The sequence below is a fragment of the Taudactylus pleione genome, unplaced genomic scaffold, assembly GCF_031769625.1.
Source record: "Taudactylus pleione unplaced genomic scaffold, aTauple2 ptg000044l, whole genome shotgun sequence".
Classification (NCBI taxonomy): domain Eukaryota; kingdom Metazoa; phylum Chordata; class Amphibia; order Anura; family Myobatrachidae; genus Taudactylus; species Taudactylus pleione.
The window spans coordinates 1,542,310-1,686,488 of record NW_028284446.1 but is presented as its reverse complement, the minus strand read 5'-3'; the positions used below and the strand labels follow the sequence as shown (position 1 = coordinate 1,686,488).

General features: G+C 42.8%; 2 protein-coding genes and 2 long non-coding RNA genes across 4 annotated transcripts; 3 read left to right on the top strand and 1 right to left on the bottom strand.

Moving 5' to 3' along the window:
* Positions 1-23,838: 23,838 nt before the first annotated feature.
* On the bottom strand, positions 23,839-37,746 carry CDC34 (cell division cycle 34, ubiquitin conjugating enzyme). The gene is made up of 5 exons (XM_088460333.1): positions 37,175-37,746; positions 34,134-34,220; positions 33,081-33,178; positions 29,897-30,031; positions 23,839-24,998 (listed from the first exon to the last, which is right to left on the bottom strand). The coding sequence occupies exons 1-5, from the start codon at positions 37,355-37,357 to the stop codon at positions 24,782-24,784; spliced, it is 720 nt and encodes a 239-aa protein (XP_088316459.1). The 5' UTR covers positions 37,358-37,746; the 3' UTR covers positions 23,839-24,781.
* Positions 37,747-58,382: 20,636 nt separating this feature from the next.
* Positions 58,383-64,328, top strand: LOC148537733 (uncharacterized). Its single transcript, XR_015873340.1, has 3 exons — positions 58,383-58,521; positions 63,411-63,519; positions 64,271-64,328. It is a non-coding gene; the product is annotated as an uncharacterized LOC148537733 (long non-coding RNA).
* A 1,351-nt stretch (positions 64,329-65,679) lies between these two features.
* Positions 65,680-131,193, top strand: LOC148537732 (protein kinase C delta type-like). The gene is made up of 10 exons (XM_088460392.1): positions 65,680-66,268; positions 72,044-72,144; positions 82,983-83,153; positions 86,309-86,400; positions 90,058-90,120; positions 95,556-95,694; positions 102,101-102,244; positions 106,255-106,383; positions 109,322-109,538; positions 131,016-131,193. Exons 1-9 carry the CDS (start codon positions 65,680-65,682, stop codon positions 109,481-109,483), a joined length of 1,590 nt encoding a protein of 529 aa, XP_088316518.1. The 3' UTR covers positions 109,484-109,538; positions 131,016-131,193.
* A 285-nt stretch (positions 131,194-131,478) lies between these two features.
* Positions 131,479-134,523, top strand: LOC148537731 (uncharacterized). The gene is made up of 6 exons (XR_015873281.1): positions 131,479-131,590; positions 131,682-132,280; positions 132,418-132,668; positions 132,787-133,257; positions 133,482-133,622; positions 134,435-134,523. It is a non-coding gene; the product is annotated as an uncharacterized LOC148537731 (long non-coding RNA).
* Positions 134,524-144,179: the final 9,656 nt, after the last annotated feature.

Genomic DNA, 144,179 nt, shown 5'->3' with positions numbered 1-144,179 from the left:
TTCTGGTCTGTTTGGCATAACAGATTTTTCCTGGGGTTTTTAAAACACATGTGATAGGAATCTGGGACACACATATATGCCATCCCAGACTTCTCCAGTGCTTCCACCACATATATCCCCCTTTGTTTCGACCTGTGAGGTGGAACAACTGCAGCCCCCAAACAACGAACACGCGACAAAGCACCTGCATTGACCAGCTGGCTTCCTGGCCTGTGTTCGACTGTAAACTTAAAGTTCTGCAGTGCCAAGAACCACCTTGTTATTCTCCCATTGCTCACTTTGGCCCTCATTCAGAGCCGCTCGCTAGCGGCAGTACGCTCGTTCCGATCGATGTTCTCACATCTGCGCATGCGTACGGTTTTTAGTACGCATGCGCGAACCAGTCAGTGCGGCCGAAAATCGTTTGTACGCTATATAGCGAGTGCCTGCTATTTTGAGTGACAGAATGAGGCGTATGTGGGTGGTAACAGGGGAAGGTGCTTGAAAACGGGGGAGTGGAATTCGAACGCAGGCGTGCTTAAAGGTCAAAACGGGCGTTTTAAGGGAGTGCATAATTAATACAGCAGCGTCATTGACCACGTCACTTGTTTTTTTTTAACTCAGAACTGCTCGCAAAATAGCGGTTGAAAAAACCAACCACAAGAATAGCGAGCAGTTCATACGCTGTACGATGTACTCGATTAATCTAATAAATAGCGGACATGACGTATGGTGCGAGCGGCCAGGGGGCGTTTTTATCAAATAAACGAGCGTATGTTTTGCTCGCTCGTTCAGACTTAGAGGTGTGAACAGACTGCAATTTGCGAACGGATCATTTGAATAGCCACCCCTTGTTTTTGAACGAACGACCGCAAATAGCGAACGGCTCTGAATCAGGCCCTTTGTTCTCTGACATCCATTTCAAAGGGGCATGGTCAGTGTTCAGCCTGAACTTCCTTCCCATCAAGTAGTACATGAGAGTTTCTAATGCCCACTTTATGGCCAACGCTTCTTTCTCGACCGTAGCATAGTTTCTCTCATGTACATTCAACTTAATGCTTAAGTAACACATAGGGTGTTCTTCACTTTCTTTACTCTGGGACAGGATCGCTCCTATGCCTACATCTGATGCATCAGTTTGCACAACAACTCCCTGTCAAAATCAGGGGTCATCAGAACTGGTTGGGTACACAATGCAATTTTTAACCCCTGAAAAGCCTTCTCTGTTTCAGGACTCCATTTAACCATGACTTCCTGTTTGCCTTTGGTTAGGTCAGTTAGTGGGACTGCAATGGTGGCAAAATTGGGTATAAATCTCTTATAATATCCAGTAATCCCTAAGAAGGCTCTCCCCTGCTTCTTCTTCAGGGGTTGTGGCCTGTTTTGCATTGCCTCAATCTTATTAAGCTGTGGCTTTACCAAACCTCCGCCAATGGTGTATCCGAGATACTTTACTTCTTCCATCCCTAGGCAACACCCTTTTGGGTTGGCTGTCAATCCTGCCCTATAGATGGAGTCCAACACTGCTTGCACTCTGGGCAAGTGAGTCTGCCAATCAGGACTATGAATGACCACACCATCTAGATAAGCAGCAGCATACTGTCTATGGGGCCTTAGAATTCTATCCATCATCCTTTGAAAGGTAGCCGGTGCCCCATGTAACCCAAAGGGCAACATCTTGTATTGGAACAACCCTTCTGGTGCAGAAAAGGCTATCTCTTCTTTGGCATTCTCAGTTAACGGCACTTGCCAATAACCTTTGGTTAAGTTTAGGTGGTTAAATACCTGGCTGTTCCTAGTTTTTCAATTAGTTCATCCACCCTAGGCATAGGGTAGGCATCGAACTTTGACACACTGTTCAACTTTCGGAAATCGTTGCAGAAACGTACACTCCCGTAAGGCTTTGGAATAAGCTCAATGGGACTTGACCACTCACTATGCGATTCTTCAATTACACCCAATTCCAAAATTATTTTAAGTTCTTTAGATACTGACTCTATTTGGGTTTCTGGTAACCTATAGGGCTTGAGGTTAATCTTAACCCCTGGGTCAGTGATTATTTCATTTTTAATGACTGTGGTTTTGCCCGGTTTATCTGAAAACAAAACTCTATTTCTGCTAAGAAATTCCTTAACTTCCTGCTGTTGAACTGCCCACAGGGTTTTAGCTACTGTCACTTCGGGAACCAAGGGCCCTGGGTTTACTGGAGGGGCTTGGACGGCTGACAGAGCTGCTCTATCCTTACAAAGATTTATAAGATTTACATGGTATATCGGTTCTGGCTTTCTCTTCACAGGCAGTTAAACATTATAATTAACCTCCCCCACTGGCTTTTACCAGAGAAGGGGCATTTAACTGCTCCACGGCAAAGACGTCTTTTCTGACTTCAAGATCAGGCAGACGACCAACTGGCTCAATAACACTTCACATCTCAGTAGGATGCACATCACTTGGTGAGCCACCATCATTCTCAGATTCTGGAGAAACTCCCTCTGCTACTGCACCAGTAACCTTCTCAAATGGGTTGGGGTTATTTACTTCTATAACAAATCAGCTTTCCCACAACTTTCAGAAGTGAGCAAAGTCTCTCCCCAATATTGCATCATACATCAAGCCATGCACCAAACCCACAGAGACTATTGCGGAACCACATTGTGTTTCTATGTTCACCTCTGCAGTAACATAATAGCGAGTATCCCCATGTATGCTGGTCACACCATCAGTTTTTCCCTTACGCTTCAAGGGGTTCACCAGTTCAGCTTTAACCAGTGTAACCAGGCTACCAGAATCTAACAGTGCCTCTACTCGGTTGCCTTCTACAGTAACTATACACATTTGCTTATCTGTCCCAGCCTGTCGGTCAGCAGTACAGGCTGACTGTGCAAAGAAAGACATTCTGCGATTGAAGTAAGCAGTATCACATTGCATAGGTTCAGAGGTAAGTGAACAATTAGCAGAAATATGGCCCAAATCACCACATCAGAAACATTGAATCCTACTATTATCAAGTCTATTACGGGGTAGGAACCTTCCTGGCCTGGCTGGCCTATCTCCAGGTTCCAAACCCTCAGTCTTAAGTACATTCCACCGTCCAGCACCCTTCTCCCCTGGAACAGTCTTACCAGTGATCACGGGAGATCGCCATTGCGGAATCGGAACTCGGTGGGGCGCACTCAACAGTTCCTCAGCCGCCACATACCTCTCCACCAGTTCAACCAATTGGTCTGCTGTGTTAGGGTCTGCATGGCTCACCCACTTGCGCAGAGTTGCAGGTAGAGACCGCAGATATCGATCCATAATGATCCTTTCCATGATCTGTGGTCCTGTTAGAGTCTCTGGCTGCAGCCATTTTGTGGTAAGATGGACGAGGTCATGCATTTGCGAGCGTGGAGACTTTTCTGTTTGGAACTCCCAGCGGTGGACTCGTTCGGCCCGAACAAATACTGTAACTCCCAATCGAGTTAAGATTTCCTGTTTCAATTTAACATAGTCTTTGGCATCAGCCAGTCACAAGTCATAGTATGCTTTCTGTGGTTCTCCAGACAGGAAGGGTGCCACAAGACTTGCCCACTGCCCTTTAGGCCAATTCTGTCTTTCTGCGGTTCTTTCAAAGGCTGTAAGATACGCTTCCACATCATCATTCTGGGTCATCTTTTGCAGAAAGTGACTGGCCCGTATGGTGTGAGTGTGAGTTGGAAGAGCAAGGGAAGCATCTTAAGGCCTGGCGGGTTTCCTCTATGGTGACTTGCTGAGTTCTGTTAGTTTCCTGCTGAGCTCTGATAGCTTCTTGCAGTTTTGTTAGATTGGAGCAAGGCCTTAACAATGTCCTCCATGTTGTCTTTAGGTGTAGGTTGGAAGTGGAATCTTGCTTCTCTAAGCATCTACCAATGCCACCTTTATGGATTTCATAAAACACAGGTTGACATCCAAACAACAAATTGGTGTCTGTCTCTTTAAATGTTCAATGCAAAACTTTTCCTTTTGCTGCAGTTTTCAGTGTGTATGCCCGCATTCTCCACCACTTGTGATATAGTCGGGGTAGGGGGTCCCTCTCCTAGGGTAGATGGACACCTCCTTACACACAGCAGCCAGGAAACGGCACACCAGTCCAGGGTTTTTGTGCAAGCTGGTCGGAACCAGTTTTATTGTGCAATATAAACAACAAAATAAACAAAACATAAAAATAAATCCTAGCCCGCCTGGGCACTAACTAGACAGGTTATTCCCGCTCTACAAGTGGCAGGGCCTACTGCCTTACCACAAACACAACACTTCCAAATAACAGAGTGGGCGGAATTCAATTGATTCCTGCCCCCATCGCGCCCGATGGAGCTATTCAATTCTTGCTCCTGTCGGGCACAATCATGCTGACAGCGCTACATTTCAGCTCGCAGCCCCAGGGGGGCACATTATGAGTTATATAATTTATGTGCATTTACACTGATTTGCATTATATTTATATACACATCTATTATTTGAGGGACTTCCTGTTTGTATCAACAAGCTGATGGTGGGAGGAATGTACTAGGGTCCCTCCCACTAAAAGCACGATGCCATGACGTTGTGCGCATTACATCATTACGCTGTGCAGAAAGGGGCATGACGGGCTACTCCAGTAAGTGCAGCGCTGACCGGGCTTCCTCAGGATGCCCGGTCGGCTAGATATACTGTGCAGGGTGCCAGTCTGGAGCGTGTGTGTCTGTGGGCGGGGGGGGTGGGGGATAATGGTACCGTCCACAGAGCCTCTGCGTTTTGTGTGATGGCTCCGTTTGCCCATAGCTGATTATGGCCCTGGTTTTCAGCACGACACAGCACACCCTCCAGGTGTTTCTAATGTGAAACATGTCATAATTACCTGCGAGTTGTAATATATGTGGAATTGCGCTAGAATCGTTTACAAAACAGAAATTGACATAGCTATCCCTCTGTGCTCCATATGTCTAGATGAATTAATTAAAAAAACAAAACAAAACAAGTAACCTCTCCCATAAGGGCTATTTCACACTAGCCGGTTTTCACCGCCTGGCAAAAAAACAGGCAGAAGCCGGCCCTTCTTTAATGTTTTTTTTTTCCCCTTCATCTAGTGAGCATGCGCAGCAGCAGTACAAGCCGGCCGGTGTATGTGTAAGGAAACATTATTTTCTATACTCCACGTACTTGCAGGGACGGCACGGGCATGGCACGGCATAGCAGCCGTCCTTCTCAGTGGATATTCCTGGCTGTACAACGGCGACCGCGCCGTGCCGTCTGAAAGGACCCACCCGCTTCCATGTATCACTAAATTTAACACCCGGTCGTTTTTTTGCCGAGCGGGAAAAACCGGCAGGTGTGAAATAGGCCTTGGGGTTAACCAGCACCCGGCTTGATCAGGCAGACCCACAGTGTGGGGGTGCACCCACCATAATTCCACTAGACCAGTAAGCACAAAGGCTGGTTTCCCCAATGGTGTGTGTATAAGTCCAATGGTGGGCAGACTGCGCATGATCCATTCTGCGCATGTGCAAAACTGGTCCTGCTAGACTGCTTGCAGTGCCCCCAAAGCCACAGCATGATTAATATGCTTCGCTCATTTGAGGGCGGGACAGCGGCGGCGACAAATGTTTTACACAACAGGGCGTGTCATCCCCATTTTGTAGGTAAGCTGAGGCCAGGGTCTGTGTTTTTGGACACAAATATCCTGGCCATGGCTGAGCAGTCCAGCAGTCATTCTGAGTAAGCTTAGGCAGTTCTGGCCTTTATTCTGAGCAACTTTAAATGGCCGATGGTCGTGATGGTGATATGATGCTGCATCTTCGGACGTAGCACTTGGATCTGCGAGTGAGACGCCTCCTGCTGCATTAGCATATATTTATATTGCTTCTGCATCCAAAGACGCAGCAGTGATGCTTATAGCGTGCAACTCTGAATCAGGACCATTGTTTTTTTACAGGTGAACTATTGACCCCAGCAATTCTGCCAAGGCATGATGGCACTTAGAGAACCACAAGTGCCAGCATTCTTGGGCATCAAGTGAACGCTGGCATCTGTAGTCCACCTGTAAAAAAAATATTAAAATAAAGACAGAATTCTGACCCAGTTTAGCCATAGTTTACCCCATTTATTACTTACTCAATTCAATGGTATGACTCCTCTTCGATCCATGTAGCATCCCTAATACTTGGCAAATAAAAACTCCCTTATGGACAATGCAATCTGTCAATTTCAGGCCACCGCCATTAATAAGGGGCACTAGCGGACACCCTCGATAAGAATGGAAGCTTAAAAAGAATTACACAATGCATACAGATTATTTATAGTACATGGCCAGATGGTGTAATTCATAGGTAAGATAGAAACATGTGAGATAAAAATCGTGCAAGATGCAAATACAAAATGTTATTCATATCAGTTGCCTTTCCCTTTATAAGCTGATTAGAAAGGCTTTATTACTGGAAACCAATAACAGTAATAAAGCCTAACAGATCTCAACAACATTATTATGAGAATATTAGTATAACGGCAATGGATTTAGACACATTCAGCTAATCAGATGCGGCTCCCAGTCGTCTTTATCATCAGTCTGCAAGTGCTTCTCCTCCAAACAAATGTATATGCATCTTTTTTATAATTACTGTATTTCGGCCGGATGTACACACCCTTCCTACCCTCCGTCTCAGCATAATACACATGCGCAATGCGAAAAGAATGGAAAAAAACCCTGCAAAATGCATTTATGTCTAACTCTGCATGAGCCCTTGTATGCCTGCACTCTACAGTCACTTGCCATTATGTGAGCACATAAAACACTGCCCATCACAGTCAAAGACATTATTTTACTCTTAAATCTTAGACTTTTTACTGTATAGATGTGGTACAGAATGTTAACAAATAGATAGCATATCCTGAGTTGGGCACGCGGGATCAGCAGCCACTAGCGAAAGTGACTATGTCAATCCCGGAATGCAAGCACTGGCATGCAGACAAGGTTAGTATATACTTGCCTATTTTTCAAAACTAGTTTCAGGGAGACTACAACCAGGAGTACATAGCGCCGCATGGCGAGACGTTGAGGCAGGGGTGTTTCTAGAGAGGATTGGGCCTGTGTGCAGTCTCCAACACGGGCCCCCTCCTCTCTGCCCGGCAGCGCACTGAGCTGTGCGCGGCCAGCGCTGGAGTTATAGACTCTGGGCACTAGAGTGTGCCCAGAGTCTATAGTGTATGCACAGGGCACCGCCCCTGCGCCGATGTGGGACTCCGGAGAGGTAAGTAATATTATGAGTGCAGGGTGTGCGGTGTGGGGCCCGTGTTCCCCGCACACCCTGCACCCATTGTAGATACGCCTCTGCGTTGAGGAGGTCACTGGAGGTGTGTCATGCTCCACCCAAAGGGCATGTCTAGATCCACCTATGGGTGTATCTATTGACACTCAGGGGTGTGTTCTGCAGCGGAAGGTGAAAAGTACTAAGTGCAGCATTTGTGTATGGATGGCATGTTCAGCCACAAAAAATCGCTAATTTATGCGATTATTGACATTGTGTACGAGTCAGAATCAGCCCCAGTATGTGACACTGATTGACTCAACCAAAATGAGTCCTCTGACATAATATTTTTAAAACATTGAGTGTTTGGGCACACAGAGGGCAGTGCCAGCCTATGCACAGGAGACAATTAAAGCCTATACACACAAAAGGCAGTGCCAGCCTGTAGAGCTCCAGCAGGTAGAACCACAGACACTCACCCTGACACCGGGCACTATTTCTCACAGCTCCAAGCTGCCTCCTCGCTGTCACTCTCCGTACCAGAGCTGTTCTCTGTAATATCTGAGTCAAAGCCTGCCCGTGGAGCTGCTTGCTAGCTGGTCCAGTTCAATGTGCAGGGCCTCGGCAGCCCGTCCTCTCCGCACCGAGCCAGCAGCTCCACCAGTTCGGACAGCTGCTGCCTGACATGCTGCTCCACCTGCTTGGCCTGGATCAAAGTCTGTGTCCCACCTCCCACTCACATATATACCCCAGCCCTGCCCCAGCCACCTACCTCTCACACATATATGCTCCTGCTTCACCCACCTCATTCTCAAATATATACCCCAGCCTTTCCCCATTCACCTTCCTCTCACACATATATGCTCCTGCCCCAGCCACCTCACTCTCACATATATACCCCATCAATGCCCCAGCCACCTCACTCTCACATATATAGCCCAGCAATGCCCCAGCCACCTCACTCTCACATATATACCCCAGCAATGCCCCAGCCACCTCACTCTCACATATATACCCCAGCAATGCCCCAGCCACCTCACTCACATATATACCCCAGCAATGCCCCTGCCACCTCACTCTCACATATATACCCCAGCAATGCCCCAGCCACCTCACTCACATATATACCCCAGCAATGCCCCAGCCACCTCACTCTCACATATATACCCCAGCAATGCCCAGCCACCTCACTCTCACATATATACCCCAGCAATGCCCCAGCCACCTCACTCTCACATATATACCCCAGCAATGCCCCAGCCACCTCACTCTCACATATATACCCCAGCAATGCCCCAGCCACCTCACTCTCACATATATACCCCAGCAATGCCCCAGCCACTTCCCTCACACATATATCCCATCCCTGCCCTCTCACACACATACCCCAGCTCTGCCCTTGCCACCTCCCTCTTACACACACATATACCCAGCCATGCCCTATCCAGATCTCTCACATATATACCCCAGCCCATCCACCTCCCTCTCACACATATACCCCAGCCTTGCCCCATCCACCTCCCTCACAAATATATTGACCCTGCCTCAGCCACATATACCCCAGCCGTGTCCCAGCCACCTCCTGCTCACACACATTAACCATAGCCCTTCCCCATTCACTTACCCCACACACATATATGCTCCTGCCCCAGCCACATTCCCACATATATATTTGTCAAGTCACTCTCACACATGTACCACAGCCGCCCTGCACCAGTCACCTCTCTCTCTTTGTCTCTCTGCCCTGGTAGACACAGGAGGGAGTGCAGCAGTCTGTGGGGTCTGTCCGGCTCCAGTTCTGTGTTGGAGGTGGAGGTGCATGTGGGGCTGCCGGCTAGCGCAGGTCTGGAGGCGAGCAGCAACAGTATCAGGTGCATCAGGACTGAGAATGAAACACAAGTTCACAGTAGCTGGCCCCGCTCTGGCACCTGGGGGAGGAGCTGTCACATACAGGGACACACCTCCTCCTTACAATCACGGTGCATACTAGCTTGTGTCAGTAGTAGTACTGTATAGCTGGGACACTCTCCCCTCTTCCACTCCCAGCTTTCTGCTATTCCACGCCTGCCGCCGCCCCCGTCCCATCCGGACTTGCGCATGTGCAGTCCAGATTCCCGAGGTGGTACTGGGGAATCCGGGGGATTTATTTAACTTTGCAGGGTAGCAGGAGACTGCACAGCAACCCGGGAGTCTCCCACAGTAATCGGGAGGGTAGGCAACTATGGGTTAGTATGATACAGCATGTTAACCGGATTGCCAGTATAACTGTAAACATACTAGTAACATGCTCTAAGTAGTATATTAAGCATGCCAGTTTGTGCATTCCGGGATGGAAATAAACAGTGTCAACATATTGTAGTGACTGTTGTTCCCATTTTCATATGTAAGTCATATTATTCATTTACTGGACTGGTCTGTTCATTTGCTAGCATTGTGTGTTCATTCACTGGTAATTTCTACACCTCCCGTTTCTTGGTTGTAACATTCTAAGGGCCATATCCAATTAGCTGCGGTAAATTACCGCGGCTAATTAGCTTGCTCGGGGCTATCCAATTAGCCACGAAGCCTGACAACGGCACTTATCAGGGTTTTTTTTTCGGGACTTGATGTGTCCTGAAAAATAATCCACGATAAATGCCGTTTTTTCGCCCAAAAAAAGGCAAAAACAAATATGGCCACGAGCTTATCGCAGCTCCTATGTGTTAACGGGCAAACTATCCTATTAATTCGCCCGAATTAATAGGATAGGGAGAAAAAAAATATTGGCAAAAATCGGGGATTATCGGGAGAAAAATCCCCGTTTTTCGCCAATCGCGGAGATCAATTAGCTCCCGAACAGTGTTCTGGGCTAATTGAATATGGCCCTAAATATTACTTACATTTTTAAACCAAAAATGTATTTTAAAAGTACATAGTAATAATGATGGCATACATCTCATAATAGTGTTTATGTTGTATATTCTACATACACCATCCCCTTAAATATGAGAATTCCCTTAACCGTTCATTCAGTGGACAATTCACCCTACTTTACTCTCTAGAATAGATGGCATTCACATATTTTACAGCAACTTAAGTTATTACCACACAAATTTAAGAAACATCCTACAGTTTGGTAATCTGGGTAAGTACACGCAAATTACCCAAGTCTTTGAACCTTTGTATAGTGACAATGTTTTGCTACTGTGCAGGGCGAAAAGTCCAGAAATCCCTTACTGCGTATGCGCAAAACCAAGTGTCCTATACCGTTTGCATTTGTGTACAGAATCCCTAACATTTGAGAAGGGGTTTGTGATTCCTTGGCATATAAGGGTGAAGACTGGGAGGTGACCTAAACTGATCACAAAAAGGGGCAGTTTTATGGCCGTTGCCCAAGCGTGTCTGGGAAAGCTGCTATGTTTGCAATCACAAATCCAATGTTTCAAGAGGCCATATTTAGTTGGATTTGAGGAGAGTAGCTAGAGTAGACCCTAGGCTACTGCAAATGTCAATTTTGCATCTATACATCTCTGAATCAGGGCTACAATTTCTAGTCACATACAGTTGGCTTAATGTCATTAGAGCTGTGTTCTACATCTTAAGGTTGTGGTGGGCAAATCATTTAAATTCCCTACATTATATAAACTATAGTGAAAATGTTTTAAAATAAAATATTGATGTTTCCCAGTATGCTATATACTAACCTATTCCCATCCAAAGCATAAAAGTCTTAGGAACAGGGTCAGGGAAGCCTCTTAATTTAGCCGGTGGGACCATGCCTGAAATTCACAACACCTTGTCTCAGATGATGAGCAAGAGGGAAAAACGGGTGCTAGTCCACACCATCCCCTCAATAGCTTAAGCCAGGCAATTACTTCTCAAGATCCTCAACTTCAGCAATCTGCATGCTATTCACAGGCAGCACTAAAAGCTGAGACCCTTACTAAAATCTCATGCTACCCATCTGGTCTACATCACATTCTATTCTTCTCATAATGAAGAAGCACAATCAAAACAAAATAATTTATAACATGAAACAAAATTCATATTAAAGAAGGCTATAGTGTTGAAATATGATTGCGGTGACAGAGACAATAAATTAAAAGAGGAAAATGTATTTGTAAAGAGGTCAGGGTTGGTTCCTGCATGTAGTGCTAAAGTGCATTAGCCAGCTAGGTCACCAGGCCTGCTAGTGATACTTGGATGTAAAGCAGAATAGTTAATTGTAGAAAACTATAAATAGTGAAGTCAATACTTAAAAGTGTGATCAATGAGTGATTATGGGGAAAAGTGAATTTATGCGTGTCCTAATTGGTGTACTCAATTTGCTCTTAACTTTATTTACGATAAACGTAGAAAAAGGAACCTAGTATAAAAGTAAACAATTAAAAATTGAAAGGTGTACTAATTATATATTCCAAGATTACAAAGAGACCTACGGGTCAATGCATCCTTAACTATTTGTAATTAAAAGGGTGATACATTATTTCATAAATAACTGCGCTGAAAATGATCATTTCATTGAGGCCATTCACTTTGCAGATGTGTATACAGCTGCCTGCACGTGGTAGGACATTTTTCTAAACCCCTCTCTCTGCGGTAACAAACTCTATGGTGATAAATCATTTTGAATGGGCTGAGAACAAATCAAAGTAGAGTGTCATGCAAGCCAAGAAGGCATTCAGAAAACATCATTTAACAGAAATACATAAACCTAAATAACATATTTTGTAGATATGTACAGGAACCCTTATAAGACCACAGACAAAACCAACAAATCTGCTTTCCCTTAGCTAGCCTACCAAAACTGCCAGTGTTCCCACACAGATGACAGTTTTGTTAACAAGCCCAAGGCAGGAGCAGGATAGGAGAGAAGGAAGACTGGGACACCGAGGAATCACACTCTCACACAGAGAAGGTAACAAGTGACCAGGAGAAGAAAACCCTAAGAAGCTAGGAGCGTCACGGCAAGTGCCCTATGGACTTCGAAGAAAGAGATTTAACCAAGGCATGTTTTACCATAACTCTCATTTTCTTCTTCAGGGTCCATAGGGCTCCACAGGGAGACATTGGGGATGTCCCAAAGCAGTTGTTCAAGGGTGGGAACGCTCCTAAGCTGATAGGAGAACCCAACGCCCGAAGGAAGCATCCTGAGAGGCAAATGTATCAAAGGCATAAAACCTAAGAAAAGTGTGGACAGATGACCAGGTGGCCACCTTGCATAGCTATTCAGCTGAGGCACCACGCCGGGCTGCCAACTATGGACCCCACAGAGCGAGTAGAATGAGCAGAGACTGTAGTCGGCACATCTTTGTGAAAGCCTGTGAGATAGTCATGCAAATCCATCTGGCCAGATCTGTTTGTTAGCTGGTCATCCCTTCTTGTGGAATCCATATAGGACAAAGACGGAGTCCGATTTCTGGATGGAAGCAGTATGGTCCATGTAGATCTTTAGAGCATGGAACACGTCCAAAAGAGGTCTCACCTGCAGAGAGGTCTAGTGAATTAGTGTCACGACCAGGGTTTCTTGGGATAGCGGTCGACGGGTATTACCTGTGAGGTCGCTATGGCGGGGGGAGTCTGGTGGTGGTGCTTGGTGTCTGGCGGGGAGCATTGGTTGTGCGTGATCCTGTGCGGGCATGTTGTCACTCTGGGCTTGTTTGGTCTGGCGGTATTTCCATCCGCTCCAGCATGGGTGCCGCCATCTTGCCTCTAGCCATGTCATCTAATCACCCTATCCTGGTGGGTCACATGCTCTCTCTGGCCTGTCACAGCGGAGCACTGGGTATTTAAGGGAGTTGAGAGCTCTCTTTCATTGCCAGTGCAACGTGTTTTTCAGCCGTCGCTGAGAGAGAGTGCCTGTGCTCACTTACTGCCTGTTGGAACTTTGCCTTAGCCTGCTTACCTGACCTGCTCAATACCCTGCTGGAATCCTCTGCCTCCTCCTATTGCCTCTCCCTTGCCTGAGTACCTGTGTCAGCTGTTACCTTGCACCCTGTCTCCACTTGCTAATCCCCTGGACATTATACATTCACTTCAGTCTGCAATTCACTACAGCCTGCAAAATTCACTTCAACCTGCAATTCATTACAACCTCACAAGACCCGGATTACTAGACTGCTCCTATCTGCCACTACCTGGAATTTTACTCATTGCTTCACCTCAGTTCCCATTTGGACTTTATTTTCTCCCATTGTTCATGTCTACCAAACCACTTATTAAAAGTTCCACGTTTGTTTTAAATCTGCTTCTGTGTTTGCTCCCATCACCACCCCGGGCCCACAACAAAACCAGAACATCACAATTAGAGGCCGGAACCACAATATCCTCATTCAGGTGGAAGTGAGAAACCACCTTGGGAAGGAAGCCTGGGCATGTTCAAAGAGCAGCCCTGTCCTGATGAAATATCAAAAAGAGGGAGTGGCATGAAAGTGCCCCTAAATCCGATACCCTAAGGGGAAGAAACAGATACCCTATAGCCAGAAGAAACAGTCTTCTCAGTGAGCAATTTGACATCCACTGATTCCAGAGGTTCGAATGGAGGTTCCTGAAGTGCTTGGAGCACCACTGACAAATCCCATGGAGCCACAGGAGGAACAAAGGGAGCTTGTATTCGTAGAACACCCTGCATGAAGGTGTGAACATCCGGTATAGGAGCAATTCTGTGTTAAAACCAGATAGACAAAGCAGAGACCTGCACTTTAGAGATGCTAGGTGGAGACCTAGATCCAATCCAGCTTGTTGAAAGGCAAGAATTCTAGAAACCTTATAGACCTGAGGGTCACAGTTTCTTGGAGCACACCATTGGAAATATATCTGCCATATTCTGCGGTAAATCCTGGCTGAGGCTGGTTTACATGCTTTTAGTATGGTTTGGACCACAGAACCGGAAAAACTCTTAGCCGTTGAGACATCTCTCGTAAGAGCCAAGCTGTTAAAAACAGGCGGGCTAGGTCCAGATGTAGACATGGTCCCTGAGACAACAGGTCTACTCGTATGGGAAGCTGATGAGGAACGTTTATGGAGAGCCTTTGAAGATTGGAGCACCACTGACATCTGGGCCAGGCCGGAGCTATTAACATGAACTTTCGAAGCAGTCAAGGAAGCAGGGACATTGGAAGGAAGAGATATGCTAAATGGAAGTTCTATTTCACCAACAATGTGTCTATGAAGGCCGTGTCGGGGGTCCTTTGTCCTGGCTCAGTAAATTGGAAGTTTGGGGTTGTGTCTGGAGGCCATGAGATCCACCTCCGGAAGACTCCATTCGTCCATTAGAAGCTGAAAGACTTCTTGATGTAAAGACCATTCTCCTGCATGCACGTCATGACGGCTGAGGAAATCCGCCTCCCAAATGAGAATCCCCGGGATGAACACTGTGGAGATGGCTGGGAGATTGCGTTCGGCCCAGGTGAGAATGCAGGACACTTTTGTCATTGCTGATGGACTTCGAGTGCCCCCTTGGTGATTGAGGTAGGCCACAGCCGTGGCGTTGTCAGACTATACTTGCACTGGCCTGTTTTTCAGAATATTCTGAGTCAGAGTGAAGGCTCTGTAGATGGCTCAAAGTTCCAAGATGTTAATTGGCAACACTGCCTCGACTGGGGACCATCGGCTCTGGAAGGAGTGCGCCCCATCCTCGGAGGCTTGCGTCCGTGGTGAGGAGAGCCCAGTCCAGGATCCAAAAGGGATGACCCTGGTTCAAATGGGAAGTCTTTAGCCACCAGGCTAGGGTCAGGCGAACCTCTGGGGGGAAGCTTATTGTCTGCGAATGAGCAGATAGGGTAGCCCATTCCACCTGGAGAGGATCAGGTGTTGGAGGGGCCTTGAGTGAAACAGGGCGAACTCCACCATGTCAAAGGTGGACACAATTGATCCCAAGGCCTGCATTGCAGAGTGAATCGACATTCTGTGATTGTGAAGCAGTCTGCGTATTCTGTGCTGTAGTGCTGAAACCTTGTCTGTGTTAGGAAGATTCTCTGAACTCAAAAGTCCAGGAGAGCTCCCAAATGTACCATCCTTTGAGAGGTTGTCAGGGAAGACTTTTTCCAGTTGATCAGCCAACCGTGCATTTGTAGAAAGGCAATGGTTACCTGCAGATGGCTGTGAAGAGCTCTGGGGAGCTTGCCAACAGCAAGAGATCATCTAAGTACGGAAGCAGTCTGATCCCTTGACGAAGAAGAGAGGCCGCCATAACTGCCATGATCTTGGTGAAGACCAGAGGGGCCGTTGAGAGGCCAAATGGCAGAGCCTGGTATTGGTAATGTTGCTGCAGTGTAGCAGACTGGAGATATTGTTGATGAGAAGGCGCTATAGGTACATGTAGGTAAGCATCCTAAATGTCTAGGGATACCATAAAATCTCCAAGCTCCATAGCTAGGATAATAGATCGTAGGGTTTCTATACGAAATCTGGGCACCCTGATAAACTTGTTCAGAGACTTGAAGTTGAGGATAGGCCGATGAAACCCATTCCACCCTTTTCTGAACTAAGAAAAGGGTAGAATAATCATCCTTGCCCTGTTGTGAGGAGGGGACCCGAATTATTACTCCTGAACCCAATAAGGGCTGAATGTTTTTTTGTAGCAGCAGGGCCTTGGTTGAGTCCGATGGAGGTCCCGTGCAAAAGAACTGTTGGTGGGGTTGCCCCAGGAAGGAGGGCGTATCTGTGGGAGACCACTTCTCTTACACAGGCATCTGACATGGTTTGATGCCAAACTTGGGTGAACTGAAGAAGTCGGCCTCCCACCCTGGGAGCCGCCAGGGAGGAGAGGCTGGACCTGTCAGGCTGCAGGCTTGTCCTCAGACTTGGCAGGTGACATCTAGTAGCCCAGGCCTTGGTCGATGTCAGTTGCCATGGAAAAGACAGACCCTTGGCTTTGCCTTGAGGGCAAAAGGATGACGTCCACGACTTTGTATTATATGCAGAGGGCAGGAACGCTGTCTTGTTAGTTGCCAAAGTAGTCACAATTTTATCAATTTCTAGACCAAATAGGATGTTTCCTGCATAAGGCAGAGACTCCAGAGCCCGTTTTGATTCTGAATCTGCTTTCCAGGAACGTAGCCAAAGAATACGACAGGCCACTACCGAAGTGGCAGATATCCTGGAGGCCAGGAAAGCCATATCCATAGCTGCTTCACCTATGTAGAGGCTGCATCTCTATTTTGAGATATGTAGGACAGCTGTTCCCGCGAAGCATCAGGGGGAAAAGTCTTTTCTGGGCCTCTGCCCAACTCTCAAGGGCTTTTGCCACCCAGGCCATAGCCCTAGCAGTAATAGCTCCTGTAAGAGAGTATATAGATTTATGACAAGCTTATGTCTATCTGTGGTCTCCTTCAAGAAGGTTGCAGTATGAATGAGCAAGGTTGCATTTTTAACCAGACGTGTTACATGAGAATCCACCATTGGGGGAACTTCCCATTTAGTACAATCAGTAGGTGGAAGCGGGTAAAAGGAACTGTACCGTTTTGGAATTTGAAACCTTTTACCGGGCATATTCCAAGCTTCACTCATGTGATCAGGTAGCTGGTCAGAGTGAGGAAACACTGTTAAAACAACCTTTTGTCACTTAAAAAGTGCATGTTTTTTCTTAGAAGAGGATGAACCCGCTCCTATTTGTAGAAGAGTTTTAACAGCTCTCACAAGAGCAGGTATGTAGTTTAGAGGGTGGCTTCTCCTGAGACGGAGTCAGACTGAGAGAGATCTGCGTCTTCTGCCTCCCCAGATGATATCTCAGAATCAGATAACTGTATGGATCGGGAAGATGATATAGTACGTTTAGTAGGTTATTATTTTTATCATTTATTTATAAGGCGCTACAAGTATTCCACAGTGCCTTACAAAATATATAAACAAAAATGTGACTAAAGGCTTACAATACAACAGAATGCAGGACAAGGACATGGATAATATATATTGCTACATTAGCGACCACAACACCCACATAAGCAGCAGAGCTTAAGCAACCAAGTGTTAGGTGCCCTAGTGGGGAGTAAGAAGTAGATGAAAGTAAAGTAAGGAGAACCACAAGAGGGTAGAGGGCCCTGCTCATAAGAGCTTACATTATGAAGGGGGAGGGCAGACAAACAGGAGACACAGATGGGGTAGACAGGGAGGAAGGCGCATATAATAATTATTTTATTCATATAGAGCTTTTCTCCATTAGGACTCAAGGTCGCTTTAAAGACATCAGAAAACATGGTACATTCTACAAGGATTTGGTGTTGCAAAAAACAGAAAACCACACAGAGATAATTAAAATCAACCGAACCCTAGATAGCAAAATAAGTATATTGCAGGGTTGGTGCAGACATTTTGGGATATAAATTCCATGGGTTATATATTCCACCCACAAAAGGTACCAAATGAGGCAGCCGTCTTGGGTGTAATAGGTTACGCCTAGAAGAAGAAATGACACAAAATGGGTGGTTGCAGTGTCCTGATGCTAGGAGCAGGGTCCCACCATAATAATCAGGTCCATGTATTTTTCATCCCATCCACTAGAGTACCAGGTGAGGCAGACATGATGGGCGCACTACTAAGGTTGCACTGTGGGTGATGAACCATGCAAGGACCCAAGGCATTTATGGGAAAACTGACATGTGTGGCAGTATGACATACCCTGTGTGAATAGATCCACGTAAAAGTACAGGTAGGTAAAGGTTTATCTTTTTACAGCATTTGTTAAAATGAGGTATTAGCCAAACTCTGTACTGAGGTAGACCGTACGTCTATCCATAGGGGAGGCAAAGGATTTGCAGGGGGTACCTGCTGTGGCCATCCCATAGGAGGGAGCTACCACAGGAACTTCTACTTGGTCCACAAGTTTTGCCAGCATTTGTGAAAAGGCAGCCCATGGTGGGTCCTGAGGGAGAGACACTGGGGCTGATGGACCTGGGGCTGTGTAACAATTAATACAGAGACTATCCTGAATGAGGTCCTCTGCGGCTAGCCCGCAGAGCAGGACTTACAAGATATCAGAGTAGGAGGAGGAGCAGCATCAGGCTGCTTGTTATTCTTTACTCTGCCAGACATAGTTAAAAGAATAATAGAATACACAGTATGATACAGTGCAATGGACACCTTGCATTATGTGTAATATGGCACAATGTACTGTGCAACCACGCTATATAGTATGTGATAGTCCTCACCCTTAAATAGCAGATGTGAGGTACAACGAACCCCAAAACCTTAGTAAGTCAGGTTATAATAGAAGAAAGGGACAGGTATAAACACTGACAGTATAGAAAATAGAGATTTGCGCTAGCACAAGTCACATACAAACACAGAAAAAAGCATTACATGTCTGCAATTGGCATTAAAATCAACTACACAGACCACAGTGGCTGGTAGGATATAGCACTGTGTAACCTGGCCCATGGGAGAGGTATACAGGGAGACTGGACCCAGTGTTTCCCAGAGACCTGCTCACCTAAAATGGCTGCCATGCTTCTCTGAGGGGGCGGAGGATGAGCAGCTCAGGGAACACCTAGACCGCAGTGGAAAGCGCCCTGAGCTGGGGGAGGGGCTGTAGGGAGAGCGCCTTATCCCCTGGCTGACGTTAACCACTGGGTCCCCTGGCCTTTACAATATGCCTCTGCGCCAGTTTAGTTATGCCCCGGTGGTCTAGTGGAGTAATGGGCGAGCCAGTGACCACATCAGTGTCTCCGGTTTGTCTCCTGAGACCAGAGGCAAGATTGCACTAAGACGCGGGGGTCCCCGCTAACAGGGTTCCGCCTTACCTGTCCCCTGAATTCTGGGCTGCAGTCTGGGATCCAGGGAGCCTGCTAACTAGTACCCCTCAGAGCCCCGCCGGGAATACCTAGCACAAGCTTTGTATCATGGCGCTGTGGAGGGGTGATGGGGCAACAGCACAGACGTCTGGAGGAGTCTGGTGCTGCTCACCCGTTTGGTAAAAAAATAAAAAGTAAATGAAATCATAAAATTAAAGCTTGGGCTGCTTAATGCAGCCCACTGGTATAATGGTGGCCCAGCTCCTGCCGGACACCAACAAAACTGAAGTGCCCTCCGGAGCATCTTGGGATTGAAAAGCTTTGCTGTTGGTGTCCGGTCCTCCAGGTCTGACCTACACCACAATGTCTCCCTGTGGACCCTGAAGAAGAAATGGGGAAATAGAAGAGGCAGACTGGCTCCCTCCACTGATATCAGTCCATGCAAGGAACACCTTCATTTACCTTTTACCATTACATAGGTGTTTACCTATACCCCAATTACAAAGTCCCATGACTTATGCTGGGCATACACTATACAATTATCTGTCAGATATCTGTCCAATCTGGCTGGTTGGAATGAAAGCCTGGTAATGTATGAGAGCAAATGACAATCGTCCATTTGCTCACAAACACTGGAAAATAGCCAAAAATGGTTGTTCAGACAAATTGGTTAAAACACACGAATTTAACAAATTTTTTTTTGTCCTTTTTTCAGTGTTTAAAACCATATGATCGACTGTTATTTGCTCCCATACATTACCAGGTTTTCATTCCAACCAGCCAGATTGGACAGATATCTGACAGAAAATTGCATAGTGAATGGCCAGCTTTAGAAGTACTGAATACAGAAAACCAGAGTACCAACAGGAAAGTGCAACATTTCTCCATCTTTACTGACATAAGCTATACAATGCATTTCCTCTAAAAGGCTTTCTAAATCTATTTTGGGTGGCTTTAGGTATATTTTAAATGGACAGATATCCATGACAAAGTCCAAAGCATACGAAGTTCCTCTATACAGCAGTATTCAGTCAGATTTCTGTAAGGATTATAACCCCTTCCCTTAACCATATCCCTCCCCCTAGTGCCTACACCCGTAATGATTTTTTGAACGATTTAACTATAATGATGTCGTTATCGTTGAAAAAATCGTTCCGTTTTTGAGTTATAACGATGAACGATTATCGTTCATGCACGTTCCCGTTTGTAGTTCATTCTGACTGACCAACTGAACGATTTTCATTAAGGGAAGTTACAAAAATCGTTTGTAGCTCAAAAAATCGTTCATTACACTTTCAAAAATCTGACAGATAATCTGACAGAAAATCGTTCATAAAATCATTGTGTGTGTATGCAGCTTAAGCCCCCTTCTAACCCTAACACTTAGCGGCTGTTGGTATTGTGATCGTAGGGATGCAGGACATCCTCTCTTTAGATGTCAGGAAAGGTACTAATATTTCACAGACTTAGGGGTATATTTACTAAGAAAATGGGCAATAATATATGGAAGACCCCAAATCCTCTTGTATTTGCATCACCGTTCTCAGCGGTAACTTATCAAATGATGGGCTTGTAGTTGCTGCAGTTAGTCACATATTGTATCTACTGTCCACCCGCTTCACATAATAAGCGTAGTGAAAGAGATCCTTTTTGCCCTGGCTAGCCTTTTTGTTGTGACTGCCACAGAATCACATGAAAGATAATTATGAGAAGGTCATGGCAACAAGCACTGCTAGGAACCCAACTTGGAATAATAACAGATGGTTTGTCAGTGGAACATACATAGAATTAGCTGACAGAGATTCTGGGACAGTCATGCATCTCTGCCACCAGTAAACAAGCTAAATGCAAAACAAGTTCTATTACAGTCACTGACCCCAATTTCTGTACATTTGTCTTAACAAACAGTTGCAAAACATGGAGCTTCTAACCTCTATCCTTTTCTTGTTATCATGGTGCTTAATATTTTGTATTGTATCTACTTCAGAGTAACCTAATTACAAAACGTATTTATTACTTGTCACACAGCAGCCGCACATGGTTTACATATTTACCATGTAATCAGTCCGAGCACACTTTATTGTAATATATATTCCCTAACCCAAGCCTGGCATACCTGTGGCTCTCCAGCTGTTCTGAAACTACAAGTCCCAGGCATACCCTCCCACCGATTAGCCTGTAAAGCATGCTGGGACTTTTAACAACAGCTGGAGATGCACAGGCTGGGCAGGCCTGCCCTAATCACAGACATATCGCATTGGCTGTGCTGCACTGCCGATGAACAGATATGTCTGCAAACATATCTGTCCATCGGCAAGTGTGTACGGGCGATCAGCCGACAGGGGCACCGAGAGGAGGAGGGGGAGCTGCGTGCGGGTGCTAATTACCCGGGTCCGGCACCGCTCCCCTATTAGAACACAGCAGCCCAGCACAAGCCGCTGTGTGCTGGGCTGCACTGGGAGACTGTCCGAGGCTGCTAAAGCCAAAGGGGGGGGGAGCGATCACGCCCCCATTGGCTGTGCGCCAGGCTGAGGGGCACAGTGTCCCCTCCCCAGCACTGCAAATGTTTTTCTTTTTTTCCTCCGAAGGGGGTGTGGCCACGAGTTCAGCAATTAGGTCACGCCCCCCACCCTCTGCAGCAGCAGATGATGACCAGTGTGTATGAACGACCATCAACTGCAGATATATCGCTATAGTGTGTACCCACCTTAAAAGGGGCCTATTCACTAGGCAACCTGAAAGACTGAAAGTCTAGCGTTCAGACCTTCAGGTCGCCGAGGTGCGGTGCCCGCACTGAACGTCATTCAGTGCAGGAGTCCGACCTCCTATCTCTGAACATGCCGAACCTGACGAGCGTCGTCAGGTTGACAAGCATGTTCAGTAGATAGTCAGGGTCGGCAAGGACCCAGCGTGCACACGCATCACTGTTCCTTGCCGGCTATCAATTACACAACTTTGTGTACAATGTGAACCAAACCTCCTGGTTTTGGTGGGATTGTTCACAAAGTAGTCTAATGGATAGGCCCCTTAACACTACTGAAAATGCTGTAGGCTGTGAGATAAAAACCCAACACTAGATCCTGATCAACTCAGTCAGGGTTTGGTATACGGGTATTAGGTCAGAATGTCAACATTATTGTTTTAAGGCAAGACTGTCCCTAACCCTAATATAGACATTTTGACAATATCAATATCCTCTCCATGTCAACATTTTCCAGGTGTTGACATTGTTACTGTCGACAAACTGACTGCATACCCGTCAGTCACTGTAGGTCAGTACAATGTTTGTATACCAACCCAACTAATCAAAACAGGCTTTAACACTTTGGAACAATCAAAGTGACCTTTATACAGGATTCCTCATAATATTGAACACTAATGCAAACACGTACTTAGCAGATCCCCTGCCAAGCTGCAGAACAAAGCTTTCTTGTTTAACATTATTAATACATACATATCTCTAAATGTAGGGCAGAAGGACATGGGTACATATTTACATATGCTGACCTTTACACAGAATCTGACCCTGTGGCACCTGTTCCAAAGTGTCAGCTGTTAGTAAAATGTCCCTAGAGATATCGTTAAATAATAATCAGTGAAAATGGCAGTGCCATGGGAAGCAGATGCTACCATATTTAAGTAGAGTGTATACCAAAATGAAAACGGAGGAACAAATACCATGTAAATGAACACATAATAGATAATGTAACATTCAGATTATTTTGTTCATTTTAGGAATTTTTGGTAGGCTAACATCACATATAAGACTGTCTTCTGGGCCTACATAATGGACTGAGTGAAGCTCATCACTAACACCAAACTGAAGTGTTTTTTGGCGATGTACAAACAATGTACAGTCAATGTACACTAGATCCCTCCTTAGCTATACTCCCATTCCTGCTAGAGTTCAGCTGCTGGGTCAGAACGATCCTTTTCAGGTCCTAAAATACTATTAAGAATTCAGGTATTCTAAATACAGGTCTAACCGAGGTAACACAAGTGTATCAATGATATGGATAGACGGTGATACTCCACTTGTTGTTCTGCTTTTAAATAGCTGGGATGGTGTAAGTGATTGTTCTACACCAATTATCCTGCAATAATAAGTATTCAGACTAATCCACACTAAAACTATACCTCAGTACTCCATGTGTATTGAGGTATTTATTTAGAAACACTTGAATATTTATTACATTCTGCGGTTGGGAGGATAGAAAATTGAATCCCTAAATGTCCTTAAATTAAGTTTAGCAATCAGTTGCTTGTCCGAAAGATAGATCAATGAAATCATGTGTGTATATTATGGGGTGCAGTCAGGAGGCAGACGGTTGAAATGCTGACCGCCGGCTTCCTGACTGTGCAATCCCGACGCCTATTGTTATCCCTACGTCGGGAGCCCGATGCCCGGCATTTCGAACGAAGATTTTCATTCCAACCAATTGGCTGGTTGGACAGATAATCTTTAGATGTGTGGCTCGATGCTGCGACCGATAGTGATCCGATGCTGCATAGTCAGACGCAGTCATTGGATTTACAATGCAGTCAGGGGGCGTCTTTGTACTCGGGCACATCCTGCAGCATTAGCACATTTTACCATAGCTGCTGTATCCAGACACAGCAGCAATGCTAATAGCATCTGCCTCTGACCCAGGCCCATAGTGTGCTAACTGCAAAGTAATGTGGGTTTGCTGACAAGTGCAGCGAACTGATCAGTGTCACCTCGTTGGTCAGGTGTTTGTATACCCCCTAAATAATTATGGATCTATTTGAATAAGGAATAATGTCCAAGCTCCTTATACTGTAAGCCTACAAGGTATACTATTATATTCCACTGTGTTGTATGACATTATAATTGATATTAGGGATAGGTATATGTTTATCCACTCACCGCAAGGACAAGGATGCACAACACATTTTTCAAGTATGGATAATCTTGTAAGTTTTTAATATGTACCTTTCACTTTATATTTATATTACAGGCTTCAATATAAGACTTTTTCCTGTGGCCGTACATAAACAATAAACCTTGAATTTTAGGACTTTTATATAGACCAGAACTGGCCAACCTGTGGCTCTTCAGATGTTGTGAAACTACAAGACTCAGCATACCCTTCAACTGATCAGTTGGTAAAACATGCCGGGACTTGCTTCACAACAGCTGGAGAGTCACAGGTTGGCCAGGCCTGGCATACACCATAGCATAAACACAATTCAAAATACGGTAGTCCACAATGCATGTACAGTTATGAGACATATGCATAGCTTTCACTTTTTTTTTTATTAAATATTCTTCAAAATAAACCAGAAAATTCCACCCATAGAGAAATAAATCAAAACCACAAAATACTGTTATCTACTAAACCATTCCAATCAAAACAGTAAATACAGTGTGAGACAAATTCAGAGTAGTAGAAAATCATCACAACCAAAGCAGTCCTTTTCACCTTACACCCAGCCCAGAAAACAAAAAGCTACCAAATAAAATAAAATAAAAAGTATCCCAACACCTTTCCTCAAAACCCCATTTCAGCCCTGCACTGCAGCCTGAAATAGCAGAGGTATTGGCTGGGATGTAGTTTAGCAGCAGAACTTGCAAAGCACTCTACTGCCATCCTGTGGCATAAACTTGTACTGCAAGCATTAAGCCACCCTTCTCTACCACAGCTCAAGGAGCATTCTTGGTTCATTAGTTGGGTATGGCAAAGCCTTAAAACGCTCCTTTATTTCTCTAGGACCACTAACTACGTGACAGGTGGTAAACTGGCCAAGGAAATAAAGAGTGGAAAATAATCAGTGTCTATTTTATTATTGAGGAGAAAGGGAAGCACACAGATCCTGGAGAGACAACAGGTGTCGTCAGGATTCTTCATTGCCAGAATCATCCTGGTCTTCGTAGCAACTGTCACCTTCATTCTCCTCCTCCAGGTCTTCCTCTTCATAGTAGTCATCATAGAAAAGGTCAGATCCCTCATCTGGAGCTGGAGCCTTGGTTTTCACACAATATTCAGCCAGAGTGGTGGGGACCTTCACACCATCGTGTTCGGCAGCAGCCTTTGTAGCGTGAACTTGCTTCCTAGGAAATGGAAATTAAAACGGTGGAAAATGAAGGTTGAGCAGTGGGATGCAGCAAGTTTGGTGTCACACCTGCATTTTAGAAGTAGTGTCTTATGGGTCAGTAAAGAGCAATATATATTGCAACGGAATTTGCTGCAATATATAACAAACTTAATAAATAAATAAATATATCTTAATTTGTTGCTAAAGAGTATGGTATCTGCTCTTTACTGCACTTGGCTGTTTCCAAAGCTTTTACCACTCCCAACAACAAAAAACAAACTAAAAACACTAAAAAAAAGTTGCTGATATCCATTACTATTAAAATTAATGTAAGAGCCTGCCACAATTTATAAAAAGCCATCGAGATGTCAAAAAAAATAAAATAATTTACCATAGGAGATAAAGAAACAAAACCCCCAAAACGCAATCATTCATTCCTAAAACTTTTCTGAGCAACCATAAGCAGCAATGATATGTAGGCTCTAACATACTAATATGAATATTTCACATGTGCATGAGGATAGGTTGCATGTGACTACTAAGTACTGAAGCTTTGCAAGCCACTGATAGGGATATTGTGATCACTGTCCTCAATCAAAAAGACAAAGGATGAATCCACACTAGATGTAAATTAAGTAGTAGTATTATGAAAAAAATGTGACCATCAGTGACAGACCATGTATTCTCATAATCCTTACATAGGAATAGCCATAATGATTGGATTAGAGTCACTAAAAATCAGGTATACAAGACAGGAAACAAAGACGACTCCTTTGTATGGCACTCAACGTTAGCTATGATGGGAAAACTACCAATCACACATACACTATGGGCCATATGTATCAAAGCTTGATGTGAGATCAAATTGTGAAATATATATCACCAACCAATCAGCTCCAAACTATCATTTCTTAAACACAGCCTGCAAAATGTAAGTTAGAAGCTGATTGGTTGTTGATATATATCTCACATCAAGCTTTGATACATATGCCCCTATGTCTCCATTATCCAGACAAACAGTGTGAGGTAGTTATAAGTAACATGTAAAAATATGTTACTACAACAAATAACTGTGGTCAAAATATTGACCAATCACTATGACAAGATACTTCGAAGATATTAAGAAAAAATATTTACTGTAAAGTTAAAACAAATAATCAAGAGGCTAAATTGCCCAATATACAGCAAATAGTCATCAGGTGGAGCCAATTATCTTTTTAGATAAGGTCAGGGTTGCCATCAGAAATTGTGGGACCCGGTACTGACAAAATTGGCAGGACCACCCTTCCCACACTACCTTATTCCTTAAAAAAAAAATTTGCCCCAAAAAGATCAAGCCTCACCCCACCTTGTGTGTGTGTCCAGCCAGGGCCCCCTTATCTGTGTGTGTCCAGCCAGGGCCCCCTTATCTGTGTGTGTCCAGCCAGGGCCCCCTTATCTGTGTGTGTCCAGCCAGGGCCCCCTTATCTGTGTCCAACCAACCAGGTCCCCTTATGTGTCCAGCCAGCCCCCTCCCCTTTCTGCCAGGTGTCCGGGCACAGGACTCCAGTCCCGGGAGTCACCCCTGATGGCGGCCGTGAATAAGGTATTCGGGAGCTGTCTAAACCACAAATGATCTCGAATATCCACTGAGTATTGCCCTATTAATGTTTATCAGTAATCCTCATAACAAAAAGGAAAAATACTTTCTTTGTTGTTCCAACTATAATAATTACCAGGCACAATGTATATATCCGTGAGTCGACACAATTTCTCTCAAAAGTATTTCAAATCACAATAAATTTTTAGCAATTTTAACATTGCATTATTATAGCATAAATGTATTTCATATCAGCATGTGTGCTTGACAGATATATATTGTTCAGTTATAACCTACATTGTATCAAAAACACAAATATAAAAACACAATATTGTAGCCACAAATTCATTAGTGTATCAGTACGTGTTAGAGGAGAAATAGATGCAAGGTAAAATAAGGTAAATCTGATTCTGCTGCCCCACCATGTGCAACACAGTTTCACACATCTCCTATCAGCTACCATTCATCTCTGTAAGTAAAAAGTTTCTCATATCTACAACCACAGACTACTGTATGTTTACCAGATCTCCTGTCTGCTACCATTCATCTCAGTAAGTGAAAACAGTTTCTCTCATATACAACCACAGAGCCCTGCAACTTTACTGGATGTCCTGTAAGCTACCCTTCATCTCTGGAAGTGAAGGAACCTGTTTTCACTTGCAATAACAGGCCTCTACAAGTTTACTGAATATCATTATCAGTTGCCACTCACCATAGCAAGTATTACAGGTTTCCTGGTTCCCTAATACAAATCTCTCCATATTAACTTGATTCCCTTTGACTGCCTAATTTCCACCACTGACTCGAAGGGGCATATTTACTAAAGTGTGGGTTTATAGAAATGGATATGTTGCCCATAGCAACCAATGCGATTCTAGCCATTATCTTCTAGGTGCTAGTTAAAGGATAAGCAGAATCTGATTGGTTGCTATGGGCAACATATCCACTTCTATAAACCCGCACTTTAGTAAATATACCAGTTACTGAAATATGTTACAGGTTTGTTGCATCTCTCCCTGCACTGCAAACTGGTCAGTTAGTTTCCCTACATCATTTCTTTGCTGGTTGTGTCCTGTTCATACTAAAATAACTAGAACAGTTTCTGGAAGGATTGCAGTTCTGATTCATAACAGACTACTGAGGTAACTGCACTGATGCGAGTGTGATAGAGGAGATAGATACCTGTAGTGCATATTTAGATAGTGCAGATACGTGGATAAACAGCAGATTTCCTTAGTGGGCTCCGAAGTCCTTGTACATGCACAGACCAGGACACGTGGTTGATGTTGTGCATTTTGCTGAAAGCAGCCTGCACAGTTTTTATAATGCTATAATAATGTGATGCTAACCCAGATTAACACTGCTGAGAATTTATTGTGATTACATAGAAATTATTTATGTAGTACATTGTGTGAACTCACTAATATACATTATGCTTGGTAATTAGTATAGTTAGAACAACAAAGTGATCAACATTATTAATAGGGCAATACTCCCAAATACCGTATTTACAAGGATAATTAGCTCCACCTGATGACTTTTTTATATTGGGCAATTCAGCCTCTATTTGTTTTATGTTTACAATAAATATTTTACTTAGGTTTCTCTAAGTATCTTCAAAGTATTATCTTGTGTCCTCTTTATTGGTTAATACTTTAACCAGTTATTTGTTATAGTAACATATTTTCAAACACAAGTTACTTTTTATAACTGCCTCACACACTGTTTAACTCTGTCCACAGGTAAGTTTTGTGTGTTCTACTGAAGATTGGGGAAACTTGTTGAAGATAAAAGGAGTGCTGTTTATAGGGATTAGTGAAAAGTAGCAATCTTCTGAAGTTTGTGGGGTGTTTGGGGGAGGAAGGAAGGGAGGACTGCAAAAAGAAGTTATCTTAGATTATCTAGAGTAGACCTGGCCAAAAGGTAGATCACGATCTACTGGCAGCTCATGGGGCATCCACCTGTAGATTGCGAACAACTGAAGTGAAATAAACCTGAAATGGCTTCTGGAACCTCAGAAGCCCAGCTCCCAGTAGTGCAGCGCACGTGTGACATGATGACATCACCCACGCGCTGTAAGGAGCACGTCGCTGCTGCTCTCCACCTGTCTGGTCCCACAGAGCGTGCTGAGTGTCATGGGGAGCTGCTGTCCCACCAGCACATAGGCTCCTCACAGCGCCAAGCACATCCCCAGACTGATAGCAGCAAACTCTCTGCAAGTGCCGCAGCAGCTCCTGGAGGTAGTGTGTGGGGAGTGATTGCGTTATATGTGCGGTAAAGGGGCTGCAGGGTGACGCTGTCAGGGCACAGCCTCCTCCTGCTGTGGTGCTAAGACAACCCCTTATATTATTAAGCTGTGATGATAATTACAGCTTATTACAAGTTTATGGTATGGGGAGGGAGGAAGAGTAAGAGATTGCAGATTTGTGGCAACTCTGTACACCTCAAAATGACTGGATGTATTTTTTGTTATGTTTTATTATTGTGCCTGTCATTTTTGTATACTACTACTGTATTTTATGTATGTAAGAGCTGATGGGAAAACAAAATCAGTTGGCCTGTGTACAGCATAGTGCCTGTGAGCCTGATTCAGTGGTGGACTCTATGTGCGGTTGCGATTTCTTACGGATTTACATCTGCAAAAATATGCAGTTACCGCCTCTAATGCCAGCGATCCCATAAGCAACTGCTATTGCCACTGTATAGTTAAGAGATTACGCAGTTAACAAAAATAAATTGCTCAAGAGAGCAAACAATGGCACAGCGTCCACCTTTGAATGAGGCCTATTGATGTGGTAGATCACCGCTAAGTAAGTGAACAAAAAGTAGATCCCTGGTCACAAAAGTCCGGTCACCCCTGATCTAGAGGCAGGGACAATGAGCATGCAAATATATTAAGTAGTAAAAAGTTGGACAGATTCCGATGGATCGGAACGACAAGTCCTCAAAATCGTACATCGGTATACACTATGTCGGGTGGTACGCGCTCCCGTGGGATCATCAGCCGCAATGCCAGGTCGGCCCTACATGCAGCTCAACCTGACGATGCCGCAGACTACCCCATGCAGCGGGATGCGCCGGGGGCCAACATATCGGGCACCGAATCGTCTAATGTATACTGGCCACCTGATATGTCGGTACATAGGCGGGGGCCGCCCGCTGGATCGCTGGGTACACACGTCGTTTAGTGTGTATCCAGCTTTAACTGTAACAGATGTCCATAAGGCCGAAATACATTTGATGTATGTAATTGGATTGTAGATAAAGTGAAAGAAAATATAAGTTATTTTCCAGTATTAAGATGTGTTTTAATCACAAAATTGTCATCACCTCACCGGATAATGTCAGTGTACTCGCGATCACGTCCCTTACTTTCCTTCCATTTCCGGTACATAACAGATGCATCCACATTGGCTGGGGAGAAAGTGTTTGGCTCATTCAGTAGAGAGATGACACTGAGCAGGATTGTCCTGTGGAAAACAGCAACAAAGATTAAAAGGATAAGCAAAACAAAAACCTCACCAGTCTCATGTACACATAAGCAGTTTGTTTAACTCATTCAGCATTCAAAAGGTGCATATCACATTCAAAGCAGTTGTGAAAGGACTCCAAATTATTGGTAATAATGGGAAACCACTCAGGGTACACAAGATTTTTATTCAGTTAAATTAGGTAAATAAATGTGCAAGAAATACACTCATTAAGGCCACTTCCTAGTATATTTTGCACTTTTTAAAAAAAATAATAATATTTCTCATTGTGTGCACACGACAACATCTTCAGTTTAGAAGTGGGCCATAGAGAGTAGTCAGTAGCCAATCAGATCATCAGAGTGTTCACAGCAGCAACGATTTTGTGGGACCTGGCCACTAATATGCTTGTGTAAGTGGGACAGGCTGCATATGACAGGAGCAGTGATAGGATCTGAAAAGGAGAATGGAGTAAAGCCAGACTGAGCAATATACAATTAAAGATCAGGGCCCCTAACAATACAGAATAATGATGAAAAGCTCCTCTTAAGTCGATGCTGAAAATCTGTGGTGTCAAAAGCATTTCTGTATGAAATATATCCAACTTATCTGCAAGTGCAATAAATACTATGCTTACACCATGTGTAAGCTACGTTATGTGCCAATTAAAACAAAATAACTTATGGCAAGTATATGTCAGGTTATAACTGGTATTGTAATTTGAACTGTACGATAAGGAGGGAAAGCACCTTCATATGATACAACCATTTCTGGGTTGATGCTTAATATTAAAGATCTTTCTTGAATTAGAATTAAGCAGAGTAACTTCTGCCAAGCAATTGATTTTTCAAGCTATCATGCAACAAACTAATTACATAAAGTTGTAATACAAGTATGACTGTTTCAGACACTTGACATGCTAAGACAATAGCAAAGACACAGCAGGCAGGTGTACCAGAGTTAATAAAGAGACAGGAAAAACAAAAAGGAGATCTAAAAGATCTAAGCACAAAGGCAAACTTGGTTTTGCCTTGTAAATGATTGCCACTCTAAAACATTGGGCAGACTCACCAGAAACTCTACTATGCATGAAAGTTATAGGCTATTGCATTTCCCCTATAATCAAGTTAATGCTTTTTAATTTCAGGACAATTTTTTACTGTTACAGCAAAAAACAAATCCAATTAGATTGTTAAAGAACATGAATAAGCAGTGTATGGTATCTGGGATTTCAGCTAGATATTATTATTATTATCATTTATTTATATGGCGCCACAAGTGTTCCGCAGCGCCTTACAAAGTACATAAACAAGTTGTAGACAAGCGACTTACGGAGCAATACAATACAGGACAAGGATAATATACATTGCTACATTAGTGACCATAAAAATACTGTTTGCTGTATTTGCTATTCCGTTTTTTTTTTAAATATACTTCCACCCCACTGTATGCTATAATGGTGTGCTATACCTCCACTGAAGTGCATCCTCCATTGGCAGGATATAATTTATGTGGATCTATACACATAGGGTATATCATACTGCCACACGTGTCACTTTTCCCATATATGCCTTGGGTCCTTGTATGGCTCATCACCATCACCCACAGTGCAACATTAGTAGTGGCACCCATCATGGCTGCCTCACCTGGTACACTCATGGGTGGGATGAAAAATACTTGGACCTGACTATTATGGTGGGACCCTACTCCTATCAGGACGCTGCAACCACACCCATTTTGTGTCTTTTCTTCTAGGCGTAACCTATTCCACCCAGGGTAATCCTATGTATTGCGCCCAAGATGGCTGCCTCATTTGGTACCTTTTGTGGGTGGAATATATAACCCATGGAGGTTATTTCCCAAAATGTCTTCACCAACCCTGCAATATACTTATTGTGCTCTCTAGGTTTCGTTGATTTTAATTATCTCTGTGTGGTTTTCTATTTTTTGCAACACCAAATCCTTGTAGAATGTACTATGTTTTCTGATGTCTTTAAAGCGACCTTAAATCCTAAGGGAGAAAAACGCTATATAAATAAAATTATTATTATATGCGCCTTCCTCCCCGTCTACCCCATCTGTCTCTCACCTGTTTTGTTTGTCTGCCCTTCCCCTTCATAATGTAAGCTCTTATGAGCAGGACCCTCTACCCTCTTGTGCTTCTCCTTACTTTACTTTCATCTACTTCTTACTCCCCACTAGGCTTGGTTGCTTAAGCTCTGCTGCTTATGTGGGTGTTATGGTCGCTAATGTAGCAATATATATTATCCATGTCCTGGTCCTGTATTGTATTGTATTGTAGTGTACTGTAAGTCTTTAGTCACATATGTGTTTATATTTTTGTAAGGCGCTGCGGGACACTTGTCACACCATATAAATAATAATAAATGAGCTTTGGGTACCCAAGATTCTGTCGCTGGTTCACCGGTTGTCCTTCCTTGGATCACTTTTGGCAGGTACTAACCAATGCATACTTGGAACATTCCACAAGGCCTGCCGTTTTAGAGATGCTCTGATTAAGTTGTTTAGTGATCAAAATTTGGCCCTTGTCGAAGTCGCTCAGATCCTTACGCTTGCCCTTTTTTCCTGCTTCCAACACATCAACCTCCAGTGTGTACTTGTTGCCTAATACACCCCGCCCTTGACAGGTGACATTGTAACAAGTTAATCAATGTTATTCACTTCACCTGTCAGTGGCTATAATGTTATTGCTAATCAGTGCATATAGATATAGATCAATATAGTTCCTGTTCATCTATTTAACTATTCTTGGCCATTACTGCCCACAGCCTTGCCTGACTGGTGTGCAAGTTGTAACAATGCCCCCCTCCCCCTTCTTAAATGGCAATTTTTCAACATTATACTGCAAATTAACTGTAGGTTTCATTAAGGATAATGATATGCTCCTCTTCGGCTTAAAAATACTCCTCAAAAATGTTAGACGAGTATTTTTAAATCAGAAAAAATAAATAAAGTGCCACAACCACCGATTAGCTGGCTCAGCGACTGGCAGTTCTAGAGTAATGTTGTAGGGTTTAAATCTGCTTACCGCACGTTCTGTGTGGGGTTCCACCGCTCGGAAGGAAGTTCTCCACTCTGAGGGTCATCTACCGGAGGATGCAATATGGAAATACAAACATCTCCATTCTGTAAGAAATACAGGAGTTCACCTATGTTGACATAAAGGCTTACTGGAACATGCAATAATTCTGGCTTGTAAATTACATTTGTATTTTTATCTCATTTATTGGAGTACAAAATTTACTTCATTCAATTTACTAAAGACAATCAAAAAGGTGAAAATATTATATATATATATATATATATATATATATACACATACACACGCACACACACAGACCTTGGTGCGGATCCAAGAGAATGTATAGTAAAATGACCAGGTGGCAAACACAGATATGGTGGGAAAAAAAAGCCAAGGAAATGTCTACACTAGAGAACCTTTATCAAAACCAAACTAATAAATGTACAATAAACATTTTTCACAAGACCTATGCGTACAGCTAAACCTGTATTATAGGTACATAATATAATAGATTGTTGTTTTAGGAGTACACATGCACTCCTATTAGGATAGTGAAGTAAGCAGCAGGAAAGTGAACAGCATTGGTGAGAAGTGTACAGTGAAAGGAGCAGATACAGGAAAGAGTGGAAAAAGAGCACAGCAGAAAAAAAGAACAAACAGTCTGAAGAGTGAAAAGTTATTCACAGTGTGGAATATGTACACTAGATAATTGAACCCGACATATGCCAGGTAAGTTCGGTCTCCTTCCTCTGCCCCCAGCAATCTGCTCTGGCCTGCTACGCCCCCTACCCGTTCCATCCCAAGCTCCTCCCCCTCCATGCCCATAACAACCAATCAGCTTCTAGTTAGCATTTATAAAGTACATTCTATAAAATGACAAGTAGAAGCCGACTGGTTTCTATGGGTAACTTGTCCACTTCTCCCCCATGGTCTGAAAAGCACAACATCATAACCATGTCAAATAGTTAGGAAAATGGATTCCATCCAAAATAAACACTTCCAGTTATCAATTCCTCCCATTAAGGCACTTTGTGCATGCTGTGTTTGTTTTACACTCACCTCGTAAATGTTCGGGTGCCACATTTTTGTCAGAAACCGAAATGCTGGAGGAGAATATGGATAATCTACTGGGAACTTTAGGCGAGCCTGTCACAAGTAATGCATATATTAAAACGTAAGAAGTATGCCACATACACTACTGCTTTGTTACATAAATGCACGCTATATCAATACTGCTTTGTTTGTAGATTTAATATACCCAAGACAAATTTTGTATTTCTCCCCCTTTTTTCAAAATGTGAGAGCCATCTTCATATATGTGGCACAATTATGGAAACACAAATGTGTAATAGTCCTTCCGTAAAGTGACAATTGTCTTGCAATCTTAAGATGGGTACACACCTGACAGATATATCTGCAGATGATGGTCGTTCATACACAGTGAACGGCCATCATCTGTGTCTGGCTGTGGGTCCCGGTGGCGTGTCCCGACAGGCGGGGGGCGTGTCTTATCCCCCTCCTCGCGGCTGCCACTGTGTGTGTGTACAACACATCTGCCTATGGACAGATATGTCTGCAGACATATCTGTCCATCGGCTGTGCGGCACAGTCAATGCGATATGTTGGTGAACGATGTTCGCCGACATATCGTGGGTACACACTGGCCGACGTGCAGCAGATATATTGGCCGATCAATTGATCGGCCAATGTATCTGTCAGTGTGTACCCAGCATAACATTGGTACATAAACGGTTGGTGTAATGCATCACAGCACTGAGATCTTGGGTTTGATTCTTACCAAGGACCTAACAGTGTAGAATTTGCATGTCCTCCCCGTGCTTGTGTGAAATTTCCCTGGGTACTCCGGTTGCTCCCACAATCCAAAAATGTACTTGCAGGTTAATTGGCTCCTGACAAAAATTAACTCTAGTGTGGATGTGTCTACATGTGGTAGTGAATATAGATAGTAAGCTCCACTGTGGCTGATGTAATGGTCAAACACTTTATTCTGTAAAGAGCTGCGAAATATGTATAAATAACTTAATAAATAATTTAAAAAACAAAAAACTTTCTTTGCCCATCCCACCAGTTTAAAATTAGATTCAAGTCAGGTCTAACATATGTTCTGCTCTCTCTCATGCAGGAATGGTGTAGGCTTTATCTGCACACAGTCTGCTGACAACAAAATGTACAAGCAGAGTACATATTGTTGTCAGGAGGTCCCAGAATTTTACTATGTGATAATATTTTATAAAATAGTATCAACATGTGTCTATGGGGGAAGGAAGAGGGGCAAAGTCTCTTTGCATTGACAAATAGATTTCTTTCTATACAATTAATCAGCACAACTAATACTGGGTACACACTATATTGTTAGTTGGACAAACAATATCTCTCGAGTGCATCATTGGGTGTGTGCACCAAATATGTATAGGACTACGTCATTCACAGATATATCAGGTTGACCTTGCAGCACTGAGCACAGCTGATGTCTAGCTGTGTGTAAGGGCAACCCATCGACTGCTTGTACACTCGCTGCAAAGGACCGCCAACACAGACATCATGATTGGGCGGGCATTTCAATATTGAAATGGCCACCCAGTTGTGACGTCGGCCCAGACACAGAGTAGCCGGTTGATAAGTGTGTATAGCTTACAAATTGCAATCCCTAAAAAGCGATTTTGCACTTTTTTTCTCCACCTATTCATAGGCGAATCTTTTTTGCCTATTACATTGCATTTTCGCGTACGAAAAAAGCGGATGGAATTGAATACAGAGATAAGTTTCCGCCTGGCAAAAAGTCGCAATCGGCAATACTTTTTCGCGGATCTCGGCTTTTCGCTTCTAATTGAATACGGGCCCAAGTCTGACCAGCCGCAGAAACTGCAAGTCTCGTCTATCGCAGCGAGTACGGAGTAAGCTGCGTATGCTATCGCAGTGGCTAATTTATGCACGCCCATGCAACGGTGTTCAGACACACCTGCGCTTTTACGACCACTACCGTCACCACCCCCAAATGCTCACAGCCTCTCAATCACTCTGCAATGTATTCCTCTGTGCGTGCAAAATCACAGTGCGATCACTGCACGCGTGCAGCTTATACGCATGCGCAGTTGTGAACAATTGCACGATGTGCGTACACTGCTCAATCAGGCCCTAAAGGTATCATTACCCTTTGGGATAATAATAGGATAGAATAGAAAAAAAAATTGTAGTATATGAATACAAGGACAGATGTGATAATTACAAGGATATGCGAGATTGTGTGAAAAAAGTTTTCACCTCTCCACACACATATTATCTCACATATCCTTAGAGTTATCACATTTGCACTGGCTTTTGTTTATTAAATTTATTTCTATTCTATCCTATTTTTATTATCCCAATGGGTAATGATTCCTTTCTGACCTTAAGCCGGGGTATACACTAGACGATATGTCGTCCGATCTGGCGGATCTGTGGCTGTGTCGCTGAAGATGCGCACTCCCACTAGTCTTCTCCAACATCATCCCCTCCTCGGACCTGAATGCAGGCCCGACGGGCAATATCCACCGTCGCTCCCCGCATCGGCAAATGTGTATGCACTTGCCGATGTCGGGACCCCCACCAGGTCCCATCGTGAGCGAGTTCGTGCTGGGTACACATAGTTTACTGTGTACCCAGCATAAGTGCACTAGTGCTACTTTCAAAAAAGTTATATTTTACTAGTGATTCAGGAGTGTGCCTCAAAAAATAGAGCATTCTTTTTCTGCCTTTCATACCATTGTACTCACTTTTGCTCTTGGGTGCACCTCCCCCTATCTATTTTGATAGGGTACTGATCATATAAAGTACATTACTGAGGAATGATTTACCTCATTATAGGCACAACATCAGTGATCTGTATGTTCTTGTACAGCCTGTATCCCCTTCCCTTGTGTACCCAGTTTTTACTTGGATGGCTGCGCCCTCAGCTCCATTGTCTGAACCCAGCAGAGACCCCCACAGCACAGTCCTGCTCCCAGCCCCACATCCTGCTGTGCCCCATTGTCAGCTGCTGGGCCCATTTCTGGGCCTCACATCCCCATTACCAGCCCACCATGCCCCCTTCCCCTCTTTACCTTGAAGTACCCCCCCTCATAGAAGGTGTTGGGGGGGCCGAATATCGCCACCTCCCAGTTGTAGAGATCCCCCTCATCCACCAGAGTGACCCGGAACCCCTCCACTGGCTCCTCCTGCAGCCCCTTCAGCTCCAGCAGCAGCGCCTTCTGGGAGCTAGGCACCGGCAACATCAGCCGGGCCATGGCGATTCTGCTCCCGATCTCCTGCCCGGGGTTACGGCCTCGACCGCGGACAACACGCTGGGATCGCAGCTTTGTTCACAGAGAGAGGAAAAGCGGGGGGGACTGGGGGGGGAGGGCAGCTGTGTCAGGACATGTCTCGGTGCTGCAACGACGCGAGCAGACTGAGGGGGGTAACAACAGTGGTGAGAGAGGGAGGTGCGGAGTCCGGACTACAGCTCCCAGCAGTCTGAGGGCGGGGCTGTGTGACGTGACTGAGGGGGCGGGGCTGTGACATGGTCAGCGAGCACGGCTGGAGGGTGTGGGCGCTGACCGTAGCGTGCTGCCGGTGCCCCCGGGTGTGGGATACACCGCGCACACCAGCGGCTGCCTGTACACTTTGTTGCTGTAGCCGTTCTCACTCTCTCCTTTAGTGTGCTCAGTATGTGTGACGTCACTATGGCCGCCCTTCCCCCATAGGATACCATATGGTGCAATCCCCGGCCAAAGCGCCTAAGCTACCAAACTCACTGGGCGGGAATTTGAAAGATGGAGGATAGGATGCAGGGGGCATGCCGGGGGGAGACAGGTTGGCACTGGGAACAGGGACCTACACCTGACCAGCTGAACCGAAGAGACATCTGAACTTGCAGCGATAATCATTTGTCCTAAGTGAGCTGAGCAGAGCTTATTGCAGGAGCCGGTTCAAGCCTGGCTGGTGAGGTAGTTGGGCTGTCAGATCAGTGTTGGAAAATAATTTCATGAAAGATATATTTAGTTCTTGTAATTTCTCATTAATATGGATTAAATAAATTAATGTAAAAGTCGTCCTTCATATTAACTAATTAATTTACCCGATCCTTTGTTAATTGGAGAAAATCATAAATTCCCAAACCAGAAATATGTCACCCACACGAAATTTACGTATTGGCTGGATTGTGGAATCGCTGCCTATACTGTATTGTATATATGGTATACTTGCCTACATTATTTATGCAGGGGGTCAGAGGCTATATGAGGGTCAATTACATCCTAATACACAGTCAAAAACAATAGGTCGCGCGCTCAAATAGGTACCACTCCGATTATATATATCCAATTTAGTATCTTGTGTTCAGATGTCCTTATTGTTAAAATTCAAGTTCAATCACAAATCTTCATCCTCCATTATTAGTAATTGGGCGGAATTCAATTGATTACGCGATCCGGATCTCCCATCTAAAGTGACAGGAGATCTCGGGCCGCTATTCAATTGCTGCCATTCTTTGCGCTGATCGCGCCCATAGAGGTCAGGTTTAGCCGCGTAAAGCAGCTAAACCCGACAAAAGTGCTGGGCGCGATCGCGAAAAGTGATGTTTGGGCTCCCAAACATGTCACTTTTCTCACATTTCAGCTCTCATCCCCCTGGGGCTGCAAGAATAGAATAGCTCCGTCGGGCGCGATAGGGGCTGGAATGAATTGAATTCCGCCCAATATTATGGTAACTTTAATCGTTCTTTCGATTACCAGGAACCGCACATAAAAAGAAAGTAAAAATCACATATAGTAAAGTACAATTTACATTCAAATAGCCTAAAAGCCAATATCTACCAATGTAGGGCTCTAACTGCATACTAGAGGCAGAGGTGTAATCAGTACACCGACATGCGTATAATGAACAGATTTATATCCGGATAAAAAACCTTGTTCAGTACATGCTAGTGCAGATTGTCCTTCCAGATGTTCCCCTCTGTTTTGTCAGCATCCCTCCTCCCAACACGTTTCGACTACTGGAGTCTTTTTCAAGGTGTGACTGGTGGATATGAGTCCTTATATCCCCCCTCACTTATCATTGTTTAATGTGTAGGGCATTGAAAAAACAAGCTATTACACACTAAAATACCTATACAACGACAACATCAATCATGGGCATAATACATTAATAGCAAATACATGAAATAAACAGTATTACCTGTAGTAAGTCGTAATAAGATCACTAAAAACCCACTTCTGGGGTCCGCCTGTGAGGTGGAACGCACCCAATGCATAGTGGATGATTTCTTCCTACGTATTGATAATGTGATCGGAGTTTTCCTATCACGTGTAGCACCATGTTGACGCACCTCCCTTATGTTAACATGGGCTAGCCTATCTGAGAAATGTTTGTCCCATTTATCCCATTTTAATAGACTTGTGCGTTCCACCTTGCGTGTACCTAAGTTACAGATGTTTCCCCAATGTCAGGATAAATAGACAATCAAGTTTGCAAGAAAAAAGGTTGGTCCAAGGTTCATTATATCTTGAACAGATGCCAAAGAGCAAAATGCTAACATTATTAAGAAGGAAGGTGCATGGTGACATTATACAATACAAAAATCCTAAGAAGGTAGTTTGCTCAATATGCATTAAAAACATAAATTCTGTGATAAAAAGGCATAAATAATGTAAATGGAACATATTCATGGGGACATAAAAAGATCTAAAAATTATTATAAAAATTACATCTCTTATCTACAACATGCAATAGGCAATCCATATAATGACTAAAATGGGACATATCTACAAGAGGTTCAGGTATTACTATAAAAACCATTTAATCTCAAACTCACAGTTAAGACCCAAAGGTACTAGTGTTTTTAATTCATAAATCGCCTTCATCTCAATTTTGGCCAACTCATTGTCTATCCCCCTTTTTCTCCAATGTTGTTTAACCTGTTTGATACCTATTACTTTCTTAATTCCGTCTACTGAATTGGAATGATGCTTCTTAAAATGATTAGAAAGTGAATGATTCTCAAAACCTTTGTTGATATTCCTAAGGTGTTCACCCCATCTTTCTTTTAATGTTCTTGATGTGCGTCCAATATACTGTAGACCGCAATTGGTATAAGCAATTCGGACTGTTACAGGTAATTAAATCCTTAATAACTAATTTTTGTCCTGTTGAATTTGACAAATATTCTACAATTTTGCTTTCCTGTGTTGTATGACTTCTATATACTTCGCATACTCCACATCTGTAAAACTCTTTACTATTTATTCTACTGGGTTTTATTATTGAGTTAGCACTTTTTTTTATATTCGGGGCATTTTTGGATATAAATTTTGGATGATTCGGGATCTATTCACTGGATCCTGTTTTAATAGGTACCAATGTTTTTTAATTACTTTCTCAACGATTTTACGTTGTCCATTAAATGTGGTTATAAAAGGTAATATAAATTCTTTCCCAATTCCTCTTTCTTTCTTAACAAATCATCTATTCATTTCCATCATTCCATCAATACAGGGATCCAAATCTTCCTTTATATATCCTTTTTGTAAAAATCTACTTTTTAGAACCTTTGCTTGTTTAAAAACTTCTGTATCTGTGTATCTTCTAATTCTCCTTATCTGGCCTCTGGGTTTTTTAACCATAACGGATGGTAATTACTTCTTACATCGATGTAAAAATTACTGTCAGTCAATTTATAAAAGTTTTTGTCTTAATTCTCTCATCTTCTATGTATACAACAAGATCTAGAAAATTAACTTCAGACTTACTGTAATTGAATGTTAATTCTATATTTCTAGTGTTATTGTTCAATTTTTTACAGAAATCTAGAAGGCTCTCTTCGCCACCTTCCCAAATGAAGAAGATATCTATGTATCTATGCCAATTTTTAATATTCTTTGTATATTCATTACCTCTCCAAAGTGTATCTTCTTTCCATAGGCCCATGAACAGGTTAGCATATGACTGTGCAAATCGTGTACCCATGGCTGTTCCTCGTAATTGTTGAAAAAAATCCTCATTAATCCAGAAGAAATTGTTGTTTAAAATGAATAAGATACTTTTACTGATAAAATTAATTTGTTTTTCTGGCATACTACCTTTTCAAGAAACAATTTAACAGCGTCAACCCCTGGTGTGTGGTCGATAATTGTGTAGAGTGAACTGATAACGGCCGTCACTAAAAAAAATCGTCCTTATGCCAATCTACTTCTTTAATCTTATTTAAAATGTCCGTGGTATCTTTTAAATAAGATTTAATTTGAATAACTTCAGGTTGGAGGTGGACATCCAGCTAATGGGAAAGATTTGATGTAACTGCATCTGTACTCGATACTATGGGGTGTCCCGGTGGATTGATACTATCCTTGTGGACTTTTGGTACAATATAAAATACCGGAGTGGAAGAATTCTCTTTAATAATATATTTTTCTTCATTGTCAGAAAGGATACCCTCCATCTTTGCTTCTTTGATGATTTTAATAAGTTCCTTCTCAATCCTAACATTGGGGTTACATTTAAATTTTTTATATCTGGAGTTGTCATTCAACTGTCTATACACTTCTGCTTCATATTTGGACTTGTCCATAACAACAACTCCCCCACCCTTATCGGCGGGTTTAATAACAATGTCCTGATTATTACTTAAATCTGAAAGGGCTTTTCTTTCTTTAGCCGTCAGATTACTATTCTTACTCCATTTAGGATTAATCTGTTCCAACTCTGAACTAACCACACGGTTAAAACTGTCAAAAAAAAAGCCACGATTAAAAACGAGATTGAAAGTAGATTTTGGTTTAAAAGCCTCTGTAATATGATTAGTAATCCCATCTTTGCTTAAAAAGTATTTTTGGAGTGAGTGACCTCCTTTTTGGGTCAAGTGGCTGCACTTATTGTGAAGCGCAAATTTATTGTGTTTTTTATTTACATTGTGTCACTCATTTAAATTTGCTACATCATAATACCCCAACCACACACACACCAAGACACAACAGAACACAATAATGAAGCAAGGCTGGGTAATAAGAAATGCTCAAAGAGGACCATACAGGGGAAGGTCACAGGATGTCATTGTAACTTGTTCTTATTTAATATCCCTGTTGAAAATGACAATGCACAATGTCCACATGTAATTATTTTTTCACAGTGTGTTAACTATTAACTTACATGCAATGTGTCACATAAATGTTAAATTAGTGCAGTATGATGCACTACATGAATGTGAAATTATGTCGCAAACCTGAATTAAGCTAAAATTTGATCAATAAAAATGGCCCTTCTATCTCTGGGCCTGACTCAGCAAGAAACGCACGCTAGCAGACACACGCACCCAGCCGCTGCAAGAATATGCTAATCAATGCATACGCACGTAGACCGCAGCACAGCATGCAGATGCCCAGCCCCATATTAAAACGCCCATCTCCCTTTACTCAAAGCATGATCAGTACACAAGATAGCATAAATATCGGTAACATTGAGAACCTTCGACCACATTTGCATAATAGTGGTTGACCAGACATCACGCAGGATCTTGCCAACTTCCTGTGTGCACGGAGTCTCATCACTGCGTCCATCGCCACACTGGCTTAATTATGGACGCCCCTAAAACGGCGTCCCAACGCACAGGCACTTCTGCGTTCACATGACCACCCTCCGTCACCGCCCACAAATGGCACTTCCTGTCTATAGCAGAAGGAGTCTGCGTGCAGTCTGCGTACGCTTCCCAGATCGCACCGGGTAGTTCACATACGCGCAGTGCGATGCATACGCGTGCGAAGTACCGAAACATTGGCCAAGTGCGTGCGTTCTCTCCTGTGCGTTTCTTGCTGAGTCAGGCCCTCTGTGAGTTAGGGATGGCCATCGTGGTTTTCCATCAATGGTTACTATCGATGGTACAATAACCATCGATGGTTTACACCACTCAATAGCCACCGCTGCTGGGGGCCTGGCAAGCCACGGGCCAATCAAAAAAGCAGGCGGTGGGGCTTAGTGGTCCGCCAGGGGTGGGGCTAAGTCCCATCTGGAGCAGAAAAAAACCCCCATCAGGTTCCACTTTGCCATCGATGGCAGAAAACCATTGGCTCTCTGCCATTGATGACAAGACCATCAGTAGTAGAACATCGATTTTTGTAAACTAACGATGCTCGATGGCCATCCCTACTGTGAGTAGATTTGTACTTTTCAAATTGTATGTGATCAAGGATGGTCTATACATGTGTATGTTTTCTTTTTTGAGGACCATTGGTACTTTTCCTAAGTTGGATTATTTATCATCTTTTGCAGTAACTTTCAACCTTTTTCAACTTGTGACACACCGAACAAGATTTTAAGATTGTTAAGGCACACCATCAGTCCCTCACTTGAAAAAAAGAACACATACATTGGCCTCCACAGAAAAACAATCAGATTGGCTGGCCCCCACAGGAAAAAAACAAACCATCACATTGCTCTCCACAGAGAAAAATCACATTGGCTCCCACAGAAAAAATTAATTAACTGGGTCCTACCAAAATAAGTAATTGGATCAGTAGCTGAGAAGGAAGCTTACTGTCGTCCCTGTTCTGTCCCTTATCGGCTGGGGTTGATTAGTGGCTGAGCGCTCAGTGCAGAGTTATGAGCAGCATGTGGGCGGACTGGCTAGCGGGTGTGGAGGCAAGCATACACAGTGTGCGTGGACTATTATGACATGCAGCCGCGTCTCCATAGGTCACGGCCCGGGTGCCTCTAAGCCTCCCAGAAGAGCACATCGCTACCGAAGGCGACAGTGACTCAAGTGTGTGCGTCATACTAGTGTGCCACAGCACAGCGGTTGAAAACCGTCGAGCTATTGGTACTATTATCATTTATCACTTAGGTATTTATAGGACTGTTTTTTAGTGACAAACATTTCAGTTGTATTGTTTTCTCAAAAGAGAGCGCTTAGCCTGTTTATTTTGTTTAGCTCATGAAAAGTTGGGGAGGTGAAACCACGTAGATGAGAGCTGCTCGTAATTTATTATTGGGCAGGAAGAACCTTGTATTTTGTTAATCCCGGCAGTGTGGGGTATATATTGTGAATTTGGAGCAGTGTCACATTTTTTATTCGATCAGGAGGAAGAAAATCACTATGTCACCAGTAGTATGTTGACCTCACTATGGGGTTACTCAATTGTTTTCTTGCGCCTGATCGCCCATCTAAAGTGACGGGAAATTGGTGTGCAATATTCAATTGTTTTTGGATGCCCGTGACTCATAGCATGTTGCGCCCAAATGTACAAGGATTAGCTGTGTAAAATGTCTTAACCCAGTTAAAGTCCTGGATAGCCCGCCCAAACCAAGAAATTATTGCACTTTTCTGTTTTCCACCTCAGGATGGTGCGTACAGAAATTTGTGCTCCTGTAGCTACTCGCGCCCGAACAGCATAACAATTGAAATGCTCCATTGGGCACTCAGTCATTGCCGTGGGCGCAAACAATTGAATTTGCCCCTATGTGACCAGGAGTATGTCGGCACTGGGATCCTGACACTGCTGTAATGCTACTTCAAGCAATTTATATGTGCGGTAAGCGGCATGTTTAAAATGATAACACTCGCACAAGTGTACCAAGTCCCAAGATTTTGGTTGTAGAATCTGCATACACACATACAAAACATAAATGCATACACACACAAACCTAGGCAGACGCACACACACATGAAGTAGGGTTTTTTTTGTAAGAAGCCAATTATCCTTTCAGTGTGGGTGTAATCCAGATCCCTGAGAGAACCCACATAAAACAAAAAGAACATACAAACTCCTCAGTTATGTAATGGCTGCTGTGATACTGCATTGGGTATACCTATACAGTCAGCATGTGTCATTATATGGACACCGATAGTCCCCTTTTCTCACATTTGTTTTTATTACATCATGAAATCAAAATGGATTTATTCTGGAATTCTTAAAGGTGGTTATCATAACAGTTAAAAAAAAAATTAACACTTTGCTAATGACAAATATTACAAGTACTATGCTGGGTTTACTACTTGGCAGAAGCACCTTTAGCTGCTTTTATCCAGAGCTGGCAATGTAGCATAACCCCACCTCTCCTGCACTCTGATTGGTAGATGGCACTTGTCATCCACCAATCAGTGTGCTACTGTGGCAGCACATTGCATGATTCTGCCTAATGCTGGCCATACACGGTGCAACGCACCGTGTAGTGCGACTGCCGATCCGTCAGCAGACGGATCGTGCTGTCACTGCCGGCATTCGTGCGGTCCCCGCAGACCGCACGATATGCCGGCTCCCCCCTCCACCATTTGAATGGGATCGTACATCGCATCCCAGGTCAGATGGTTTTGCAGGAAGAAACAAACAAAAATGGCAGCTGCTCAATCAATCTAGCAGTATCAATCAGGTGCATGAAAGGGAGGGGTCATACTAAGTAGAAAAAGGAGGGTGGTTTAACCCCCTATTGTTCCTCAGCACCTGCAACAATATATGAAGACTATATGGTCATAGAAATTCAGAGATATTAGTTGCATGCATTTGCAAATACATGGGAGGCTGCTAGGCCATGTCACGGCTTCTCTGTTACTAGCAGTCCCTAACACTAAGGGGTTCACGTCCGGGGCGCAGTGCACCCCAAAAAAACGTCCAGCCCAGGACCCCCCCAGGGCATCACACGAAAATGGAAAAAGAGTGACAGTGCAGTGTAAAGTATAGATGTGTGCGAGTAATCAATAAGTGTGGAATGAGAGGTTAAAATATATGTGAAAAAATACATGAATAATAAACAAACATAAAAGGTGATGTGAAAAGCAACTATGTGTGGCTGCTCCGATGTGTGTAATGCACAATCAGAACTGCCGATAAGGATCCTCTATTTGCCTCTTCTACAGCGCAGATTTATGAAGTGCCTGTGCTATTGTCATAGACAGGAATTCAATTCAGGGCGATGGATGCGATCTGCCTTTCTGGAATGGCACATAGCGCCCACTGGCAACACAAGAAAAATTGTGATGTCAGTATTACAATCAATGGCCGATACGTGCGCACTGGGCATTGCTGTGATGCCCAAAGACACGTCACTTTGAATTTAATTCCCCCCATAGACCTCTTTGTAGGCTCATTTACAAGTGCCCTTCTCACATGGATTCTCTGTTTTGGAAGATGACTTGCTCTAGCCAAAATCACAGCTGTGCCGTATTGTCTCAATTTCACATTTTCTTTATTATGGACTTAACTATCATGTAAGACATATTAAAAGTATTTGATGTCTACTTATATATGTCCCCTTTTCAAAACCCTTTTTTTGGATTGGATTCTTTAAATGTTCATTAATCATCAGGGAATGTCATTCCCATGAAGGGGTGTACTTGGTCTGCAATAATGTTTAGGTAGATGGCACGTTTCAAATTAACATATGAATGTCAGGGCCCAAGGTTTCCCAGTGGAACATTGCCCAGAGCATCACACTACTTCTGTCGGCTTGCCTTCTTCCCATAGTGCATCCTGGTGCCATCTCCTCCCCAGGTAAACAACGCACGCACACCCAGCCATACACATGATGTAAAATAAAATGTGATTTATCAGACCAGGCCACTTTCTTCCATTGCTCCATAGTCCAGTTCTGATGCTCATGTTCCAATTGTAGGCGCTGTCATGGATCAACATGGGTAGTCTGACCGGTCTAAGGCTACGTGCCCCGATACGCAGCAAGCTGTGATGCACTGTTCATAGGGAAAAGATAGGCTGCACAAGAACTTGTAATCATTAGTGAAATATGTACTGTAATTCCAATATATATATACATATATATATATATATATATACAAAATATGTGTACAGATTGTCCACCTAATCACATATCTGTGATGAGCTACAAAGATGTGCTCCCCAGAGCAATATAGTATATACAAACAGGAAGAGGCACCAAAAAAAAGTACTCTTCCATGGGGGCACACTCTTCCATAGTTGGAGACTGAAAAAATGTAAAATATAATCTTTAATACATATTTTTAAAAACTCTACCACTGTAACCATTTCCAGGGCCGAAACTAGGATATCTGTCACCCGGTGCAAGGCAGCAATTTTGCGCCCCCTCCCTTCCTGTACCTGGATTTTGTCCTTGCTCCTCCATAAGGCAGTACACTAGTCAAATGTTCCTGGTATAGCGACTTACATTATTCCACACACCATAACGCCCATTACACATTATGCCACACCCTGTAATGCCTATTACCAAAGTACCACTTGCATATTTGCCAGACACCATTTTATGCCCCACATTAAGGCGTCTAATTACTTTAAAATGACCTGCTCGTTGTCAGGGGTTCCAGGCTCGTTGCCCGGGGCTTCCAGGCTCGTTGCCTGGGGGTTCCACGGGAGAAGATGAAGCTTTCAGCATCTTCGACCGACACCTGCGCTGGCCTAAAAGACACCGTGCTCTAGTGTCTGTCTCCTCGGCGGCGGCCATTTTTGGATGGCCGTTTTCAGCAGAGTCCATGCGGACAGCTAGTCCACACGGAATCTGCTGAAAATGGCCATCCAAAAATGGCCACCGCCAAGGAGGAGACAGACACTAGAGGACCAGTAAGGATCTCTAGCATCTGTCTCCTCATTGGCGGCGGCCATTTTTGGATGGCCGTTTTCTGAATCTGCAGCACCCAAGGAAACCGTGAGTATGATTTTTTTTCACCCCCTGCATTCCGGTGCACGTGCACCTCTAGCCCCCCCTAGTTGCGGCCCTGCCATTTCAATATATGAGGAACATCAGTCTGAGAAAATAATAAATGGAGTAAATTCTCCAATACTTGTAAGCAACAATATGACACCACTTGTGCCTATTTTAAGTTGTTAATTAGTTATAAACTGACAAATTAAATATAGATGAATATTATTAGAATAAGTATGTACTATAGGTCGTCTGATGGGAGTCACAATCCCGATGCCGGAACGCCGGCTAAGGAGTTATGACAGGCGTCAACATAAAGACGCCTGTCATAAATCTGACGCCGGAATACAGAACGCTGCGGGCCCGACCAAGGTAAGTACGGCCGCCCGTTCTGTTAGCCGTGCGGGGGAGGGTTAGGTTTAGGGCACCCTGGGGGGACAGGGTTAGGCACTTCCCAGGGAGATAGACTAGGGGAAGGGGGGTTAGGATTAGGAACGCCCCCGGGAGGGTTAGGTTTAGAGAGGGGGGGTTAGGTTTAGGCACTAGGGGAGCTTAGGGTTAGGTACCCCTAAAGGTGGGTTAGCGGGGGAGAGGGGGAGGGTTAGGGTACTTACCTCAGCCTGTCGGGATTGCAGCCTGTCGGTCTCTCCTTGTCGGGATTTGAACCGGTGGCAATGGCAATACAACGCATCCCCCGTCCGCTAGTACATACTTAATTATTTATAATTTTGACGGTTAATTATTGGTTAATTAAAACTAGTATAGGCACTAGTAGGGCAATTATATTGCTTGATATAATTATATGTCTTAAATAATATATATATATATATATATATATATATATATATATATATAAAGTATATATGTAGACAAACTAGTAAAGGGACCCTTAGTCTGCTCTCCTGGTTCTGGCCCTGCCCCCCTCTTTTGTCAGACGAAGTCTGGATGATGAAACGTGTACACACATACTTGCAACTCGGTGAGAAATAATATCTATGATATCTCTGCTATACTTAAATAGGATCCTCATTACCCTATGGATCATACTGATTGCCGATTTTCTCTGTGTTACGCATGTTTTAATTTCATGTTTTTATTTACCTAAATACATTTTACTGGATAATGCACTATGTGGCACCTCCATTCTTCTAATTTTTAGCTACATTATATGTATATATGTGTTTAAATCAATAATATTAGGAAAAAGGAGGGGGGGCTGTACATCCTAATTTAAACATAATAAGAGGTGCTACCATGCTTAGACCTGTAGTTTTAATGCAGAAAAAAGGGGGGATGCAGATGCACACTCTAAAGCACTAAGAATACTTAATATCTATATATATCAGACAATATATAGGATTGACAATGAGCGCCTTCCGTGCTTAAAATATAATCAGTTGTAAGTAAAATAAATTTAAAAAAGTATACATATGTGTGGTCAAATATAAAATCGTTTCAAATTTGTGCAACACTTTCAATAAAAATTAGCTATATATAATGGAAAAAAGTTCATAATGCCTATGTAAACTTGATACCTATTGAGGCCAAAATGCTATGTGTGCTTATAGAGTTACAAAGTACAAAAAGTACACAAAAGTGGCACTAACTGCATAAAGTTTAGAAAATCATTCAATTAATGAATAACATATACAGGTGTATCCAAATAAAAATGTATATTTAATTAAATTAAAGACAATAAATAAGAACAATTTGTTTAGTAAAAAAAGCAAAACTACAATATACTGTATAGAAAAAATATAAGAAAATGGATAAAAATTTGGGGACATAGGATGAGGATCAAAGTGCTATCTGAAAAAGATGTTCAAAAGTTCATGAAGTGGATAGAGCCTCCCAACATGTTATGATGATTTTATAATGTGGTCTAATGAGCTCCAGTCTGACCCAATTATACCCCTTTCAGACATGCAACCCGGGAAATTTCCTGCTCAGGTATTTGGTCGAGACCCCCCTTTCACACTACAGTGTCTACCCGGGAAATTCCCGGGTAGCACCATTCAGACAAGAGCAGGGTTTTTCTGCTTACCTGCCTCTTTTCTACCGTCTGCTCCTCCTAGCCTATCCCCTCTCCGGCTGCTGCTGATGATGTCATCATTCGGCTGCCGGAAGCCGGCCAATCATAATGCAGCATTTTTAAAAATTATTATTTTTACATTTCTTTTATTTCCCTGGTGGTCCAGCGGGAGTGCGGGTGGCCCGCTATGGCTGAGACCAGTCGGTGGTCTCCAGCGCGGGTGTCCCCGGCGTCCGGCTGGGGTCCTGTGTCCGTGCCTGCTTAGGCAGGCCATATTCCTGGGATTCTCAATAAGTCTCAAAGGGGTATTAGTGGGGTTTAAAAGCTGAAACACCACATCACAGCCACATCCCTTTGATGAAGTACTGAAGCAGACAAAACATGTTGGGAGGCTCTATCCACTTACCTTCATGAACTTTTGAACATCCTTTTCAGATAAGCACTTTGATCCTCATCCTATGTCACCAATTTTTTATCCATTTGCTTAGATTTTGTCTATATATTGTAATTTTGCTTTTTTATCAAATGAAGTGTTCTTATGTATTGTATTTTATTTAATTAAATATACATTTTTATTTGGATACACCTGTATATGTTATTCATTAATTGAATAATTTTCTAAACTTTATGTAGTGTATTGACACTTTTGTGCACTTTGTTGGAATTCTATAATAAGCACACATAGCACTTTGGCCTCATTAGGTATCAAGTTTACATGGCATTATGCACTTTTTTCCATTAGATATATCTCATTTTTATTGAAAGTGATGCACAAATTTGAAAAAATTTTTTATTTTATACTTTGTTTATTTTACTTACAACTAAGATTATCTTTTAAGCACGGAAGGCACTCATTGTCAACCCTATATATTGTCTGAAATTTATTTGGTGGATTGCCGACCACCACAATCCTGTTGATAGAGCTGACACCCACAAATTCTGGGATAATATCTATATATATATATATATATATATATATATATATATATATATATATATATATATATAAAATAAACTATCAACATGGTTTTCTATCGAGGTTCTTAGTACATGTTTGGCCAGAAATGTTTGCTCACCTACCACGGCACGGTGACCTCATCAGGTGGGTCCCTAACATCCCTAATACTGACACATTGTATAAATGTATCTAGGACTTACCTATAATAGTGCCCATTACATTTGTGTACTGCAATGCACAGGACCCATACTAATTAAAATCACCTGGGGCAGGTAGGAGGAGTGCTAGCCCAGGAGAAGGGGTCTCACACCTTCAAGTGTACCTTAAATACACACATACATAGGAAAAAGGGGGGGCTGGGCTGCACATCCTAATTAAAACATAATAAGGTGCTACCATGCTGAGACCTGTAGTTCTAATGCAGAAAAAAGGGGGGGATGCAGATGCTCACTCTAAGAATACTAAATATCGTGGTAGGTGGGAAAACATCTTTGGCCAAAAATGTACTAAGAACCTCAATAGAAAACCATGTTAATTGATAGTTTGTTTTATATATATATATATATATATATATATATATATATATATATATATATTGATATTTAGGACCATATTCAATTAGAAGCGAAAAGTCCGTTATCGGCGATAATTTATCGCCGATGACGTAATTTTCGCCATTTTCACTTATCCCCATATTCAATTTCAAAGACTTTTCGCAGGTGCGAAAAGTCTTTTTAAAAAAACGGGGATAAGTTTTCACCAATGTATAAGTGGCGAAAAAAAGTGCAGAATTGGGGTTTTCGGGTGTAGAATTAAAAAAAGTACCCTGCAGCCTTTGGAATGTCCCCTTAAAGTAATCTGTGTCAAAAATGTTTAAAAAATAAGCATAGGACACCCCAAAAAAGTGGTTTTATTTTGGGGGTGAATAAAAACAAACAAACTTAAAAACTAGTGAAATTGACTCAGGGGGGGTCCCCAAGTATGCGGCAGGTGTTTTCTAGAATGCGGGTGGTTGCGGCAGGTGGATTTTTGAAGAATTTTTAAAAATCATTTTAGGGACTTAAAAATATGCTTGCACCCATTTTCATGTACCCCAAAATTGATGGGACTAGTTATTTTTTTTAAAAAGAAAGCTAAATGCTATTCTTCACCACTTCTTCAAAGACGCATTAATGCAACTGCTGCAGCTGTTTAAAAACCCCAGTTACCTTCAGCAGGCCAAATCGGGGGTACCCATAGTGATCCCCCATGTCAGACCATCTTTTGGTGGGTTACAGGCTGATTTCCCCAAAAGTGACAGGACTTTTCAATACTTACCTTTCCGCCGGGTCCCGTTCTCGCCGATTCCTAATTGAATACCGGGATAAGCAGGCACGCGCCCGATACTTTATCCCCTAGAAAAACAGCGATGATGGCGAAAAGTCCGACCTCAGACTTTTTGCCTCTAATTTAATATGGCCCTTAGTATTCTTAGTTCTTAGAATGTGCATCTGCATCCCCATCTTTTTTCTGCATCAGAAGAGTAACAACAGTAAGTATATATACACTATTCAATTAGTAAAGGAAAAGAATGTAACCCTAATTGCATCCACCTCCATTCACATTGTGGGACTTCCTGTATAATCCCACCGTCTCCCACTACAGGGATGACATCATCAGAGTCGTGCATCCAAGTTCAGCGATAATTTTCAAATCCCGCTCAAGATGGTCACAATGCCGTCAGTCCCACTCGAAATGCGCATGCTCAGAATATTCGGTTCCAAACCATAACTGCATATTTCAGTAATAGTAAACCAGCGGCCATTTTCTAGAAGTCTGCTCCAGGCATATAGAAGCCACCATTTTATTATAGGTTGGCAAATATAATCACTGCCCATATACTAGAAGTCCGCTAAAAATACATAGGCGCTGCCATTTAATCCAATCCTAATGATCAGCGCCCATTTTGACAACTACAAAATAATATATTACATTATGGGGTATATTTACTAAAGTGCAGATTCTAGATATTATCTTCTAGAAGGTGCTATATAAATGATAAGTATAATCTGATTGGTTGCTATGGGCAACAACTCCACTTCTAAAAACACTCACTTTAGTAAATATACCTCTATATCTACACATGAAAAATACATAACTATACTAATATAATACAATACAATAAATAAACCAATACATTTTAAAGGTATAAGTACATAACCATATACATATCCCTGGACATAACATTAATAGCAAGATTGGTAATATGGAATCTAATAGTAACATAAAAATTTGCATATTATAAAAAAAAAAGGAGCAAGCTCATAAATATCATTAAGACCATGGGGAACCAGGAATTTAATTAATAAATCCAAAACATCTACCGTCTAGTTAGATTATTCTCCAATCACCTTTCTTTTCTTCAAGTTTTACGCGTTTAATTGCCTTGAAAGACAAGTTGTTGGATCTAATGCATTTGGGTTTTAAATTGTCTTGGGACTATATGAATATCCAATTTATTTTTAATACTTTTCACATGCTCCTGAATCTGAATTTTTAGTGGTCATTTAGTTTTTCCAACATATTTTAATTTAGAAGGACAATATGTAATGACCGAAGTAGTATTGCATTTGATTATGATTCTAATAAGGTATGATTTAGAGTTACTGAAATTCATAAAGGAATGTGTATTGGGATGTGTAAATATGCATATATTCATGGGCGTCGGAACGGAACATTTGAAAAGAGCAGTGGACGGTCAGGGGCTGCGATTTATAGCAATAGGCTGCATGGCCCCTGCACCACATGGAGGAGAAGGTGTAATGTGCGGTGTTTAAGTTAAAACACCACACATTACAAACTCTGCAGTGCAGGGGCCATGCAGCCTATTGCTATAAAGCAGTATACCCTGACCAATATGCGTCCGCCACTCTGGTAAGAGAGGAGGGGGCACCAGAATGATTTTATCTTGCCCCCCCCAACATAAAATCATTCAGACGCCCCTGCATATATTACAATGAGTACATTTTAAAAAAATCTTACATTGATTGCTCCATTATTCCTTTGGTTTTTGAGAATTCTGTTTTAACAGACTTGAGCCAACATGTCCTTTAATACTTATCTTTCTTAAAAACTATTCTAGGATTTTCCGGTAGTACAGTATTTAATATGGAATCTGTTATATATTCCAATGTTTTTTAAGACCCTGCATATATCTTTTTCATGATTGTTAAACGGTGTGATGAAGCTAATATCTTAATTTCCCTTACTTCTAGTCTTATATTGCTAAAGGCTCTCTCTGTCAGTATTCAAAGTTTTAGTAATTGCTTGTTCTATTATATTTGTGTATATAATATGTGTGTATATTTCTGTGTATACATTCATTTGGTCTTTACAGTGTTAATTTTAGCTGCAATTATGTTTAATTTACAGAACTGAGAATATGGGATATTAGTTCCATTTCAGTGCATGGCCACTCTGATAATGAACATAGGATTAGTCTCCACAGATTTGATATAACTCTATGTGTTAATCACATTATCCTTAGACTTATAACGAGATCCAAATATTCAATCTCATCCTTATTTATTTTTGATGTAAAGCATATATTTTTATTAAGAGTAATGTAAACCATAACATTATTAAAAGACTCTTGTTTGCCATTCCAAACAATTAAAATGTCATCGATATAGAGTTGATAAAGGACACTATTAATTTAAAAAGGGTTTTCTTCATAAATATATGTTTGCTCCCAGTTGCCCATATGTTGGTTGGCAAAACTGGGGGGCAAAGACCATCCCCATTGCTGTCCCACAAATTTTTAAGTCACCTTGATAAAGGAATTTCAAATAATTATTTTTAAGTTAATGAAGTCAATAAGGTTGCAAATAGATTCCTGATGTGTTACTTAAATTGGGATCTTTAACCAGATCCTCGTTTCATGATTAATTGATGTATACAATGATTGAATGTCAATAATACAGGGCTCGACAAATTTTTGTAAAATTTAGGAGCCAGCTTAAATGTTTAGAAGCCAGACCATTGTCCGCGAGGGTCAGATATTGGTGACTAGCACATATACAGTTGGAAGGGCAGTTATTGGCGAGTGGCATGTATAAGGGGAAGGGGGCAGTTACTGATGGGTGACACATATACAGAACCCTGTACAGATTGCAATACCCAATACACAGGGTACCCAATAAAATAATGCCCCCCCCCTCCCAAGCAGCAACACCTGCAGTGGAGTTAATGGAAGACTCCCCCATACCACCATAGATACTTTCCCCTGACAGTCAAGTCAATGCAACAGGCTGAGGAAACTTGTAGGGGAACCAGCAGGCACTGTAGGAGCTCCAGGACAGAATTCCAGGCTTATCTACTACCCGCTGTGGGAGCTAGGAGGTGTATCGGCCACTTACTTTCAAAGCCAGAGTCCTCGTCCCCTGTCAGGTGTCAGTCCGAGGAGCCGCGGCAGCACCATCCTGCAGCCAGCAAACTCTTTCAGGTCCTGAGGCCTCTGGCAGAACTCTACCATGTAGTCCTGCAGCAACTCAGCCAGGCCGGGCAGGCTCCATCCCCTCTGGCGGGCAGTGACAGCACGGTAGCTTGGCCTGTGAGTCTGTCTGTCCATCCCCACCTACACGCTGCAGACGCTGCTAGAAGGCTGAGGCAGCTTCTCCTTCACCACAAATACACTTGCAGGAAGGAGGAGGCGGAGCCAGCCACACTGATTGAATGTGGCAGGTACACACTCCCCCTGTGACATGCATGCCCCGTTTACTCCTGTAAGTACCTTCGGAGGAGTGCTTTTTTTTTTTTACAGTTAGCTTTATGTGTAGTGTATCTGGATCTTGTAAAACCTAATGGCCAGGACTAAAATCTTGGTCGCCATCGCAATCTGGCGATCAGAATTTGTTGAGCCTGCAGTAATGGGCACATATTTCCATCTTCACAACTCATATTGTTAGTAATTTGCAGTACGGCTATAGTATCTTTAGTATAAGTTGTTAAAACTTGCACATATTTATCAAGAAAGAGCTCTATATATTCTGAAATATTTGCTGTTAAAGAATTAATTCCAGCAATAATCTGTCTTCCAAGCGGATCAATTAAATCAAAATATAGAGTTGAGTGGATTATTAACAGTCATAAATCCACTGCACTCGCCAGTTTTAGATTTGGGGTGCAAACCTGCACTCACCATTCCCAGGCCTGGGGTGCAAAGTGGCATGTGACCACATTGCTTATTTAAATAAAAACAGAAAACTCAGCACTCACCATCATAAAATCATTCATCATAGTACATAAATAATAGGGTTTTAGTTCATGGATACATTAATGCATTTAAGCCCACAGGACCCCATTTTACTGCAGGTCCTACAGTAACAGTCGTACATATGAAAACCTGATACTTGCTATCACAGAGTTTAAACCATACTTGCCGACAATCTGGCTGCTCCTTCCGGGAGGGAGCAGCCAGATCGGCAGAACAGGGGGCGTGGCCGGCAAAAGGGGGCGGTCCAAACGAGCTGAGGTCGGTTTGCGGGCGTGACAGGGGGCGGGGCCACGCGATTGCTACACAATGCAGGAAAAAAAGGCATTGCAAAGCAGGGGGCGGGGCCAAAATGACGCGAATCGCGTCAGTGGCCCCCCCGCTGCGGGGGTTTATCAGGTAATTCGGAGGGTGGGTCGGGGGATCGGCGGCAGGCGGGAGGCTTGCCTGCCTTTCCGGGGGGGCGGGAGCTGCACCCGTTTATCAGGAGGCTCCTGCCCGAATCGGGAGGGCAGGCAACCCTGGTTTAAACTGAAAACATGTTAACTGGTTTAAAGCTCACCTGCCAACTAACATGGCTTTTAAAAGGTGAGACAATCACCAAACATAGCTACTATCATTTTACCAGGAAGCAGCTGACACAAGTTAAAATAAATGAGCTTACACAGGGATGCATGAGAGCTGTGATCATAAAAATGTTAATTCAAAATAAATAATCATAAATCAACTGCACTCGCCAAGCCTAGATTTGGGGTGAAAACCTGCACTCACCGTTCCCATGCCTGGTATGGAAAGAGGCAGTTAACATGTCTTTAGTTTAAACTCTGTGATAGCAGTTACCATGTGTGGTGAGAGGGGTGGTTTCTCACCTGAATTGCCCACAGTCTGGTGGGATCAGCTCCCTCCAAGGGAGAGGAAAACAAAACCGGCACATTCTGCACCTGCAATAGAAGTTTGGAACTCCGGGTTTTCTGGGCTGCACAGCTCAAAGTGAAGATATGGAACTCTGGGTTTTTCAGGTCACCCAGAGCCAGCAGGAAGTCCATAGCACAGGAAGAGTTTAAAACTCTCATCTGTCTGTTGCTCATTGCCATGATGCTGACTTGCGGCCAGGATGTAGGACATAGTGTTGCAGTGCCAGGGAAAGGGCTATGTTGGGAGAGCATGGCCGATTGTGGCTGCAAGCCACTGCTGACTACTAAGCCCGAGGAGTGCTGGGACATTTGCTTTATTTGTTTATTTATGTTATGCTCACGTATGCTAAAGTACAGTGTCTACTGCCATTAAAGACACTGCTTTACAGAGTAACTGCCTGTCTGGAGTCCTCATTTCTACCGCGTGGTACACAGGTTTTCATAAGTATGACTGATAGTGTAGGATCTGCAGAGAAATGGGGTCCCGTAATGTGGACTGCAGGTTGAAATGCATTGATCAATCCATGAACTAAACCCCCATTATTTATGTACTATGGTGAGTGATTTTATGATGGTGAATGCTGAGTTTATTGTTTTTATGTATATGTACTGTATGTATGCCCAGGACTACTGTCTCCTGCAGTGCTGGCAGCGGCAGGAGCACAAGCAGCAACGGCCCTCCTCATTTAAGAGGGTAGGAGTCGCTGCTGTATATATCTCTCATTTATTTTCATTTTTTCAAAAGTAAATGACAGCTACATAATGTGGGCAAGGTACTGTACATTTAGGGAGATTGTTATGCCGGGTACACACTGGTGTGACCGGCAATCGTGACGATGTCCGGGAACTCCCTGGACAATGCATAATTATTGGTACACACTGTAGCGACTAATGAAGGACAAGACGATCACTCGTTCCAACCTTCATTAACATGAATAGAGGTGCATGCGATATCGTCAGGTTTGATATTCAGCACATTAAACCTGACAGCGTCACATGGGAGCGCCCATATTGTGCACACACACTGCACAATATGTCATTACGATTTGGCCAAATCATAACAAAATCACTTCAGTGTGTACCCACCTTCAGGGCCGTAGCTAGGGTAGTGCGGCCGGTGCCATCACACAGGGCACCACAGGTCAGGGGGCACGGTTTGGGCCTGTCAAATTTCTGTTTATTATCATTCTCACTTGTAGCTTCCTCTTATTTCATCCCCAGCATCTCCTGGCCTCCCCTATCTCTTCCCTGGCCCTTCCCCATGAGGCCATTCCCCTTTTTTGGGTGCATTATGTCCCTTTGAAAAATTAGGGGGCACCAATGCTATTTCTGGCACAGGGCACCAAAAAGTCTAGTTACGGCTCTGCCCACCTTTACTCTTCAGGGAGTCGGGAAGATTGCTACTATTTTAGGAAGTATAGCATTGTGTACGTGTACTAGCATGGTAATACCCTTTATATTGCAGTGACAGTAACTTTCCTTTGTCCATTTTTCAAGGTACAGATCTTGTACTAATAAGTGAAACCTAAATGGTTCCTCACCAGAGGCCAGAAGCTGGTCAGATGCATCAGAACCTGGGATGCTTCCTATGTAACAGCTCTAATGCTGAGGAAAATGCCCCGGCGCAGCCACTTCCACAACAGGTATGTTATTCTGGTCTCATAAAGGAAACAGATGGGAGTGGAAATTAACACATGGAGCCTGATGGAGAGTTGGGAGCATATGGGGCATATGTTGCTCCTGGACTATGTGCAAGGAAACGATGTGTATAATTAGCGGTATTCAGAGATATACACATCCTTTCTGTATGTATGTGCTTAGCTTACTACCAGTCATCATCATCAGTGTGCAGTTGCACCCACATTATACTGGGTGTAATAGGTACACCAGGATACAGACGTATAATGCTGCATAGCTGCTGTCCTGCCCACATGCCCTCACAATATACCTATGTGAGAGCGCCATTTTCAGCCCAGTTACATCTCTTCATTCAGCCATAAATGTGGTGAAATGCATACGCCTCTGCATCACTCATACTTGGTACGCTGAGTTTTTTTTGCCTGCAAAGTGTGAAAACAAACAGGATATGCTCCAACAAGCGTATGTTCCACTCAGACTCAGCATGAAGTCACACATGTACAGTGGGCAGGAAGCACGGGCCATTCCACTTACAGCAACAAAAAGCAAATAAAATATATCAAAATAATTAAGAAAATAAATATAAAATTAAAAAGTATGTTATTTTAAATTCTTTAATTAAGGAAAAAATACTTTATTTAAATGATAAAGCATTTTCCCTATAAGGATCCTCTCTATTAGCATCCTAAAACAACAATAGATATAGGAGGACAGCTACCTTTGCTTTGTATAGTAAAGCTTTCATCAGACAGACCCAGTGCAATCAATTACAGGCTTTAATATATAGGAAGAAGCTTCTACTTCAAATCTACATGGCAATCCAAGGTATAGCTGACATCTGATAAATATACTAGAAAGCAAAACCATGTATCACACTGCTCTGCAGGGGCTGGCTGGCAACTTTAAGCCTGGGAGACAATTTCAGAGCACTGGCCCATGGGCAGCACAGACCGTGAAATGGTTAGCATTACTGCCTTACAGCACTGAGGCTTGCGTGGGTTCCTCCTACACTCCAAATATATATTGGTAGGTTCATTGGCTCCCAACAAAAATTGACCCTAGTGTCTATGTGGGTGTGCATTTAATAGGGAGTATAGGTTGTAAGCTCCACTAGGACAGGGACTGATGTGTATGACTAAATATTCTCTAAAGCGCTGCGGAATATGTATGCGCTATATAAATAACTGGTAATAAATAAATAATATATAAGTAACAACCCATCCCTAAATGGAGATTGGGAGATCCCACGCACAGAAGGATCAGCACAATACACATACCAGCAGGTAAGCCTGCCGATATGTGAAAAACGATTAGCCACAAAAATGTGTTTAGTGTTTTTTTAGTAACATCTGCATGATTTCTGTCGCCATACAATAGATGTTTGCAGATACCATAGAGTAAAGTGATTTACATACATGCTTTCATACATACCGAAAGAGGAGGATTTGTCTTATGGCTCACTGGGAAGATTCTCGGGGGGCCGACGTGCCTGTGGGGCCTTCTGTCGGCCGGAAGACTTTTTTTTTATATAAGTGGCTCGGTCCCGGTACATGCTGTAACTGGGAAGTGGTCCTCATTGGTTAGGCTGTTCTCAGTGCTGGCACAATGCGGTAAATGCTGTCAGCATTGCTATGCTGCACCAGCGTTTTTTTGCTTGTACCTTTCTCTTTCACAGCCCACATATCTTTGCAGGGGATTGGACGTGGGGCTGCACACTACATACATCTGCCTAGTTGTAAAAAAGGTTTTAAACCAACAATTTCAAGTAGCTTCATATACAGTCAGGTGCATAAATATTGGGACATTGACAGAATTTTCATATTTTGGCCTCTATTCACCAACACAATGGATTTGAAATGAAACAAACAAGATGTGCTTTAACTGAAGACTTTCAGATTTAATTTGAGGGTAATTACATCCAAATCAGGTGAACGGTGTAGGAATTACAATGGTTTCTATATGTGCTTCCCACTTTTTAAGGGGCCAAAAGTAATGGGACTATCAACTCAAAAGCTATTTCATGGACAGGTGTGGGCTATTCCCTCGTTATTTCATTATCAATTAAGCAGGTAAAAGGTCTGGACTTGATTCTAGGTGTGACATTTGCATTTGGAATCAGTTGCTGTCGACTCTCAATATGAGATCCAAAGAGCTGTCACTATCAGTGAAGCAAGCCATCATTAGGCTGAAAAATCAAAACAAACCCATCAGAGAGATAGCAAAAACATTAGGTGTGGCCAAATCAACTGTTTGGAACATTCTTAAAAAGAAAGAACGCACCGGAGAGCTCAGCAACACCAAAAGACCCGGAAGACCACGGAAAACAACTGTGGTGGATGACAAAAGAATTATTTCCCTGGTGAAGGAAAACCCCATCACAACAGTTGGCCAAATCAAGAACACTCTCCAGGAGGTAGGTGTACATGTGTCAAAGTCAACAATCAAGAGAAGACTTCACAAGAGTGAATATAGAGGGTTCACTACAAGATGTAAACCATTGGTGAGCCACAAAAACAGGAAGACCAGATTAGAGTTTGCCAAACAACATCTAAAAAAGCCATTACAGTTCTGGAACAACATCCTATGGACAGATGAGACAAAGATCAACTTGTACCAGAGTGATGGGAAGAGTAGAGTATGGAGAAGGAAAGGAACTGCTCATGATCCAAAACATACTACCTCATCAGTGAAGCATGTAGGTGGTAGTGTCATGGCGTGGGCATGTATGGCTGCCAATGAAACTGGTTCCCTTCTATTTATTGATGATGTGACTGCTGACAAAAGCAGCAGAATGAATTCTGAAGTGTTTCGGGCAATATTATATGCTCATATTCAGTCAAATGCTTCAGAATTCATTGGACGGCGCTTCGCAGTGCAGATGGACAATGACCCGAAGCATACTGCAAAAGCAACCAAAGAGTTTTTTAAGGCTAAAAAGTGGAATGTTATGCAATGGCCAAGTCAATCCCCTGACCTGAATCCGATTGAGCATGCATTTCACTTGATGAAGACAAAACTGAAGGGAAAATGCCCCAAGAACAAGCAGGAACTGAAGACATTTGCAGTAGAGGCCTGGCAGAGCATCACCAGGGATGAAACCCAGCGTCTGGTGATGTCTATGCGTTCCAGACTTCAGGCTGTAATTGCCTGCATAGGATTTGCAACAAAGTATTAAAAAGTGAAAGTTAGATTTAGGATTGTTTAGTTTGTCCCATTACATTTGGCCCCTTAAAAAGTGGGAGGCACATATAGAAACCGTTGTAATTCCTACACCATTCACCTGATTTGGATTTAATTACCCTCAAATTTAATCTGAAAGTCTGTAGTTAAAGTACATCTTGTTTGATTAATTTCAAAGCCATTGTGGTGGTGAATAGAGGCCAAAATATGAAAATTCTGTCAATGTCCCAATATTTATGCACCTGACTGTAGTTAGAATTCACAGATTTTGAATGCAGGAGCAAATAGCATGTGTCTGACTGCAATGTGATTGGTTTGAATCCTCAGTATGACAGAGGATTGGGGCCAACTCGCATGTGTTTATACTAAAAAAAATTCACGATTTAAACTCTCATCCAGATGTTTTCCCATTTTGAAGATAAAACTCCACCAATGTGAGAGTTTACTGCTAAACTCTCACATTTTCTACACTCTCACCCTATTACATTTATTTCTCGGTGTCCAAATATAATGGAGCCATATAGATACGGAGGAGATGGAGCTGGGGAGACAGGAGATGGCGCTGGGGGAGAGCAGATGGAGCTGGGGACATAGGAGATTGTGCTGGGGGAGTAGATAGAGCTGGGGAGACAGGAGATGGCGCTGGGGGAGAGGAGATGGAGCTGGGACACAGGAAATGGCGCTGGAGGAGCAAGATGGAACTGGGAGAGGAGATGGTGCTAAGGACACAGGATATGGCGCTGGGGGAGTTGAGATGGAGCTGGGAGAGTGGAAATGTTGCTGGTGGAGAGGAGATGGAGCTAGGGACACAGGAGATGGTCATGGGGAGAGGAAATGGAGTTAGGGACACAGGGGATGGCACTGGGGAGAGCAGATGGAGCTGGGGACACAGGAGATGGAGCTGGGAGAGTGGAAATGGTGCTGGTGGAGAGGAGATGGAGCTAGGGACTCAGGTGATGGTCATGGGGAGAGGAAATGGAGTTAGGGACACAGGAGATGGCACTGGGGAGAGCAGATGGAGCTGGGAACACAGAAGATGGAGCTGGGAGAGTGGAAATGGTGCTGGTGGAGAGGAGATGGAGCTGGGGACTCAGGAGATGGTCATGGGGAGAGGAAATGGAGTTAGGGACACAGGAGATGGCACTGGGGAGAGCAGATGGAGCTGGGAACACAGGAGATGGTGCTGGTGGAGAGGAGTTGATGCTGGGGATACAGGAGATGGCACTGGGGACACAGAGTAGATGAAGCTGAAGAGACACATGGATAGCACTAGAGAAACATGTGGATGTTTCTAGAGAGACACAGGGTGGTGCTGGAGAGACACATTGATTTAGTGCTAGGTAGAAGCACAGAGGAGGGGGGCTGGTGTTGGCGACACACAGGGGGATGGTGCTGGAGAGACACAGGAAAGTAGTGCTAGAGAGAGACATTGGGAGGAAGGGGGGGAGGCTGATGCTGGAGACACACAGGTAGGGCCCCTGTAGGATTAGAAGTAAAGGCTGGTGGACAGTTATCTTCAGTAAGGCATCAATGCTAAACAAATCATATTACTTATACAAATGGTACCAAATTTGCAAATATATTTTATTAATATAAAATTGTTTAAACAGGGAAAGTCACATTTTGCCCTGCCCCAAAACCTCTGTTATTATGTATGATTTGGTTGAACCTATGTTGCATGATGATGACATTGGCTTTATTCTCACGTAAACAGGCAGCTTTCAGACCATGTGATTGATCTACATGAATACCGACGCAATACACTGCCTGTCCAGGGAGGATCAATTTCTTCAGAGGTTCCCCGTTGCAGAGAAATCATATAGGTAAGAAAAAACTAATTCACAAGGGATAAATAGGGATTGCAAAAAAACATAGAAGTGACAAGGGGCATATTTGCTAATTGTCAGGTTTTAGAACAAACAGTTATAATTTCTTATCGTCGCTATTCGGGACTATAAGAAACTATAGATTGCCTGGATGTATCATTAAAACACACACACAGTACAGGGGCTCTGAAAGGAGTCCATCCTTGCAATGTGTAAGAAGTGAAATGATTGCCAAAGCAATCTGACCACACATGTGCATCAGCCATTGCTGGGGAGGGTTCTGGAGGAACCTTCTGGTAATTTTTGCTGAATGTAGCACATAGGCTACAGTGGCTAGCACCATCTTCAGATGGTGTTAGCTGCTGGGATCAAACTCCGGAATGCTTTGCAGCCCCCATAGAAATCATGTTTATATTTAGTGTAGGACTGGCTAGAAGTATAGCTTGAAGTAGCTAAAATCGTTATAAAAATGTATTTGGTGAGTGCAGAGCATCAGATGTCCCCCAGTTTTAATTTCTTCACTATTTTTGGTACAGCACAATACTTTCATGTGTTAGGTCCGCCTACCATTACTTGATGCTTTAGCCTTATCTATCACATCTCTCCTAAAAGCCAGATGTGTAACTACCAGCATTTTTTTCAACAGCAAAAGAAAATAGAATAAAACAAAATATATTACAATTCTAAACACTTACCTGGATTTCTTTTTTACTCTTTTTCTTTGCTTTTCTCTTCTCTTCTTTCCTAGCTTCTGCTCTTCCCCTGCTTGTTTTTCTGTTCCAGAGTGCTTCCATGGCTGACTTCCCATTTCCCTTCCTGTATGGGAGTCTCCTACTGATGACAGAGGGGACCATATAGGGTTATAGTCTCATATTAGTCAGTCTAATATATTAATTAATATGAATAAATATGGGAGCCTACTAGGATTGAGGCTCTCTTTTATTATATTTTTATTGATTTATCTGGGTGTGGGGGCACTTGAAGTCTGAGGGGTGTCCTGGGTGACACAGCCGCTAGCTGCAGTATATCCGTGTCACTAATATGGTCACATTGCTGGCCCTGCTTGTTGTGTCTCAGGCTGTCATCTGTGACTCATGGAGCAAAGCCACAGCTACACACAAGCAGTCTCCCCTGTAATACGGATGCCTATTGGTGGCAACATCACAACCTGTTCTGTTACTACAGTAACGTTTGACCTACAGTGCTTCTGTCACCCTGTAAGACATAAAGTAACAGAAAGATGTAGTAGGATCCAACAGATGGATCACGGCCACATCAACCATTGGATCACCAGGACGCTTACTGCAGAACAGGCAGCAAAGGACTCTAGGTTATGGTGCTGACTGGGGGACCATGTGCCCCCTGACCCAGCCCACCCCTGCTGCTGTGTAACCTGCAAAAGTAATATTTTAGTATTTTATGGCAATTTTATTTTGAAACAAAGGGACCTAAATTGAAATAGCTTTCTCATCACTAGTAGTAATATATCAGTTGTACTGAGTAATATTACAACTAGCTAAGCTAAGACCATGTTATCCCTGCTTTATAAAAGGTATATAGAGAGACCATGAGAATGGATATGCAAATTGTAAGACACAGTGTAGGACAATGAGGAAAGTGACAGATTGTATCCCAGTAGAAATAATAGTATGTATGAGAAGTGACACGTTCATGTCTGAGGACTATTTTCAGTATTCAGCTGTAAATAAATAACATTATTTGTACTGACACCTGTGTGTTCTGTGTTTATCTTTTCAATAACTATTTGGTATTGTTATAAACTGTGTGTCCATGTGATAGGGAATACAGATTGTAAGCTCCTCTGGGGCAGGGACTAATGTCAGTAACTGAAATGTTCTCTGGGAAGCACTGTCTAATATGTGTGCACTACATAGATAACTGGTAATAAATATATAAATACAAAATTATTTAAAAAAAAATAAAATAGGTGACAAATATAACTGAATATATTTCTTAATATAGATACATTTTAATCTGATCAATCCAAATTGATAAAATGACTCCCACCCCATAATTTAGGAAACCCCTATTTAAGCCAGCGATAATTGAACACATGCCTATTGATGACATGCACATAGGCTCGCCCAGCATACACCATGTATGTAGCACAGGGATATGGGCAGGTAACTGCCACTGATGGCACATGCCACTTTTGAAAGCTGCAGCTGGCGTCAGGGCAGTTTACTTTCAAACCACTGGTGGAAGAGCGACCGTTGGAAGCCAGGGATGAAGAAGGCCACCATGGAGAGGAGCATCGGTTCCAGCAAGAAGGGGAAGAAGAGGTGCAGGAAGATATCATCAAGCTCAGAGGAGTTAAGCAACAACGGACGTGACATGAAGTGGAGCATCTTTTCCATCTCCGATGAGGAAGAAGAGGTGAAGGTCTCCATCAAGAAGGGGAGGAAGAGATGGAGGAAGCCATCATCCAGCTCAGAGGAACAGAACAAGACTGGACATAACAGGAAGAGGAGGATCCTATCTGACTCCTCTGATGCGGAAGAGGTTATAGTCTCCATCAAGAAGGAGAGGAAGAGATGGAGGAAGCTATCATCCAGCTCAGAGAAGAGCAAGAGGAGGAATATTTCCAACCCCTCTGATGAAGAGCAGGAGGTCTCCATCAAGAGACAGAAGAGATGCAGGTACTTGTCATCTTGCCCAGAGGAGAAGATCGGAGATGAGGAGAAGAAGAAGAGCAAAGAACATAATGTAGATGCAGAGAGACAGGGTAAGGGAAACTCACATATACAAACTGTTTTCATACAAACACTGTGAAAGTATTTTGGTAGGCTGTGCTATTGTAGACAACTGCTAAGGCCTCTATATCTAATTACTAATATTTGAAAATACATTTACATGTATTTATTTACATCATGCTTAGGGCCTTTTTTCAAAGATTTTTTTTCCGCCCAAAATTTGCGCGGACGTTTTTTGCCAAAGTGCGCAATTTATGATTTTTTTTCCGGTAATTTATCATTAGGGGTGGTGTCCAAAGGGTATTGAAAGCAATCCCCACATTTTTAGCCAAAAATAAGGATTTTGCATTTTTTTCTCCTGGTCTGGGATGGAGAAAACTTCTCTCCAGATTTTTTTCGTCTGTTGCTGTTTTCTTCTGTTTTTTTGGCAAAAATGTCGCCTTTTTTTTTCAAAAACGTCCATTTTCACCATTAATTGAATACGACCCTAAGTTTCTTGCATCAAAATCTAATTTAGTGGTGCCTTATTAGTAATCCAAGAATGCTTATAAATGAAAACATTTGTATTTATTAGTAATAAGGGGTTGCGTTATATCTAGGCTAAAATATTGTGCCCCATGTACTACAACCAAACTTCCACTTATTGTGGGGAATTGTAACAAACCTTGGAGAAAGATAAAGTACCCACTAATCAGCTCCTAACTGTTATTATTCAAACACAGCCTGTAAAGTGACAGTTGGGAACTGATTGGTTGGTATTTTACCTCCGTCCACTTTATCTCTCTCCAAGGCTTAGTATATATACTCCTCAGCCTGTAAAGTGACAGTTAGAAGTTCATAGGTTAGTACTTTGTCTCTCCAAGGTTTGATACATCTCCCCCAAGAGTATCGGTAATGTGTAAAGCACCATTTACACCACATGTATTACTGTGCACTTTGTCTTTGCCGTGAAGCTGCTCTTTTGCATCAGAGACATTATTGCTGCTTTAAATCTAAAAGCTAAATCAATTTCTGTAAATCAAGTTTAATATTAACATTACTGTCCAGTCGTTGAGTAGTAATTATTGCTATTGTAATTGTGATGATCACTATCTGTGAGTATGAAACCCATACACATATTTACATAGATGTTTGTAAAATACAGGATACAGAGGCGCCACCTTAATCATTATTGTGTTCACCTGCAAGGCAGACATCTGATGTCTGATGATCAGATGATCAAGCATCTGATCTCATTTTGCTATCCCTATAACATGTGGCCCATTACATCTGGGGAATTAAAAGAATTACACTGTACTTTAGGGTCAAAAAATGATTTGTGCAGCTCCGTTCCAATTTCCTGCCATACCAATCATGTCTCTTATATCATTTGTGATTTTTCAATCAATACCATGATTTACTAATGATCTCCACCCAACCATATAATAAATCCTCTGACCACATAACGTACTCAGCCAGTATTTATCTGTTACACCTTCTCCCCATCTGAAGATGGAATTACCCAACGGGGCCAAGCAGAGCTGGATTAGGGCTTTGGGGGGCCCAAGGCATTGAAGACTGGGGGGGCATGAAAGACCAACATTTCATATACGGGATTGGGTCAGAGGCCCTGATTCAGAGTTGTATGCTATTAGCATCGCTGCTACAGCTTTGGATGCAGCAGCAATGCAAAAACAATGCTAATATACCACAGGAGGCATCTGAAGGTTGAAGACTCCACTGCCAGCATTGCAGATCTGAATGGTACGACCAAAGACACAGCATCAAATCACTGTTGGGCAGCCATGGGCCATCTTAGTAACCCTAAGTTTACTAACACTGACCTCTGGAACTTCTTCTGGGGCAAGCCAGAAAATCTGCTTCAGTAGATGCAGATCCTTGCCTTGGCATGCCTACTAAATGGGGGCAACATGCTCCCATTTTGTAAACCAGTCACCGTTACCAACCCCACCCCCAAATGGCCACAGTGTGTCAATCATGCTGCAGCTTAGGGAACACTGCAAGCAATCTAGTGTGTAAGCCTTCTGCATGCACATGAATGGGGACATGGCCATACGTCACGCCCCCATTTCTCTTCAGACTGGGGGTGTACACATTGCTTCCACAGCTGCTGGGCTGCCCACATGCTCATGCGCACAACAGGTTCCAGCAATATTGTAATGGTTGGGAGGACATGTATACATATATAGTAACACACATATACACATACAGATATACTGTCACACACATCATATACACATACATACAGTCACACATATACATATATACTGTCACACGGGATGTAGTTATGAGACCGGCAGCCACCAGTCTCAATCCCGACGCTAGAATCCTGACAAGGTACTTAAGATAGGCATCGAATACCAATGCCTATCTTAATCCCGACGCCAGAATTCAGGAGGACGTGTGCCCGAACTAAGGTAAGCCGGAGCAACCTCAGTGTTAGCCGCGGGGCCCGGGATGTAGTTTTAGGTAAGTCAGCAGGGTTAACGTTAGGTTTTGGGGGGGAAGGTTAGGGTTAAGCACCCCTAGGGGGGAGGGTTAGGGTCAGGCACCATTGGTGGTGTTAGGGTTAGGCATTAAGGGGGGAGGGTTAAGTTTAGGCATGAAGCGGGGAGTGTAATGGTTAGGGTGCTGGGTGGGGAGGATTAGGGGGGGAGGGTAAGTATACATACCTGACCCCTGTCGGGATACCAACCATCGGGATGCCGCTGTCGGTACTGTGACAGGAGGCATCTGGACAGCCAGCATTACATACCCATTCTCTGTCACATACCTATATACAAACAGTTACACATACAGGGATAGATTTACTAAGCCTTGGAGAGAGAAAAAGTGGAAAGAAAGTACCAACCAATCAGCTCCTGTCCTGTTACAGGCTGTGTTTGAAAAATGACAGTTAAGAGCTGATTGGTTGGTGCTTTATCTCTGTCCACTTTATCCCTCTCCGAGGCTTAGTGGTACACGTACACCTTATATACATACATACATATTGTCACATACATATACAGTACATATATACTGTCACACACATACATACATGTAGTCAGAAACGTATACACACACACACACACACATATACACACTGTTACAGTTAGTCATGTACAGATACATATATTAATTCTTACACATACATATAATCACACACTTATTCATATAGACAGTGTCCCCCCTCCTCCCCCTTACCTTACATCATCACTTGGCTCGATTCAGACCCGCTCGCTAGATGCGTACACTCGTTCCCAGCGTATGCAAATTCGGCTGAGTGACAACAAGGCAGGTGATCGCATGGCAAGGCATAAGCACGCCCACTATGTCTTGGCGTGCGATCGCTTTGTGTATGCAGACACTCACCAGCCTGTCTTAAGACGCCCACTTGCGCACGACATCTCAAGGAAGTGTATGTAACCATCGGTACATCGGGTACTATCAGATGCATTTGCAGCGCTTGAGGTTGACTATACCCTACCGCAAGCACTGCGAGCACTTCAGTGTCAAATTCAACCAGGTGACGTGTACTATGACGCTGCATGTTAATTATGCACACCGCTGAAACGGCGTTAAGACACTCGGGCACACCTGCGTTCGCACCTCGACTCCTCCATTTCTAGTGCCCAGCTCCTGTCACCACCCACGAACGGCTTGTCCTGTCACACATTCAGCTGGACTGTCTATGCTTGGCGAGCGTACGCTTCCCGATCGCTCGGACTAGTTTGCGCACTGCGATGCATGCGCAGAATGCAAACCGTTGGCAGCTACGAACTCTTCCTAGCGACCGGGTCTGAATCAGGTCCACTGTATCTGCTCCTGCTGCCTTTTACCCTTCTATCTACCCTTCTGTCCTTCATGCTGCTGCTAGCACTAGGGATGGCCATCAATGTTTTCAAAACACCGTTTGTTGCCGGCCGATGTTAACTATTTTTGCTATCGATGGCAGAGCACCAATGATTTTTCACCATCGATGGATGATTGGGAGCTAATGTTTTGTTGGGGTTTTTTTGTGGCAGAAAGGAACTTAGCCGCGCCCCCTGGTGACCACAAATCCCCACCCCTATTTATAATTGGCTTGCAGCCCGATGTGCGTGCAGTAGAGGTGACCATTAAGGGGGTTCAAACCATTGATGGTTTATCATAGATGGTGTTTGTGCCATCGATGGTAATCACCAATGGGACCATCCATGATAACCATTGATGGACACCCACCGATGGCCATCCCTAGCTAGCACTGACTGGCTATACACTGCTGTGTAACCCTGCCCCCTTACTCAGTCTCCATCCTCCCTCTCATTTTCAATTTCTACAGCTTGTGGTGCTCTTTTGCACTGCAGCTATAATCAGAGCTGGGAGGCCCCCTGAGAGAGGGGGGCCGGGGGAAACTTTAATCTGGAGTCTGGAGCTTGTTAAATACTTCTCCTTCCAGAGCTTCACACTTGTATATATGACAACCTGCATCGCTGCTGGGCAGACACTGACTCATGATTGGCTTAAGGTGAGATTCAAAAGTTGGTCAGATCAGTTGTACGATTTCCCTTGAAAATTCTTCCCTTCAGATACAGGACGATTTGTATTTAAAATGCAACTATTTCACAAAAGACCATACGATTTGATCAATCACATCACATAATGTGTGTCAATTCCTACACGATCAGTTGAGATCTCTCTGCAAAACCATCTGATCTGCGATCCAACTAGACGACGGCGGGGACGCGCATCGGGGTCGCAGAAGACTCAAAATACAACTATTTTCAAATGATTGGTCTGTCCAACCTGTAGAAACTGCCCAAATCATGTGATCAATCGTCCCGTGTATGGCCAGCATTACAGTAGCAGCGCTGTCATGTGACCACATATTATAGGCAAATGTCATGCAAACACAGATGTTGCCGACAGTCCTGTTTGTCACAAAATAAAATCTTTAATCAAAATACTTTAGATTCCTGATGCTATTGGATTAACATAGTTGGTGATATTAGACACATTTGTGTGTATATACTGTTACTGTGAGCAGAATTAAATACTATAGGGGCAATTCAATTGTTTTGTGGGCGGCAATAATTAATGGGCACCTAGTATTGAAATTCTGGGTACCCATTAATTAACATGGTCATCGCGCCGTATTAGACTAGGTTTAGCCATGTAAAACTGTCTAAATTAAAACACGTCTAAAGTCCTGGTTAGGGCGCCCAAACTGCTGTTTTGACGCCCTAACCACGAGTTTATTGCACGAGTTTATTTTCTCGCACCCTCCTGAGAGTGTGGACAAAAAATGCCAGCCCCGATGGCTATTGCGCCCATACAGAGCAACAATTGAATTGCTCCTTTGGGTACACAAAACAAATAGTCGCCCAAAAAACAATTAAATCGCCCCCTAAGTATGACTGCACTTGGCACACAGTAGGAAATAGGATATATGAATGAAAATCTTCACTTGTCTGTCCGTGGTATTCTACTGTACTGTCAGTTTCCGGAACCGGCCGAAGAGCGGAAGATCTTTCTCCTGCGAGTAAAGCCTCCATAGACTTAAAACAGTCTGCACCATCTGAAGATGATGTAAACTAATGGGGTCAGATCGTAGTCCTCATTGATAATAATGGGGACTGCGATATGCAGTGCTAATTAGCCTTCTGCAGGAGATTTCTATGAAATGCCAAGCATTAGGCTATTAGTACATAGCAACAATTCATAAAATTATGCAGAAACTGCAGTTTCTGCATAATTTTATGAAAATAAAAACATTTGATAAATTGGCCCCTTAATGTTCTATGATATATGGGTGTTATTGAAATGTTCTCATCTCACTTTTCCATTAGGAACCAGCAGTGCTCAGTCATCCTGCCTCAGCAATGAAGTCTCTCACACCATCCAGAGACTGACGTTCTTCCGTCAGCTAGGCCAGGGTGGCTTTGGAAAGGTAAGTAATGAGGTTTCATTTGTCACAGGGGAATTACTGTATGTCTGAATTTGGATGTTAGTACAGATGTACAGAGCTACAGCACAATTTCATTCAATGTTAGTTTTGATTCGCCAGTCCACCTAATGTTATTCCACACTGTACTTGCTGCATTACATGTAATTTATAGTGCTGGGTCTGTGACAGTGTCATTGTGCTCTGTGGTGTGGTTGGTGTATTATTAGGAGACAGTATTTGGGGTTATAGAAAGCATCTAAAGATAGACACAGTGCAAAAGTGTAAAGTTCAACCTTCTACCACTTTAAAATTACCCAGTGCCAGATTAAGGTCAACATGGGCCTGGAGCTGAAACATATGAAGGGCCTTTGGCCTGACTAGTGATATGGTGGGTGACTGTGACCTGTGCCATTCCCCCCTGCATTAGAGACCTAATCATAGAAAATGTACAAATCAACTAGATCTAAAAGGAAAAAAGTCTCAATAAATCTGCAGCATATACAGTATAATTGGTACCCCTGTGCATCCATCTACATAATGTAATCCTACATTACATTGTTGACAATCCTGAATGTCGTCATTCAGAACATAATGCTGTTGACATTCTGAATGTTAACAAAATATATCACACCTGTCATCAGGGGTATGCAGAAAACTAAAAGAAAAAAACTTGCCTTATATCCGATGACGCCATGTGTGATTCTGAACGCTGCCCAACATCCCATCTTGACTGCAGTATGCTGTGATGACATAATAATAATAATAAATATATATATATATGTATAATGAAATGGTATAAGTGGCGCACAAAGCTCATAAACAATACATGTGATATAATCAAAAGAAATAGTGAATTAAAATAAACCACATAAAATGTCTCAAAAACACTCCCTATTTAAGGTGGCTGCCGCGCTTTCCAATGTGTGATCTATTCAAAAAAATCACCAAAGTAATGTAGATAAAAAGGGGGGGGGTGAAGGAGCGGCGCCTTCAGTGTAACAACTTTTACAGCAGGGATTTTAAGACCAAGTCCATAAGGTCCAAACACACAGTCTATCCTTGCAGTGTCTTCGTGTAAATCCCACGATGTATATCTCAAAGAAAACAGAAAAACAAAACAAACATAGTGTAGTCTGAAATGATATAAATATATATACGTTCAGAAAGTGCTGACGTGCAAAAGTGGTGACATAAATAATAGCCGTGTGTTAGAAACACTCCACTCGTGTATATACGACAAAGCTCCAGCACCCAGAGTATATAAGAAATAGCCTTGTACCAGCTGTTTGCTTGTCTTATATCAAGGTAACAGGTATCTTTCTTTTGGTCCTTTTCTAGGTCCAGGAACTAAATCCAAATGCACATGCAAACATAGAAAAAAAGGGAGGGCCTCCAATAGTGTAATAAGTTTAACACATACACTTTAATGAAGACAACATAAAAAACTCGTATAACATAGCAAAATTAAAAGGGCTTATCTGTCCAACAGTGTGGAGGTGTAAGTACTAAGTACTGCTCAACGCGTTTCGTCCCTCTGTGGTCTCTGGGGACTTCCTCAGGAGTGGATACAGCAATAGGGATACTCTGTCTTAAGCACACATATTTATACTCATACTAATAGTAATCACCTTGATTATGTTTAACGAACGTCCAGGGCCGCCTTTGTGCGCCTGCGCAGGAGTTCCAAGCTCTCGCGCAACCTGGAGATCGAGGTCAAAGGTCTATGCCCCGGCATCTATGCGGTTGCCGCTATAGATGCCCAGACTGAATCTCTGTGCTTATCAAACACCCACACTTAGTACGAGCAGGGTGAGGTGACACTTTTGGCTCTAGCGATTCCGCTTCCCATAACTATGTATTGGCGGCGGCCATTTTCCCGTAGACAAAGGCGGTCGCCATTTTGGGTATGTCTTGGGAAATTATGTAGTTGCTAGGCAACCTGGCTCCCCAAAGTGTGTCAATTTAGATCTATGATAAATTAATATATATAAATAATCAGGTATGTTAATGATGGGCAACTTTAAGGTGCATTAAATAAGTAAACTATATACAGGAATTAATAAAAATAATAAATAAACACATAAATAGACAAATATAATGGACATGTACAGTATATGGCATGTCTAAAATCATACTACATATAAAATGATACATGAGTAAAATATAAAAAATAACTAAAAACCTAAGAGAAATGTGTCAGTAAGTATAGAAGGCTTGAAATAGGTAGAACAAAACTAATTATTTTATAAAAAATACTAAATAAAGACGCAACTTAAATAAGGGTATATAAAAACAATATAAAACAATATGCATTCTCGAAGATGTGAAGCAAAGCTCTGTACATATTATATATATTAAAAAATTTATGTATTGATTTTAACGTTACAGGAAGGGGGCAATTTCATACCCCTCATTCATACCATTAGGGGTAAGCGTATCCAGCATATATATCCAATACATTTCTCGTTTAGCAAGTATGTTATCAAGATCTCCGCTCCTCTTTCCCAGTGTAACGTGTTCAATTCCTTTAAAGCAAAAATGATCTAAATTGGAGTTATGAACTCTATTAAAGTGCCTAGGAATTGAGTGAGATTCAAGCTTATTTCGAATGCTTCTTACATGTTCCTGAATTCTTATTCTCAGGGGCCTTTTGGTCTTCCCTATATATTTATAGCCACATGTACATTCGATCATATATATTATGTATATAGTAGAGCAATTAATCATTCTTTAATTTTGAAATCTTTGCCTTTTTGGTTCGAGAAGCTTTTTGTTTCTTTACTTGCAAATTTACAGATGCAGCAGTGGTTGCACTTATGGAACCCTTTAGGCTTTGCTAGCCAACCCGTATTGGTTGTACTGGGATCAGTATCAAGCATACTAGGGGCAAGAATTTCTTTAAGGTTCCTGGCTTTTCTAAATATTATCTCAGGTTTTGGTGGGAGTATCATGTTAAGGACTTGGTCCATTTTGAGGATATTCCAGTGTTTGTGGAATGAGGCTTTTATCCGCTTCTCTCCCTCATTATAGGTAGTTATAAAACTGAGATTATCCGACTTAGTGTCTTTATGATAATAATTCTGATCTATTGGTAGACTCAGTTTTCACTATAGCTTTACTAACCAAATCTTGTGGGTAACCTCTTTCAATAAATCTAGATGCATATATATCCAGTTGTTCTTTACAAGAATTTTCATTACTGCAGTTTCTTTTTATTCTACAAAACTGTGAGTAAGGAATGTTCATTTTCCAAAATTTTTGATGACCACTCTTATAATGTAGATAGCTATTTTTATCGACCTGTTTAATGTAATTCTTGGTTTCTACTGAATAATGCTGGGCTACTAATACTAAATCCAGATATTCTATCTTATCAAATTTATAAGTAAAGGCAAGATTATACATGTTATTACTGATATGTTTGATAAAATTCTTGCAAGTCTCTTCATCTCCTTTCCAGACAATCAAGATGTCATCTATGTATCTTTGATACAGTATTATATGCTCTAGGAACGGATTATTATTGTATATGCTATTAATCTCCCAACTACCCATGTGCAAATTTGCAAAACTAGGTGCGAAGACTGTCCCCATCACAGTGCCACACGTTTGAAGATAAAAATTATCTAAAAATCTAAAATAGTTGTGCGTCAATATAAAATCCATGAGTTGACCAATAAAAACCCTATGTTCCTCATCTAAGTTTGGATCCATTCTCATGAATTCCATACTTGATTCAATCCCTTTGGTATGTACTATCGAGGTATATAGTGATTGTACATCTATTGTCACCCAGTTAAAATCATCCTGCCACTTAAAACCTTGTAATTTCTGTAAAATTGCTGTGGTGTCCTTCACATAAGATTTTTGACATATTTATTCAAAAAGACTTCCACGTATTCTGATACATGGGATGTGATGGAGTTAATGCCCGCAATGATTGGTCTACCTGGCGGCTTTTCTAGGTTTTTGTGTATTTTTGGCAGGAAGTAAAAAATTGGGATGATAGGATTATTCATGATTAAAAATTGGAACTCATCTTTATTTAAAACACTCTTCTTGAGTCCTTCTAAAAGAAGACTTCTTAGATCTGACACAAATTCAGGGGTAGGGTCTTTTTTCAAAATTCTATAAGACTTTGTATCACTTAATAATCTATGCGCTTCAAATTCATAATCAGCACGATTCATGATTACAAGTCCCCCACCCTTATCAGCCGGTTTTAAAACCAAAGAGGAATCTTGTTTCAACTGTTTTAGTGCTTGTTTCTCAAAGTTAGTAAGATTATCTTTTATTTTTGGGCATATTGAGTTTGTACAGAGATCCTTCTTAACTAGCTCATAAAACATATCAATCTGACTGCTTTTTGATTCTAGAGGGTAGAATTTAGAGGGTTGTTTGAGACCTGATTTGTTAACAATGGACTCATAATTTTTAAATATGCCTGTTTCAGATTTCAAAAAGTGTCTTTTAAGGGTCAATTTTCTTACATATTTATTAAGGTCTATATATAATTGAAACTCCTTCGGCTTATTGGCTGGAGCAAAGGATAACCCTTTACTAAGAAGTTTAATTTGTGAATCTGTTAATTGTTTATCAGATGAATTAAAAACCCCTTGCTCTTTACAGTCCTTGTCCTTTATAGCCTGTTTCTTTTTCTGTAATTTTGATATACCCCCTCTTCTCCCTCTTCTTCTGCTAGATTTCTCTTTATTGGTGATGCTCAGTGTATAGTCTCGTTGATAGCGTTTTTTTTGTACCTGTCTCTCCATATTGGTGTACCTGGAGATAAAAAATCGCTATCTGATTCAGAGCCTAGACGTGCAAGGGCTGAATATCTATTTCTAGATATCAAATTAGTCTCCCTTGGAGAATCACGCCACTGTCTTCTCTTTGGTTTAAATGGAACAGTTTTCCATTCCTCATAATGTATTGGTTCAAATTGATGTTTATTTTTATACTTTTTAAAATCTGTATTAGTCCATTTCTTTATTTTATTATTAAGATAATCCTGCTTATCCCTAAAGAATTTTTTCTCCTTCCTGTTGACAACCTCCCTTTCCACTTTGTCAATTTTCTTAATAAGGACCTCCTCATTCCTCTTAAATTCCTCATTTGTTTTAAAAGGTTCGAGTTTCTGGTCCTTACTTTTAATTTGTATTTCAAGAGATACAAGTTCTCTCTTTTTTTCCTGTAAAATTAGTTCTATCAATTTATTTGAACATTCATTCAAAATCTGCTCCCAATTCTGCATAAATGCCTCATTATCTAATCCAAAAGTAGTTTTTTTTATGATTCTAAGGCCACGTGGGATTCTATTAACTTTTAGATATTGCTCAAGACCTGCAATATCCCACCATATCTTAGTTTCTTTTACCAACATCCTTTCTAAATCCCAGAAATCCTCATCTAAATTGTTACCAGTATTGATACTGTCTGTTTCAACAGACTCCTCATTAAATATTTTTTGGCACATGGAGGCACGTGTGCCCCCTCTTTGACTTAACCTCAGAAAGCTCATTGTGCACTGATGTGCTATTCTCAGAGCACTAAGGGTGCTGCCCCTTATCAAAAGAATATAGATAAACGTAATATGAAATGGTATAAGTGGCGCACAAAGCTCATAAACAATACATGTGATATAATCAAAAGAAATAGTGAATTAAAATAAACCACATAAAATGTCTCAAAAACACTCCCTATTTAAGGTGGCTGCCGCGCTTTCCAATGTGTGATCTATTCAAAAAAATCACCAAAGTAATGTAGATAAAAAGGGGGGGTGATAAAAAGCTTGGAACTCCCGCGCAGGCGCACAAAGGCGGCCCTGGACGCTCGTTAAACATAATCAAGGTGATTATTATTAGTATGGGTATAAATATGTGTGCTTAAGACAGAGTATCCCTATTGCTGTATCCACTCCTGAGGAAGTCCCCAGAGACCACAGAGGGACGAAACGCGTTGAGCTGTACTTAGTAGGACCTCCTGTTACACCTCCACACTGTTGGACAGATAAGCCCTTTTAATTTTGCTATATTGTACGAGTTTTTTATGTTGTCTTCATTAAATTGTATGTGTTAAACTTATTACACTATTGGAGGCCCTCCCTTTTTTTCTATGTTTGCATGTGCATTTGGATTTAGTTCCTGGACCTAGAAAAGGACCAAAAGAAAGATACCTGTTACCTTGATATAAGACAAGCAAACAGCTGGTACAAGGCTATTTCTTATATACTCTGGGTGCTGGAGCTTTGTCGTATATACACGAGTGGAGTGTTTCTAACACACGGCTATTATTTATGTCACCACTTTTGCACGTCAGCACTTTCTGAACGTATATATATTTATATAATTTCAGACTACACTATGTTTGTTTTGTTTTTATGTTTTCTTTGAGATATACATCGTGGGATTTACACGAAGACACTGCAAGGATAGACTGTGTGTTTGGACCTTATGGACTTGGTCTTAAAATCCCTGCTGTAAAAGTTGTTACACTGAAGGCGCCGCTCCTTCACCCCCCCTTTTTATCTATATATATATATGTATATATACTTTCATATATGCCTGTACACACACACACACATATATATATATATATATTATATATATATATATATATATATAATATATATATATATATATATATATATACTGTGTGTGTGTGTGTATATATAGATGTATCCACCAAGGCCTGTCCCATCTCCGACATGCATAGTGGGAGCCAGGGTGCGCGCCGCAGGAACCAACAGTTCCCACTGTAGGAACAACGGGACAGACCTTTGCCGGAGATGATGGAGGAAGACCACTCTGCTGGTGCCAGGAATGGGGTTACTATTCAGCGGGGATGGATTGGAGGGGGGCTGAAGGGAGCAGGAAGCAAGATGGAACATATATATATATATTAGTATCCAGTGTTGTCCATAACAAGGATTTTTGCAGAGGCACATTTTCCAACTGCTCCTGGACATGGTCATGAGGAGGCCCGGACCGACTTCACAGACTTCAGGCTGCTCTATACCTTTAGGCATGGAGGAGGTGCTGAGACTTTATACTGTGCAAGAGGGCTTGTGTAGCCTTTCACTGCTCTGTGGCAGTGGTGACCTATATTATGCCCCGTACTCACTCAACCTGGAAAAAATGGAATTCTCCAGGGTGGGCTGGTGGGGTAGGGAGGGAACAGCATGGCGAGCAGGAATAAGGGTTTGGGAGCCCAGAGGACTAAAAATAAGGGACCTCTATAGTCTAAAATTAAGAGCATAGTCATAAAGGGGGCGTTTCAATTCAGCAAGATGTGGAATAGCCCCAGGAAGGAGTTCCCAAAGCTATTCAATTCACTGTGTTGGTAAGTCAGACTACAGGATTTCTGCTCCCACCTTCCTCAGTTGCCAACAGAAATTCAACTCAAGTGCCGACTGCAATGCTATTTTCTGGCTTAGCGCGATGCTAACAGCCTCGCGGCCGGCACTTTAGTGGGAACATGCCGGTTACCACGACTAAATAACCAGCTTAAGTGGCTGTAACCAGCATTCTCCAACTTTAGTGGTTCTAGTTGGACTTAACAGTGTGGTCAATTGAATAGCTCTGGAAACTCCTTCCTGGGACTATTCTACATTGCGCTGAATTGAATTGCCTCCAATAAATGAGATAGAGATAGTAAGAGGAAGTTACTAGTAGGTGGTAAATACAAAGAGCATTTCACATCAATACCATCACATAAGAAAAATGTATGTAACATGTATGCATATACAGGGATTCACATCCATATGCAGAGTCACTCATGCACAGAGCATCATACATGCACACATTATTTGAGACACTTACACACACATACTTATACAGTAGTTAAGCTCTATCTTATCTTGTAGGTCAGGTACTGGTTGTTCTAGTTGTCACTATGAAGTTGGAAGTGTAGCAGGGATGGTCAACGACCATCAATGATTCCTAATCATCGATGTTTTATGGCCGATGTAGAATGTTTTTCCCATTGATGGGGGAGATCCAGATGGTTTCCCTCCATCGATGAAAAAGCATAAGCAAATAGTTTTATTCTTTTTTTACATAGTGTCGGGACATGGAGCATAGCTCCGCCCCTGACATCCATGAGGCCACACCCCCCATTTCTGATTGGCCCACGGGGAACAGGGATAACCATCGGTTGGTGAAACCATCGATGGTCATCCATTACATAGTTGGTTACCATCGATGGTCACTTGCTATTTTGCCATCGATGGTAACCATACCGATGGCCATCCCTAGACTGTAGCAGATTCGCCTATGATGCCAGAGCAGCCAGACAAACAGACGGGAGGTAGTACAATGGGCCATTTAACCCCACCTCCTGTACCCAAAACCCACCCCCTCCCTCTCTGCTTACCCTATAGCACTAACAGCAGCACTTTAGTCTTAATTAATGTCCCCCCACAGGCAGCACACAGCAGCTTTCAGCCTGTGACAGGATTTTTGTTCCTATCAACACACCTAGCTAATCTTTTGGGCGGTGGGCCAATTTTCATGGTGGGCCTGGAGCTACAACTCCACCCGCCCCATTATTAAGCTGGCCCTGGAATTACCCCTTTTATTAATTTAAACATTTCCACTTTTTTTTTAAATTTGCTATTTTCTTAATGTTGCCTTTATTACATGTGGCACTTTTGTATGTGTGTGAAGTTTGTCTTTATACTGTACAAGAAATGCTGTTTCAATGAAATGCAACCTGTGGCATTAAAAGGGGTTGGGTATGAAATCCCATCCGTCGGGATGCCTCTGTTCAGAATACTGACAGCGGCATCCCGACAGCCAGAATCCCGACACCCATAGGAAGGCACGTAAGTATTTTCCCTACCCTAACCTTCTCTCCCCGGTGCTGAATCCTAACCCCCCCTCCCCGCACCCTAAACCTAAGACCCCCTCCCTGGTGCTTAAACCTAACTTCCCTCCCTGGTGCCTAACCCCGCTAGGTAACGCTATCCTCCCTCTAACAACCCGATAGTTACCTTCGAGATGCCGACAGTCGGGATGATGGTGCCGGGATCCCGACCTGTCGGGATTTCGTAGCCGGTATTTGGACCGTCGGAATCCTGCACGCCGGGATCCCCATTAAAAGTATTACAAGAGTAAATGTACTAAACTGTGGTTTAGTATGCACTTTGCAAACAGAAATCAGATGGGGCTTTAATATCTAAGCTTCCAGGCCTCTCTACAAATAAATAAATCATGTCCTTTATTATAATGAAATAAATCATGTCACTGATTATAAAGAAAAGCATAACTAATAGTTGTTCAAGAAAACAATGCTGCACCCATAATACCTACCTAGCATCTTCATTCTTTCTTCTTCTGGGGAATATGGTAATCCATATGGGAATGTCCCCCAGCTAAAGTGCTCGGAGCTATTCAGTTATATACCCACAAGCAGCCCAGAGGCAGTAGTTAAAGCTTATTTATGCTTCCAGCATCCAAAGCAGAAATTATAATTAACTGTCAGGGCCATTGAGAGGTCCTGGGGGGACAAATGAAAAAATACACATCCCCTCACACATCATACAGAAAGAGGATGCTGGTGCTGAACAGCGGTGCAACTTCCAGAAATGTTAAGGGGGAGTAAGACCTAGGCCCCCCCCGGCCCCTCACACAAGCCAGGATAAACATTACCTGCGGCCCCCTTTCAGCACCACTGCTAACTGCTGGCTCTGTGCTGCTCAAGTGTCTGTAACTGAATAGCTCCGGGTACTTTACCTATGAGAACAAACTTCATGACTCAGGTTAATTGCATCTACCCCTTGCAATGAATGGTCCGCACCCGAGGAGCACCTGACTGTCTCTACACAAAATGATTTAAGCTCCAGTGAGTAGGGAAAGTTAATAGGTAGCTAAGGAGGAGCGATCTCTTACACTGCTCAGCCAATCACATATAAGAGCAGCAGCAAATCCTTTGTTAAAATAAGTGGTAGATAATTCAATTCTATGGGCCTGATTCAGACCCACTCGCGAGCGGCTGTCCGCTCGCAAGTGGGTCGATGGTGCGCATGCGCGAGACGCGACGAGCGAAGGACTTTCCTTCGCTCGTTGTGTCTGATCAAAGGGGGCGTGCTGTCGATGTTGATTGACAGCACGCCCCCTTTGGTGGGCGTGCCCGGGGGCATGCCTGCCAGACGGAGGCGTTCCCAAGGGAACGCCTACCGTCAGAAGCCGGCCCCACTGACATCACTAGTGATGTCAGTGGGAGTGATTTTGGCTCTGATAGAGCCAAAATCACTCCTGGCCTTGCGGTTGAAAAACTCAACCGCAGGCTTCTGTTCGCACTGACGATGGTCGCGATGGTCAAGACCATCGCGACCATCATCCTGAACGCTCATATAGGCTGTGGGTGGTGGCCCACAGCTATACGAGCGTCCAGGAGGACGCTCCATATTTATGGAGGTGGGCCCTGATTCAGAGCGAGTGCTCTGGTCAGAGCGTCCGGCTCTGAATCAGGGCCTATATGTGCAAAGTGGAAAACTAGGTACAATGCTACATATAATGCACACTTAGCACAGACTGATTTACATTCATACAACTCCTCACATCAGTGGCTGCAAACTTTTTCTCCAGCAGACAGAGGAGTTGAGAGGGGTGGAGGGAGGTACATATACAAAGTACCTATCCCAGCTCCACTTGGAGCCTCATCCTCCCATCCTTGGCCTTAGCTAAATGGTATTATGGGCGGGGGAAAGTGACAATGCAGACCAAAAGCTTCTTATTGTTCTGTCTTCTTATTTTATATAAGTAAATAAAACATCATCCTTGTTGGGCAACAAAACATTTGTGTTGTTTATGAGGCTGACCCTGTGATATTTCCTCTAGGTCCTGTTGGCAGCAGACTCGTGTACCAGCCAGTTGTTGGCTGTGAAGGTCATCAAGAAGAGGGATCTGCTCGCCGAGGGCAAAGAACTCGCGTTTGTGGAACGGAGGGTGTTAGAGCTTGCACATGGGAGCGCCTTCCTCACACATGCACACTTTGCTCTGCAGACCAAGGTACTGCTGTGATTGTGTCTTTATTGCTTAATATCCACACATACCATATATGCTAATCTTCTGCTGTGACCAGTGGCGTAACTACTGCCCCCGCAGCCCCCGCGGTGGCTTGGAGGCGCCGGGTAGCTTGGGGGTGACGGGGCAGTGGTTACGCCACTGCAACTGTGAGCGCTGGCCTCTGAAATGATTGGAGGCTAAGCGATCAGAGGCCAGCGTTCCCAGTAATGCAGTGCGCGGGTGACGTCATGACGTCACCCGCGACCTGGGGAACCTGCGCGGCCGCGTCTGCTGGATCTATTTAGATCCAGTCAGCGTGGCAGCGGGAGAGACAACGCGGATGACAGCGTGCAAAGTCAGGTAAGTGAGGGAGGGGGGGGGGGAGGGGAGGGAGAGAGGTTTGGGGAGGCCACAACTACAGGAGAGGCCACAACTACAGTGGGCACTACTAAAAGGGGCACAACTACCGAGGGCACGACTAGAAGGGGCACAACTACAGGGGGCACTACTAAAAGAGGCACTACTAGAAGGGGCACAACTACAGGGGGCATTACTAAAAGGGGCACAACTACAGGGGGCACTACTTTAATGGGCACAACTACAGGGGGCCCTGCATAATTGGCACTACTACAGGGGGCATTGCATAATGGGCACTATTACAGGGGGCATTGCATATGGGGCACAACTACAGGGGGCACTACTTTACTGGGCACAACTACAGGGGGCCCTGCCTAATGGGCACAACTACAGGGGGCCCGGCATAATGGGCACTACTACAGGGGGCATTGCATAAGGGGCACTATTACAGGGGACATTGCATAAGGGCACTAGTATAGGGGGCATTGCATATGGGGCACAACTACAGGGGGCACTACTTTAATGGGCACTATTACAGGGGGCCCTGCATAATGGGCACTATTACAGGGGGCATTGCATAAGGGGCACTATTACAGGGGGGCATTGCATAAGGGGCACTAGTATAGGGGGCACTGTATAAGGGGCACTAACTTGATACATGCAGTTTACAGGTTATAAACTATGTTCCCAATAATCTGGTTCTACACGGGCATAAAATCTGTGCAACCTGTCTTGAGCTGAGGTGACGGACTGGCAGGAGCAGAGAGGAGGGTTGGTGAAGTAGATCTGTCAGGGTGGGATGTAATGGGCATTACTGTTTGGCATAATGTGTATTTGGCATTACTGTGTGCACAATGTGCTATTAGGGGCATTACTGTGTGGCATAATGTGTTGTATGTGGCATTACAGTGTGGCATAATGTGAAATAGGGGCATTACAGTGTGGCATAAATGTGTTATAAGGGCATTACTGTATGTCATTATGTGTTATACGTGGCATTATTGGGTGGCATGTGTAAGGGGCATTGCTGTGTGGCATAATGTGTTGTAAGGGGCATTCCGGTGTGGCATACTGTGTTATAAATGGCATTACTTAGTGTGTCATAATGTGGTAGGCACATTACTGTATCATGTAACCACACACCTTAAATGTCGTCTTTGGGTGTGTTTGATCTTTGGGCGGGGAAGGGGGGGGAGGGGGCGCCTGAAACTTTTTTGGCATGGGGGAGCAAAATTTATAGTTACGCCACTGGCTGTGACTTTTCTTTCTTAAAAAATTTCAATCTCATCTAGATGTAAAGCACAACGGAATATGCTGGCACCATATATATATAATACATTTCCAAATCTGCATGTATGCTGTATCTACAGCACTTGGTGATAAAGGGATTATTGAAGTGTAACATCTCTCCCATTGGGTGCTGCCTTCTGCATTACATTCATTACAGTAATATCTCCTGCCCCGTCTGTTCCTCCACTGCTGGAACTGGGCTGTTTACTTGATTTAAATATGGCACAGATCTTAGCCGATGGTCATTTACTAATGGGGTTATTTGAGGGGCGGCATTCACTGGGCTAGTACATGGGAGGGAATAGCAGGTCATGAGGATGGGATATCCTAATCTGGAAATACTGTTAAGAACTAGCTGTCCATAATTCCTTTTATCATATAGTTACTGATATACAGGGGTGTAACTAGGTATTTGAATGCCCCATAGCAAAGTTTATAAGGGCCCCTATGTACCACCCAATGGTGAAAAATGTGTATAACACATGTAACTTTGACAAGGAAGATGGGCCCCACTAAGCTCTGGGCCTCATAGCAGTTGCACCCCTTGCACCTATGGTAGTTACGCCCATACTGATATATGATTATAACACTATCACTGCTGTAACACATTCCCCTCTAATCTCTGTAGTAACATATTTCCCCTCTCACCTGTAGTACAGTATTTCTTCCCCATCCTCCCACTATACAGTAATACATTACCCTACATATTACTTGTGTCATGCGCTCCGTGGATTGAGGATCAGTGCTATAGATAACAGCTTCTAGTGATAATACAGTTGTGCAGCTCTTATGTAATTATTAATTATTTTTGTTTTAGATGCATACATTACTATTGATCTTTGCATGTAGGACAATTTACTACCTATTATAATTTTTTGGTATAAAAATAAAAATTTTACTGGTGTTATGTATTAATAACTCAACTGTAATAACATTATAGAACTTAGGGGGAGATGTATCATCGGCAAAAATGCGGTAAAACCCCCGAAAGTTTTCGGGGGTTTTACCGCATTCCCCATATGTATTAAGCAGCAGTTCGCATTACCCAATAGAAGCCTATGGGCTTCTTAGCGCGACGCTCGGGGCTGGGAGGGATCCGAACGGATCCCTCCCATGATCCCCCGCGGCCCGGGTCCTTCTGCGCATGAGCAGAAGGACTTCTGGGTGTTAAAACCGGAAGTCCCTCTGCCTGGCAACATCGTAAAGGACAGCTCTCATTGAGAGAGCTGTTCTTTGCGATATTCTTGGTACATACCGCGGTAATGTACCGCATCGGCGATGTCGCCGATAATTCATCTCCCCCATATTCCCTAAACTGTAATACTTCTTTTTACCCATTGTGTCCCCTGTCCATGACTGTCCATTATATTCCCATGAGGAGAAAATAACCGAAGGACAGTTTTTATAAATGCATAATGTATATAATTTATGTTTACTTATTTATGGCCCAACTTTCTCCCTCCTGGCTTCTCTGACATGTATAATGATACTATTGCTTCTACCATACACAGGAGCATCTACTACTCGGCATGGAGTATGCATGTGGCGGAGATTTCCATCGTCTCCTGCAGAGGAAAGGCCACCTTACCATCCCCAGTGCAAGGTGAGGATATGGGAGAATATCTTGTTACAGACACTGGTCAGAGGAAGGACATAATGATAGATGATATATTATAAATATCTATTTTTTTATTCAGTGGAAACTGTTCTCCTGATGTATAAAAATAGATAAGACAGTATGTAAAAGCATAGATTATATGTGTCTTATACTGTAGCTTAGAATTGGGATATGAATTCTATTAACAGTGACAAATATTAGTTGTAACAGAATTGTGCAGCTGCTTTCATCAAAGTGGGCAAACATATCACCGGTCACAGCTGGGTATTCTATACATATAATGGTCAGTGACATGAAGGTGGACTTTTACTAAGGGGCAGATTTGTATGTGGTTTGGAAACCGCCACACATCAGATGTGATTTTCAGATCCAACCCATTGCATTTACTATTTTGTGTTTTGAAACAATTTGCATCCAGATTTGTGGTGGTTTTCAAATGCCTAAATCGCATTAGGTTTTACCCCTTATATTCTGTAAGAGCCCAGCCTACACAGGATTGGGCCCTGTCCTCTAAGGGGGAAGCTGAAAAACTGGTCTTAACAATGCAACTATTTTTTTTTTTTCCCATAGAGATGCTACTATTTACTTTATTTATCACGGAGGCACTTCTCTGTATTTATCACGGAGGCACTACTCTTTATTTATCACGGAGGCACTACTCTTTATTTATCATGGAGGCACTACTCTATTTATCACGGAGACACTACTCTTTATTTATCATGGAGGCACTACTCTATTTATCACGGAGGCACTACTCTTTATTTATCACGGAGGCATTACTCTTTATTTTGTTTATAATATGGGTATTACTCTATTTTATTGCTCTACTTATTTATTTTTTATAGGGTTGCTACTCTTTAATTATTATAGGGGCTCTATTCTTTATTTTATATACTAAAGGGGTGCTACCTTTTATTTGTTATAGGGCACTGCTATTTTTTTATTGTGGGGGCACAACTATTTCATTTAGTACAGGGTAAAACATTTCATGTTATTAGCAAAATCTGTAGCGCACCAATTGTGCATACTGTTGCTTGTAGTTCTACAAGAGTTTCCATTATTTTACAGTGTTTTACTGGCCTTTAATGGCCTGGAGCCCATTGTCACTAGGCCAGTACTCTTATTGTGCCTGATAATATTTTCAGTCTACAGGCGAGATAGCACAAATGGCCTGTGGTCTTGCCTCTGTCATAGACACCTTTCTTTTTTATGACTAGTGGTGATTGGCTATGTGGTTTGAGCTGCTTAAGACAAGCCTAATCTATATGGTTACTATTTCTAATTATTAGGATTACATTTTCAGATTGGGCAGTTTGAAGTCTGGTTTTGAGTTAAGGAGAAGAAATCTTGGGTTTAATACCAACAAATTAGGTTAAAGATGGGGTGGAGCTGAAGATCTATAAAGGTGCTGTTTTCCTCTGTGCAGACAAGCTGACCTACAGTGCATCCAGAAAGTATTCACAGTGCTTCACTTTTTCCACATTTTGTTATCTTACAGCCTTATTCCAAAATGGAATAAATTAATTTTTGTCCTCCAAATGCTACATACAATATCCCATAATGACAATGTGTAAAAAGTTTTTTTGCGATTTTTGCAAATTTTATAATAAAAAATAACGAAGAAATCACACGTACATTATTATAAGTATTCACAACTGTTGCTCAATACTTTGTTGATGCACCTTTGGTAGCAATTACAGCCTCAAGTCTTTTTGAATATGATGCCACAAGCTTAGCACACCTATCTTTGGGCAGTTTCGCCCATTCCTCTTTGCAGCACGCTCCATCAGGTTGGATGGGAAGCGTCGGTGCACAGCCATTTTCAGATCTCTCCAGAGATGTTCAATTGGATTCAAGTCTGGGCTCTGGCTGGGCCACTCAAGGACATTCACTGTCCTGAAGCCACCCCGTTGATATCTTGGCTGTGTGCTTAGGGTCGTTGGCCTGCTGAAAGATGAATCGTCGCACCATTCTGAGGTCAAGAGCGCTCTGGAGCAGGTTTTCATGCAGGATGTTCCTGTACATTGCTGCATTCATCTTTCTCTCTATCCTGGCTAGTCTCCCAGTTCCTGACGCTGCAAAAACATCCTCACAACATGATGCTGCCACCACCATGCTTCACTGTAGGGATGGCCTGGTGATGAGCGGTGCCTGGTTTGCTCCAAACATAATTCCTGGCATTCACGCCAAAGAGTTCAATCTTAGTCTCATCAGACCATAGAGTCCTTCAGGTGCATTTTGGCAAACTCCAGGCGGGCTGCCATGTGCTTTTTACTAAGGAGTGGCTTCCATCGGGCCACTCTAATATATAAAAGCCTGATTTGTGGATTGTAGCAGAGATGGTTGTCCTTCTGTAAGGTTCTTCTCTCTCCACAGAGGAATGCTGTAGCTCTGACAGAGTGACCATCAAGTTTTTGGTCACCTCCCTGACTAGGGCCGTTCTCCCCCGATCGCTCTGTTTAGACGGCCGCCCAACTCTAGGGAGAGTCCCGGTGGTTCCAAACTTCTTCCATTTACAGATGATGGAGGCCACTGTGCTCACTGGGACCTTCAAAGCAGCAGATATTTTTCTGTACCATTCCCCAGATTTGTGCCTTGAGACAGTCCTGTCTAGGAGGTCTACAGACAATTCCTTGGACTTCATGCTTGGTTTGTGCTCTGACATCCACTGTCAAGTGTGGGACCTTATATAGACAGGTGTACGCCTCTCAAAATCATGTCCAATAAACTGAATTTACCACAGGTGGACTCCAATTAAGCTATAGGTACATCTCAAGGATGATCAGTGGAAACAGGATGCACCTGAGCTCAATTTTGAGCTTCATGGCAAAGGGTGTGAATACTTATGTACATGTGATTTCTTAGTGGGGTTTTTTGTATGAAATTTGCAAAAGTCTCAAAACTTTTTACACGTTGTCATTATGGGGTATTGTGTGTAGAATTTTGAGGACAAAAATTAATTTATTCTATTTTGGAATAAGGCTGTAACAACAAAACGTGGAAAAAGTGAAGTGTTGTGAATACTTTCCAGATGCACTATATCTAATTGAGAGATGAACGCCATTAGATCAGTAATAGAAATTGTTTCCATATGTTGCCTTCCATCCTGATAAATAAAGGAGACTGTTATAAGAAAATGACTTTGTGAGCCTCATCTTGCAGGCATCAGCATCATAATACTCCTTTTAAATAAACTCTTAAGCTGGTCTTGCCCCAATTTTCCAACGTATCGGATCATGGGTACACATCAGAATGAGAACCTTGTCCCGTCCAGGGCCGCTTGCAATATTGTCCGGTTGGACGTGCAGCACGATCAACCTGATGGCATCGCAAGTGGCTGTGGGAGCGCACATATTGGCCGTACACACTGAGTGATGCGGCTGATCTGTCGTTCCTATTTAGCCGGAAATGACATAACGCGCCGACATCGCTCCTGTGTGTACCTGGCGTTATAAGCTGTATTCAATATTTAGTGAACTGCACCAACGCACAGAAACAGAAACAGCATATTAGGCAGTTGGTAAATATGAAACAAAAAAATGGGGACATTGGCAGAAAATGTGGGGAGTGTTATCTGGAAATCACTCATTTATTATTTAAACATCCCAACAATGTAACATTAACTTATTTTCTATCCACCAGGTTCTACAGTGCAGAAATTGTATGCGGTTTGCAATTCCTCCATGCTAAGGGCATAGTCCATCGGTAATTATATAGTTACAATTTAGCTATTTAGTTTTATCACTAAAGATTCTAAAATATACAGAATGTAATCTACTTATTATCATATCTGTTCCCTACTTTCTATGTCCAGGGATGCCCAGAGGGAAGGGGGCAGTTGGTACTAATTGCCAAGGTTTGGGCTGTTATAGGGGCCCAGCGGCGATCCAGGTCCAATGCCCTCCCCGCCCCTTCTGTCAGCGGCAGCATCTTCTCTCCCCAGAGGAGCACATGCTGTGTGTTGGGCTGTGGTGGGATTAGCGAAGCTGCTGCTGCTGAGCTGTAGTCTCCTCTGCCTGCAACTAATGTGTGTAGGTAGGGGAGGAGCAATTAAACTGACAGTGCCCCTCCCCTTGATTTGTCCCTGGCTGAGGGGCACACTGCACCCCCCTGTGTGGCATGTAGCACCACTCTGAGGTGCCACAATTAATATTTTTTTATAGTTTGTTGTAGGGGACATGGCTGCTCCTGCACAATTAGGCCCCTACAGTACTAGGGCCCACCACCGCTCTCTATGGGCCTGTCTATGTCTCAAGCTGGCCACACACTAGACCAACTTACATCCAACCATCCAACTAGTTGATTGGTTGGAATGAAAATCTGGTAAGGTATGAAAGCAAATTACAATCAGCAATTTGCTCCCAAATGCCGGAAAATGGACAAAACTGTTGTTTGTTAAATGTTTGATCTAAACAATTTGTTCAAACTTGTCTGAATGCCCATTTTCATCTAATTTCTGGCATTTAGGAGCAAATTGCTGATCATCAGTTACTCACATATGTTACCAGATTTTCATTCCAATCAATCAACTAGTTGGATGGTTAGATGAAAGTTGGTCTAGTGTGTGGCCAGCTTTATACTTTTTTTCATTGGCACATATTCCCACTTATATCTTACACACTCCCTCCCTTCTGCACAAGTGTTTTCATTTAATGTAATTTTCGTTTGAGGAGAGTTTTAAAAATTTGTACTCACATTTTCTGTGCTACTAGCAGATCAATTCTCTGCCAACAACTACGGGAAAACTGGGCTGAGAAACTTGGTCTTGGAGGAGCTACCAGCATCTGTGATTACTGACTGATAGTGGTTTCTCTATGTCACAAGACTTGGGCAGTCCGATACAGGATAGGAGACTAAACATTAAATACAGTGCACTAATAGTGTTACATTTCTTTTCCTGCACTAAAGTCCAAACTGATGCAAAGCTTCTCTAAGGTATTAGAAAAGAAAGTGCTCTAAGCCAACATAAATAGAGACTGATAGCAGCTCAGAGATGCAGTGACCAAATCTGTGAGTTAGAACAGTATATACTGGCCAGCAAGCAACATAGGCCCTGGCCAAGGGCAGAAGATTTGCCAGGTCAGCAGGCTGGCCGCTGTGTTATCATCACAACACATTGTTTAATCTTTTTTCACATAAGTGCTAAAGCTGGGTATACACTGACAGATATATTGGCCGATCAATTGATTGGGCAATATATATGGTACCCGTCTGCCAGTGTGTACCAGCAATGTCTGTGAATTATGTCGTTCACAGACATATCGCGTCGCACAGCCGATGGACAGATATATCTGCAGATATATCTGTCAATCGGCAAGTGTGTACGTGTGATCAACCGGCCGCCCGTACACATGCAGCAGCCGTGAAGAGGAGGGCAGATCTGCCCCTGCCCCACCCCCCCGCCAGCCGGAGCCGCGGCTGCCTGGAAGATGATGGTCGTTCAGTGTGCATGAACGACCATCATCTACAGATATATATGTTGGTGTGTACCCACCTTAAGGCACACATACCAATACAAGTAAAATGCATACTTAAGCATTTTAATTAATGTTATAAAACATGTATGTGTTATGCAGATGGGATTTCAGCACAAAGATATGTTAATGAGAATATGTGACTAAGAGGATGAGAAAATAAATGCTGTACACTAGTAACTGGACAGGCTCTGCACAGGGTCCCAGTGCTGTTATATTATGCATTTATATATATATTAGTAATAATTTGGAGTTGTGCACCTGAGATTTGTCTGTTTCTGTGCCTGCAATTAGTCTCATCAGGTAGCACCTCCCATCATATATATACTTATATAGTCAGGTTGTGCAGTCCAGAAATCTTTCCCATATGCTCCATTTAATGTGCTTTATTGCACTTCTGAGGGAAAAGAGACGCCCTCATTCTGGATTAGCACCCTTCCTTATTAGTTTAAAAGCATGGAGTATGGTAATGTATATGCACACTGTATTAGGCACAATTCTAGATAAGTCCTACAAGTTATATACTGTAGTGCAACTTTGGTTCATTTTTGGGGTGTGGGTCCCCCTGGATTGCGTTGGTTAATCTGTCTCAGGGCACCGCATTATAACACATTTTCCTTTATAACACATTTTAACCCTTCACTGTGTGTGTTTAATATATATGTACTTCACTTTTTTATTTTCATTCTTCATATGCAGCTGCTCCTAACTATCTCTTTACACTGCACTTTTCTTACTATGGTGGTGCCCTGGGGCGGCTTGGCTGGGCCGGTTTTGGGGGGTCCTGCGCTCTGGATTTGAACCCTAGTATGTTAGGGACCTACCTGAAAGAGGTTACCTGGATATGGTGGGTAGGCCCATAACCTTGGCCATGATTATGCTAAAAACCTCTATTGATTGCAAAATTTTATTGCATTTATATATATATTAGTAATAATTTGGAGTTGTGCACCTGAGATTTGTCTGTTTGAGATCCTAAATTTGAAAAGAAGTGGATATTATGCCGTGTTATACGAGGAGACAGACGATTAAAGATAGGGTGATGAGACGTGATATTACTGGAATGCATCTAGAACAAAGTGAGCAGTCAGGTTTCTTGAGAGCTAAGAAGGGTTGCTATAAGTGCTTAGGGTGTTTAACCTGTAGATATATGCAGACGGGTACTACCTTTAAGCATCCCCACAGTGGTAAAGAGATGGTAATTAGGCATAGGGTGAGTTGTCTTACACGGTACGTGGTATACCTCATAACCTGCCCTTGTGGGTTAGGTTATGTAGGGAAGACCGAGCGAACCTTGCGAGAAAGAATGGCCATGCACCGTACATCGATTAAACAGGCGTTTGATAAAGGTACTAGCGATCAACCCGTAGCACGGCACTTTTTGGCCTAAGACATGGTGTCGCTACTCTACGTTATATCATCATAGATCATATACCGGAATCCATTAGACGAGGTGACAGGTCGCGTAAGCTACTTTGCTGTGAAGCACAGTGGATTATCTGCTAGGGAACTATGTCCCCCAGGGGGTTGAATGAAAATAGGGGGTTAAATTGCTTTCTGTAATAGGATCCGCTGGTATTATTAGACGGTTATGGCATAGAGTATGAGTATTGATTGCTGTTATTTTTATGATAATTTGTTGTATATTTAGGATGATGGGAATGATCAATATAAAATAAATAGGGTTTGTATAGAGGATAGCACTTTAAATCCGGGTCTGGTAATGTGATGGATATTGCTGTATTAATCGATATTGGGATTGTCAGTTATATTGATGTTTTTATAGGGATGGTATTTATGTTTGTCAGTGTGGTCGCTATGTGTTACATTGTAATTTGTATTTGTATCAGCTGGCTGTGCTCGCGGCTTAATGACGTCAGTATGTAGGCGCCATCAGCCGCGGGAACGGACCGGCGTTGCACGAGGAGGGTATTTAAGGTCAGTGTTTGTATGTATTGTATATCCTGAAGACGAGATAATAAATGGTCTCGAAACGTTGAAGCATTATTCTGCCTGAGTCCGGTGACTGATTTCCGAGTGCCGCCTTCCTGTTCTGATGTGGTGGATCGTTTGCGGGATACCTAGGAGGGCACCGGAGCATTATCTATTCAAGGTGGGAGTGCTGCCTATTGTGGATTTATATATATATATATATATATATATATATATATATATATATATATAGAACAATGTGATGGCTAATAACAGGATATTAATAAAATATGTGTATTAAATAAAGTTAATGTAAGTGATTTCAATTCAACAATATATATGACAGGACGCTCTACCATAAGGTGTCAGCTAAATACCAGTGAGAAGGACCTAGGGCGTAAGTCCTATATAAGAATGGGGAAATAGTGAAAAATACAGCGACAGGCGTCTCTAATAATTAAAGTGCAAGTGCAATAAATATATAAATAAAAACAATCTATTCCATGTTTATACAGACATAGTGGTATAGACACACAGAAGACAATATGAACAAACAGAATGAGTCAAAATATATAAAGGATCAATTTCATTTCTATATATTTTTACTCATTCTGTGTGTTCATATTGTCTTCTTATTGTTTGTCTATACCACTATGTCTGTATAAACATGGAATAGATTGTTTTTATTTATATATTTATTGCACTGTCGCTGTATATTTCACTATTTCTCCATATATATACATATATATAAATATATATATATATATATATACACACACACACACTCACATATAGACATATGCACACACTTTATATATATATATATATATACACATATAGACATATACACATATATATACATTTATATATACACACACATATGTATATATACATATACTTATGTATAAACATATATATATGCGCATATATATATATGTATATATACACGCTCACACACACACACACATATATATGTATATATATATTATAACTGTTCATATATTGCCCGATCACTGTGGCCAGCAGTGATCAGGACACAAAGGAGGAGGAGGCACAGGTGTAGAGGGACCAGCAGGTACCTCTGAGGTGGGCGGCTGCTGGAAGTTAACTTCCAGCAAGCCGCCCACTGTGTGTTTCTGACTGGTCGTAGCAGATACGACCATGTCAGGGAAAGCCCTGTCTGGTATGGTCGTATCTGATACGACCGTGCCAGGCAAGTGGTTAAACCCCTTCACTGATGAGCCTAGTTTGGCACTTTATGGGCTGCTTATATTGAAATGTCAATATCAGTAATTATTCATGCAGTATCCACACAAATTAGCATTGTAAAGGTTAATGGTATAAGTAGGGCTCTACCTATTAAAATAACATTGAATGCTGCTGAATACATACCAATGTACATGAAATAGTGGGATCACATGGACACTAACCTAAAACTGAATACAATAGGTGCCGACACTCTAGACCAGTGATTCCCAACCTTAGCCCTTAAGTCACACTAACAGTCCTGGTTTTAGTGATATTCATACCTGAGCACAGATGGTTAAATCAAAAGAACTGAGGTACTAATTAAGTCACCTGTACCCAAGTATAACTATCCTTGCTTCTAAACATACTATACATTAAACATTACAAATATTTTGACAATACACATATAAAGTGTGATTTCATTCTATGTATCAAAATAAATTGTATGAAAGCATAGTGCATACAAAGATTTTATTTTCTTCACAGAGACCTCAAGCCAGAGAACATCTTAGTGGCTGAAACGGGCAATATCAAGATCGCCGACTTCGGTCTCGCTATTGAGAACATGCACGGAGACCGGAGAGCCACTGGCTGTGTTGGGACACGTGGCTACATCGCTCCTGAGGTGAGGTGCACATGGGTTTCCTAATGGTTACTGATGTACAGTAACTACACACGTTTACTACACACTGTACAGTAACTACACACTGATTCTGATGCTGGGCACACACTTTTCGATATATTGTTCTGTTCGATTGACAAATGATATATCACGAGTGCATCGGCAGCTGTCTGCACCCGATATGTCGGTGGACGATGTATTTCACAGACATATCAGGTCAGCCCTGCAGCCGACATTCAGTTGCACCAAGGACCGCAAACACTGACATCTCAACTGGATGGGCAGATTTAAATGCCTGTCTAATTGTGATGGCAGCTCAGATATGGTGAGCTGCTGATTGGTAAGTGTGTATAGGTTACCAATCGGCAGCTCTGATGGCAGATCGGTTTGTTCACTGACCCGTCATCTCAGTGTGTACCCAGCATAAGTTACATGTAACCCCATATGTGGCCGCATCTAGCCAAATTGAGCAAACTGGGCATGCACTGTAGTACACAAATACATCTTTTCGTATTTATGGGTGATTTTGTATCTTATGGATGTCGGCCATTTCTCTCCATACAAGAATGAGTGTATCTGGGTGATAACTGGGTGGAAGCCAGTGTCATGGGAGAGTCATGCATATGCCTGAGGGATAACCTCATTGCACCCACTGAGTACTCAATGTGAGTATGGCATTATAGTGGATAATTATGCACGTCCCTGCAACCGTGTTGGAACGCACAGGCACACCTGCGTTTCACCAACCACCCCCCCATCACCACCCACAAAGGCACTTCCTGTCAATCACTCTGCGATGGGTCTGCCTGGTCTCTGTGATCGCAGTCCCGACGCAGTGGCTAGTTTGCATACGCGCACTTCAATGCATACGCATGCACAGATCGCAACAATCAGCCGATTGCATGCGTAATCGCAGTTGCGATTCGTAATTAATCAGGCCCTTATTCATGTATTATTTTTATATTATTTTGCTTTTTTATTTGCCAACTTTCAATAAGTTCCAAAATTAAAAAAAATAAACAGTTTAACCACTTGCCTGGCATGGTCGTATCAGATACGACCATACCAGACTGGGCTTTCCCTGACATGGTCGTGTCTGATACGACCAGTCAGAAAAGCTCTATGGGCGGCTGCTGGAAAATCATTTTCTAGCAGCCGCCAATCACAGAGGGACCTCCAGGTCCCTCTTGCACACTTTGCCCCTCCCCGTGGCCAACCCAGCGCCGGCGAACCCACCTCCCCCCGGCGGCTACCGAGAGGACAGGGTAGAAAAGACAGCGCTGTCCTTCTCTCCCTCCTCCAGCAGTTAGCAGCAGCCTGGCGGCTGCTGACTGGGCAGGGAAGGCAGCGCTGATAGCGCTGTCCTTCTCGCCCTCCTCCGGAGAGCAGCAGCCCAGCGGCTGCTGACAGGGCAGAGAAGGCAGCGCTAACAGCGCTGTCCTTCTCTCCCTCCAACTCCGGCTAGCAGCAGCCGCTGGGCAGGGAAGGTAGCGCTGTCAGCGCTGTCCTTCCCTCACTCCACCCCCTCTATCAGCAGCCTCTTCCCCACTGACGATAACCCCACCCCCATGACCCCATGAATAAATCAGAGCCCTGGCCATAATATATGTATTTATGTATATATATATATCTGTATATATATATATATATATAAGTATATATATATATATCTGTATAAATATATCTGCGTATATATATTATATATATCTGTATATATATACAATTTCCAAGGTGTAGGCACTCCTTATCCAGGTTAACTTGCCGTGGTGCTCACTGAGTAGTAGATAGAACAAATGTAGGTGTCACTCTCCGGTCTTGGTAATAATCCACAAAGGCAACTATGTCACATGTCAACGTTTCGAGTTTATTGTAAAACTCGTCATCAGGACAAATACAAACACATACATCTCACCTTATATACACCTGTATTCCCCCCTAGGACGCGCGTGTCCAGCCCCGTTCAGCGCGGCTTCCGGCTACTGCTCAGGCATCGGCGCTCACCGATGACGTTACCGCAGCCGTCGCGCTGCCTAGGGAACCGTGCACGCTCAGTCCGTGTACAAAAATCACATTTCATGTGAGATATCTCCTTATTTAAACAGTGAATAATAAACAAATAAGTGCACTAAAAACTACAGCTAATTCCTATTTGGATATATAGATGCTTGATCCTAAACTAGATAACTACTTAAGGTAATAGTTATTACTAATGCATATGTCAAAACAAACGTTATAGACAACAATTTTCTCACTGCACTTAATAAATGGAGCTAACTGATCCCAAATATCACATATTCTGTATCATTTGAATAATTAGTCTTAAAAATAGACACCTTCTATTTTACAATTATTAATCCCCAACATACTGGGACTGCAATCAAAGGGAATATTTAGTCCCATATCTGCCTCAAATGAATGCTGAAAAAGCCAACTGCTCATTGAGACCCTTAGGTTTGGTGGTATCTAGTAGATATATCCATTTAGTTTCTAGTCTTAACGAGGCTTTATGTCGATCGCCACCCCTGGGGTTTTCAGGTATGTGGTCTATGACCATATGTCTTAAATTAGCCATATTATGCTTTTTTTCACAAAAGTGTCTGGCCACTGGTTGTTCCGACATTTTTCCATTAATTGCCATTCTAATGGCTGACCTATGTAGTGCCATCCGTTCTTTAAAAGTACGGATGGTCTTACCCACATAGCACAGCCCGCATGGGCACTTAATCAGATATACTACAAATGAGCTTGAACAGGTAAGTGGGTATTTTATTGGAAATTTGCGTCCTGTGTGGGGTGCGTGGATTACCACCATCGAGCCATCTGTATACTCGATGTTCACTGTAGTCTTTATTGACTTTTTCAAGTTTCTGTTTCTTAAAGTTGACAAGATCTTTTTTATAGATGGCTAATTGTTGAGTCAGTTTATCCATCCATGGGTTAGAGGTGTTATTAATAAGAGCACTCAAGTGTAGTTCTTCATACTCCTTGATCTTTGATTTACAAAGGGTTAATTCACGTGCTGATTCTTCTATTACCAGTGTCATTAGATCGAAAGCACACTTGTTCAGCACGGCAACCCAACGTCAGCAGAAATCGTTGTTAAATCTGCCAATTGTAGGCCCATTGTGCAAAATGATAAGGACCTTAAAGGCCTTAAACACACAATGATACGTCCGTGTTTAAAAAGGAATAGGAACCTTAGAGACTTAATAGTCAAATCTGACATTACAGACATTACAGAGTTGAAGAATAAATTGCCTAACATACAAAAGAAAAGCGGAGGTTGTTACAAATGTATGGGCTGCATGACATGTGGACATATGATTACGGGCACATTTTTCACGCATCCCCACACAGGACGCAAATTTCCAATAAAATACCCACTTACCTGTTCAAGCTCATTTGTAGCATATCTGATTAAGTGCCCATGCGGGCTGTGCTATGTGGGTAAGACCATCCGTACTTTTAAAGAACGGATGGCACTACATAGGTCAGCCATTAGAATGGCAATTAATGGAAAAATGTCGGGAACAACCAGTGGCCAGACACTTTTGTGAAAAAAAGCATAATATGGCTAATTTAAGACATATGGTCATAGACCACATACCTGAAAACCCCAGGGGTGGCGATCGACATAAAGCCTCGTTAAGACTAGAAACTAAATGGATATATCTACTAGATACCACCAAACCTAAGGGTCTCAATGAGCAGTTGGCTTTTTCAGCATTCATTTGAGGCAGATATGGGACTAAATATTCCCTTTGATTGCAGTCCCAGTATGTTGGGGATTAATAATTGTAAAATAGAAGGTGTCTATTTTTAAGACTAATTATTCAAATGATACAGAATATGTGATATTTGGGATCAGTTAGCTCCATTTATTAAGTACAGTGAGAAAATTGTTGTCTATAACGTTTGTTTTGACATATGCATTAGTAATAACTATTACCTTAAGTAGTTATCTAGTTTAGGATCAAGCATCTATATATCCAAATAGGAATTAGCTGTAGTTTTTAGTGCACTTATTTGTTTATTATTCACTGTTTAAATAAGGAGATATCTCACATGAAATGTGATTTTTGTACACGGACTGAGCGTGCACGGTTCCCTAGGCAACGCGACGGCTGCGGTAACGTCATCGGTGAGCGCCAATGCCTGAGCAGTAGCCGGAAGCCGCGCTGAACGGGGCTGGACACGCGCGTCCTAGGGGGGAATACAGGTGTATATAAGGTGAGATGTGACATAGTTGCCTTTGTGGATTATTACCAAGACCGGAGAGTGACACCTACATTTGTTCTATCTGTATATATATATATATATCTGTGTATATATATATATATTTATATATATATATATATATATATGTGGGTGTATATATATATATATATATATGTATATATATATATATATATATATATGCACATATGCACATATATATATATATATGCATGTATATATATATATATATATATATATATATGTGCACGTATATATATATGCATGTATATATATTTATATATATATATATATACACGTATATAGATGGCAGCCCCCAACCGATGTTAAGGAAACATCGGTAGCTGTGGTCACAATCGATGTTTCTATCGATGGCCAACTGTACTATATAGCATAAAAATTGCCATTTTTATGGTATACAGAGCTTTAAAAAATATTTTTTTTTAGAAAATCGTGTTGGATTACTTTTAAAAAGCTGTTCCTGATCTAATTCACTCATAAAAAACCCGACAATTTCGGAGCGGTTTTTGGAGAGAGAATTCGTCAGTTAAGTGGTTACGTAATACCAAATAGTCCCTGTTTGTATTTAGATGCAAGCAAAAGCATGGAGTCAAAATATAAGCCAGGATAAATTCCCTGGCATGTGACATATTACAGTTTATAGATTTTAGATATTAAGGCGAAAGAGTAACTAGAAGAGGAAAGGATGATGAGCCCTTCTAGATCTCACATACAAGGGAATAGCAGGTTGTAACTTTCATCCCTTAATGGAGGATTTAGCCACAATATCCATACTTACCTACTTTCCCACAGGGTGCGGGAGGCTCATGATTTTTCAGATAGTGCCCCGCACCCCTGGAAGAGTGGCCGGATCTCCCACATGCCGCCCAGTTCCTAGTGAAGTGGACAGTATAGCGGGAATCGCTGGTCCGTAGGAAGAGGACGGGGCTAAAATGACACGATCTTTTAATTTTATCTCCGCCCCCTCCCCACGGACTCGCGACTTGTAGCATTTGGTCAGCTGTGTCTCCTCTCCCTGCTTCTCCCAGAGACAGAGCTTTCAAAGTAGACAAGTATGACATTACTCGTTATCAGGGATCCTTAGTGAGACTTCTGGTTCAGACATGTTAATAAAGTTTTCTATTTACAATACCACTGGTTACCCAGCACTGGAGAGAGCTAGTCCCCATGCCCAGTTCCCCTGCTTTAGCAGCACCAAGCACTGGCTATAGCACTGGTGCTGGTTACATATTTTGAGCGGGTGGGAGGGGTATTTTTATTTATTTAGCTTTTTAGCATGGCAATCATCATGAAGTGATTTGTAATGTTAGGTCTTGTGATGTCACTAATTAAATAGTAAGAAATGTCGAGCAAGGTAGCCGAGGGGTGACACCAAAGTGCCATCTCCTTCTCACTGACAGGAGCTGTGTGCTGCACTGTAGCATTACGTGCACCACTCGACTCCTGACACAGTGACGGAGCCGGCACTGCAAAACAGACTGGGGCAGTCCGCTTCGCCGACACCCCGGGTTTGGGTCATGAGGCCACGCCCCACTCAGAGGCCATGCCCCCCCTTGCCAGACCACGGCTTTGCCGCGCACACTACAAGCCCGCCCACCCCTACCCGCACCGGGTGTCACAACAGGCAGGGGCGCCACTGTCTAATATTCCAGGTCAGTGAAATGTCCAAATTTCACAACTAATAATGAAATACGTTTCTTAATAATTATTGTAATACTAGGTTAATATTAGAGATGTGCGGGTTTGGTTTTACTCGGTTCTTTTCGCCAAATTAGCGCAAGTTTGGATTAGATTGGATTTCTCTCAATGGCTGTCCAAAAAACGTGAGAGCCAGGTAGCCAATATGATGCCGTTTTTGAGAACCGAACATATCCAAGTAAATCCGAGTAAAACCGAACCGCACATCTCTATTTAATATACATGCAGTATTCCCCAGGAAACATAGCACATGCCAATATGATTACAAGACTACACAAATCCACACATCAGTGTCCTGAATTGGCACATTACATTGTATTATGATTCTACTTTTGTGTGTTCTGTCTCCACATAAACACATATTATACAGAGCGATGGACTTGGTCAATTAAAAAAAGCTAAAATGGAAAAATGATTGGTAACAGCCTGATAATGAATATCTCTCTTCTGGTAGGTGCGTTCTGGTGAGGAGTATAATGCCAGTGCTGACTGGTATTCATTTGGAGTTATTTTAACTCAAATGATTACTGGAAGTCTTACATGCAATCCCAAAAGGCTTTCTGCATCAGGCACTGCGGTCAAAGACATCATTGAACAGGTAAATAAGATTACATTTATACATTATTACTGTCAATTATGTGATTTTAATAGATAACTTTATATGATGTTGTACACAGCAAGAGGGAAATGATAGATACACATCTATATAATAAGCAAGAAAGTGTGCCTGTCTGTTTTTCCTTTATGCAGAGCCAGAGTTTTGTACCTAGCTTCACCAAATTTGGCATGATGGTGTAGTTTGACCAAGATTAGATTTTTTACAGTCCTGGCATTCCCCCCTAATGGCAGCCCTGCTAGACATGGTATTCAATGTTGATCTGCACAGTGATTTCAGGGGGTGATTCAGCTGCGGACGCAGTGACAGAGATCACATAGATTCCTGATTATCAGGAATCTGCGCATGCGCCTAACACATACTGCGATTGTGCAGTATGGTTCTGCAATCCCACAGCAGTTCAGTAGTAGTGATTCTGGGGAGCGGGCAGTGACAGCCTCCGTTTCCCAAAATGGAGGCGTGTTACCGCCGTTTTGGGGGAGTGGGGAGGCCAAGATATCCATCGGCTGACAGAGATTTCCTGGCCTCTTTTACTCATCTGTGGGGGCCAGCTTGCATGATTTCATGGTCACTCAGCTGGCTGAAGGGATTGCTGATGATCTGATGCTGTGTCCTTGAATGCAGCTCGGATAAGTAATGCATTCAGTAGGCATAACACCTCCTACTGCTTTACCATATTACAATTATCATAGATGCTAGCATGTTAGCAGCTGTGAAAGCATATCCGTCCCCCTCTGTTCTGCAGTGATATCTGTAACTCGAGTGATTTTGGAAGAAAGCTATACTGATTTCTGTTCTGTAAAGGGGGGGATCTACTTAGCGATTTAACCAAGCGATTGCACGATACCGACGTTGTTATCGTGCAATCGCTTGCAAATCGCCAGAGATGCGTGTGCCCGCTGGTCTCTTCCGACATCACCCGTACATGCTGGTCAACCTGACAATCTCGTCAAGTTCAGCATGTGCGGGGATGAGGGATCTGCTTGGAGTGAATGAGTTAACATTCAGCCTAGGCACATCACTAGATATATAAACGAGCGCACGATTGTAATGTCGTGCACTCGTTTGTATATCTATAAGTGGATTCCTGCCTTAAGTCAGTCTGCTCCTGATATACCCCATTCCAAAGGGTATGAGAATACACCTTCCTGCACTGTAATTTACTCTTAATTTGCAAATTATAGGTGAGGACAATGTAACAAAATGAAGGCTGCAGGTTTCTTCAGGGTCCAAACTTCAACCCAGGCAACGGTATCTCAGCTAGTATAGAATATAATGTAAATGTCCATGAGCCATTAACATGAGATCAGGGGAGGGTAGGGGAGGCCAGACAGCTTCCTCCTGCCTCCTTGTTAAGTCTTGCATCCCAGGCAACTGCCGGTGTACTATAATGAGTCAGGGGTCTATTCATAAAGCACAGAAGTTTTTTAGCTGAAATCAGGGCTCTTCTCTGCTTCGTGCAATTTATGGAGCAAGTTACTATAGAGAAGGTTATTCCTGTTCCATGGATGAATGCAATTCATAAAGGAACGGAAAGCTTAGCGTTCAGTTCCTCTCCTGCGGTACAAATTCACCATCTGAGGATGGCGTAATCTGTACCGCAAGCCGAACAGTCCGGCACCCAGCACTGGCTCCTCCTGCTTTTCCCAGCATCATTTTCAGCAGTTGTGACGTGACCTGCTGCTCTCAGACACCGGGGCGCAGTGAGAAGCAGGCATATCAGGCTCCCTATATATCTGTATTCTCACTGTATACAGGGATCGCGGAGGGGCCGGACAGCGCCCAAAGACGCCAAAGAGGTAAGTATACATGAATGGCTTCTAAATATCACTGTATTTCGCATCGATATGATGCAATATATAGTGATATTTACTTTTTTTCTGGCGAGGGCTACCGCTGCAATTAGCTATGTTGTCACTATTGATAGCTAGGTAGAAAATCGTAATGGGTGTTTTCCATTGAGATATGGTTTTTCTCATTTGATAAATTATACTTAATAAATATAAAGTGCATTTCAGTGCAAAACATACACAGCTACCTGCATCATCCAACTGTTTTCTCTGCAATCAGAAATACAATTATTACATAAGTAATGGAAGACTTTTGTATAGTGAGACAATTGGAAACATTACAGATAATTGCAGGTATGGTTCTTACATAGCCCAATAAATATACTTCTAGTGATCACAGGTGAGGTCATAGAAAAGCTCTGGCAGTGCCCACCTGGCATAGTACACCATCATGCTGCTTATAATTCATGTGCTTTGTTTAATAAGAAGTATAGAAATAATACTCTCATTTCCAAAAAACCTGAGCACCAGGAGTGGTGTAAGAGAGGAGGGGCCCATGTGCTGACTCCGTATGGCTCCTCCCCTCTCTATCCGGCGCATTTGCAGAGTAGCCTCTGGGACTGTGCCAGTGTCTACTGTGCGAATGCAGGAGTCTGGGAACACAGTGATGGTGCCATATTCCCAGTGATTTCTCTACTGCACATGTGCAGATCTTCAGGAAAATTGCAGCAGCACCTTATTCCCAGTGATTTCTGTGAGCCCGATGCCAGAAAGGGTAGTATACTGTATGGGTGCAGAGTGTGCGATGTGAGGCTCCCATGGGTCAGTGTTCACTGTATACCCTGCACCCATTATAGAAACACCCATACTGACCTCCCATTGTTACACCCAGGGACCAGTACTCACTGTACACCCTGCACCCATTATAGAAACACCCATACTGACCACCCATTGTTACACCCAGGGGCCAGTACTCGCTGTACACTCTGCACCCAATATAGAAACACCCATACTGACCACCTATTATTACACCCAGGGGCCAGTGCTCACTGTACACCCTGCACCCATTATAGAAACACCCATACTGACCACCCATTGTTACACCCAGGGGCCAGTGCACACTGTGCACCCTGCACCCATTATAGAAACACCCATACTGACCTCCCATTGTTACACCCAGGGACCAGTGCTCGCTGTACACCCTGCACCCATTATAGAAACACCCATACTGACCACCCATTGTTACACCCAGGGGCCAGTGCTCACTGTACACCCTGCACCCATTATAGAAACACCCATACTGACCACCCATTGTTACACCCAGGGACCAGTACTCACTGTACACCCTGCACCCATTATAGAAACACCCATACTGACCACCCATTGTTACACCCAGGGACCAGTGCTCGCTGTACACCCTGCACCCATTATAGAAACACCCATACTGACCACCCATTGTTACACCCAGGGGCCAGTGCTCACTGTACACCCTGCACCCATTATAGAAACACCCATACTGACCTCCCATTGTTACACAGATAAATCCAAATTAGGGCCAATATGAGAAGAAATGGCTTGGTGGGTAAATGTTCTTGGAATGGGGAATGATACTGCAACCCCAGATAGAATCTCAGTATAATAGCGTTCCCGCTGGGCTGTTTTAGCGGGGCGCGGCGCCCTGCCCTCCTTCTGGAGGGCAAAAAGCACCCTGCCCTCCAGGAGGAGGGCAAAGTGCGCCCTGCCCTAACAGCCTGCGGGAGCCGTTCTCACCCGCGGGACGCAGTGTCCTGTGGTTGGACAAACATGCGGTGACCCGGTCACCGCCGGAGAATAGACGCTGGGCGCATGCGCCCGGCATCTATTCTCCCTTTCTGCAGCGCTTGGGGGCTGCCCAGCATGTCCGTAAGCGCCGGGCACGCCCCCAAGTATGACGAAAAGTGGACGCGTATTATAGACACGCCCCCTTTTCATAACCACGCCCCCTTTTCTGGCACGCGCGCGCCTTCGGTGCGCGCACAAGATTGCCCTCTCTAGCTCCGGCGCTCTGCCTGCCGCCGGAGCTAGAGGGAACACTATATAACATGCTGTGACCATGGACAAATCACTTTATATTACTCTGTGCCGGGCATTAGAAATGTTTCTCAATTATTGTATTGAGCTACTGTGCTGTATAAGTCATTAATTGCAAATTATGTATTTCAGCTCCTCCATAAAGATCCAGCCAGACGACTCGGAGTTAATGGTAACATACGCCACCATCCCTTCTATCAGCCAATCGACTGGGTCGCCATTGAAGCCCTTAGCACCGCACCCCCATACATACCTGCACCAGTAAGTATAGTACATACAGAAGTTCCATGAGCTACTGGACAGCCTGTCACTAAATGCTGGTCAGCAGATAATGCATACATGTCAGACACATGGAGCTAAGGAGATGTGCACATGTGCATGTATGTTCCAGCTGTCACTCAACCTATTATTAACATTTATTATTATTGCTTACGCTTTGGATATGGGATCCCGGTGGTCGGGATGCTGGCGGTCAGAATACCGACCCAATTAGATAAGTGTACTAACCCTATCCCACCTTTCCCACAGCCTAACCCTAACCCTCCCCCCCGCAGCCTAACCCTTCCTCCCACAGCCTAATCCCTAACCCTCCACCCAGCAGCCTTACCCTCCCCCTGCAGCCAACCCTTCCTCCTACAGCATAACCCTAACCCTCCCCCCTGCAGCCTAACCCTCCCACTAGTGTCTAACCCTAAACCTTACCCTCTCCTTAACCCTAATACTTACTGTCGGGATGCCGGCGGTTGGGATTCTGGTGTCGAGATCACGATTGCTGAGTGCTGGCATCTCGAGCACCGAGATGGTAACTACATCCCTTGTTTAGTTATATAATGCCACCAGGTATGCAGAACTATATAGATAACAGTTGTCACTCACATAATTCCCTGCCTCATTGGATCTTACAGTGTAAATTCCATAACACAAACATACCAGAGCTGGATTAAGGCATTGGGGACCCCAGGGCACTTAAGTCTGGGGGCCATAAACAGCAACATTTTGGACACAGGGATCAGGTACTTATGTACGATCACACAAAAGGGACCCCCCAGCCTGTGCATCCCCCTTAATCCGGCTCTGCAACACACACACTTGGGTCGGTGGTCAGTTATCCTGCCAGTATGTTTTTGGAGTATTGGAGGTACCTGGGGTACCTTGAGAAAACCCACTCAAATACTGGAGTTAATGCAAACGCCACACAAATGGGGCGAATTCAGCTCATGACCCCAGCACTGTGAGGCAGCAATGCTGACCAATGTGCCACTGGGCTGTCCTCTTTATGACAAAATCATGTCTGCTTTTACACAACTATAAATGGAAAATAAGATATTTTTGTGGTCAGGTCTACATAAAAATGTCTGACAAGTCACATATATATATGAGTTTTCTTTCTGCCAGGGGACACTAGTACGCATGTGTCATAGGGGTTTCTAGGGCTATTTGTGCATGCTCAGTACCAAATAATCACTCAACTGTGCAAACATTGACACTGCGTCCACCTCAGAAGTAGACAGGACTTAGGGTTTGAGTCGCTGTTGCATATTGTATCGCATCCATTTGAGCTGGCGTCGGAAAGCCATAGGCATTCCTGGGCGGTTACCGGGAGATGGCCTGAAGTGATAACAAAAAACGCTGTCTCATGGGTGTGTAATGGAGAGTCACAGGCGTGTTATGGAGAATCACAGGCGTGTTATGGAGAGTCACAGGCGTGTTATGGAGTGTCCTGGGTGTGTAATGGAGAGTCACAGGTGTGTAATGGAGAGTCACAGGTGTGTAATGGAGAGTCACAGGTGTGTTATGGAGTGTCACAGGTGTGTAATGGAGAGTCATAGATGTGTTATGGAGTGTCACAGGTGTGTTATGGAGAGTCATGGGTGTGTTATGGAGTCATGGGTGTGTTATGGAGTGTCATAGGTGTGTTATGGAGAGTCATGGATGTGTTATGGAGTGTCACAGGTGTGTTATGGAGAGTCATGGGTGTGTTATGGAGTGTCACAGGTGTGTTATGGAGAGTCATGGGTGTGTTATGGAGTGTCATAGGTGTGTTAAAAATAATGTTAATAAATGGAGCCCTCAGAGTTATAATCTGGCACTGTGGTAAAGGGGTGGACATGGTACATTTCTTGCTGAGCTAAGGGGCCATTGCTGCTGTATAAAAAGATGTGACCATTGCACCAGCTGATGGTTTTTGGGTCTCATCCTACACTGTTATTGAGGCTCCTCTTAGCCTTCATATGGCACATCAGTGGAGAAAGGGATTCCTAGCGTTACTACCACGTGGCGCCATACATAATACAGTATTTTACGAAGGAAACTAATTATTTATTTTAATAAATGGGTGTAAATAAAGTGGTTGGAGGTTGGACTTTAAAGCTCAGTTTACTCTTTTCCATAGTTATCCTCTAGAAATTAATTCTCCTCTATGAACATCAAGGTGCACTTCCAGGTTACATAGACTTCTCCTGAGAGCATGGAGTAGACCAACACCTTTAGTTACAACAGAGCAATCTCACATCTACTGCAATACTGTTATATATGGTCTGAGTGACAGTTCTTGGTGCAACATTTATGCCACTTCCTTAATGGTGCGTACACACTGGGCGATATTACTGAGCGATTGCACGATTACGACATCGTAGTCGTGCAATTGCTCAGTAATCGGGCAAAAATTGTGCACTATAATGACGGAAATGACCAGCCATTTGCACTCCCGCTGGTCATTTCCAACATTGTCCGTCGCCTGAACATGCAGCACAATCTGTCAATACCGACAGATTGTGCATGTTCAGTGATGAGGGAGCCTACAATGAATGACTGATCGTTCAGTGTAGGCACTACAGGGGATCAGGAACGACTGTACGATGACGATGTCATAATCATACTGTCTTTCCTGAATGCCCAGTGTGTACACACCATTAGTTTTATATAGACAACTTGGGGTATATTTACTAGAGTGCGGATTTTTAGAAGTGGAGATGTTGCACATAGCAACCAATCAGATTCTACTTATCATTTATCTAGCATCTTCTAGAAGATAATACCTAGAATCTGATTGGCTGCACTTTAGAAAATGTACCATCTTGTAAACACCTAATATTTAAACTATTGTACAAAAAAGAAGTGTTGTAAATGCCTCTTTTTCTATCATACAAATAAAAGATGCAATAGTCACAGGTATAAACGTTATTTCTTCTTTCTGTAGCCAACCGTTCCACCGCCTGCCTCCAAAACTAAACATCTGGAAAGAATGGAGGCAGCAGAAGCCCGTAAACTGCCTCTTACAGCCGAGGAGCAGGAAGGATTTGCAGGGTTCTCATTCATCACCTCCACCTGGAGAACCCTGCCAAAGCCACCCGGCCTGTAAGAACATAGAGCTGAGGCTTCAGCACTGCTGGGTGCCAGAATGGGAACCTCTGCATGTATGTACATTATATATTTCTTTTATTAATATTTTAAACATGTTTGATTGAAGATTTCAATTTTAAACCAGGGAAGAATGAAGAAAGAAAAAGGGAGATTGAGCTGGGCATAATAGTAATTTGAGGATCAATAATAATCAGTTTTCATATTGGACAATAAGCTTCTTGCACGATGAAATGCAGAAATAATTGCAGGCTGGGGATTATTACATAAACAGATATAGCTTAAGAGATATAAAAATAATAGCAGGGGAAATGGAGGAGAAGGGGCATGTCAGGGATGTGAGCAGAGGAAGAACAATGGAGGCAGGGAGGGGTAGGAGGAGTGAGGTGTACCTGCTGCATGCACAGAAAAAGCAATAGAACCAAACATAGGGCCTGATTTAGCACGGAACGCAATTGCGATCTCAGCTGCGAAATCGCACACGAAGTTGCTGCGAAAATATGCTAATGTCTGCCACCGCTCAGCCAGCATAGAGACGCCCATTTTTGCTTTCTCATATCTGTAATACTTTGCAGTCCTGCGTTTACATCAGTAACATCGAAGCACATCGGCCCGTCACGCACAATTACAGCAGGTCTGACCCTTTGCAAAAATTGCAAGTCTCGTCGCACGCAGTGAGTACTCAAGCTGCGTAGGCAAGCACAGTGGCTAATTTATTCGCACCCATGCAACAGCGTTTAAACGGACATCCACGTCTGCGTTTCTCCAACCACTCCCCCGTCACCACCCCCAAACACTCACGGCATGTCACTCACTCTGCGATGGATTCCTATCTGCATGCGTAATCGCCGTGCACGTGCAATGCAGTGCTTATGCATGCGCAATATGCAACAACCGGACAATCAGCATACTCGGTTGCAATTGCGATCCATGCTGAATCAGGCCCATAATCAGTTGTTTTATGCATCCTCATGGCTTGTGATCCAAGGGAAACAAACGCTGCAAGATTTATTCCAGCACTCACGAAGTGCACACGTTATATACTCTAGTCTAGATGGTATGTACAGCAATAGGATAGATCAGTGCAGTGGATGATCAGAATCTGCTTTCAGTGTGCTGCAATAGGACAATAAAAAGTGTATTAATAATGGGAACATTTATAATTTTATAGCTCTATAATAGATGATGCATACATCATCTATATAATAAGCGGGAAAGCGTGTCTGTCTGTCTGTCCTCCTATTTATCCTTTATGCACGGCAAGAATTTTGGACCTAGCTTCACCAAATTTGGCATGGTGGTGTAGTTTGACCAGGATTAGATTTTTGCCTAGGTTTGAATTTCGTCAGGGCCACACACTGTCACACAATCTCTAAAAATGGGCACACTCTTAAATTATACATGTTCCAGTGTTGGCGCCAGTGGAAATTGGCAGTCTGCCAAATACTTGAGAGATAGCTACAAAAGTATCCTTTTCACCTCAGTCTGAACAAACTTGATGACTCATGCAAGGTCATATTAAATCCAGAGCCTTTGTGTTTGCATGCAAGGGCATAACTACATAGGGTCCATATAGCAAGATGTTAAAAGCCTCCCCAGAGGTAAAAAACAAACAAACATACATTTGCCCCCACACAGAGCCCATTTATGTTATGCCACACAGACCGAATTCAGGTTATGCCACACAATAGTACCCTTTATACACATTATGCCACGCAGTAGTAGTACCCCTTATACATTATGCCACACATTAATGGCCTTTATAGATTATGCCACATAGTACTAGTAGTTCACCCATATAACAAATTATTCCACACAATAGTAGTGCCCCTTACACATTATGCACCCCTAGCAACTCACCTCCCCGTGCCCTCCGACTGGCTGCATTGTCTCTCCATGACTGCCTGCCTGTGAGCCAGGTATAATCAGCTGGTGACCTGGCACCAAATCAACATTGCTGACATACGAGTCTCCTTTGATGGCCCTGACTGGACCAGCCCTCCTTGTGTGCCTGACTGGATGCAGGGGGAGCGGTGAGCCACAAAGGTAGCTCGGGCACCATAGCAGCCGCATCCCTTGCACCCATGGTAGTTACACCACTGTTTGCAAGCATGTTAGCAAACAGCGGGGTCCTTTTCAGGATCAATGGAATGGGGCTATAGGCGAGGATAATGTAAACAAATAAAGGATACTGGTGTACTTCAGGGTCCAGTCTTCAACTCGGGCAACGCCGGGTATCCCAGCTAGTAAAATAATAAATGTTGCCCAACATGAATACATTTTTTACACCTGTTAGCAATTCATTTAAATCCATCAATAAATAAAATAAATAATATCCCTCTCTTCATAAAAGAAAACATTCATTTCCGGCCTGGTGATGCAGAACAAGACTCTGGAGATAGTGGACAGATAAGTATAAAGAGTATATGGGAGCAGGGTGTGCAGTGTGGGTCCCTCCATGTGCCATGTGCACTACACACCCTGCACCCATTATAGATACGCCCCTGAGTAGAGGGTGTTGGATAGAACATGATATGTGAAACGTCCCCGCACTGCATTAGGGCACATTTACTGATAACATGTAGGGCAGTGTGACCTATAAGAACTACCCAGCTTCTCTGGGTTATACATTATGACCTAGGCCTCTTCCATCTCTTACGTCTCACTGTTTTGGCTTATGTTCTGTGATTCTCTGTGACCCCAGGTAATGGACGCCTAGGGAACATAGCATGTGGTATATAATCAGGATGTGGGACACTACTGTCTATCAGAGGGGGATTGGCAGAGGTGCACTCACCAGCAATATGTTCTATGTCCCTAGCTTGAATTCCTGGCTGGACATCTGACAGCATCTGTTATGTTACCTCAGAAATTGCTGTCCTGCTTTCTGATTCCTTAGCCATTATTTCACCTTGAGGATACACGTTCCCTCTGGCTGGGAGACTACTGATGGGTCCACTACACTATCCATACTGGAACCTACACATAATATACTCTAATAACTGTGCATGTCAGCGTTCCTCTGTTGTGAGAAGTCTTCTGTCTATTCCCCACTGGGCCTGGTAATGGCTAGACATGGTTCTGTTGGTGGTGGGCTGCGATGTTGAGGAAGGGCACGGACACAAAGACAGATGAAAAAGAGGTAGGAGAGGGAGGCTTTCCAAAATATAGGAAGAGACGCAGACAAGAGAATAATCAGCCGCAAATATAAATACATTGGGATAATGAAAATGGGACATCAGTTAGAAGTCAGTCAGAACAAAAGTAAGAGAAAATATAGAGATAAAGTGCAGAATTAGAAGTCACACATCTAAATGAGCTCTGTCTCTGCTTGTTGAGATTGATTTTCCTGAGACACATGTAGTAAAATTGGACAGGATACATAGGCTGTGACTGCTGTCCAGTATACTGCAGATCTATCATGCAGCCTAGCATAGAACCTCACAGGGGAGATGAATATAAACAGCTCCCGACATTCATGAGTTGGTTATAGAGCGTCCTTTCTGATGCAAATTTACACAGGTCTCATTGCTGGATGTACAGTACTATGTGATGCAGAATGAATGGATAAAGAAACACTACCTGTAGCAGAGGTAATGGTCAGTTAGACCAGATGCAAAATCCCAGCTGCCCACCGCTGACAATACATCACAACCTATTATATCAATTTTATATTTTACACAGTATACACTATCCAGCATGTTATATAATAGTCCACAATATCCAATCTTAATGATTAGCATAACATAACAACAAAGGCCAGTAGTGGCAACTGGACCAGTAGTGTCCAGGAGCAGAGTGGACAGTGTTGGTCCCAGGCCTCATTCACAAGCCCAGGCCCAAGCTTCTGCTGTTCCTAAGCTCACACACAGCTCTAGGCCGTAAGCCCAGCGTTTTGTGAAATGGAGATGCGGCTATGTTTGATGGATTGTGGGTGCACATGTTGGACAAAGTAAAATTGTCCATTTTCTTTCCTGCCTACTATTAATTATTAACACCCTATTCGTTAGTTTCCCATATTCCAGTTTCTCCTAATAGGAGCATCACATGACATTAATCATGAGTGAGGGGACTGTGAAGTCTGTGGACTGTCTTTACTGTATGTTTCCCTGTTATATATTGTGCTTTTATTACAAAAAATATTTGTACACCAAGTAAGACACTTATATCATAGGTGTCTGGGTTATACAAAATCTGTCCTACAAAAAGTATAGAATAACTCCCAATTACCGACATCCTCTGGGAACATGTAAAAGATCCTTTAGCTTGGAAGAGACTCTGCGACCACCCACTAACCAGAGAATGCCTCTGATTCTCAGTCTCCGCCCCTTCAGTCTCATTTACATTTTTTATCCTGTAAGTGCTAACAACCAATATTTAGCTACAGACACTGTGGCCCTGATTCAGAGCCGGACGCTCTGACAGAGCGCTCGCTCTGAATCAGGGCCGTCCCTCTGTTTTTTTTTAGCGGCCTCCTGGCTGCTCGCATAGCTGTGGGTGACCACCCACAGCTATAGCGAGCGGCCAAAAAGATGGTCGCGATGGTCAAGAGCATCGCGGCCATCGGGCTTGCGATGAGACCCTTGTGGTAGGGTATCGTCTGCCGCAAGCCCTGGAGTGCTTTCGGCTTTATCAGAGCCGAGAGCACTCCCACTGACATCACTTGTGATGTCAGTGGGGCCGGCCCCAGACGGTAGGCATTACCATGGGAACGCCTCCATCTGGGCAGCCACACCCCCAGCACGCCCACTAAAGGGGGCGTGCTGTCACTCACCATCAACCACACGCCCCCTTTGTAGCGAGACCCGGAGCGACGGCTTGGCCGTCGCTATCCGGGTCTCGCGCATGCGCACGACGGAGCCGGCTCCCTTGTGCGCATGCGCACTGGGCCTGAATCATGCGCACTGGGTCTGAATCATGCGCACTGGGTCTGAATCAGGCCCTGTGTTCTATCCATCTTCTCCCACCAAGATGTTGCACCACACCACAGAAGTCGCCCCATTGATGTGCAGGTCCAGGCGCTTACTGTATAAATGATCGCATTAGTGCAAAAAGAAATGTCACAAAGCAGCTTATGCTCTGTGGACTCATAATGTTACACTAGTAAATAATCCAAAGGTTTTAAAAAGTCTACATTTTTTCTACATAGAAACAAAAATGCATATTGTGTTATACAATATCTTGTTATAAATGTTACTAAGTGCACATGGTGTAATCTGTACAATGTATTTATATTATTTTCTAATTATACAGCACAAAGACACGAGCAAGATCAGCCGTAAGGGAAGAAGACATAAAATCTTTGTAGACTATATAAGTATTTTTATAATACATGAAAAATGTTGTTATAGATATGAAAATATGTTTTAAGTATTACTTTTTTGCATTTACATTTTGATATTTACTATGTTAGAATAGGTTAGTTTTAATAAGATAATAACAACAAAATAGAAAGGTGTGTGATGGCCGGCTGGAAGGGGAGGTTGGAGGCCGAATAGCTATAATGCTATTTCTATTTTTTACTATTTTTACATTTTAATATTTACTATGTTAGAATAGGTTAGTTTTAATAAGATAATAACAACACAATAGAAAGGTGTGTGATTGGCCGGCTAGAAGGGGAGGTTGGAGGCTGGATAGCAATAATGCTATTTATATATTTAAATTTTTCTACATAATAAGTTCTTAAATTTTCACATTCCTATGTCTGTATTTTGATACCTGTGCTTCCTGCACTGTTATTACTTTAAGTGCGAAGTCCAGGCGGCAGCCGAGTACCTACGAACAAGTGTGTGTTCCGGGAAAGGGGGTTGTTATTGGTGAAGGGCACTTTGTTTAGGTTTTGACAGTGCAGGAGTTCAGCAGGTATCATAACAGGTGGAGGCCGAACATCAATAATTATTTTCATGATTTTTACTTTTTCTACATTTACATTTTAATATTTAGTGTGTTAGTATAGTTTATTTTTTTCCAAGACTATAACAACACAATAGAAAGGTGTGTGATTGGCCGGCTAGAAGGGGAGGTTGGAGGCCGGATAGCTACAATGCTATTTATGTGTTTTACTTTTTCTCCATTTACATTTCAATATTTATTATGTTAGTATAGTTTCATTTTCAGAATATAGTGATTATACAATAGAAAGGTGTGTGATTGGCCGGCTAGAAGGGGAGATTGGAGGCGGGATAGCTATAATGCTATTTATGTTTTTTACTATTTCTACATTTTGTGTGTTAGAATAGTTTCGTTTTTATAAGACAATAACAACACAATAGGAAGGTGTGTGATTGGCCGGCTAGAAGGGGAGGTTGGAGGCTGGATAGCTACAATGCTATTTATGTGTTTTACTTTTCCTACAGTTACATTTTAATATTTAGTATGTTAGTATAGTTTCATTTTCAGAAGATAGTAATAACACAATAGAAAGGTGTGTGATTGGCTGGCTAGAAGGGGTGGTGGTGTTATATCTGTACTCGGCTGGTCGAGTCTAGACTGAAACATTAAAATGGTTGCTGACTTGTTTATCCGTTATGATGATGTCAGCCTGGGCATTGACCTGGTCGACTTTGATTGGTTTGCCAGCAGTTTTAATTAGGTGCTGGCTCTTGGGCCTGTGTGGGTTGTTCTGTTCTGGCTGTGTCTCCCACAGGATTCCATGTCTTGCCTTGTCCCTGGTTCTAGCTGTTTGCAAGCTGTCTAAGAAGGATTGCTGGTTTCTTCATCTACTAAGTATCCTGGAAACATTATATTACATATTATTGCTAGCAGATGTACACCTGGTTAATATACTACTCTGGATAGTCCATGTGTTTTAAAATGTCTTATCCTCCAGGTTGCTTTATATCTAAAGAAATTACTGAGTTTTGCAATTACTCTCATGTTTATTAATTTATCATTCTGGAATTATTACTATTGCTTAATAATGTATATATATTACTAATGTAGTGAAAATATAACTGCATACCCTTTTGTTAGTTGCTTTAATAGCTAAATTGAATAATTGTCATATTAACTGTAGGAGAGTATTCTTGTAATCAATCTTTAGTAGTGCCGTTTGTGTTACTACATCAATTAGCTTTAGACAATCTTCTTCTGTCGAGTCTAGGAAGCTAAACAGTAAGGGCTAGGGTTTGTTCCCAGATGGGAGACCTACTGAGAATCTGGGTGGAGTTCCCTAATGAGTTTCACATTCCTATGTCTATATTTTGATGCCTGTGCTTCCTGCACTGTTATTACTTTAAGTGCGAAGTCCAGGCGGCAACCGAGTACCTACGAACAAGTGTGTGTTCCGGGAAAGGGGGTTGTTATTGGTGAAGGGCACTTTTGTTTAGGTTTTGACAGTGCAGGAGTTCAGCAGGTATCATAACAAGTGAAGGCCGGATAGCAATAGGTCTATTCATGATTTTTACTTTTTCTCCATTTACATTTTAATATTTAGTATGTTAGTATAGTTTAATTTTTTCCAAGACAATAATAATACAATAGAAAGGTGTTTGATTGGCTGGCTAGAAGGGGAGGTCAGATAGCAATAATGCTATTTATATTTTTTTACTTTTTCTACATTTACATTTTAATATTTAGTATGGTAGAATAGTTTTGTTTTAATTGTACAATAACAACACAATAGAAAGGTGTGTGCTTGGCCGACTAGAAGGGGAGGTATGCGGCTGCATGGCCATAATGCTATTTATATTTTTAAATTTTTCTACATTTACATTTTAATATTTAGTATTGTAGAATAATATTGTTTTAATAAGATAATAACAACACAATAGAAAGGTGTGTGATTGGCCGGCTAGATGAGGAGGTTCACGGTCGGATAGCTATAATGCTATTTATGTTTTTTACTATTTCTACATTTAGTATGTTAGTATAGTTTAATTTTCAGAAGGCAGTAATAATGCAATAGAAAAGTGTGTGATTGGCCAGCTAGTAGGGGTGGTGGAGGCCAAATAGATAATAACCTTAACTGTTGGTCATGTTAACACCTATGGGTTATTCCTCGACCAGCAATCTTGGGTGTCTATGACTGCCCTCCGCCATCTTTTGAGCCTTAAAAGCCTTAGGTATCTATGACCGTCTTCTGCGATCTTTTGAGCGTTGAAAGCCTTGGGCATCTATGACTGCCCTTCGGGCGCATTTCAAGTGAGACATTTGATACCTTTCCCATTATACATTGGTTGCCATCTACACCCGCTCTCAGTATCTTTACTTGTACCTAGTTTTTTACTGCACCATAATGGTGACTGTAGCCTCTGGAATTGTGGGTGCAGGCAGCGGCATGCCAGCAGCTGTGGCTCAACATGACAGATATTTCTACTGACCGAGACAGATGTTTGGCTTTTTGGCCTCAAGAGACACCAATGAGACTTCTACCTGGAGGATACTCCTCACCAGCACTTATCTCCATGCTCTCTGCTCTGGGGCAATCGCAATTCTCCTTTCCCTCTCCCTATCTCAGAGTCCGGTCCCTGCTGTGCTTCCACGTCTACCCTTTCCCTAGGGAAATCTTATCTATAACCCCTGGGTCTCTGTTTACCTTCTTGGTCATCAAGGTATTTCACTCCAGACATATGTACATGGCACTTACATTTTGGGCACAAATGAATAGGAAACACCTTGTGGCTGCAGCTTAAACCCGCAGTTTTTAAAATTTCGCCTGCAATTGAATATGACCCTAAATGTTTGATGTGGTTATTTCAATACCAAGTTATCCCTCGACCAACAATTGGGTCTGGAGGCCTTTTCTGCTCCAGAATACAGAATGAACAGCCTTGGATGTTTATGACTGCCCTCCCCCATCTCTGTGCAACATTTGCTACCGCTCCTGCTACACAGAGGTTGCCGTCTACACCATCTGTTACCCACTCTGTGTATCTTGGCTTATACCTGGCTTCTACTGTTCCCTAAAATGTCAGTTTTTAAAGACTGTAGCCACCACCATTGTGGGCACCACAATTGGCCTGCCAACTGTAGTGGCCTTATAGTAGTTCTCATCCTTTGATTGTGAATCCTACCTTTACAAATATCATATAACCTGGCTTTGCTATTGGGACCTATGTGCCCTGTTCTCATTGCCCACCATATGGATTGTCTTCCTTCCATGTCTTTTGATGTGGAGGGCCACCACTAGCCAGAATCCTCATTACCTCATGTTGGGAGGGACAGCTGAAGCACATGCTGTTTAATGCTGTGTTGGACAAACACTGGGCCTTTTTTTGTCTCAAGAGCCACACAAGACTCTGGGTCTCATTCAGACCCGGTCATGAGCGCTTGTAACCGGGTTGATGGTTAGGCCCTGTGCATGCGCAGCGGCTGCACTGCGCGTGCGCAAGCCCCGGAGCGAGAGAGAAACTCTCTCGCTCCGGAGCTCACTACAAAAGGGCCGGCTGTCGATGTTGATCGACAGCTCGGCCCGTATTGTAGGTGGGGCGGGGGGGTGGTTTCACAAACGGAGGTGTGGGCAGCCGCACTGACATCAGCAGTGATGTCAGTGGGGAGCTTCTTGCTCGATCAGAGCAGGAAACTCCCTGGGGCTTGCGGCTGCCAAGACGCAACCTTAGGGTCTTGTTGCAAGCCCCGATGGTCGTGATGGTCTTGACCATCGCGACCATCACCCTGGTCGCTCGCTAAGCTGTGGGAGATAACCCACAGCTTAGCTAGCGACCAGGAGGCCGCACTTAAAAAAATAAATGATCGTCCTCATTCAGAATGAGCGCTCGCTGTGTTGGACAAACATTGGGCCTTTTTTTTGTCTCAAGAGACACACAAGACTCTGGGTCTCATTCAGACCCGGTCGCAAGCACTGAGTGCTCGTAACCGGGTTGATGATTAGGCCCTGCGCACGCGCAAGCCCCGGAGCGAGAGAGAAACTCTCTCGCTCCGGAGCTCACTACAAAAGGGCCAGCTGTCACCCTGGTCGGTCACTAAGCTGTGGGTGATAAGCCACAGCTTAGCTAGCGACCAGGAGGCCGCACTTAAAAAAAGAAGTGGCCGTCCTCATTCAGAATGAGCGCTCGCTTCTTGCGAGCGCCTCTGAATGAGGGCCTCTGTTTGTTGGAGGATATCCCCCTCAAAAGCACTTCTCTCCCCACTCCTTAACATCAGAATTACGACTCCTGCTGTCAGTAACTCGCTGCTTTCTATCTCAGAGTCCAGTCCCCTGCTGTGCTCAGCACTTCCACATCTACCACTATTATGGTGGAATCTTGTACTTGCGATGGATGGGGCACCAAGCATGGCACCAGAGTGCTTTAATAGCCTCTAAAACAGAATGCTCTCTCCTTCAGTCAACCCTAAATGTTGGCTGCGGTCATTTAAACACGTTCAGATTATTTCTCAGTGTCCACTGAAATTTAGCCTGAACAGCCTTGGGCATTTATGACCATCTTTGGGTGCAAATCCTGTGAGATGTTTGATACCTCTCCACTATATGCAGTTGCTGTCTATCATCTGGTACCAAGTATCTTGGCTGGTAACTGGTCTTCTTCCATAGCCTAATATCTTGGATTGTGATGACTGTAGCCTCTGGAGTTGCAGCCTACTTGTACTGAAAGAGAAGCTGTCACTACTGTTAATACCTCGCCTCCGCCATGATAATTGACAATCTCTGGGTTTGTTGTCTATCATGCTCTAAGGCATGGTACTGCATCTACATTGTGGGTTGGGTGACCTATGAGTCCAGTGTTTACCAAAGAAAAGTGAAGGAGGTCATTGCAATATTTGTCTTGTTCCTGCTCAGTTGTTAGAATGCTACACCACCAACAAGGTTTTGTCCATGTACTAATGCATTGCTCATTGGTGACTGCTAATTGCTTCTCATTCAAAGCCTTTCGGGGATATACCCCACCTGATTATTCTGTTCCTATATGTACATAATCCTGGTTAGGGTTTGAATTATCTCCTTTGGCCATACACACACTACACCTCAATAGCTATTAGGTCTTTGGGGCAGATATATTAAGCTCTGAAAATTGATAAAGTGGAGAGTGATAAATGACCAAAAAACCAGCTCCTATTTTTCAAACACAGCCTGTAACATGACAGTTAGGAGCTGATTGGTTGGTCATTTATCACTCTCCACTTTATCACTTTCCAGATCTCAAACCATCTGCCCCTTTGTATATTTCCATCATTTTGAAACATTTTTCTCTACTGTAACTCTCCATCATTGCCTTCCATGCATCAATTCCTTGCGTTATACAAGCTACTTCTCTGACAGGGCTTTCTCTGTTACACTCACTTGAATAGCTACTTGGTTTTTATTTCATTCTGCTATTGGTTAGGATTTGTCCTTCTCCCCCTGCTATGCTTCCACTCTGCTAGTAGTATGATTACTCCGACACTGCTTCTCCCCTTTTGTGTCCTTATTACATGCAATTTCCCTGTGTTCTAATGTTACCACAGAGCCTCTGACTTGCCAGTCATGTTTCCACCTTTTGTTCTGCTGGAAGGGACATTGGGCCTGATTCAGATGTGGACACTAATGAAATCACATCTGTGATCCAGTGCTCAGCTCTTGTGCGATAATATACTAATGCTATAGCCGCCTGGAAATGTATTGAGACGCCCACCGGAGGTGTCACAGATCCTATGCACAAATACGCAGTGCCGGTCGTAGATCCTCCAATAATCAACCATCTAAGTAACCCTATGGTCGCGCATAACCCTATGATGATGCATATTTCTACATCAGGGTCCATAGGGTATCCACAGGATACCTTGGGGTATAGGTGATGACGTCAGGCATCGGGCACCATAGAGTTACGTTTTCAGCCTCCCAGGATGCACTAGGGTCCCCCTCCTATACCCCGCCCCTGAGCCAAGGCATCTCAGTTTCGTTGGTGCCCGGCTCTGAGTTTTCTTCAAGGCAGCTGTGGCTGCACATCTGGGAGTACAGCATAGACAGTCACTGCTGACGTCCATGCTGTCTCCCCTACACCCCGCCGGTACCAGAACGCCAGGACTGATCCGGTGATGCTGGTAAGCATCTCGGGTCACGGCTAGCGGTGACCTCAGATGTTTCGGACTATGGCCGGATTCATGGGGCACCAGGTAAGCAGCGGGGGTCCCGCGGTGGGTCCCTCCTGAGCACATGGTCCACAGTCCCCAGGCAGGAGGCTCCCTGGGGACTGGCTGCAGCGTGGAGCCAGGTAACTAACCTGCGCTTCCACTACCCCCCTGGGACAGCGGGTCGCAGCTGAGCGGCAAGCGCTGTGGCGTCCCAGGGGTTAATTGCATGCCAGGGGAGTGCACCTTCCCTGTACACAGCCGGTGCCTCCCCTGCTGCACACAGCCCTCTCTGCGCTGCCGATTGGTCCTGTGGCAGCGCTCCTCCCCCAGGCCGGCCTCCTCTCTGCTCCTCGGTGGCCATCTTTGTATGGTGAACGCTGCTGGAGCTGCTGACGGTGGCATCATGGTCTGGGTCCCCCGGCATACCTCTCCTCCGTTGAAACAGGTCTGTGTATGCAGCGCTGTGTCCTACCAGGCTCTGTGTCTGTGTAGTTGAGGAACAGCGCTGATAGTGCAGGGATTAATTTCTTCTGCATTGTATGTGACTTCTGCTAGCGTCTGCTGCCTGTACTTTCACTTTCTACTGTCAGCCATTTTACTGTCCCTGCTCTTCCTCTGCTAAAGCCCTTGCGGTGCGGTGCTTGCAGGGTGGTTCTCCCACTATAATAACGAGTATCAGTGAGAGGGGGAACAAACTTACCATCATGTCCAAGAGTGAATTTCCTCTCCAGCTTATGTGTACTAAGTGCAATGTACCAAAGCGGAGGGGGAGGGTAACGTGGAGGGAGTGTTATTTATTGGCGCGGCCAATTACTGTCACGGCTCCGGTACAGGAACCTCCCTGGGCTTGTTTCGCTAAAGCGCTTACATCCCTAGTGGGCCAGTTAGCTCCGCCGCCTACGTTTTCCCAGATGGGATTGTCCCAGCAGTCAGTGGTGTCGTCACCCATGCAGGGGTTCCCGAGACAACTGATGGTACCCCACAGTCTCCCTATTTCCTCTCCCCAGGTTTCACAGGAGCCTGCGTGGGTTAATTCACTGACAAATTCGGTACAGCATTTGTCGGACGTGTTACAAGGGGAGTCTGTGTTGCGGCCACATAAGCAGCCTGTGGCGTCTCTGTCTGCTCCTTATGAGGATGACGACGTGACGTCCGATGATGGTGAGATCCTGCATCTATCTGACCAAAAACCTCTCCGTACTAAAGAGTCGGACGCTAAGTCCAAGGTTTATATTCCTGGCCTTATTCGGGCAGTCCACACGGCTTTAGTTATTGAGGATGACGATCCTTCGGTGTCCAAGTCCAAATATGCCTTTTTTAAGGATATTAAGGGTGACGCCACAGTGTTTCCTCTTTCGGGTCAGTTAGTAGACCATTTAGAGGAGGCGTGGATACACCCTGGTAAACGGTATCAGCCTCAGAGGCGCTTAGCTGTCGCTTATCCGTTTGCGGACAATTATTTTTCTTAGTGGGAATCCCCTCCACAAGTGGATTCTCATGTGACACGCCTAGTCCGAAGTACCACCTTGCCCATGCCCTCCATGTCCTCCTTGAAGGATGCAACGGACCGCAAGGTGGAGATCTGCCTAAAGTCCATTTATTCCCTCGCGGGGGGGGGGCATCCAGACTGGCTATGGCCGTATGTTGGGTAGCCAGAGCTATGGAGCGCTGGGCTGATAGTTTGGAGGCGTCTTTGGATTCCGACTGTTCGGCTGAACAGGCCGAGTTTGGAGGCAATCTCCGGGATTTGGCCACTTACATCAATGAAGCGGCCTTGGATATCAGTATCCTCACATCTCGGATTTCTTCGGCAGCTGTTGCTGCTCGTCGCACCTTATGGTTGCGATCTTGGAAGGTGGACGCTGATTCCAAAAAGGGCTTAGAAGCTTTGCCTTTTAATGGAGAAGTCCTATTTGGTCCGGATCTGGACAAAATTGTAGCCACGCTGGCAGCTGCCAAATCTGCATGTCTCCCGTCTGCTGCGGTCCCTTCAAGTTCAGGTACGTCGTCCTTTCGGCCTTACAGGGCCCAGGGTAGGCCTAAAGCACAGTCTTTTCCCCGACAGGCCTGGAGTACCAGATGTCCGGCCCCTAAGTCAGATGACAAACCTGCGGCCTGGCGGTCCGGGCCTCCCTTTGGGGATCCCAAAGTGGGAGGCCGCCTGCTGCAGTTCGCCCAGTGTTGGTCGATAACCATGACAGAGGTTGTATACTATGGATCAATGTCATATTCATATATTATTTTCAATGAACATGCTACTACATGTATACTGCATACATGTTTCTTCTCAAAATAAAGGTGCATTTGTACTTTGTTTTCAAAGTTCCTAAGAAACAACAGACTAAACAAAGACTATGAAGAAGATGGAGGATCCTAACTCTAATACCGCTTTTACACCGAAATTCCGGGTCTGACCCGGAGTAGGAACAGAGGGCCTGATTCAGGGCCGGACGCTATTTGCGCTCGCTCGTTCAGAAAAAGGGGCCGGATATTTTAATAGAGCGCTCGCTTTTTGCGGCCTGTTGACGCCTCTATGTCTGAGCGAGCGAACAAAATATGTGCTCGCTATTTTGTAGAGACGCCCCCTGGCCGTTCGCATCATATGTCATCTCCGCTATTTATTAGATTAATCGAGTACATCGAAAGGCGTCTGAACTGCTCGCAGTGCTTGTGGTTGGATTTTCCTACCGCAATCATGCTAACAGTTCAGGCTAAGAGACAACCAAGTGACGTGGCCGATGACGCTGCTTTGTTAATTATGCACACCCTTAAAATGCCCGTTTTGACCGTTTGGCACGCCTGCGTTCGGATCTCCACTCCCCGTTTTCAAGCACCTTCCCCTGTTACCACCCACAAACACCTCATCCTGTCACTCAAATTAGCAGGCACTCGCTATTTTGCGAACACGCGATTTCCGACCGCACTGACTGGTTGGCGCATGAGCATTACGACCCATGCGCAGATGTGCGAACATCGCTCGGAGCGAACGAGCGGCCGCTTACGAGCGGCTCTGAATCAGGCCCAGAGTTCCAACCCGGATCAGACCTGGAATTTCCCCGGAGCCGACCCAGGATATTCCTGAGTTGGCGCCGTTCACACCGGAGCCGGGTCTACATTGACCCGGCTTTTCCGGCGTTGAAGTGGACGCTTGGAGATAACATCTCCAAGCGCCACTGAAGCCGGCCAATTGGCCGGCATGTGGCGCACTCCAGGTCATCATGACCCGGAGCGCGCCATTCACACTGCAGGGTTTCACGGGTTATTCCCGTGTTAAACCCTGCAACTTACCTTACCTTGACCCGGCAATCCAACCTTTACCCTTTTACACCAAGGAGCTACCTGGGTTAACCCTGCAATAACCTGGGTTTTAGCTCTGGTGTAAAAGGGGTATGAGATAGAAAAAGTCAATCCTGCCATTGTGCTATTGTCATTTCTGGTCTACTATTACAGTGCAGCATATACACCTGAGCAAGTCTCAACAATATCATTTAAATTAATTATCAATTGTTTAATGTACAAATGGATTTTGAATATTACTAGTAGTGCCACATTAGTTTTCTGTAATACAATAGATCTCACTATAATGTCACATAAATAATTAAGAAGTTTAAAATAAGTTTATTGTCAATATTAATTAGTGCAACACCAACCAATTATATTGTCTATTTAGAGAAGTGGGAATCCATAATTTGCATAGCCCATCTCTTTAGCAGGTGTGTGGTCACAGACACACTTGGGTGTCTGGAACTCTATATATTTCTTATTGTGATTAAATAGTAAATTTGGTATCTATTACATCAGTGCCTGAATAGATAGGATAGTTAATTTAAAAGAAGTTCCACCAATATCTTTTAGTAGTTCTACTGCCCAAGTGCATTTTTGGTAAAAGTATAAAACATTTGGGGGCTTATGTAATAGGTTCCTAGATCACAGAACAGGCGTGATTTCATCGACTTCACAGCTAAATTTAAAACGGAAATAAGTTATGAGGCAAAAAAACGAACAAAATAACGCCAACTCCTTATGCTCGGATCCTATTTCATAACTCCCCTTGGGCTCATGCAGCAGTTTATATATTACATACAAGGATTAACCCCTGAAACATGTTGGAATTATATCACCAGCCAGCATGAGCGTCGGAACAGGGGGGGAGACCCCATACATTTCAAAGGAGTGGCGCCCGCAGACTGTCAGGACTGTGCAGCTTTATTGTAATAGGCTGCACAGCCCCTGCAATGCATGGAGAAGGTGTAATGTGCGGTCTAATAGGGGTATTCAATATGGGAGCGAAAACTCAGTTTTTGCGATGTTTTCGCACCTATGACGTCATTATCGCAGGTTTTGCTTTTACACTGTATTCAATTTCAAAGACTTTTCGCAGGTTCGAAAAGTCTTTGAAAAAAACGGGGATAACTTTTCACCACTGAATAGGTGGCGAAAAAAAGTGCAGAATTGGGGTTTAGGGGTGCAGGCTTAAAAAAAATAGCCTGCACCCTTCAGAATGACCCCTTGAAACAATCTGTGTCAAAAAAAAATAAAAAATTGGGACACCCCCCCAAAAAAATGATAATTTTGGGTGCCAAAAAAAAAAATGTTGGGGAACAAAGTTAAAAAATAGCGAACTTGACTCTGGGGGGGTCCCCAAGTATGCCCCAGGCGTTTTTTTCATTGCAGCTCCTTGCGGCAGATGGGTTTTTCACGATTTTTTCAAGTCTCTTTAGCAACTTTAAAATATGCTGACCCCCATTTTCAAGTACCCCAAATTTGCTGGGCATAGTTATTTTTCCCCCAAAAAAATTCGCATTTATGCACTTGCCGCGGCTATTAGAAACCCCGACTTCCTTCAGGAGTTAGAAATGGGGGTACCCATAGTGATCCCCCATGTCTAGACATCTTTAGGGGAGTCCCTAGAATATTTCCCGAAAATTCCCGTTTTTGTTATCCTGTAAAAAAAATTTGTAAAAATGTACAAAAAAAATGACATAAGGCCCCCCCCCCCCAAAAGCCAAACCAGCCCCAGGCTTGCAGCCAGTGGTGGTTTCTAAAAATACGGGGAACAAAATGTGTAGGGTTCCACTGTATTTTAGAAACCAACACCAGGCTGCAGGGACTAGCGCTGGATGTAGGTGAGTATGAAATCTTCCTTGCAGGGCCAAGTTGTAAGGATCTCTACTGGAGAAGGGGACAGAAACTTCTGGTATAGGTAAGTATGTGTGAATGGGTAGGTGTATGTAATAAACTTATACTGGGCACAGTGTGTGTGTTTTGTCTTTTTTTAACTATTTATTTTCCAGTGAAATTACAGGTGCCGCATGTCTGCCTGCACTTGTAGTTCCACAAGTGCAAAATGGCAGGCATGCTGGCACTTGTAGTTCCACTGTAAAGTACAATAGTGTTACATTATTTGGCCCCCCTATTACCCCCATACCCACCACTCCAGGGGTATGGGATGAGCCCCAGGCTTCAGCGTAAGCCTGTGGTGCTCGGGAGAGGGGGGACCCTTTTTTGGGGGTCCTCAACTCCCTCGAGATCACCGGCTTGCGCTGACCAACTTGGGGTGTAATGCTTTGGACCTGGAGCCCCGGTGATTGGGTCTCCGGGCTGTGGCATTACACCCCGGTCGGTTGGGTCTGGTGCTGGTCTTAAATATAGGGGGTACCCCACGTCGTTTTTTCCCCCTATATTTAAAACCAGCACTAGTCCCTGCAGCCTGGTGTTGGTTTCTAAAATACAGTGGAACCCTACACATTTTGTTCCCCGTATTTGTAGAAACCACCACTGGCTGGCAAGCCTGGGGCTGGTTTGGCTTTTGGGGGGTGGGGGGCTTTATGTCATTTTTTTTTAATTTTTTACTAATTTTTTTTACAGGTTAACTAAAACGGGAATTTTTGGGAAATATTCTAGGGACCCCCCTAAAGATGTCTAGACATGGGGGATCACTATGGGTACCCCCATTTTTAACTACTGAAGGAAGTCGGGGTTTCTAATAGCCGCTGCAGGAAAAAACACCTTGCAAAGCTATTTAAAAACCCGACTTTCTTTTGCAGGCAAAAACGGGGTTACCCATAGTGATCCCCCGTGTCTGGACATCTTTAGGGGGGTCCCAGGCATATTTCCCGAAAATTCCTGTTTTTTTCCTTAAATGGGGTCAAGGGTAATTTTTTTTAAAACAGGGATAATTTTTCTAAGCACTATAGCAAGTGAAAAAAAATGCAGAATAGGGGTTTGGGGGTGTAGGCTTATAAAAAATAGCCTATAGTTTTGGGAATGTCCCCTTAAAAGGAAATGTTAAAAAAAAAATGTCCTAAAAAAAATCGGGACACCTTTAAAAAAATTTGGGTTTAAAAAAAAAAAATTAGGTAAAAAAAAACAAAGTAAAAAAATTATTTCTGGTGGGGTCCCCAAGTATGGGCCGGGTGTTTTTTTCATTGCGCAAAGTAGCGGCAGGTGCATTTTTGCAGAATTTTTAAAAATTACCTTTAGGGACTTAAAAATATGCTAGTACCCATTTTCATGTACCCGAAACTTGATGAGACCACTTAAAAAAATGAAAAAAAAAAACCTAAGTGCTCTTCTGCATCACTTCTTCAATGTCGGGAAAAAAAACACCTGCACGGCTATTTAAAAACCCAGACTTTCTTCTGCAGGCAAAAACGTGGGTACCCATAGTGATCCCCGAGGTCTGAACATCTTTAGGGGGCTCCTACAATTAATTCCTGAAAATTCAAGGTTTTTTTCGCCGATCCAAGTATCGCCGGGTCCCGCTTTCGACGATTTCAAATTGAATACGGGGATAAGCAGGAGTGCGCGCGATACTTTTTCGCTGGCAAAACCTCCGATGTGCAGCGAAAACCTCGCTAGCGAGGTTAACGTTTCATATTGAATACCCCTCTTTAAGTTAAAACCATGCACATTACACTTCCTCCTCCATGTGGTGCAGGAGCTGTGCAGCCTAATACTATATAGCACAGCTCCTGACAGTCCGCGGCCACCGCTTATGTAAGATGGAAGGGGGAAGAGAGTGAGGGGGAGGTGGGGTGGTGCCAGAACAATTTTATGTTGCCCCCCCAACATAAAATCGTGCCAACGCCCCTGACAGGCAGTAATTTATCCAGCAAAGCAACATTACATAATTATTTGATGTGTACTTTCAGTGCGCCTAACACAATATATGTGTATAGAAAGGGTGGATTTTAAAATCTGATACTCTGCTAGCAGGAGAACAATCTGTTAGCTGCTAGGAGGAAGATTCTCTTGATGACAGGGATATCATGCACTGACACAGAAGGGAAGGGGGGGGAGTTATTCTCAAAATTCTTATTTTGATGGACATCACCTCTAAACAGCTGGGAATCCTTATCATAAGAAGAGACAAGTTCCCTATAACATGAAGATATATGAGTGGGAATATAACAGAAGAGGGGCAATGAGAACTCCAAGGCCTGCCTAATACAGACTAGACGGAGTCGCATAGAGCAGTGCTGAACCCACACTGTTAAGGAGCATCCCTGACAAGTAAAACCCTGTGCTTAACATAGTGATCTGCCGCTGCTTCGGAAATTCTGCCCTTAAGCTGAGAGTGGAGAAGAGACAGAGAGAAAAAAATGAAAGAGGAGACTCAGGCTGACAGAGTAAAGTCTGGAAGAATGGACAACAAGGGAAATTAAATTGAGAAAGAGAAGAGAGTGAGACTGTAAAGGGAGGCATCCACTACACGATTTTAGCAGGTGGTTGAACGATAACGACGTCGTTATCGTTCAATCATTTAAAAATCGTTTAGAAATCGTGCAGTGTTTGGTCGTTAACGATCAACGATGCACGCTCCCACTGGTCGTTTGATCGTCTCGTCAACCGAACATGCAGGTCAATTTCACTTGATCTATTGAAGATCGTTTGCAAATCATTCAGACTGAAAGATAAAATTTCAAGGGAAAAAATCAAGGGAAAATCGTTTAGAGATTGGACAGGGAGTAGATCGTTTAGTGGATGTGCCCCTTAAGACACCTTCAATAACAAGTTTTATTTACCACAAAACATGTTTTACTTTACGCCTAAAACTGCATGCATCCTTATCATTTTTGCACCATTTGTGTATATATATATATATATATATACACACATATACTGTTTGCCTCCATGAAGATAGACATACAGGGGTATTCAATATGGGAGCGATAAGTCCGTTTCTGCGAGGTTAACACAGAAATGACATCATTTTCGGCGATGTGACTTTTACACCGTATTCAATTTCGAGTTTACGCAAAAAAAAATGCGTAAACTTTTCGGCGCTATGGCTTTTCGGCGGGCGATACGTCTCCTATTGAAGTTAATTGCTTAACGCCGTTTCCGTATTCAATATGAAAAATGCGTAAAAGTATCGGAGTTTTGAAGTGACATCGCCGTTTTTTTTACGCCAATCGGAAGTTGGTGAAAAATTCGAAAATATTTTTGGGGGTGATTTTCACCTGTGGCATTGAGGTGGTAGAGGGATTTCAGTAATGGGTGTATTTTTTTTTTGACAAAACCAGTTTTTGGGACTCTTAAATCAGCGTTTTTAACACTTCCTGGTTTGACCTCAGGAGTATTTCCTGTAACTGACAGGAAGTCAATCACTCCTGGGTAGGGACATTCAGGGAGAAGCAGCATCTGTGCAGTCAGCTGTATAAACTTTGCGTTTTCCAACACTTTTGAGGTATTTTACTTACGAAAAGTACATTTTTTTACACCAGCTACAAAGATGGAGCAGCATACTGACACCATCTGGATGTTCATGGTCCGTGCATCAGTGGGGTGTCGTCTGGCCATGGACGAAGGTGGTGATCAGGAGGCAGCTCCATCGGGTGAGGTGGTCCGTGAGTCAATTCCACGCCCGCGTCAGTTTCGCACTAGACGTGAGCTGGATGGTCTCACCGAGGTAGAAGTGATAAGAATTTATCGCTTATCTAGCTCGTTAATCTATGCACTGTATGATCAAATGGAGCCGGACCTGCAACCACGGAAGCGCTCAAACAAGGCAGTCAGTGGCATGTCAAAGCTGCTGGCTGCCTAGCATTTTTTTGCGTCAGGCACTTTCCAGCTGACCCTGTCCCAAGTCGCCGGTTTTTCCCAACCAACATTTTCGCGGATTTTAACGCAGGTCCTCAAGGCATTCCTCAAATTGACGACCCAGTACATAAAATTTCCTGATCACGATAGTGAATGGAGGGAGACCAAATTAGTTTTTTTTCAAATTGCTCAGTTCCCCAACATTCTGGGCGCGATAGACTGCACCCATGTGGCTGTCCAACCACGCAGACATTCGGAGGAATGTTTTCGCAACGGCTGGCTGTTGGGTGAGTAGCATTTATTTCATTTTTATTGAAAAATGTCTTAAACATTGTGTCGGAAAATAATAAAAAACTGACGTTTGTGTTTTGAATTTGGCACCAAATAATTTGATGTTGGTATTTTTTTTTTGTTTTATTTTTCAAATCATGTTATGTCATTGATTACTCTAACTTCTTTTTTTTTTTCTCTTTTAGGTGATGCGGGTTACCCCAATAAAAGCTGGTTGTTGACCCCATTATCCAATCCCCAAAGTGATGCTGAGAAAAGGTATCAGGCAGCACACATAGCATCGAGGGGTGTAATAGAAAGGACCTTCGGTGTACTTAAAGGCCGCTTTCGGTGCTTAGACCGCAGTGGCGGTGTGTTGCTTTATTCACCGGAAAAGGTTTGCAGCATTGTTAATGCATGTTGCATTGTACACAACATTTGTGTTGCAAACCGTTTTCCGGTGCATATTGATCCTGAGGTTTGCCAGGATGCGGACCTTTCCTCAGCACCGCCGGAAGGTATGGATGACGGAGTCTTTTCGCGCCAAGCACTGATTGAGGATTTTTTTAATTGTAAGTGTGAATTTTTTTAAAATTAAGTGTATTTTCCAAAATGGGTTAATTTCAAAAACTAATATTGTTGTTCAAATTTTGTTTTGGTTGGTGTTTAGCTTGAAGGTCCTTTGGGATTTTTTTGGTTTGGAATTATTGCCGCTCATTTTTTTGTTCATGTGGAAGAGTTGTTTTTTTTCCGCCAGTTGTGGAAGTTGTTTTTTGTTAAGGTACGTTTTGATTTTGAAAAACAAACAAAATATGAAATGTCATGTACAATGTGTCTTATTTTAAAATTTATCAAATTTTTCTATTTTGTAGTTCTGTTCCTGTTTCAAATTATTATTTTGGGATGGTTGGTTGATGTCTTTGTGCGATTGGAGAAAGTATCCTGAGGCCTCTACAATTCCCCAAGCAACCTTATCCACTCGGCTTCCATGACTACTTGTGAATGCCTCCAAAATGTGGGTCTTCATGCTGCATGTGTGTTTCCAAGGCTCGTTGCTAAGAAGAACAAAGACGCAGCACTTTGAACATGGTGAGTTGCAGTGTTTTTTTTTTACTTTTTTTTTTACTTGGTGCAAATGTAAATTTGTTGGCTAATAAAGTTTTCCAGCCTTTTTATTTTGCGGTTTGTTTTTCCCTGCTACTTCTATGTTCATCTATTTCAGTTAATCGTGCTGTCGTTCGAGGACCTACCCATGGAGAGTGCATTTCACCCGAGTCCAACAATGCCCTGCCTGGCTTGAGTGCGTTTGGAGAAAGTATCCTGAGCCCTCTGCAGTCCCCCAAGCTAACCTTATCCACTCGGCTTCCGTGACATCCTCTTGTCTGACCATCCCAAATGAAGGTCTTCAGCCTGCACGGTTGTTTCCAAGGCTTGGTGCTAAGAAGAACAAAGACGCAGCACTTTCAACATGGTGAGTTGCAGTGTTTTTAATTTGTTTGTTTTTTCAGTTTGCGCAAATGTAAATTTATTTTTTTTTTTTTTAATTTATCAGCCTTTGTTATGTTGCGTTTTGTTTTTCCCTGCTACTCCTATGTTCATCTATTTCAGTTAATCGTACTGTCGTTCGAGGACCTACCCATGGAGAGTGCATTTCACCTGAGGCCAACAATTACCCTGCCTGGCTTGAGTGCGATTCTAGAAAGTATCCTAAGGCCTCTGCAGTCCCCCAAGCTAACCATTATCCACTCGGCTTCCGTGACATCCTCTTGTCTGATCATCCCAAATGAAGGTCTTCAGCCTGCATGCTTGTTTCCAAGCCTTGGTGCTAAGAAAAACTAAGAGGCAGCAGTCTTATACAGGTATGCTATAGTGTCAAATAGGTTAGATGGCTTATGTTGTAAAGCAATTTGTGATATGTTTAATCTTAATGTGTTTAATCTTTCCCCTTTATTTTTTACCTATACAAATGTATTCCAGAATACACCGCTTCCTTTGAAAACCCACCCTGTGAAAGTCACACTCAGGACTTTTGAAGAATCTCATGGCAGGCAATGTTGCGTTTGGTGAATGTATGTTTAAGCCTATGCAGTCGGAAAATCCACTTTACTAACTCTGATACCGTAAGTATTTCTTGCTACACCAATCAAATAAGAGCTTGCACCCTGCTTCTATGTTTCCAGGCTCGACGCTGATAGGATGTAAGTCGCTGCAGAATAATGTTGGGGAGCTGAAGTGAAATAGAGGCATGGAGCTGTTGGTTTTTAGTAAATGCAAAATTTTAAACTCTAATTTGATGTATGTGTTTTTTTGTTTCTTATGATGGAGTTTTGCCTGATGTCCTATGGGATTTTTTTCCTTTTTGCTTGCTGTTTTCCTGGCCATCGCTCTTTGGACAAAGAAAGTCATTGGATTACTTGAATTATAAATTTGCCTTTTCAATTATTGCCAGTAAGTATCTTCATTCTTGTGTAGTACCGTAAAAATATCTATGCCACATCGCTTCTATGATGAATTCTCCTCTCAGTATGTAAATGTGGACCTTCAATATTTGTATGCACCATTTGTTTTTGGTCTAAATTGAAGGTATTGTCAATTAATCTTATTATGGTATTTTACACTATCATTACAGTGTTAATATTTTATTTTATTTTATTTTTATTTTTTTAACTCAGAATGGAACAAATACCTTGTGAAGATATTGACCATCAAATTACTACTTTCAAAAACAAATCCATTTCATGTGTCATCCTCAAGGAAGAGACACTGCCTGGTTGTGACCCTTGGAAAATAGGATTTCTTAGATACAACTAAAGGTATTTTTGTAACATTTATTTTGCAAATCTTATGTGTTAACATAGTGCACGCGCCAATATAGCTGTCATTGGGGTTTTTTTTTGGAGAAATGTTAAACTAATTTTTTTGGGAAAAAACAAATATAATAATTTTTATGTGAAGTAAATAGTCGTCACCGTTGGTAGCAGTGGCGTTTTTATTTTCCAAATATTAATAGATTTCTCAAGGCACAACATGTATGGCTGATATTAGCAGCAACCATGGATAATTGTGTCTGTACATTGCAATAAATGGCTAAGTAGTATGTACATATGATCTCAGTAATCTCCATTTTGGCCACTGTAGTTTGCAGCTTTTGAACGTAATGTTACCCACTGTAGACATTGGATATTTCAATTTTTATCACACCAACGTAGGTTTATCCAAAAATTTGTGTTCTAAGGTCTTTTTCCATCTTAAGTTCCAGGCCATCTACATGTGTAGAAAGCTGTAATTTTTGACATCCAACAAAGTTTTATTTTATAATAATGTTTAGCAGCATAAACAGGTTATTAATTTAAATGTGGGGATGTTTTTTGTAAATTTTTAAACCTACACAGTAAATGGCATCAATATCGTATTAATATCAAAATAAACAATGTGGTCTATGTTTTCATGTACTTAAGATATGTAAAATAATTTATTTTGCTTACATATTATATTGTTTACTACATTTATAGTAATTTCAATATAGATAGCTGAAGTTGAATTAATGCTTTTAAAATTGTTGCCTATTCACCATGCCAACGATGTAGAATTTTAAAAATTGTTTTTTTGGTTTTTTTTTTCCTAGACCACCTTAAACAACTGTTTTTAAGAATTGGATGAAGTCACATCTGGACTGGTGTTATTTTAAAAAGAATAAAAATCTTTTTCTCTTCAATAAAGTGAACAATTTTTTTGTAATTTACATACGAAACTACAAGTTCAGCTCAATTTCCACTGTGTGTAACTTTGTGAAAATAAACCTTCAAGTTTTTTTTGGAAAATGTTGTTTGTGTTTTATTATATGAAAAAAACATATGTAGGGTTGTGATTTATCAGTTATTGTATGTATCTATTACTTAAATGTCGAATAACTGCTATAAAGGAATGTTTTTGCATTTATCTACGTGTTTTTCACAATTATGTTTTGCAGTGGAATACGCCAACAATGTTTAAAGGCAGCAGTAGTGAGTGCCACTCCAATGAACACAAACACGGACACACCGTGAGTCTAGACTAGACTCACGGTGTGTCCATGTGGTTTTTGATTAACCATTCGAGTCAGTGGTCAAAGTGGGAATTATGAAGTGGGGGTATGGAGATAGTCTGCATGTGCGCCGGAAAGGCATACGCCAAAAATGAGTTTGGGTGTTTTGAGGAGAGTGGCTACTCAAAATGGGGTTGTCAGCATCCATCTTTTACCCTTTGCACCCATAGGAAATAAAAGGAACACAAATAAAACACAAACGGGGTGAATTCAATTGTTCAGGGTGGCATCTATGCTAATGGGTGTCCGATGGAGCAATTCAATTGCTGCTCTGTCGGGCTCCCATTAGCTCTCGAAGACACATTTGTTCTTGCAGTATCCTGACATGGCGAGAAGAAATGTTTGTGGTTTGTTTGGCAAAACGGTAGTTTGGGTGTTGAAACAATTACTTTAGAGAAGTTTAGCCGTGCATATTTTGCTTCTGTGTGCTTCAAAAAAATGGGTCACCGTAAATTTGAATTTCTCTCTTGGGCGCCTGGTACTTTAGACACCCAGAAGAAGTGAATTTCCCCCTACAGACTTTCCATAAAAGAAATGTACACATTGGCACTGAACGGAAAATATAAAAATACATAGGCCACCACCGATGGATAGGAAAATGTAGTGGGGTAGACAGAGGTAATAAGGCACACAGTAGTGGTGGGATACACAGGGGTGGTGAGGGACTCAGAGGAGGCCTGGGACATGGGTGGCGGGGTACAGAAGGGATGGTAGGGTACACTCTACACAAGTGTGGATTCTGGTATTGGCCACCAGTTAATTTTGTACAGACCTATGGAGGAGACTGTGTGAGCTAAGGAGGAGACTGTCTGACTATGATTGAGGCCTGTAATGGTGTGGAGTGGAGAGGTATCCATCTGGAAGATTGTGGAGGACTTGGAGGGAAGCAGGGAGCAGTGCAGGTGACAGTGGGTGGCAGCAAATACTATACTTAGAGGCCGCTGCATCAGGAATAACTCCAGGGCTCAGCGGTGGAAAGGCAACACAGGCGGCACTCTGGAGGGATTTGCAGGGCGGTTGAGTGAGGCACACCCGTCCGGCAGGGGAAGATGCGCAAACAGGCGGGCCACGGAACTCTGCAGGAGACAGACACACAAAGGCCAGCAGCAGTATGCTACAGGCCCCGCAACATGGTAAGAGTTATTGAATAACGGCAAAGGTAGCCTTATCCAGACTGCTGCAGCGGCCACTAACAGATGCTGTCAGGGTGGTGGGGGACGGCCGGGCTCCGGAGCATGCCTGAGTGAAACTGAATTTGTCACTCTGCACTCAAGGCACGCCTCGGTACTCAGCTGTGCAATACTGACAATTGACAAAAAAAAACTAGTGCTGGAAGTGGCGGTATGTTATTCCGTTGCATACCGGCACACTTCAAGCACTGATTTGAGTGCCACTCGCTCCTGCTGCTTGTCTGTTTATTGTATAATGGGAAGGCAGCTCCAATTACTAATATATAGGTGTTAGTGCCAAGTATTGACACTAATAAATATATATATATATACATATACACAGGGCCGCCATCAGGGGGGGACTGCGGGGACTCCAGTCCCGGGCCCGGAGAGAGAGGGGGCCCGGGTACCGGAGGTGTGAAATTCAGTGATGTGCGGTACCGCACATCACTGCTGGAATGCACCGGGGGCAGCCAAAGTAGTAAAGAGACTTGGTGGCATTTAATACAAGGAGCCGGCCGCTAGCCAATCACAGCAGCTCGCGGAACGGCAGCCAGCCAATCAGCAGCAGCCGCTGCTGATTGGCTGCAGTTCCGCGAGCCAATCACAGCTCGTGGAACAGCATCCAGCCAATCAGCAGCGGCTGCTGCTGATTGGCTGGCTGCCGTTCCGTGAGCTGTGATTGGCTTGCAACCGGCTCCATGTATTAAATGCCACCAAGACTTTTCTCCTCTTCTCTGGCAGCTGCCGGTGCATTCCTCTAGTGACACGCGGTACCTCACATCACTCTGCGCTGAGGGAGGTCACAGAGATGGCCGAGTGTCCAGGTAAGTTTGGGCTCTGTTGTAGGGAGGGAGTGCCTAATTTATGTAATATATACAGTAAATATATATATATACATACAGTGTGCATATATATATATATATATATTATATATACAGTGTGTATATATATATATATAATCATACACATACAGTACATGTGGGTAACTGCTGTTATATTACTTGCTGTGCTGACACTTACATTTGCATGCTTTTAATTTAATATAGCTAAGCACCAGAGGCTTTTGTTTGTGTATGTATGTTTTATATATATTTATATATACACACACACAAAACATCTTGTGCTTAGATATATTAAGTTAAAAACATGCAAATGAAAATGTCAGCACAGCAAGTAATATAACAGCACTTACGAACGATTAATCTGTGCCCCCCCAAAAGGTCCAGCCCTCCCTGTCTCTCACCCCCCAAAGTAGCTCCACCCACATCAACAGCTCCGCCCACTTCTGCCCCATACCCCTGCCTAATTTGTCAGTACCGGGCCCCACCACATCTGATGGCAGCCCTGCATATACATATATACACACACACACATATATACACACAGACACTAACTAACAGCTCTGTAAGAAAAGTATTATTTGTTGAGGCCTATTAGGAAACTATAGGTTTTTAAAGGAAAATTTTTTTAGAAAAAAAGCCTTAGCGTATTTGCTTTTAACGTGTGATTATTTTTATATATATACACACATACATAGAGATAGATATAAATATATATATATCTCTATCTATCACAGGTTAATAGCAAGTATGCTCAGGATATTGTCAACATTATTTTGTAACTCAAAATCTACACTTTCCCAAAATTCTTCTTAAAAATTTGGGTTTATTACAAAACTGTTATTGTGGGTGGATATATATATATATATATATATATATATAAATATATATATATAAATAAAAAATAATCACACGTTAAAAGCAAGAAAGGACAGGCTTTTTTTCAAATTTATTTTCTATCAAATCCTCTTTTTTCCTAATAGGCCTCAAAAAATATTAAGTTTCTTACAAAGCTGTGTGTGTGTGTGTATGTATATATATTATACACACACACACACACACATTAGCACCATGTACACTCTGGTTATTACCAAATTTCACGTTATTTAATATAGTTAACGGACTGAAAAACCAACATTTATTAATGATTTCATTTTGCAATGGGATCAGGGCATCCAGTACCGCCCATGTTCGCATTGCAAAATGTGATCATACAGGCTGAATGTACTATCCGATGTGGCCGGAGTGCATGCGGGACTGCTGCTCATGCGCAGTCCTGCGGGCTGCACATGAGCGGCCCCCATTGCCGATGGAGGGATCTAGGAGATCCCTCCGCCGGCTGAAATGCGGTAGGTACCCATAGACTACAGCGGCTAATGCTATCTTCAGATGGCGTTAGATGCTGGGGACAATATCGGGAATGCTTGGCATTCCCAATATTGATGCATTTTCCAGCATCGCATCCCCCATAGAAACCTATGGGGGATGCGGCTGCAGGCAGCAATGGAGGGATCACAGTAGGTTTCGGAGATACCTGCTGCGGTCCCTCTTTCATACATGCGGGGGGATACTTAAAATTTGAAGTAAACACTGGAAAACAGGTGCTTTCGGGGAAATTACATTAAAGTAACGCTAATAAGTGGGCCCCTATGTCTTGTCTTCCACAAGTAAAGCACCTTAATACAACACTGTAGTTTGAGGCTGATTTTGCATACATCCCTTTAACGTTTGGAGGCACACAAGCCTCATACAAATGACCCATGTGTGCCTCAAAACAAAATAAAAACTTGCAAAATCAACCACAGAGTACAGTAACCTAATGTAATATATCAATACTTACAAAACACCCATAAATTACTTCTAAAAATCTATTGGAATAAAATGAAACAGAAACAGTAATGAAAAAAAAGATTTTTATTTTTAAAAAGATTGTTAATTGAGCAATATGAATAAATTTTTAGAGACGTTGAAAGATCATATTTATTAATTTTATTTCTAAACACTTTCTTGAACATGTTTTCTTTCTTGGGGGTCTGTTTTTTTTCTGAACAGCCAGTAATCTAAAAAAAAAAAAAACACAAATATTATATCAGAAGATTAACTTTCAAAACATCATTGTACAAATAATCATCTGGATGAAAGACTAAAATATAATGAATATGTACATTAATACCAGTGTATAATTATTCTAAATGGTTGTTATCATGAAGTTCTCGATAAATAACGTACTTGAAAGATGGGTCACATAATATGGCTCCTGGGGGAAAAAAAGAAAAAAAACTTAAATTATTTGTTTACAAAAATACACACAAACATTATTAACATACAATGATAGGATAGAAAATTAAATTTAAAAAAATAAAAAAGTGGTCTCAGAAAGCAAGTATATGACCATATTGAAAATAAGTCAATATTTTGGGAGCTGTCATCATTTACCCACTTCACATACAATGCCATGTATGTATTGGAAACGCCCAAAACTCCTATTAATTATCCTGTTTTGAGGGGGGGTATGGAAGGAAGTTACATGTTAATTATAATAATTATACATTCAAAAAAAAAGGATCATACGACCTGATATTTGTTAGGAAATGTAATATCTTCTTGAAGGTCCTTCATCCTCCTCTTCTGCTCTTCTGACAATTGCTCCTGGTGGGTCTGGCGTTGTTGGACGGCATGGTCGTGATGGCCGTGCCGGTGCTACCCGTTGGTAGATATATGCTGGTGGATGAAACTGCTGGCCCTCCTGACCATACCATGGCTGTTGCGTAGCATGGGCATAGGCTCGTGGAGATCCATGAAACGTTGTTGTCCTGTGTGTTCCAAGGTACATCATCATGTTCTGTGTTATTTGCTGAAGAGATGTGGCGATGAGGCTGTTGCTGGTGGCGATGTTTCTCTGTGATGTGGCTTGACATTCTGCGTTTTCAGCCATCCTATTAAGTGCAGTGGTCATGACAGACAGCTGATGTTCAATTCCGCAAAATCGCTCCTGGCTTTCCAGATGTTCCTGTCTTCGCTGTCTTTGATCCTCTTGATATGCTTCCAAAAGTCTTTGAATTTTGCATCCATTTGTTCCAGTCTTCGGTCCACGACGTCCCTGAGGCTGTTCTGGCGATCTTCCATGTCTTGAGCCAGTTCAACAATCTTGTTCACTTGTGCGGGTGGAAGGGTCTGTTGAACTTCAGCCACTACTTGAAATTGTTGAACTAGGAATAAAACATAAAAAAGAAAAACTGTTAGAAAAATGCATAAAAAAAACTTTACAACAACAACAAAAAAAAAACAATGAGCCTGACATAGGTTTTCTGTGTGCTTGATTTGTAACCTAAAAAAAAACTACACTCTTGCATTTTTAAAACCCATATTAAAAAATAAATAAATAAAAAAAATTACAAATTCAAGTTATGTTTGGAACTTACCAACTGTTGTAGGTCTCAAAGGCGTAAATTGTTCAACATCCACATCCTCTTCATCCTGTGATTCCAGTAGATCCGGTCTGAAGTATGCTCCGATATTTGATGCTAGACCTCCACTTGTTGATGGTCCGACGTTTTCTATACAAAAGAGTTTACACTTTTTTTTACTTCAAAATTATTTCGAAGATTGATTACAACTAAAATTATGTACAATGATTAAAAAAAAAATGGCCCAATAAAAAACAAGTCATGCAACTAGTGATAAAATTGACAACTGTTTACAATTACATAGAATTTACCAAAAAAACCTCTTACCTAACGGTTCCGAGGGGTCTTGCACACCTATGCCCAAATCTTCTTGTTCTTCACGTTCTTGCGGGGTTTCTTCCAATTCAGGTCCTCTTGTAATTTCTTCAATAGACGACTCTTCTAATTTTAACAAGGGTTAGAATTGAACATAACTTGGCATTGTAAGGCTATATAATAAAATACAGATAAACATTCAACACAAATCAGTATTTATAATATGATTTACAATTAACTTTGGAGGATTCTCCAGGGAGACCATAACCCTTGAGCGGATCACACATTTTAATTACTAATTTTACATTTGCTAATGCAGACAAATAATAAAAACTAAAATAAATCTTTTAATTTCTAAAGCTAAACAAACTACACACTATTAGTAAGCAATCTACTTGTTTTTTGATAATGTTAAAATGTTACCCTGAATCCTTGTGACACTTTGGGGTCTTTGTTCCACACATTGTGTGACGCTGACGTCTGTTGCTTCTTCTGGACATCTGATCTTGGCGGTCTTGTCTGCTGCAGTGCGAGAAATCTCCTTTGATGGTTTTGGAGCTGTAGTTTAGTGTAAAAATTTACATTATAACCCAAAACATTATCATTTGAGGGAAAAAAAATAATAATAAAAAAAAAACATTACTTTTTTCAACTGAGGTCCCTCTGGGCACATCTGGAGCAATCATACTTGTCCTCCGAACTTTGGCTCTTGCTCCTGTGTCTTCTGTTCTTCCTCCAGCGTTCTGTTTTCTTCCTTGAGGTGTTGTCTCTATTTTTTTAAGAGAATAAATAAACTTGTAAATATTATAAATGTATACGGAAAATCATTAAAAATAATAAATTTAAAAAAAATTACCATCCACACGAGGAGTAGCGCAGTCACGGCTATCTATTAATCCTCCAACTCCTGAAACCATTATTGGATTCATCTGTTTCCGGATCTCTTCCTCCCATGGCAGCCAATGCATGGTGAGTTCAGGTCCACCGCCGGTTCCTCTCTGGTGCTGTCTCTGCTTCTTCATCTTCTCCTTTGTTTGGTGTTTGCAGTCTCCGTACCTAAAATTTTTTTAAAAAAAAGTGTTGTTAAACATTTAAGACCAAAACATGTAACATCAAAAGATTTTCCATGCATCATCCAAAAACACTGTAAAAAAAACATTTAACATTGGAAACAAATTTATTACACATAATACATTAGAATCAGAGTAAGACCAGTGATGTGTGTACATCACATTTTGTCCAATGCTACAATCTGACAATAAAATCATAATAAAATGTATGCTTTCAGTTTACCTCTTCTTGCACACGGCTCCATCACGTGTACGGCCAGATGTTGCTGTTACCCTGGAGACAATCTCATGCCAGATTGCCTTCTTCGCCCTTCCAGTGGTTCTCTGGGCTCGGTCGCCGAAGATCTTCGCATAGTTACGGTGCACACCTTCAACGAGGGTGTTATTTTCCGCCTCACTAAAACGGATTTTTCTTCTTTTCACTGTTTTTTCTCCAGTCTTCCTTGTCTCTTCTGTCTGGCGCTAAAAAGAAAAATACAACATTTTAATTGTGGTGATGTACATGTTTTCAAAAAGAAATTACACATGTAATTTTTTCTTAATAAAAAAACCATGCATTTAGTTTGTGACACCAGGAAAATTACGTCATCTGAAAACTGAGATGTTGGAAGGTTTCCTTACAAACTAACATTACCGTACTTTTTTTTAAAGAAGATTGTAATAAAAAAAAACTGTCACTTGCACCAGCCAAACAGCGGGCGCACTACAGTCATTGGGGCCGCAAATTACCTAACGGGACATGCACGCTCCATGCACTGTTGTAAGCGGCCATTTGGGAGCTGTTGGGACACATACTAATAGCTGGTATGTGGATTTCCACATACCACTAGCCTGTGGTGCTCGGGAAAGGGGCTACCCTTTTTTGGGGAGTCTCCGATTCCCCCAAGATCACCGGCTTGCTGTGACCAACTTGGGGTGTCATGCTTTGCACCTAGACCCCTGGTGATTGGGTCTCCGGCCTGTGTCAGTACATGGCGGTACATTTGGGTCTGGTGCTAGTCTTTAATATAGGTGGGAAGCCAACCTCTTCTTTGCCCTCTATATTTAAAACCAGCATTAGTCCCTGCAGCCTTGTGGTGCTTTCTTAAGAAATGGTTGAACACTACACATTGTGTTGCCCATTTTTTAAGAAACCACCACCGGCTGCCAAGCCTGGGTTGTTGTTTTTTTAAGTTGGGGGGGGGGGGGGGGATTGGGCATAATGTCATTTATTTTTTTTATTAGAAATTATTTTTCAACAAAATTAAACAAAAAAAAAATATTCTCAAAAAAATTCAAGGGACCCCCCTAAAGATGTGTAGACATGCGGGGATCACTATGGGTACCCCCATTTTTAACTACTGAAGGAAGTGGGAGTTTCTAATATCTGCGACAGGTGACTATTTGCGGGTTGGAAAGAAAGCGCAGCAGAAGAGCATTTAGTAGATTTTATTGGGGAATATAACTATGCTCATCAGGTTTGGGTTTTCTGAAAATGGGGGTCAGCATTTTTTCAAATCACTAAAGTGATTTGATAAAAAAAACCATGTAAAAAACTCATGCCGTAAACTGCGAAAATAAAAAAAACACTTGGGCCATACTTCTGGACCCCCCCAGAGTCATGTATGCAGTTTACTTTGTCCCCCCACTTTTCAATTATAAACCCCCTTTTTCATAATCCTTTTTTTGGCCGGGCCTTAAATTTTTAAAACTATTTATGGACACAGATTACCATTGGGGGACTGTCTGTATAGGGGAGAAACGCGTCAAGGAACGAGTGAACTGCCGTCAATATTATACACTTTCGGCCCCAATTGCTGAATTGATTGGAACTTGTGCTTTCCGGTCGAGCTCTCTGAGTCTATGTGTGCTCAGCTCCCGGTTACCGTCCATACTCACCTAGCGGTCAATTGATTTCATCCCGCTCAGCCGCCGTCTGCATCGGCCAGGACGGACACGCACTTGTTGCCGCTGATCTCCATCGTCCTCTGGGGTTTCCTGGCCGCGATACCCCCTCCACTGCGGGCTGCTATCCATCTGCCTGCGGTGTGTGTAGGAGTTGGTCCTGTGGTGCCATCTAGCCATACACCAGCACCTGGTACGTTGCACCTTCCCTCCACGATCCTCTTGCTTACTACCCAAGTGCGCGCAGGAGTCACCTGCACGGTGTGATTCAGCCTACAATACTGCTGCTCAAATTCTCTCCTGTGAGCCCTTGGGGTTAGGAGTTGTAGTCATTGGACTATACACATTGGGATATGAGCGATTTGCGACATATATTGGTTTGAGGAATTTATTCCCTATTTTGGGCGTTCTTTTATATGTACTATACCATCATTGACCTGATCTGTTTACTGGCTATATATTAGCCCTTGGGAACATTTGGATATTATCTTTTTATAACAACCATTTCAATCATTTGGTTGCTTGTATTATTCATGGTAACAATTTTTACTAATTGTCTGTTATATGTGTGTATGTTATATTGAACTGCAGTTCACTTT

Excerpts from the sequence above, each read along its gene's own strand:
- CDC34 (XM_088460333.1), bottom strand. The coding sequence starts at position 37,357 with ATGGCCCGGCTGATGTTGCCGGTGCCTAGCTCCCAGAAGGCGCTGCTG. Across the intron at positions 33,179-34,133 it reads GGCACCCGAACATTTACGAG|AATGGAGATGTTTGTATTTC; the intron begins GTGAGTGTAAAA and ends TATTTCTTACAG. Across the intron at positions 24,999-29,896 it reads GAGTACACTGACATTATCCG|GAAGCAAGTTCACGCTACAA; the intron begins GTGAGGTGATGA and ends TCCATTTCCTAG.
- LOC148537732 (XM_088460392.1), top strand. The coding sequence starts at position 65,680 with ATGGCACATGCCACTTTTGAAAGCTGCAGCTGGCGTCAGGGCAGTTTA. Across the intron at positions 83,154-86,308 it reads ACTTTGCTCTGCAGACCAAG|GAGCATCTACTACTCGGCAT; the intron begins GTACTGCTGTGA and ends TACCATACACAG. Across the intron at positions 86,401-90,057 it reads CTTACCATCCCCAGTGCAAG|GTTCTACAGTGCAGAAATTG; the intron begins GTGAGGATATGG and ends TCTATCCACCAG.